Source organism: Pleurodeles waltl, chromosome 7 (assembly GCF_031143425.1).
Source record: "Pleurodeles waltl isolate 20211129_DDA chromosome 7, aPleWal1.hap1.20221129, whole genome shotgun sequence".
In the NCBI taxonomy this organism is placed as follows: Eukaryota; Metazoa; Chordata; class Amphibia; order Caudata; family Salamandridae; genus Pleurodeles; species Pleurodeles waltl.
The window spans coordinates 131,208,653-131,352,831 of record NC_090446.1 but is presented as its reverse complement, the minus strand read 5'-3'; the positions used below and the strand labels follow the sequence as shown (position 1 = coordinate 131,352,831).

The 144,179-nt window shown below is 45.5% G+C and overlaps 1 protein-coding gene across 4 annotated transcripts; it reads right to left on the bottom strand.

The window, feature by feature from the left end:
• Positions 1 to 32,876: 32,876 nt before the first annotated feature.
• CSNK2A1 (casein kinase 2 alpha 1) lies at positions 32,877 to 132,637 on the bottom strand. 4 transcript variants are annotated; one of them, XM_069243316.1, is made up of 13 exons: positions 132,552 to 132,637; positions 103,083 to 103,273; positions 102,786 to 102,897; positions 87,730 to 87,831; positions 87,435 to 87,485; positions 86,947 to 87,006; positions 86,471 to 86,554; positions 83,399 to 83,509; positions 82,867 to 82,968; positions 56,571 to 56,671; positions 55,886 to 56,034; positions 55,670 to 55,756; positions 32,877 to 34,143 (listed from the first exon to the last, which is right to left on the bottom strand). In XM_069243316.1, the coding sequence occupies exons 2-13, from the start codon at positions 103,181 to 103,183 to the stop codon at positions 34,028 to 34,030; spliced, it is 1,176 nt and encodes a 391-aa protein (XP_069099417.1). In that variant the 5' UTR covers positions 103,184 to 103,273; positions 132,552 to 132,637; the 3' UTR covers positions 32,877 to 34,027. The 4 variants fall into 4 exon arrangements, with proteins under 4 accessions (XP_069099417.1, XP_069099415.1, XP_069099418.1 ...); XM_069243314.1 differs by lacking the exon at positions 132,552 to 132,637 and adding an exon at positions 131,886 to 131,997; XM_069243317.1 differs by lacking the exon at positions 132,552 to 132,637 and adding an exon at positions 131,886 to 131,997 and having other exon boundaries at positions 86,947 to 87,003.
• Between the last annotated feature and the right edge of the window lie 11,542 nt (positions 132,638 to 144,179).

Genomic DNA, 144,179 nt, shown 5'->3' with positions numbered 1-144,179 from the left:
TTAGTTATAAAAATCCAATTCGGTGCTGAAGACTGTTAGTTCTATATGTTCTGGAAAGGTAACTTTTTAAAAGTTCCTTTGCCCTGCCTAACACTTTTAGACTCTTCAGTTCCTTCCAGTTTCACCTGGCAGCTAATGGCTCCCCTATGGTTAGGTGTGAATTGCTCCCAGGAGCAAACAGTAGACTGAACTGAATAAGCAGAGCTGACCTATCTGAACTTGATAGAATTTGTGATGGAAAGCTTGGAGGAACCTCTTCGACATTAAAGTGTCAAGTCCTTTGTAAATGTCACATCCTTCCTGGCTTGTCTACTTTTTTTTTTTTTTTTTTTTAAATATGCAAATAGAACAAGTGATGGACGGAATGCTGAACAATGTCAAACATTCACCCCAGTACAGAGATAATGGCCTAAATCCATATTTTTTTTCCTACCCATGCCATTCCAGTTTGGACCAGCCATATGCAAATCAGTCGTTCTTTTTGCTTTTGTCGTCCTAAGTGGGAAGGATATGGTCAGACCTGCGTCCCGAGCTCACTGCGCCATTGGATTCAATGAGGGGTTGATGAGGGGTGATCCCCGCAACTTGTCCTAGGATGCTTGTTTCCGGTCCAGGAAGGGCCTGGCTTCGCAGTTTAGCCTGGACTGGTATAGTGGGCAAAAAAAAAAACAATGGACTAAACCCAGATCCTTGTGACTAGGGAGTGAATGTTTGCATTGTTCAGCATTCCGTCCATTATTTGTTATTTTTGCTGGGGTTTTTCATATGACACTTGGGCTGTGCACTCCCCCTGTCAAATCACAGGAAAAATGTTAGCAGGCACTTGGACAGGACCATTCTACTGTCCCACCAGCCAGTCAGGACCTAATTGCAGTGGGACGCTCTTTGACATGTCACAGCCTATTTTACGGGTCAGCAGGGTTTATATATAATATTTTGGGCACACTCCAAGGGAGGAAAACAGAATGCCAAAACACTTTGGGACATATTTAAGAAGCCCCTAGCGCCACATTTGCGTAGTTTTTTTTATGCAAGTTTGGCATTAAGGTGGCATTTCCTCCGCACCATATTTACAAAGTGTCACAATGCTTGCATTGCACTACTTTGTAAACCCTTGTGTCACATTATGCCTGCGGCAGGCATAATGAATGCAAAGGGGAGGGGGGGGGGGGGGTTTCCGGCACTAGGAGGCCCGAAAAAATGGCGCGGTGAAATTAAACAGATTTCACTGCACCATGTTCAATGCCCGATACTCAAGTATTGTAATGTATTCTTTCATGTGGCAATCAGAAATGCAGACATGCAGGAGTAAATAACCCAAAATGGCAAGTACAAGGAGACATGCTAGAATTGGTCTGAGAACAACACAGCGTTCTGAGGCATGGAAGAGATAAAGGAGGCAGAGAACAGAGAGCCTGTACCAGGTTGCAGTCTGCAGCAAATCAAGGCAATGATGGTTCTTCTCAACCGTGGCCCGATATTGAGAGGAGCCAAAATGCAAGGCAATGCTATGAGGTGAGGAGTAAAGCCTAACACAGGTTTAGTGTGGGAAAGACTTCAGCCCCCTTGAAAATGCCCAAAGTGGGTACAGTTTGCCCTGGGGACCTTTACCGCCACTGGTTAGTGTGTCCACAGGGATCATTCCTACCCACTAGCTCATGCCAGGCTTAAATGTGGCTCCTCCAGGTACCTGCTAGATCCTGCCAAGACCTGTGAAAGAACAGTTAAACACTGGAGCTGCTGTCTGTGACCTTAGAAGGGCCCTGAACACTCCCTATTGTGACCAGGAAAAAAGAAGTTTATTCAAGGGTCATAATGTGACACAAAAAGCTACTAGAAGCATTCTTTTGCAACTGCCCAGCAGGAACTGGACCGGGCTGTGGCCTTTGCATGACACCCTGTAAGTCTCCAAGTGCCTCCATAGAGCTCCTTGGGTGACTTTGAAAGTTCAGTCTTGTGGTGGATTGGGATTTAAAAGGGTATTTTTTTTGTTTGCCTGTGACAAACCTGGTAGGTGTATCTGGACAAACGCTCCATCATGGTCAGCAGCAAATTGCACTTAGATCTTGTTCTACTACTACCATTGTCACTTTGTGCTTCATGTCACTATTTTTAATTAAACTTTAACAAATCCTATCTATGGGTCCTGTATTTGCATGTCATTTTATTTATTATACTTTATTCTAGATTTCTAAATTGGTTTGCAATTTTTCTTGTGTTGAGTTTGGACATTACTGTTCTGGTACTGCAAAATACTTCACACATTGCCTCGAAGTTAAGTCTGCCTGCTCTGTGCCATAGCTACGAAGGGGTTCCGCTCAGGTTAATTTAATGACTTCAGTGGTTCACAAGAACTGTGGTTATTTGAGTTGGGTACTCATTCCCCTCAAATACCCCAATTTCCTACAGCTGGAAAGATGGTGAAGGATTTTATTCTCCAGTTGCAGGAAAACAAAGAGAAGGTAGAAAAGTGTTGAGAAGAAATCCAGATTCTAAACCTGGGCTATTCCACAGCCGCTGGGCCAGAAATGCTTTGGGGACATCTGAGGATATTTATAACACAAGATTATTAGGATTTCAGTCTTGACAGGGTTTAATTTTGGGGAATTAGGACTCTTCCAATTAACCCCAATAAGCAAGGAACTTTGAAAGTTAGGACTGAAATCATTAGGATTGCCATCCAGTGATAAGAGAATCTGTATGTCATCAGTGTAACACCTGAAACCAAAGGAAGCAATAAATTGAGCAAAAAGGTGAACATACACGCTGAAAGCATAAGGTTTATAGATGAGCCCCAAGGAACTCCATGGGTGAGAAGTTTAAACTCATATTGAAATGGTGCCTGATAGACTTGCTTCAGCCTGATGGGAAAGATCGTACTTGTACTAGGCTAGGGCCTTGCTATGGATGGCCTCATGATCCTGTGAGAAACGCTACTGAATGCGGCCAACAGGTCTAGCTTCCAAACCTAGTAGTAGCAGCTCAAATGGTTACTATGTTTGCACCAGAGTAATCCACAGAATCTGTAGGCGACCGGTTTAAATTCTAGAAAGAGAGCTTAGTGTGTTCATGCGTTTGCTGCAGATCCAAGTGCAGACCCTGCAGATATCACAAGTTCTGGTTAGGATAGTCCAGTTGGGTATCTACCTGATACATAAGCATGCATGTAAATCTATACCCATAAGTGTGAATAACTACATGACTAATGACACATTCATTCTTCTGTTGGTGATACGTGATGAAAATTAATTCTATTATTTAGCACCAAAACATGTTTGTGTGATTTACATTGTTATTATTATTAGAATAATTACATCTGCAATAAATTACAAGCACATCCCTATGCAGCACAGTTAAAGGATTTGCTTTGTCAGAGAGCTTGAAAAATAATAGCACTTTCAACCTTCTCTGTTCAACAGTCACTTTTATATTGCTGCAGAGTACATAGAGGTGGTGTTTCAGTTCCTCTGCTCTTTCAGATCTGTACCCAGCCAGGACACCTACTACAAAATGAAACTAACAAAGAGTGCCAACTGATTTTAGGTAAGTAATTACAGTGAAGGCTTTGGGTATCATATCTGGGTCCTGATTCAGAGTTTGGCGTAGAGGGTACTCAGTCACTACAGCAGTGGAATTCCCTTTTAGCCAAACTGAAGTTCATTTGGAGTTGGGCAGAACTTCAGTATGTCAATGGAATGTTTTATTTCATCATCCATCAATCAAGTGACACACAGATAAATAAAGATACAAATCGTGTTTATGGAAAAACCTGGCCCACAAATGAAATATAGCTTGGGTCCCTTCGAAATTGAATGATTGCCTTAGATTCAGAGGACTACCAAATACTGCCAGCTTGGCTTTTCCCTAAAGACCGATTGCTTACCATTGGTAATGCCTTTTCTGGAAGATACTCCTTCTAACAGATTCTTCACCTTTTGAGTTCACCCAGGCGTTTCACTGGATCTGGAGCTTTTTCAGCAACTGCTGCCTTACACCATCAGGTGGCACCATTAGGAATCCACGGTGGCTTCAAACTGCCTCTAGAAATGATGGCACAAAGCTGCACATGAACGCCAAACTTGTGCTGTGGTGACAGATTTCTTTTAAAACTCTTTGCACCATCAGATCGAGTGTGGCAGATAAGTATGACAGTGTGTAGAACCTAACTTGGGACTTTCTTAGAACCCAAACAATAGTCCACTCCACAGAACAGAGAGGAGGGAGGGCCGCAAATAATTTGAGGTTAGATCATCCACCAGAAATTTCATTACTGAATGCAAGAAACTTGTTCTTGTGATGGATACTTCTAACTTCAGACTCCTCAACTTGAAAAGAAACCTCAAAATAGTGCTGGGCTATAGGAGTGAACTGACACCTGGAAGGCTGGCAGGACCCAGAGGGCAAGACAGCCCTCTGTGGACTTGAGCATAAAGACAATAATGCCCAATGAAGGTGTTGTCGAATGCAAATGTGACAGCTTGCCAGATGTCAAACACTGCAACACCTTCTACAAGTGCCATAGGAGTGGTTTTGGCACTGCTAGAATGAACCTGAATGCCCTCCAGAGCCTTTTAACACATTTTTATGCACAGGTTCTTATCTAGGCAAGGTTCATTTCTGAACCAACTTTTTTTTTATACTAAGAAATACAACAAATTGCAGGCTCTCTAAGAATCCAAAGACTCTGCCCCTCCTTAGAGGGATGTGGCAAAGAGACAAATGCTGGAAGCTTGATGGACTCTCCCTCATGGTACCATGTTTGGTAGAAAAGATGCCAGAGTGTGAAGCACCAATTTCTCAGCTAAGAAGGCATGTGCAGCTCACTGACATGGTATGCAGAAGCAAGAGCAATGAGTAACAGTCTTAATGGCCCGACACCTCAGGGAACAGCTGTGCACAGTCTCAAAAGGTAGGCACATAGAGAATGTGAGGACCAAGATAAAGTCTCACTTTGGCATGAAAAGAGGGTCAGAAGGAAGGGTATGTGAACTCTTCTAAAGCTGCATCACAACTTGTGAATTAAAGAATGAGGGTTGAGCAGGCAAAAGCACAAAGCCTTTCAAAGTGCCCTCAGAAGAGCCTGGCTAGGCAAGATAGCAAACAAACATCAGATAGCTTGGCCTGAAAAGGATCAGCCTGATGGCCCTCACACCAGAACACAACTTTGTCCAACAACCAGAATAAATTGATTTCCTAGACATGCACCGGGCCACTAGGATACATCAACCATTGCAGGCAACTTAAGTTCACTCCATTGGTTCAGTTCACTCTCTAGTGGAGGTTTGTATGTAGAAACTGGTCTTGTTGCTGGGACTCGACTTAGAACAAAGGGCTAATGCTCAGGCCCAGCACGTCAGAGTTCCACCCTCTATTGGACCAAACTGCTTTAGTCGAGCTTGTATTTTCCTGATCTTCAAAACAAAGGGCAGAGGCACCAGTGGCGGAAAGGAATACCAGATACCGCAGTCCTACTGTAGGCAGAATGCTTTATTAAGGAAGCCTTAAGGTGGAAACTCCAAGCATACAACATTCACAACAAAGAGTGTTTTTGACTATGGTGAAAAGATCTACCCAAAACAGACCTCCACTGTACAAGGACACCACCTATGGGCATAGATACCATCTGTGGTCTTCCAGACTATGTCTGTTGAGCTTATCTGGCCTGACATTTCACTAGCATGCCAAAAGGCTGAGATCTTTTAGAAGTAGAGTCAGGGTTAAGAGTCAGAGTGCTTCCTGGCAGTACCCACTAATACACACCAACCTTCTTGTTGCAGTACTACATTTCTCCATCAGGATTCGGACCAGCTTCCGTTGACGGACAGGTGCAAGGCTTTCAGGGCCAACCAAGCGGCATGCAGTTACGTAAGTTGATATGGTGCTTCTGCACCACCAGAGCGATTTCCCCGTCATCTAGGTGACGACCCCCAGAGGGTGATGCATCCATCACTTTTGTTAACTCTGGTTGGGGTAAAGAGAAGAGGCTCCTGCTGGTCAAGTTAACTTCTGTTAGCTACCACTCAAGACTTCAGTGTTCCCTCATCCGAGATATATTGTCCAAGAAGCAATCCCAGCAATGCGCCTACTTCGGGCACATGGAGGTTCCATTGCAGAGCTCACATGCATCAATGAACCCGAGGACGGTGAGCTTGAAAAACATTTTGGGGGCAAAAAGACGCTGACAAAATGTTTGAGAACAGAGCACTGGATAAGTATGAAAGGTTGCAAAAGAAAGGAACAGGGGTCAGAAGCACAGGAGTGGTGTCTAGATTCGGCTCCATGCCATCACTTCCAGAGGCTTTGCAAAGCCACTGCACACTCCAATGGAGCCACCATTGAGGAAAAAGTGATACAACTCTCTCCCCCCCTACCCCCCATCAAAAGACACAATGAGCAAATAAAGTACCTCAAAATGGATATGCTGTGTCACAGAGTCGGTGGACAGAGCAGCAGGTGTCAGACATCCAACCTTTCTTGCAAACATTGAAGACAAGTCTGGCTGCAATTGTCTGGAGCCACTGCAGCAGCTAGATGGTTGCTACATATCAGGCCTGGAGGCGGCAGGTGGGTCCGGGGAGCACCACGACTCCAAGCTACAGCACGGCATTTCTAAGTGGCTGCCAGGGCACCACCGATGAGCTATCTTGCTCAGCCTCACATACTAATTACAAACCTGCCAACTGGCAGGGTGTCACACAATATCAGCTTCCTTCACCTAGCCACCCGGGGAGGAGCCAACATCATCAGTGTGTGGGAGGATAGCTGGAAACCTCTTTGAAGGATCTGAGCAGCTGGTGGCAATTAAAATGTGTGAAAACATTGGCGGCAGCCTAAGCAAGGCTTTTTTTTTTTTTGGGGGATGTGGGAATTTGAGGGCGAGGTTGCAGAAGAGGGACTTAAGTGGTTCTCGGTGCGAGCCCCCGCAACCAACTCAAAAGGTGAAATATTTTTAAATCTTGCCTACCTGACTTTGTACGCTGTCTGTTGGGGAAAATACCTACTGTCAACTTAGTGGGCTTAGAGCCCACCCATTGTTTACCATTGGTTGGCTTTACTGTTGCTTGCTTTTTATTCATTAACTTGTGTGGGCTTTCCTTATTCTTCTTGTGTTACTTCCTCCTTCTAGAGCTTGGCCACATTACTTATGTCCTCCTACTGCTTGCTTTTCAAGTACATTTTTGTTCAATTGGGTTCAGCACCCTAAGGAGTGCATGTTTTTCTGCTGTCTCCCTCCACACTTCGTCGCCTGTATGCTTTTGTCCCACCCCTCCATGTTGCATACATTTTTGGGTAATCCTCTCCTTGCTTTCGCACTCATGTACTTTCCTCTACCCACTTGACATCGCACTGTCTCCGGTTGCTTCTCCTCCTCACCCCCTCCTCCAAGTAGCTTCATCTTATCCATGCCCTCCAGCCCTCATGCCTTTTGCTTTTCCTCCCCACCCTTCAAGTTGCTTCCTCCAAACAACTGCCCTCTTCTCTCTCACCGGTCGATTCTCCTCCTCTCCCACACACTCCATGTTGCTTTTCGTCATCCCAGCCCTCTGTGTTACTCCCCATCCACCCAGCTACTTACCATACTTTCATGCTACTTTTTTTTTTTTTTTTTTTTTACAGATCCAACTTGCTTGCATCATTGTGTTGGTGCACATATGCCCATACAAAATGGCACGGCTGCAGTATCATAGCACTTTTTAAAACTTTTTTTTATTTTTATCCAAGCTGCACATCAGGGATGCTGTACACATGATAGCAGAAACCATTGGTGAGTATAGTAGGTCTCAAAGGCAAGACGTATTGTCTTTGCCAATGCACATTTTAAGTTGGCAGGTCTGGGCGAGTGCCCAGGCTTGTGGAGCTGGGCACTCACTAATCAGGGATACTAAAGGCATGGTACTGCATTGACAAATGGGTCCAAACCCTGCTGTGGAAGCTTCACGATGGCCATCCTCTCTGCCCTGACTAATCAAATATGGAGTCACAGAGAGAGAATTCAGAGCTGTTAGAAGATGGACACGTAAGCAATAGATCGGAGCCTCTGGTGCAGAGCCATGTATTGCCTCTCTCCTGTATCTACTACAAAGCATATTTGCTTTCTGGCTTGATGCTCTGTTAAAAGCATGTTTTTCTTATGAGGTAAATTTATACAGCACTCAGCGGGTCATATCTTTCAGACCTGAATTTCCCTCAGAGAAGGCAATGATCGAAACAGGCAAAAGTTTCTCTTTTTTTTTTTTTTTCTCTTTCTTTCTCTCTCTCATAAAGACACAGAATGGGAAAATGTATTCATGGTTGAAGGGCGAGTCTTTTCTTTGAGATCATTGAGGTGTGTAAAGGTTTTCTCCTCCAAGAAATACACTGCAAACTTTCCTCACGCACTGCTTCAGCATTGGGGGGCAGCTGCATCCTCAGACTAGAAGGGCTGAGATTCATGCCTCCCGCTAGCTGGGATCCTCCTGTAGAGGAATGCGGTGATGGTGTCATCCAAACATATATTTTGGAGCCCTCCTGTAGGTGGAAAAGATAACACCGCAATTACTTACTGATAATCTTCATTACACAGCGTCCAAGTATTCCTTGTACATTCCAGTCTATCAGAGAGAGAATCACCCTGAGTAAGGACTGTAACAAGGAAGAGGAGCAAAGCAATAACAATTTATTATTCCAGGGGATTTTGTCAGGCCTTTTCTCCAGGGCTGCTTAACCTGAGGCTTATGAGGAAATCCTTATATCAAGTATTGCTGTTGTACCCGACTTTAAAGAGTATTGTAGTCGAATTGCCAAGGCTTCCTCTTTTAGGTTGGTGTGAAGTAGAACATCTAGTTCAGGCTGAGCCTAGCAAAGCTGGCTGATAACCAACTGACAATGCATGTGCCTCAGAGTGCACAGCACTGGGGCTCAAGAAACTAAGCATCTGTCATTAGCGTGTAGTGAGCTGGGCTATGTACATTTACACATCTATCAATGCATGCAATGCTGAGTACACTGTTATGGATTATAAATCATTTACAGAAACATAAATAATGACTACACAGCCGGGTTATCTCCTTCATGCCCTATCCCACAAGGCAAAAAGGGCAGCCTGGACCTTCCTTGTTGCCCCCGATGTTTACACCTCCCTAGAGTGAGACCTGGTACATCTTGTGTTCTGGCTCCCTGTGGGGGTAGAGTCACTTGCACCTAGCTTGGTGCCTCTTGGGACCTGGCACACAGCAGGGTTTGCCGCATAGGCCCAGCCTTGTGCCTTATATATCTCACATTCATATGTGACAGTCAAACAAAAAAGTAAACGCCTAGGTATCCAGGAGACACAGGAGAACATACATATATATATACATATACATATATATAAATATGGAAAATGTCACTTACCCAGTGTACATCTGTTTATGGCATGAGACGCTGCAGATTCACATGCTGTGCATTATCCTGCCATCTAGTGTTGGGCTCGGAGTGTTACTCGAAGAAGTATTTTCGAGTCACGAGACCGAGGGACTCCTCCCCTTTCGTCTCCATTGCGCATGGGCGTCGACTCTATCTTAGATTGTTTCCCCCACAGAGGGTGAGGTAGGAGATGTGTATATAGTAAAGGTGCCCATGCAATGGAGTAAGTATGTAAGCACATAATGTGATTAAAAGTGATATATATTTACAAATGTACAAGTTTCATCAACATATAATATACAGTTTTCATCAACTTAAATGGCTACAGGCTCCCGGGGAGGCACATGTGAATCTGCAGCGTCTCATGCCACGAACAGATGTACACTGGGTAAGTGACATTTTCCATTCGATGGCATGTGTAGCTGCAGATACACATGCTGTGCATAGACTAGTAAGCAGTTACTCCCCAAAAGCGGTGGTTTAGCCTGTAGGAGTGGAAGTTGTTTGAAATAATGTTCATAATACTGCCTGTCCTACTGTGGCTTGTTGTGTTAACACATCTACACAGTAGTGTTTTGTGAATGTATGAGGCGTAGACCATGTGGCTGCCTTACAGATTTCTGTCATAGGTATATTTCCTAGAAAGACCATTGTGGCGCATTTCTTTCTAGTGGAGTGTGCCTTTGGGGTAATAGGCAGGTCTCTTTGCTTTCACATAACAGGTTTGAATACATTTCACTATCCATCTGTCAATGCCCTGTTTGGATATTGGATTCCCTGCATGAGGTTTTTGGAAGGCTACAAACAATTGTTTTGTCTTGCGAAATTGTTTTGTTCTATCAATGTAATACATTAGTGCTCTTTTGATGTCTAATGTATGTAAGGCTCTTTCAGCTACTGAGTCTGGTTGTGGAAAAAAGACTGGGAGTTCCACTGTTTGGTTTAGGTGGAACGGTGATATAACTTTTGGTAAAAATTTGGGATTTGTGCGTAGAACCTGTTTATGTATTTGTATAAAGGGTTCTTGTATAGTAAATGCTTGTATTTCACTTACTCTTCTAAGAGATGTGATAGCTATTAGGAAGGCTACTTTCCAGGTTAAGTACTGCATTTCACAAGAGTGCATGGGTTCAAATGGTGGACCCATGAGTCGTGTTAATACAATATTGAGGTTCCATGAGGGAACTGGTGGTGTTCTTGGGGGTATGATTCTCTTTAGACCATCCATAAATGCTTTGATGACTGGGATGCTAAAGAGTGATTTTGAATGTGTAATCTGCAGATATTGCTGTGACATGTACTTTAATGGATGAAAAAGCTAGATTTGCTTTTTGTAAGTGTAATAAATAGCTTACAATGTTTTTTGCAGACGCATGTTGTAAGGAAATGCCTCCTTGGCATGGTTACCCCCTGACTTTTTTGCCTTTGCTGATGCTATGTTTTGAATTGAAAGTGTGCTGAGGCCTGCTAACCAGGCCCCAGCACCAGTGTTCTTTCCCTAACCTGTACTTTTGATTCCACAATTGGCACACCCTGGCATCCAGGTAAGTCCCTTGTAACTGGTACCCCTGGTACCAAGGGCCCTGATGCCAGGGAAGGTCTCTAAGGGCTGCAGCATGTCTTATGCCACCCTGGGGACCCCTCACTCAGCACAGACACACTGCTTGCCACCTTGTGTGTGCTGGTGAGAACAAAATGAGTAAGTCGACATGGCACTCCCCTCAGGGTCCCATGCCAGCCTCTCACTGCCTATGCAAGTATAGATAAGTCACCCCTCTAGCAGGCCTTACAGCCCTAAGGAAGGGTGCACTATACCATAGGTGAGGGCACCAGTGCATGAGCACTGTGCCCCTACAGCGTCTAAACAAAACCTTAGACATTGTAAGTGCAGGGTAGCCATAAGAGTATATGGTCTGGGAGTCTGTCAAACACGAGTTCCACAGCACCATAATGGCTACACTGAAAACTGGGAAGTTTGGTATCAAACTTCTCAGCACAATAAATGCACACTGATGCCAGTGTACATTTTATTGTAAAATACACCCCAGAGGTGCCCCCTGAAACCTTAACCGACTATCTGTGTAGGCTGACTGGTTCCAGCAGCCTGCCACAACCGAGACATGTTGCTGGTCCCATGGGGAGAGTGCCTTTGTCACTCTGAGGCCAGTAACAAAGCCTGCACTGGGTGGAGATGCTAACACCTCCCCCAGGCAGGAGCTGTAACACCTGGCGGTGAGCCTCAAAGGCTCACCCCTTTGTTCCAGCACCGCAGGACACTCCAGCTAGTGGAGTTGCCCGCCCCCTCCGGCCACGGCCACCACTTTTGGCGGCAAGGCCGGAGGAAATAATGAGAATAACAAGGAGGAGTCACTGGCCAGTCAGGACAGCCCCTAAGGTGTCCTGAGCTGAAGTGACTAACTTTTAGAAATCCTCCATCTTGCAGATGGAGGATTCCCCCAATAGGATTAGGGATGTGGCCCCCTCCCCTTGGGAGGAGGCACAAAGAGGGTGTACCCACCCTTAAGGCTAGTAGCCATTGGCTACTAACCCCCCCAGACCTAAACACGCCCTTAAATTTAGTATTTAAGGGCTTCCCTGAACCTAAGAATTTAGATTCCTGAAACTACAAGAAGAAGAAGACTGCTGAGCTGAAAGACCCCTGCAGAGGAAGAACAGAAGACACCAACTGCTTTGGCCCCAGTCCTACCGGCCTGTCTCCTGCCTTCCAAAAAAACCTGCTCCAGCGACGCTTTCCAAAGGACCAGCGACCTCTGAATCCTCAGAGGACTGCCCTGCTTCAAGAAAGACAAGAAACTCCCGAGGACAGCAGCCCTGCTCCAAAAGACTGCAACTTTGTTTCGAAGGAGCAGATTTAAAGACCCCTGCAACTCCCCGCAAGAAGCGTGAGACTTGCAACACTGCACCCGGCGACCCCGACTCGACTGGTGGAGAACCAACACCTCAGGGAGGACCCTCCGGTGACTCCGAGACTGTGAGTAACCAAAGTTGTCCCCCCTGAACCCCCACAGCGACGCCTGCAGAGGGAATCCCGAGGCTCCCCCTGACCGCGACTGCCTGAACCTAAAGTCCCGACGGCTGGAAAAGACCCTGCACCCGCAGCCCCCAGCACCTGAAGGAACGGAACTTCTGTGCAGGAGTGACCCCCAGGAGGCCCTCTCCCTTGCCCAGGTGGTGGCTACCCCGAGGAGCCCCCCCCTTGCCTGCCTGCACCGCTGAAGCGATCCCTTGGTCTCTCATTGAACATCATTGAAAACCCAACGCGTGTTTGCACACTGCACCCGGCCACCCCCGCGCTGCTGAGGGTGTACTTTTTGTGCTGACTTGTGTCCCCCCCGGTGCCCTACAAAACCCCCCTGGTCTGCCCTCCGAAGACGCGGGTACTTACCTGCTGGCAGACCGGAGCCGGGGCACCCCCTTCTCTCCATTGAAGCCTATGCGTTTTGGGCACCTCTTTGACCTCTCCACCTGACCAGCCCTGAGCTGCTGGTGTGGTAACTTTGGGGTTGCTCTGAACCCCCAACGGTGGGCTACCTTGGACCCAAACCTGAGATTTGTAAGTGATTTACTTACCTGCTAAAACTAACAATAACTTACCTCCCCTAGGAACTGTGAAAATTGCACTGTGCCCACTTTTAAAACAGCTATTTGTGTTTTATATGAAAAGTATATATGCTACTGTAATCATTCAAAGTTCCTAAAGTACTTACCTGCAATACCTTTCAAATGAGATATTACATGTAGAATTTGAACCTGTGGTTCTTAAAATAAACTAAGAAAAGATATTTTTCTATAACAAAACCTATTGGCCTGGATTTGTCTCTGAGTGTGTGTTCCTCATTTATTGCCTGTGTGTATGTACAACAAATGCTTAACACTACTCCTTTGATAAGCCTACTGCTCGACCACACTACCACAAAATAGAGCATTAGTATTATCTCTTTTTGCCACTATCTTACCTCTAAGGGGAACCCTTGGACTCTGTGCATACTATTCCTTACTTTGAAATAGTGCATACAGAGCCAACTTCCTACACATGTAGTGGTTGAATTTGATTATTATGGCAGTAATAAACAAATCTTTTCCATAACAATGTCTTGTAGTAGGTTTTCTTTCTTGTTTAATGACCTCCATACATTCTTGTGTAAGGTCTAAATGTCAAAATTCTTTCAGGAGCCAGATTGCTAGATTGAGCGATGCTGGATTTGGGTGTCTGATCTGTTTGTGTTGAGTTAACAGATCTGGTCTGTTTGGCAGTTTGATTATGGGGTACTACTGACAGATCTAGTAGTGTTTTGTACCATGGTTGGCGAGCCCAAGTTGGTGCTACTAGTATTAGTTTGAGTTTGTTTTGACTCAATTTGTTTACTATATACGGAAGGAGAGGGGGAAAAGCGTAAGCAAATATCCCTGACCAACTCATCCATAACACATTGCCCTTGGAGTGAGGGTGTGGGTACCTGGACGCAAAGTTTTGGCATTTTCCGTTTTCTTTTGTTGCGAATAGATCCATTTGTGGTGTTCCCCAGCTTTGAAAGTAAGTTTGTAGTATCTGGGGATGAATTTCCCATTCGTGGGTTTGTTGGTGATCTCGACTGAGATTGTCGACTAACTGGTTTTGGATTCCTGGGATGTACTGTGCTATTAGGCGAATGTGATTGTGAATCGCCCAATGCCAAATCTTTTGTGCTAAGAGACACAGCTGTGATGTGTGTCCCTCCCTGTTTGTTTAGGTAATACATTGTTGTCATGTTGTCTGTTTTGACAGGAATGTGTTTGTGGGCTGTTAACGGTTGAAAAGCTTTCAATGCTAGAAATACTGCAAGTAGTTCCAGATGATTTATATGAAGTTGGCTTTGTTGAGCGTCCCATTGTCCCTGGATGCTGTGCTGGTTGAGGTGTGCCCCCCACCCTACCATGGAAGCATCTGTTGTGATCACGTTTTGAGGTACAGGGTCTTGGAATGGCCGCCCTTGGTTTAAATTTATAGGATTCCACCATTGAAGCGAGGAGTGTGTTTGGCGGTCTATCAACACTAGATCTTGAAGTTGACCCTGTGCTTGTGTCCATTGTGTTGCTAGGCACTGTTGTAAGGGCCGCATGTGTAGTCTTGCGTTTGGGACATTGGCTATGCATGAAGACATCAAGCCTAGAAGTTTCATCATAAACCTCACTTAATAGTGTTGGTTTGGGTGCATGTTTAGTATTACATTTTGAAATGCTTTTACCCTTTGTGGACTTGGAGTGGCAATCCCTTTTTGTGTGTTGATTGTTGCTCCTAAGTATTGTTGTATTTGGCACAGTTGTAGATGTGATTTTTTGGTAGTTTATAGAGAACCCTAGCTTGTGAAGGCTTTCTATGACCTATTTTGTGTGTTGAAGACACTGTTGCCAAATGTTGGTTTTTATTAACCAATCGTCTAGGTAAGGGAATATGTGCATGTGCTGCCTCCTGATATGAGGCAGCTACTACCGCAAGGCATTTTGTGAATACTCTTGGTGCTGTTGTAATCCCGAACGGTAACACTTTGAATTGGTAAGGCACGCCTTGGATTACAAACCGTAAGTATTTCCTGTGGGAAGGATGTATGGGTATGTGGAAATAAGCATCCTTGAGATCTAATGTTGACACGTAGTCTTGTTGTTTGAGCAAGGGAATCACGTCTTGAAGTGTCACCATGTGAAAGTGATCTGATTTGATGTAAAGAGTCAGTGTTCTGAGGTCTAATATGGGTCTCAGTGTTTTGTCCTTTTTTGGAATTAGGAAATACAGGGAGTAAACACCTGTTCCTTTGTGATGGTTGGGTACTAGTTCTATTGCCTCTTTTTGTAACAACGCTTGGACTTCTAGTTGTAACAGATCTAAGTGCTGTCTGGACATGTGTGCTCTTGGAGGCACATCTGGTGGTATTTGTAGGGAATTCTATGCAATAACCATGTTGGATAATGGCTAGGACCCACAAGTCCATAGTTATGTGTTTCCAATTCTGGTAATAATGTGTGAGTCTCCCCCCCCCCCCCCCACTGGTGTTGGGGGTTTGTGACGTTGAAGTCACTGTTTAGTTTGTGGGGTTTTTGGGCTTTGGAATTTCCCTTGTTTTAGGGAACTGTCCACCCCTATATTGTCCCCTAAAGCCTCCTCTTTGGTATTGGCCCTGGTATGTGGGTCTGGCCTGTGAGGTCGAAGGCTCTGTGCTTTGGGCCCGAAACCCCCTCTAAAGTGTGGCTTCCTAAAAGTGCCTCTGCTCTGTGGGGAGTAGAGCGCGCCCATGGCTTTGGCAGTGTCAGTGTCTTTCTTTAGTTTGTCTATTGCTGTATCCCCCTCCGGCCCAAACAATTGTCCGTTAAAAGGCATATTCAGCACAGCCTGCTGGATCTCTGGCTTAAATCCGGAGGTACGTAGCCACACATGTCTCCGAATGGTGACCACCATGTTTACTGTTCTGGCCACCGTGTCTGCTGAGTCCATCCCTGACCTTATTTGATTGTTGGAGATGGTTTGGCCCTCCTCTACAATCTGTTGGGCACGCTTTTGGAACGTGTTCAATTAAATGTTGCATTTCGTCCCAATGTGCCCTGTCATATCTTGCCAATAGAGCCTGTGAATTGGCAATTCACCATTGATTGGCTGCCTGTGCTGCCACCCTTTTACCTGCAGCATCGAATTTCTGACTTTGTCGGGTGGTGGTGCGTCCCCAGAAGGTTTCTTCTATAGGTTCGGAATGCAATGCTACGTTATGAAAAGTAGCTGCCCTGGAAACCACCTGCATGTAAGCAGTACTGTCTTCTGGTGGCGATGGCCTTGCTGGGTAGCAATCCGGACTATTTTCAGAGATTGGTGCATCGTACAGATCCCATGCATCTGGGTCATCTTGGCTCATCCCTGTGTGCATTGGTGACTGCACCATTGGGGGTGTTGCTATTGGGGACAGATGTGGTGAGGTTGGTGGTGATGGCTGTGGTGGTGTTTTTTCTTTAGCCACTTTAGCTTTTGGCTGCATTTCCGCCTCATGGAATGTGAGCTTCCGCTTCATCTTAATTGGGGGAAAAGTGTACTTATTTTCCCTGTGTCCTTCTGTATATGGAGCCTCCTCTGTGTATGGTCTGGCTCTCCCATCCCCAGTTCTTGATCAAACCTGTGGCCTCGTAGTTGTGATGAAAAGCCCTGTTCGTCTGTATAGGAGCTTTGTTTCGGCTCCGAAGCTGGGTGTTTCGGCACCGAAACCTTTTCAGCAGTCTTTTTCAGCTCCGAAGAACCCTTCTTGGATTTCAGGGTGCCGATTTCTCGGTGCCGGGTCTGGTCGGAGCCGGTATCTCGGTGCCGAGCATATTCATTGCTGGTATATCGACCGGAGTCAGATGTCTTCGGCTGCTGTGAGGCCTTTTTCGGTGCCGATGCTTGGTCACCGTGCTTTCGGGTAAAGCCATGGCCTGTCGGCGGTGGCGTCCCCTGGGCCTTAATAATTTTCAAGTGGGTTTTAGCCGGGGGAGGTTTACTCACGGTTTGTTGCCTCGTCAGCTGCTCACTCTTAGGCTTGTCCGAGTCCGAATCTGGAACAGAGAATGTCTCCTCTTCTTCGATGTCGACGCCATTTGAAGTCTTTGAGCTCTCCGGTCCCTCAGCGTCTTCTTCGACCGAAATGCCCAACAGGCCTCGCACGCATCCTCTTTGTGTTCAGGGGACAAAGAAATTACAGACCAAATGTTGGTCTGTATAAGGATACTTAGCGTGGCATTTGGGGCAGAAGCGGAATGGGGTCCGTTCCATGAGCCTTGAAGACGCACGCTGTCGGGCTGACCAGGCCCCGCTGAGGAGTGGAAGCCCCGAAGGGCTGTCGGAGCTCTTCTTTTCTTCAGTGTCGATTTGCTATCACTAACCCGATACCGAGCGCAAACAATACCGTCAAATTTTCCGATTGTTAACTAACTTTTCCGAACCGAAACACGGAGCGAAGAGTAACACGTCCGAACCCGATGGCGGAAAAAAAACAATCTAAGATGGAGTCGACGCCCATGCGCAACGGAGCCGAAAGGGGAGGAGTCCCTTGGTCTTGTGACTCGAAAAGACTTCTTCGAAGAAAAACAACTTGTAACACTCCAAGCCCAACACTAGATGGCAGGATAATGCACAGCATGTGTATCTGCAGCTACACATGCCATTGAACAATATATATACATATACATATATATACATATATATACACACACATATATATATATATACACACACACACACACACACACACACACACACACACACACACAGAGAGAGCGATACTAAGCCTGGTCACCACATCTATCTTGCAATGACGCATCATTCCAAGTGCATTAAGAGTTTAAAACAATCTGAGTTGCAAAAGGTTTTCAGTTATCTAACTAGTTAACACCCTGAGAACTGAGACCAGCCGATAAGAAAACTGAGATTCTATATTCCAAAAGGCTGATGACTCAATTACTTTTATGGCTTTGGAGGAGTTGGTCATTCCCAGGCTGAGACTTCTCAGGATCTCATTAACCCCTCTCAGCTCCAATGGCCTTTCAGAGGCATCAGTCGCAAGGACAATCTTCCAGTGGTCCCATAAGCATTCAAGCTTGGTTTGACTACATGCTATGGGTGTCTAACTCCCCAGAGCACCAACTTGTTAACTCTGCAGTGATGCACTTCCTTAATTACTCTAATGGTTCACATGAGTAAAGCTTCCAACTGAGCATCTGACACTTTACATATAGCACCCATATGTGATGTAGGACATACTTAGTGCACTGCGTCCATTTAGCAGACAACGCTTTGCAAGCACACACCAGGAGTGATAGAAACACTAACAGGATGTAGCACAGTTACATAGTAGTGGAACATTACTGCAGAAATGCCGGATATAATTTGCTACTACATTTCCCACCAGAAAAAAAACAAGGCACACTCCAAAAGAAATTTAAAAAAAAAAAATTGTTTTGTGCTGCATTTCTTCCTGTGCTACGTTTCATGAGTCTACTTGTACCATCCTCCATCTTAAAGGTAACATATGCATGTGTTATTACTTCCAGCAAAGTCTGTCCATATGTATTGTACTGTGCAAACCTATGGGGTAACCCAGCTTCTTAGCATTTTCTACTTTGTAATGAGTAGTTGGGGCACAATCTAGGATTTAATAAAGAATCAGATGTAGGGGAAGGGAGAAGAGGATTTTGTTGTACACAGTGGCAGCTGGTGAAATTTGAAAGTGGTGTGGCGTAAGAGTCTGGGTATGACTTATGTAGCGAGTGAAGCTAGCAAGCTCAATGGACAAACATTGGGGACAGGGTGGGTCCTCCTCCCCCAAAAAAAAAATTTGAAAAAAGATTGATGTAAGAGGCAGTCTCTTTATGTAGTGTGCAAAACTAGGCAACCACAAGTTGGTTTCCAGAGGTAAAAACTAGACCACCTAATGCTTTAATTTTCAAGGTAGCTTGGTCGAGCAGTGAGGCTAATCTTGGAGAAGTACAAAGAATTGGCTGTACTCACAGTATCAATCACACAACACACTCTAAGGAATAACTTGAGACCAATTTACAAAAAGAGTTCTGATTTTTATATAATTTTGAAAATCAAGATTATCAAAATTTGAGTACTTTTTTAAAATATGAATTTTCAAAGTTTTATTAAATGCAGTCTTTCTGTGCTTAATTACACACCACAGGAATCTATAGGTAGTCACTTTAAAACATGCATATAAAAATCAGTTAGATTACCAGGTTCCACTTTTGCAGATTTATCGAGGTCGTCAGTGGGCACACTGTGCCAGCTGGAGAGACTCAGGTAGCTCCTGGTTCCAACAGAATCAGCACTGCAAGGTCGCTTGAAGCAGGTGGCGGGTCACTCCGGGGGACCACTTGAAAAGGGTGGTTCTTGCAGATTTACAGGTGGTGCCTTGGGCTCCCCTTAGGGTGTGGGATTCTGTGGCACAGCTGGTTCCTCATTGCAGGCACTGGACAGCCAGGTGCAGGACAAGTTGTTGATCCAGATCTGTGCGCAACAGAGCTCCTTGGAGCTGGAGGTGAGTCTTACATGACAACGGGTACACTCTGGCTGGAGGTCCGGGGTGTCCCTAAAGTCCCTCGACTGGGGTTTCCTTCTGGTCCTTTTCCAGCTCTGGGGGAGCTGGTTTTCTAGGTGTCTGACATCCACTGACCAGTACCCAGGGTGTTGGTACGGTCTGGCCACCAGGGGGCACAACGCCACCAAACGTGGCACACTTGCAGGGTTGGTCCTGGCAGTCGTCGGGTCCAGCTGCGATTTCCAGTCCAGGAGATATCGGCTGATCAGTGAAGTGACCCTCACTGGCTTGTTGATTCTTGCTTGCTTGGAGAGCGATACCTTCACTCTGAAAGGAGATCTCAGGCTATTGAATACAGTGAGCACTTCCTGTGGGTAGGGTCACTTCTCTTAAACCTAATTGGCTACTTACCCTCCAATCAAGATTGTCCACCTCGCAGGCAACACCTTGGGGTGGTGCCTGCCAGGCGAGGCCAATCCTCCTACCCTTTTTGTTAGGTTTCTAACTTTTGCTCCTGCCAAAAGTGTAGGTTTGCAAAGGGGGGTGCCAGCTGCTGTTAGCAGCAGGTAAGAGGAGGTGGGTGGGTTGGAGGGAGGGGGAGGGGGGGGGGGGGAAGAAGGAGGGGGAAGGCGAGTGGTGTCAAGGTTCAAGGGCAGTAAGCCCTTTGAAACTTGGTCAGGACAGTGCACGTTCCTGAGGGAGGGGCTGTTAGCAGAGGCAGGGGTCTCCCCTAAGTTTGTATATTGGCTGTCTGGAGGTGGCAGCTGGATAAGACCAGTCAGCGACCATGCCCAGATAGTTAGCTTTTGCAGGGAGCACCTCTAAGGTGGCCCCTGGGTACATTTAGGGATAAATCCAATAATAGCACCAGTTTGGATTTATCATTCCGAGCGGTTTGATACCAAATAACCCAGGGTTCCCAGTGGCCATCACGTAGCTGGGAAACTCATGTTGACCGGTGTCCAGCACATGTATTAAAATGGCTGCTCTGTTCACTCGCTATGTCCCAGGTTTGGCAAGGACCTTATGCCCTCACACATGTGAAGCACCCTGCCTTAGGGCTGTAAGGCCTGACAGAGGGGTGTCTTACCCATAGTAAATGGAGTGTACGGTGGACAGGACAGTGTGCCATGTCAAGTTTGTGTTTTAGGTTCGCACCAGAACACTCAGCCTGCAATGGCAGTGCTGGGTGCCTGGGCCTAGAGGGTGGAACAGTCAGTGCTACCTCAGGGTCCTACCAATAGCACCCCATGCCCTGGGCACATAGGTGCCCACTTACTAGAGACTTATAGTGGTAGCTAAGGGTGTATCCAATTGTGCCAAAGCATCACAACAGGTTTAGGGAAAGAGCTCTGGCCCAGGGAACCTGGTTAGCAGGGTCCATGGGCACTACAATTTCTAAGACACATCAACATCAGGCAAAAAGTGGGGGGATAACCATGTCAAAAAGATGCCCTCTCTCACAATTGACAAATGGTGCATTTGAAAGGAAATACATTTAGTGAGAAAGCCAGGTTTATAAAGCAGTGGGAATGTATAGTCTTGAAACATTAAACATTTAAAAACAGCCCCACATCTTACTTCATCAATATATTAACTCTTTACTACTTTAAAGTGTGAATTATACAGTGCAACAACTTCAGGCCGTTTAAAGTGTGTGCTTACCCAGTGTCTTGCATGTGGCAATAACATTGGAAGAAAATACTCTAACTAGGGATCAGGAAGCACCCACAGCTGCTGGCTGCAATCAGTCATACAGAACTATGTGCAGAAGGTCTTTAAGTGGGGGAATGAAAAAAGTGGGGGCTCTCTAAAAGGGAACATGCAAAATACATTTCTGAGATTCCCATGGTGCACCACCCAGCCTGTATTTTGGTTTCTCGCAGATGTTATTGCATCCAGAAATATAACACAACTGACATACACCTACAACCTGTCAGTACCGTCGGCTTTGTCAGTGGTTGTTAGTTCCAAGATAAACAAGTAACAATGATTAGTTATAAATATTTAACATTGGAAATGTTTCAATTCTGAATTAAATAATATTGAGGCCTGTGGAAGGAGTAAGGCCTTCAGTTGTGTGCTTTATGTTAGCTATGTTTGCCCTTTATCCTCTTCACAGCTCATCCATCTGCACATTTTAAACTTCCTCTCTCCTCTTCAGCACCCTCTTTTCACTCACCTGAATGCACTTCCTCGTATCTCCCTCATTTTACCACCCCAAACACACACTAGACTCATTCACATTTAAACACTTGTACTTTTGCCTTCTAAATTTTTTGACCACTGTGCTCCTCCTTTACACACATTTACACTGAATTTCAATTGTAAATGGAATATTTGACCATTGTTCTGGGTGCTCTGCAGAGACGCCAACACACTGACAATCACTTTGCTTTACCTTCAGCCTCAGCACCAGCACTCTCAAAGCCCCTCAAACACCTGGCACGAGTCAAAGTGTGCACTATGCAAGAGTAATAAAAAGCACACAGAAAAATACAGAAAGAGCAAGATGAAACAGCCAACTCCCTTGGTGAATGCAACATTAAGTAAAACGTGTGAAGTAAGAGGAGGACCTAAATTGCTTTTTAACATTAATTGTGTGCATATCAATCCATGTTTTTGGCATTAATGCTAAGGGCATGACGATCAGGCCAATTTTAAAGCCATACAGTAGGTAAGTGCCTTTACTGTAAGCACATATTTCTCCCTTTGCACTTAAGTCTGATATTTGGATAAGTTTCACAAGGGAACAAGAACCCTGCTCGTTCTTCAGATCAAGTTAGTGAAAGAACAAATACAGCAGCTCCACTTCTGAAGAAGCCAGTGATTTGCAGTCGGGGTCTGTGGTGTCACAGTGGGTGAGGTTGGCATAATAACGTGCCTCAGTGCAACAAAAAAATAACTCAAGATTAGCATTATAACACTTACCATTACCGAAGCCAAGGCACTAAATCACAAATGCTTGCATCCACTCCTACTGCGTGACAAATGGGGGAAAAAGGTGGGCTCTATGCCCGTGAATGACATACGGCTACCCTCACGCAGTGATGAAAACTGACGCCCAAAATCATGATGCAAAAAGCATCACTAGCCTTTAGTGTATACTGCTAATCGACCACAATGGTAATGAAGCGCTTTAAAGCAGTCAGCCCTGCTTCGTGCGTCAGAGTGTAGAAAGTTGATTTATTGCATGGATTCAGTCTCCTTTCTTATAAGGGTTAGGGGGTGCATACAAAGTAAGTAATGTGAGGGACTGGCCTACATGAAAGTGTGTGACCACTTGGTAAAAAGGAAGCCCTGGTGCGGAACAACACTGTCAGGATAGATGGAAAGGTAGAGTAGCTTACCCTGCAGGCAGATTTTATGGCCACAAGGAAGGCTGTTTTTAACATCAGAAGTCTGCAAGGAAAATTATGGAGCAGCTCAAAAGGTGCACAAATTAAGAGGAAACCAGATGCAAATCCCATTGGGGCATTATGAATGGTGATTGAGGAAACATGGGTAAGACCATTAAGGAACCTACTAACTATAGCAGACAAAGAGGGTTGATCAGGAAATCTAAAAAATGCAGAGACAGCAAACACAAACTTTGAGGGTGCCCAAAGCAGAGCCCGGTTGGGACGAAAAGTATAAAACAGGAAGACCTTGGGGAGGGGGATTTATATACACCATGCCACACATTTGCTCCAGCAATAGGCGTATACAGTTTGGGTTATCTTGACAGTCAGGTTTCCCTCCACCAACAGACTTCAGGTGGAAGGTCAAAAGCTGTCAACTGCCATCACTCAATCTCCAAGCAAGAAGGCGCAGACTAGACAATTCTGAATAGAGAACCCTCCTCTGCTGTTGCGACAGAATAACCTCCCTTAGGGGTGAGTCTGATCGGAGGATCGATGGCCATGCTTAATAGCTCGGTATACCAGACTCTTCTTGCCCAACCAGGAGCCAAAAGGATTACTTGGGCCCAGTCATTCTTGAGAACTCTAAACAGAAGTGGTATGAGTTTAAAGCTTACAGGAGGCCTCCGCTCCACTCGAGACAAAGCGTCACAGAGCGAGTGCCACCATGAAAACTCCAACACGCAAAACTGCTGACATTGCACGCTTTCTGCGGAGGCAACCAGATCTAACCAAGGCTCTCCCCAGTGCTGAAAGACCTTACGCCACCTCCTGAAGGACCAGGCATTGACAGCAGAGTTCATCCGCTCTAGCGTTCAGAGAGCCTGCCAGGTGTTGAACCACCAGGGAACCGCCATGATGTTTCAACCATGTCTAGAGGCGCAGAGCCTCCTGACAAAGGGCCCACGATCCCACCCCGCATGTTGCAGTACCACATAGCAGTGGTGTTGTCCATGAACACCAGCACTACTTTCCTTTTGAGAGGGAAGGAATGCTTTTGCCGCCAGTCTGATTGCACTGAGCTCCAAAAGATTGATGTGGAGCTCGGACTCACGAGAGAATAGATGCCTCAGATCTCCACCTATCCCAAGTGGCTGCCCTACCCAAGAGGGTCACATCTGTCACTACTGTGAGATCTGGTTTGGGAGAGGCACCTGCCTCTGATGTAATCTCAGTTCAAAAGCCACCACTGCAGATCTTGTGCAGTTCCCTCCAAGATCTGGAGCATGTCAGAGATCCCCCCCCTGATGCTACACCCACTGGAACTTCAGGTCCCACTGCATAGCCCTCATATGCCATGTGGCATGTCACCAGCAGGATGCAAGAGGCCCCCCAGCCTCAGAGTAATTCTCACCAAAATCCAGGATAGAGGCTGAAACATCTGTATCATAGCTTGAATATCCTTACTTGCCGCTTAGGGAGGAGAGGTAGGGGGAAGACTGAAACCCCTGACCTGCGACCACCACCATCACCATGTTGAACACCTGAGGGGCACTGGTAAGGCCAAAGGGGAGCACGATGAACTAAAAATGCTTGTGGCCTACCGTGAACCGCAAGTAACTTCTGTGGGCAGGCAGGACGGCAATATGGAAATAGGCACCCTGCAAGCCCAACACTACGATCCAGTCTTTGGGGTCCAGGGCAGAAAGAACCTGAGCCAGAGAGGGTATTTTGAACTTCTCCTTCCTGAGGAATATTGTGGGACTGAAGGTCTAGGATAGGGTCTGAGGCAACAAAAAGTAGCAGGAGTAACAACCACAACCTGATTCTGGCACAGGGATCCTTTCTATGGGTCACTTGGCCAAGAGCATAACCTCCCCACAGAGAAGTGCCACGTGAACCTCTGTCATCCAATCGTAGGTTGGTTGCATGGAGGTAGAAGTAGTCTTGAAGGGGAGAGAGTAGCCCCTTCTATTTGCAAAACCCACTGTCTGACGTGATGGACAGCCAGTGGGGCAGGTGATGGCAAATTCTGCCTCCGACTGGTCCCTGGTGGGGGAAGAATCATACTAGAAAGTTTTGGGGGCTGGTACGGATGCACAGTGGACTGGATAGACCACTTGTTTCCTGATCCACAAGGACTTTGGATCCCACATCCCCAGCCACAGAGTCAGGGCAGCATGTGTGACAGTGGCTGGAGGAGAACAGACGTGGTTGGACGCCCCTTCCGTAACCATAAAAGGGGCTAAAAGCATACTGAGGGGGATGAGGGCAGCTGCAAGGCCTAATGACCCAGCTGTAGCCCGGGATTCCTTAAAAAGCGTTCGAGCAGAGTCTATTTTGGCTCCGAAGAGATGGGTGCCATCAAAGGGCATGTCCATAAGTGTAGATTGGACATCCCCCAAAAAGTCAGACGTCCTCACCCAGGCGTGGCGCCTCACGGCCACCGTTGATGCAATCAATCTGCCTAGTGAGTGTCATATCCAGCCCACATCAAATTGTGAACCCTGCTGTGTCTCACGTCAGCAACAGTTTGGGAGAGAATGGCCTGGGCCTCCTCTGCGACCTCTGGCAGCACCTGCGCAACCATGTCAAATAAACTATGGACATAACGGCCCAAAAGGCAAGCGGTGTTCACAGACTACAATGCCAGGCAGGAGGAAGAAACCTTTTTTTCTCCTAAGCTGATCCAGCCTCTTGGATTCCCTACCCAGGGGGTGGAGAAGGGAAGGCGTCCGGGGATGTGGAGGCCTGGATAACCAAGCTCTAAGGGGTCGGGTGCTGAGTTGGGAACAGTGGGTCATTTAGAGCAGGTCTATGGCGGCGGACAGTTGTCCTGTTCACAGACGCCTCTATGGTGGGTTTGAACAAGGTCCCCAGCAGGACATCAGTGAGGGCTTCATTAAAGGGTAAAAGGGGTTCAGAAGTGGAAGCATTAGGCAGAAGTACCTCTGTCAGGAGGTTAGTCCTGTCCGCCACTGAAGGCAACTTGCGGCCCAGGACCTCAGCTGCTCTTACCACCACTGAATAGGAAGCTCCCTTTGTAGCCATAGTAAGGGGAGAAAGCATGCCAGTGTCAGGAGAAGTGTCCAGACCACTGGCTTCACCCAGGTCCATCCAACAGTACTTGGGATCTTCCAGCTGGTATTCCAAAGGGTCCAGCAACCCCTCGCAATCTTTACCATACCCATACCCAAGAGAATAAGGGTCAGGATAGGACATAGGAACCACGGTCCCTGTCGAAGTCTGAATCTGCGTTGCCAGTCCAGCTCTGTGTCTGCAATGAGCATGGGGTGAATGTCAACCGGGGGCACAGGCAGCATCAGGAGTGGCAACGTCCAAACCGCCATCGGGGAAGGTCGAGGTGGTATATGCATATCTTGCATATTACCTCCTTCAATGACGAATGAAACACTGTCCGAAATAAACATTCATCACTTTGTTTCCCCAACTATGGCAAGCCATCTGAGAAACTAGACACTGCCTAAATAATAAAATAAAAAAATAAAAATTTAATTAAAAAAAGATAGTAAAGTCTCCTATACATTGAAAAAGCTCAGCAAACGTTGCATGAATGGAGGCCCACATTGGTGTCTTATCACAGCCAGATGAAAAGGGGCCCTACGAAACCTTGCCACTGCTGGGTAGGTGAGGGATTTCCCCCTTTAAGCAACACATTCCCTGTCCTGCAACTTTTAACAACACTGGCATTGTAAAGCTGTAACTGCAGAGTTAGTGAAGTCAGCTTCCCACCTTACCTTACTGTAGTCACTTCTTTAGGTCTTTTTCTCATTCTTCTCAGAAGAGGTAGGCACCTGCTCGTTTGGTCTATCTTGAGTTTCGATTTGATAATGTGCTCTTTGCTCTTCTTCCTCTACTGAAAATGTATATGAGTAAAATGTACTGTGCACCAACTGATCAGTTGGCAAAGCACTGATCCGTAGACGCGGACAGAATATTTTTTCAGCTTCCTGTATTTTTACATTGAACATGTTGAAATTCTATATGTTTTCAGAATGCGTTTTCTTTCAAACTGGGTCAGCTACAAATGATTGAGATTTAGACTATAAAAAACGTAATTGGTTCATGCAAGGCAAAAGTGTTGAACTTGACATTTTTAAATCAGGATATTCAATACCATCTACTGGAATAAAAACCCTACTTCTCCAAAAGATCCTCACATTTCGAATAAAACAATGGATGTAGATCCCCAGGATAAATCCATCTACATTGGAAAGAAAATTGCTTCAGGTAATAAAACTTAATGGTGGAATGATCTCTTCTGAACCTAACAAAACACTTATTGCCTTAAGTTGTTCAATAGCAGACTGATAACATTTCTAGGTGCTTTATATCTAGTGTTTACCCAGTGTATTGATTGCAGTTGCATCGCTATAACTACAAAATGTAATGCACCAAATGTTTTCGACCAGACTGTCGTTATTCATATTGCTCCCTTTAATTTATTTTCCATGCAGATAACTCACTACTTCCCTTAAAAATCCAAATTTACATTTCAAAACTTTTCTATTTGAATTATACTTTTTTTTGTATGAGGAAAAAAATGCACAAAAGGCATCACAATGTATGGCCTGGGAGAAGATAAACATGCTACTTACCGTCTAACACTTTCTGGTGGGTACACTAAATGCAGATTCCTCACCTTTTGAATTACCCTAGGCACCAGACTGGATCTAGTGTCACCAGGCAAGATCATAGGGCTATTTTGCCTGCTCAGTCTTGCAGGCTTTTCTGGTATGAAATACTGTTCAGACCTTTGACAAGTACTTTGGTCTCTTATTCAAAAGTGAAGGAACCTGCCGTTCAAAGTATCCAAAAGAGAAGTGACATACATTCGGTAGACTTTGGACTTTTTTTGGTAGGTTCTCCATCTAAACATCAGATTCCTTACCACCCACCCCAACCTCATTCTGAGGCGTGTTTAACTATGTTTAATAAGATTTCAAATTAGACAGTTCACTCCATCATAGTTATTGATTTGCTCTGGGGCAGCACGTCAAAAGCAGCAGAATGTTTTATCCCTAACTGATGTCAGCACTAAGGGATGGTGCCTATATATATATATATATATATATATACACACATGTCCTGGCACTGCCACTTACAGAGGCAGGACAAAGCCACTGTGGAGTCAGACTGCATAACTCATGAGTGCGACCAATTACTGGAAAAGCTTGTGGATCAAGTCTGGCCCCAGGGGGAATAGCATCCACCAGAAAGGGAATAGAATGAACATAGTAAAAATCCCCAAGCGGTCCACCTAGAAGTCTCTGATCTGAACTGGTGCAGCAGAGTACTGCAAGGAATAAGCAGTCTGCTCCACACGCTTGAAACATGTAGATACAGACCTCTCACCTATAACAGATACCAACACTGCTTAAATACAGCTCTCAAATGATCAAGTTACATGTGCTCGATAATGATCTTTCTGGTGGATACTACCCGCAGGCCCCTCATCTTCAGAGCATCCCCAGGTGCCAGACTGGATTGGTCAGTAGGTGTGCTTGTACAGCTTCACAATGGCTCCATACCACCCCTAGAGATGAAGTGTAGCTGCATTTAAGTGGCACTCCTGCAATGTGATGTCAATTTCATCCACTGCAATTTTCTACACATTCAGACAGTGCAAAACAGCGTTAGGACAGTGTGCAGCACTAACTTGGAACCTTATTATTTATATGTGAAAAAGGGCACTCCACAATAAGGGGATGCAGCAAGGCAGTGAGGAATCTGCAGTAGTATCCTCCCGAAAGAGCTTTTAAGTTACTTGTTCTTCTGATGGAGTCTTAAACCTGGATTCCTCACCTTTGGAGCAGATATTACACATCACAAGACGCTTTGTCTCTAAAGTGGATTCGGGCCAAAATGCACCAAGCGGATGAAGTGCCCTTCCTGCCAGATCACACTCTTGTAGTGCTTCGTAAACGCATGCACTGACACCCACATTGCCACCTGGCAGGTGCCTTAAGCAAGCACTCAATTAGGAAGGTTGTCTTTATAGTAAACAGTCATAAGGGGCAGTGGTGAATTGGCCTGATGGGGGCTGCAGATGAGGAACATCAAGAACAAGTTAAGGTCCCATTGCGGCTTCAAGGACAGCTTAGGAGACCGGAGTCAAACCTTTTATGAACTGCATAACAAGCAAGCCAACTGGGTAAATACAGAAAGGCTGAAACGGCAGACAAACTTTTCAACCTGCCCACCATAGACCCTTGCTGAGCTAATTAGAGAAACAAAAGCACATCTGAAAGTCCAGAGTACACATTGATGAAGTGTCTTGCTAAAAAGAGGACATTAACCACGTCGGTCGACAAGTCAAAAGCGTACCATTACTGACAATCTCCACACATGTAAGATTAAGTTGTGGAGACTCTCACATAGAATGTCTTCCCATAGCAGTAGTCTGGTCAGAGGACAAATGTGCAGGCACTCTGGGTACCACAGCTTTCTGGCCTAGTCTGAGGGATTAAAAGGACCTGGTCTTTCCTAATCTTCCTCAGAATCTGAGGAAGGAGAGTTTGCGGTGGAAACCAGAACAGTATTTTGTTCAATTACAACCACAACGAGTCTATGAGTGAAAGCCTTGGAGTAAACTACAATGTGTAAAATTACTGACAATGTGTGCTAGTGATAAAATGCTAGTGATAAATACGTCTAGTCAGGGCAAAGACCCACTGGTCAGAGACGTCTGTCAGTCTTCGGACAGATATTACCAATGGTCTGCCAGAAGACGTCTGCTCAGTTTCTTAACTCTGGCACTCAGGGACCCTATAAGTAATTGCATCTGGAGGTGGCTGGACCAATGGGTCCTCTTCGTGGTAGACAGAGCCTCCTGGAAAAGGATCAGAGGACTTCACTCTGACCTGTTTGTTGCAGTACTACATGGTATATGTGTGATGAACGGCCGGAAGGATGTGAAGGCATTTGTCACAACACTGAAGCATGGATTGGGAGGAAATAAAATCTTGCTCAGAACAGGGTGACCTTTGTCTGAAACCACAGACGATAAGCAGCTTCTTGTGAAATCCCAATGGAAATAAAGACCATGCTCTGATGCTGAGCTCACTAAAATAGGAGGTTTCATTGCAGAAAATGCATGCACCATCTGGTATCTGAGACGAGGAGGATGCATACGCAAACAGACAAAGAAGCAGGAGAGTCAACCTTAACAAGAGTCAGGATTGAGCTAAAACATCAGGATTATATCATTGTTTTTGAATAGCTGTTGCAATAGAAAGGCCAGAAAAAGCTTTAACACCAAAGGGTCCAGGACAACCCCAATGAATGGAATGATCCACATGGGCAGTTATGACTGGTTTGTTGATAGAAAACCTCAAAATGTCAAGTTGTCTTACAGTGGGTACAACTGCGGTGGAACAGCCAGCTGAGGTAGGGGGGAACCAGCCTGCAGTCCACCTTTGGAGGTTGCTGCTTGAACTCTGAGGGTGAGTGGCGAGCACCACCATCACATTAATTTATTTTCGAAGAGGAAAGGTAAGGCTAAAGGGGAGCATGGTAAAAAGAAACAACTTCAGTTAACGCCAATGTGGCAGTCAAATGGATATATCATTGAGCCCCCTGAAAATCCAGGGGCAGCCTGCCAGTCTCTAATTTTCCAAGCTGAAAGAACCTGAGCCAAGGTGAAGATTGACAGTTAATGGTTTTTGCATGAGGATTGTGAAGTACTTCTCTGAAAGGCGTTCTGACAAAGGAGGAACTTATGAAGGTGAAGAAATGAAAGGCAAGGCACACCCAATTTGAACTGGGAAGACCCGCCTATCTGACATGGTTGATCTCCAGCTGGGAAGGAAATGCTGTTTTCTGCCCACCACGGCCAAGCAAAGGCCTTAGAGTACAAACTTATTATTAGCCAGTGCAGTAGAGGGCAAGGAATTTGTGGACTGGTGCCCCTGCTCATGCAAACAATTTAAACTGTTGCCATGCCCCCGGCCTTTAAACAGTTGGTTTAATTTCTGTAAGTTTGGGAAGGTAGGCTAGCCCTCAACTGCCTGTGGAAATTGCTTAGCGGGCAATAGCAGCCCCAAGGACATAGCTGTGGCGGCACTATTTAAATATTTCTAGAGCCAAATTAGCCTTTTCACAAAATAACCTCAATCCATCAAAGGGCAGTGTCCATAAAAGGACACTTGCACGTTTTCCTAAAGCCTGGCTGATCTGATCCAGAATTGCCACCTGTTGAGTGCCAATAATCTGCCTTTGCAATCAATACTGTCCAGGCCAGCTCAGGGCAAATACTTCACAGCATCCCGACCATTATTTATAGCATGCATTTAAAGAGGTCTTTAGGTGCTCGGAGGCTGGCAAAAAGGTCACTGGCTAAATCCTACAATATATGGGTGTACCTTTTCAGGAGATAGATTTGAATTAGAGTGCTAAGCAGTTCAAAGAAAACACCCTTTCTCTAAAGGCACCAATTCCTTTGAATCCCTGTCCAGTAGATTAGTTGGAAATAAGTTTGGTTCCACCTTATTTGTTAATGTCTGAACTACCAGGCTTTCAGGTGTAGGATATTTTGTTAGGAAATGTTGGTGGCCCAACCACAGGTAGACTGATCTGAGAGCATAAGCAATGCTTGGGCCGAGTCCCTTTCAAGGGCATTATCAATTACTTCATTGAAAGGCATTAACGGCTCAGAAGCTGGCCCTGGTGGAAAAACCTCAGTCAACAGATTTGCACGTTTCTCGCTAGTAGGATATTGCAAGTGTAGAGGTTCAGCTACCCACTGAACCACCACGGCAAACACTTTCTTCCAATGGCAGCCCATGTGGCGAATCTAGCTCTGATTCCGAGGACATCTAGCCCATGGCACTTTGGAGGTTAAAATACAATACTTCAGTATAATGAGTGGGATGTAAGTTATCCCCACCATCATCAGTGCCTTGAGTGACAGTGTCCCCTGCACTGGATCAGCCGAAGAGAGCCACAAGCCTCGGATTGCATTGGCAGTGTGGTAGTTGTCTTGGATTAGAGTCTGACTGCATACCAACTGGTTGCACATTTGCGATTTTATAGTATGAGATTGGCCGGGAACAGGCCAACATCAGTTTGAGGTTGGAGACATGGCATCGGCTGATTCAATGTCAAGGACAAACCAGCATCGTACGATGTAATGACAGGGAGAAACCAGCATTGACTTTGATGCCAGTGTGGAATATCGGGACAGAGTTGTTGTAGGTTGCAAAATCACAAACCAGCAGACAGAAGGTTAAACTGAAGACCTCTGCATCTCTGTTAGGCCGAAAGACACGCCAGAAGGATCCTGAAACATACTGAAGATTTGCAGTATATTCTCTACAAAAGCAGCTATTTGGGTCAAAGATGGTTTAGGATGTTTGGGCTGTACTGGCACCTGTTTTAGAGCTGCATCATATTGACACCGTAGAGCTTGCTCTATCTTGCAGCTTTGGTGATTTCTTGTCAAGTCTGGGTTGGTCTTCTTGGGCATATGTCTAGAATTCGACTTATGACTTGAATCAGGTAGACTGGGACCTCCTCTAATGCTTGACAATGAAGCGCTTCACATCCTTCACCTCAATCACATTTAAGAGCAGAAAGGCACACTTGTCACATGACAGTAGAGTCTGGAGCCTCAGCAAAACAGGCACTTTGTGCAGATACACGACCAATATCTTTTTTCATGGAGCCAGAGGATGGCTTGAAACCATTTTTTTTTTTTTGCTGGGCACATCGTTCATTAGCATACTGTTGTAGTAAATCTGTTGTTTGAAAACAGCGCTTCAGATCTGCATTGAAGAGTGCAAAAGGTCAACTACTGATCTCCATGTGCAAGTGTCGCCTCAGTCATTTCTGGGGAAATGCAGAGCTAGCTTGAAGCTTCACAACGGCACCTAGTGGCACCGAGGAACACTTCTACAAAAACCTCTGGATCCGGTCAGGCACTATCTGGAAGATGATAAATCCACAGCTGTAAGTATCGAGCCATTCAAATCCATAGAGACATTACACAACCAGCAGATTACGTGAAATTAAATGATCCTGAATACAACCAGTGAGCTGCCAGGGCAATGAAAGATAACATGTCACAAGGAGACATAACTTATGATAAATAAAACCAAACCTTTATTTACACCAAAGAAGTCCATGACTGGATCTTTCACAAGTGGAGGACAGTAGGTGTCTATTTACAGAACGGGTACGCAGGGATGAACACATATTCCCGCCCCCTCCCCATGAGGATTCAGAGTTTACCAATGATGGCGAAGTCTGTCTGCAAGCTCCTCCCAGCTGTCCGAGCGTATTTACAGGCCTGCACAATCCAAAACGCTGAATGAAAGGGGCTTGGGCACCGCAGAATCTCAGCATAATGGCTCCTGGCACCACCTACCTCGGACCATCATATAAAGGGTACAAACAAAAATACTGAAACCCTGCGACAAACAAAGAAAAGAGTAGGACTGGGCAATTTAGGTTCATGTTCATCCCACAGAGGGCTACACTAGATAAAACTGTGTACAGAACAAGAAGCCCCTGCTCTCCAATGTCAACAGGATTTACAGTTTATAGATTTTAAATTAAAAGAAAAAAACATGCAGGCAAGAAGTGGTAGGATTCAGTCATGGAGAGAACACAAGCACTCATTCCATTCTAGGAGGGGAAGGCAAGCTACATTCTCAGGATGGGTTGAGGCAGAAAGGACGTGGGGAGTAGAATCATTTCACATTAGAAGGGCACTGCTTGAAACCTGCTGCAGTAGCTCTGACACTTTGGGTCACATTTCCAGACCTTGGGTTTTCCCCATTTCCTCCGAGCATGGCTTTAAAATTAAACCATTGTTTAAAAAAAATGCAAAGAGTTGCAGATTTGTCCATGATGCTCCAGAGAGAAATTAGAAACAGCTGTGACGAGGTGAGACCAAAAGAGAGCATGAAGAAAATCCCACCTAAAGGAGACCAGAAAATGGGGAGGAGGTGGGAGGAGAAAAAAAATATTTGCTCTTGGATGAAGAATTTCCACTTTTTAACGAAAAGCAAAGTCTTTTGTTGGAGGGCCCTTTCTTGCTGCCTAGGCAGACAGGGGGCCAATGTGAAAATACAAAAAAAGGTTCATGTAAAAAAAAAAAAAAAATCATCCTATAATTATTTTAAGATATAATGACAGAACTACTATAAATCCATGGACAACTGCTCCGACGTGGAGCTTGCGAAGAGTCCCCACACTCCACTGCTTAGGCAGCAGGAGATGCCGGCATTACTGTGGTGCACCAGCAGTTGCTGCAACAGGCGTCCCCAGGCTGTTGGTGGCAGAGATGACAGGTGATCCTGCGAGAGGTCCCATGGGTGATGAGGTTGGCACCGAAGAAATTCCTAAAAAAAGTGAAAAAACCTTTTAATATCATACATAAAATGAATCCAGAGACAACTTTAACAAAGTATATCGTTCTGATATAAAAACTGACTAACTTGTTAATTATAAAAAAGCCTGTTAAACGTTTCTCCTTTATACAAAACTCAATGCACAACATTTCATGTTGTGCTGATACCGCTAGTACAAGTGCAAATAAAGGAAAAATGCACTTGCAAATGACTATGGCAGATCACAGCGACCATGATACCACAAGTGGTTCATCACAGTCCATACTTTGCATATAAACCCTGAAGATACCTTAAAACAAGCATTTGCAATGCAACGGGTCTCGCGTTTGCTCATTTTAGAGCTGATAGCGTTGTAAACTCCTAACCAGACTTTAAACCTATCGGCAAAAGTGCATTCATGTACAAAAACCCGAAAAAGTGCAATTAACTGTGTAAAGCGCTCTACTTCTGCCAAGCGAAATCGCGCTAGGAAAATAGAGAAAAAAAGTCCACGAGCCGGACAGAAAACAGCGAGCCTCGCATGTTTTCTGTACTTGGTAAGGCACTCGAGGAGGGGTATCCACTGCAAAAGGCATGACGTATGCATGCCTTCGACTAATGAAAGCAAGCAAATTTTAATAGGGAAGCCACGAACCAATGAAAAACACTGATGTGACGTCGACAGGGCTCCAAGCCCTTTTCTAATACCTAAAGCGTCTTGCTGCGATACGCATGCGCTAGCGCATGCAACGCAGGCTCGACCCTAAAAATAGTTACAACCTTTACTGGAACTAAAAAAATTCAATGTCCACTCTGAAACTCATCACTGCATATGTGTAGGAAGTTGGCTCTGTATGCACTATTTCAAAGTAAGGAATAGTATGCACAGAGTCCAAGGGTTCCCCTTAGAGGTAAGATAGTGGCAAAAAGAGATAATACTAATGCTCTATTTTGTGGTAGTGTGGTCGAGCAATAGGCTTATCAAAGGAGTAGTGTTAAGCATTTGTTGTACACACACAGGCAATAAATGAGGAACACACAGACAATTCCAGGCCAATAGGTTTTTGTATAGAAAAATATATATTCTTTGTTTATTTTAAGAACCACAGGTTCAAGATTTACATGTAATACTTCACATGAAAGGTACTTTAGGAACTTTGAATTAGCAAAATAGCATATACAATTTTCACATAAATCCCATATAGCTATTTTAAAACTAGACAGTGCAATTTTCAACAATTCCTGGGGGGGAGTAAGAGTTTGTTAGTTTTTGCAGGTAAGTAAACAACCTACGGGGTTCAAGTTTGGGTCCAAGGTAGCCCACCGTTGGGGGTTCAGAGCAACCCCAAAGTTACCACACCAGCAGCTCAGGGCCGGTCAGATGCAGAGGTCAAAGTGGTGCCCAAAACGCATAGGCTTCAATGGAGAAGGGGGTGCCCCGGTTCCAGTCTGCCAGCAGGTAAGTACCCGCGTCTTCGGAGGGCAGACCAGGGTTTTTTTTTTGTAGGGCACCGGGGGGGGGACACAAGTCCACACAAAGTACACCCTCAGCAGCACGGGGGCGGCCGGGTGCAGTGTGCAAACACGCGTCTGGTTTTCAATAGGTTTCTAAGGGAGACCAAGGGGTCTCTTCAGCGATGCAGGCAGGCAAGGGGGGGCTCCTCGGGGTAGCCACCACCTGGGCAAGGGAGAGGGCCTCCTGGGGGTCACTCGTGCACTGGAGTTCGGATCCTTAAGGTCCTGGGGGCTGCAGGTGCAGAGTCTTTACCAGGCGTCGGGATCTGAGGAGCAGGCAGTTGCGGTCAGGGGGAGCCTCGGGATTCCCTCAGCAGGCGTCGCTGTGGGGGCTCAGGGGGGGCAACTCTGGCTACTCACGGTCTCGCAGTCGCCGGGGAGTCCTCCCTGAAGTGATTGTTCTCCACAAGTCGAGCCGGGGGCGTTGGGTGCATAGTGTCAAGTCTCACGCTTCCGGCGGGAAACGCAAGTTGTTTCAAAGTTGCTGCTTTGTTTCAAAGTTGCAGTTTTTGGTGAACAGGGCCGCTGTCCTCTGGAGTTTCTTGGTCCTTCTAGAGCAGGGCAGTCCTCTGAGGATAGCGTCGCTGGAGCAGTGTCTTGGGGGGGGGGGGGGGGGGGGGGGGGGGGAGAGAGAACAGGCCAGTAGAGCTGGGGCCAAAGCAGTTGGTGTCTCTGTCTTCACTGCAGGGTTTTTCAGCTTAGCAGTCCTTTTCTTCTTAGGTTGCAGGAATCTGAGTTCCTAGGTTCTGGGGAGCCCTTAAATACTAAATTTAAGGGCGTGTTTAGGTCTGGGGGTGGGTACACCCTCTTTGTGCCTCCTCCCAAGGGGAGGGGGTCACATTCCTATCCCTATTGGAGGAATCCTCCATCTGCAAGAGGGAGGATTTCTAAAAGTCAGAGTCACCTCAGCTCAGGACACCTTAGGGGCTGTCCTGACTGGCCAGTGACTCCTCCTTGTTTTTCTCATTATCTCCTCCGGCCTTGGCGCCAAAAGTGGGGCCGTGGCCAGAGGGGGCAGGCAACTCCACTAGCTGGAGTGCCCTGTGGTGCTGTAAGAAAGGGGGTGAGCCTTTGAGGCTCACCGCGAGGTGTTACAGTTCCTGCAGGGGGAGGTGTGAAGCACCTCCACCCAGCCACAGAGTGACAAAGGCACTGTCCCCATGTGGCCAGCAACATGTCTCTAGTGTGGCAGGCTGCTAAAACCAGTCAGCCTACACGGATAGTCGGTTAAGGTTTCAGGGGGCACCTCTAAGGTGCCCTCTGGGGTGTATGTTACAATCAAATGTACACTGGCATCAGTGTGCATTTATTGTGCTGAGAAGTTTGATACCAAACTTCACAGTTTTCAGTGTAGCCATTATGGTGCTGTGGAGTTCGTGTTTGACAGACTCCCAGACCATATACTCTTATGGCTACCCTGCACTTACAATGTTTAAGGTTTTGCTTAGACACTGTAGAGGCACAGTGCTCATGCACTGGTGCCCTCACCTATGGTATAGTGCCCCCTGCCTTAGGGCTGTAAGGCCTGCTAGAGGGGTGACTTATCTATACTGCATAGGCAGTGTGAGGTTGGCATGGAACCCTGAGGGGAGTGCCATGTCGACTTACTCGTTTTGTCCTCACCAGCACACACAAGCTGGCAAGCAGTGTGTGTGTGCTGAGTGAGGGGTCCCCAGGGTGGCATAAGACATGCTGCATCCCTTAGAGACCTTCCCTGGCATCAGGGCCCTTGGTACCAGGGGTACCAGTTACAAGGGGCTTACCTGGATGCCAGGGTGTGCCAATTGTGGAAACAAAGGTACAGGTTAGGTAAAGAACACTGGTGCTGGGGCCTGGTTAGCAGGCCCCAGCACACTTTCAAATCAAAACTTAGCATCAGCAAAGGCAAAAAGTCAGGGGGTAACCATGCCAAGGAGGCATTTCCTTACAATATGTATGTTAATTTAAAAAAAAAAAAATCTAGAGGAAGCACAATATAGAGTTTTACAGTGGGACCCATGAGCCGTTCATGTTTTTAAAGTATTTTTTCCTTCACAGTTGGAAGAGAGGTCTAGGAGACACTGCCACAAAACGCACACTTTTTAACCTACTTGCCTATATCTTTGGTTTAGTTTGATGAATCGTCACTATTTTGCCAAAAAAGATGTGCTGGTGCTTCTTGTTGCGCATGGAATGTTTAAGGGTGATCCATCAAGCGGGGGCAGAGAAAAAGTTGGGGGGACATTTGCGGGGGGAGGGTGGGGTGCCAAAAAGTGCGTTTCCCATGTTAATTCCTATTTGAGAGTAGAACACTACATGCAAAAAAGGTGTACACTGTTCCAAATGGAAAAATATATTCACTAGGGGAACATTAAAGTTCAGGAGCAAGAGCCCTCACACATCCGAGAGGATGTCATGCTTCATCATCGGGTAGCTCCTCGTCAAACCGGCGCTGCAATGTCTGACGGGCTCCCCGTAAGGGGGCTCTTTGCCGGAGATCTTTTAGGTAGCAGCCGTGGTAGCGGACACTACAAGACCTGGTGTTGCGGTCAGGCGCTAATCCTGGCAGGAGAGTGAAAGCTAAAATTGGTTCCCAGTCTTAATAGGAGCGAGTCAATTTAATTAATCAATGGAATAAGACCGGGACCAAGATTAAAAACAGAAGGAAAATGTAAAATGAGGAATAATGCTCAACCACTTTCTGCATGGTGCTGGAGCTTAAGGAGATTATCGTCGGGCTCCTAGGACATGGTCAACATGTTTCACGTACAGTGGTCTAACAAGATCCTATGACGCTTCTTCAGGACCAATACATAATAAGACTTCTCCTGTCTATATTACCGAAAGTTTGCAAAAATGTCAAACAAATCATAGTCACTTACATTGAAGTTCACTAATTGTCAGAAACCTCTAATGGTCGCCCATCCCTTGGTACATGGGGGGCCCCTTGGGAAGTAGCATGCCGAAAGCGGTCACTATTTGTGGATGACGGCAGTCTGCAGGGAACCTACCCTGACGTGCTCTCCCGAAAAGGAACACTACTACATGCTGAACAGCTGGATGGAATTACACCAAATTTGGCAGAAAGCTAGATTTTAGGCCGCAGATTGTGCTTTTTATTTCGGGTAAATCAGTTCACTAGTTTAGGAGAAATTAAAGGAAATCCAAATTTGTATATCTGGGAAGAGCCAAAGCAAAGGTCTCATGGCGAGATCCGACTGTCAGCACTTTAACCAGGAAGAGCTGGCATCTTGGGATCAATATACATGATAACACCCGATTGGAATGCATTATAGTGAATGGCAGGTTTTGAGGGTCACAGAAAGGAATAAAAACAAATTTTAGTTACAATACAAATCATTTGTTGATGGTAACATACAAAATTTTGGGAATTGTGGTGTACTCCAAGGTGATTTTATCCAGCTAGAGTTTCATGAATCATGTTGGAGTGAACACGGTTTTCCCACCCACAAAGACCGTCCCGCCCCTATTTATGGAGGAGCTCTGCCCACAGAAGGTACAGGTTATTTGCAAGACAAAAGGAGGTCCATCACTCCTCTGCCCACTTGCCAAACTCTGCCAGCAGCGCTTCACGGGAGTGAGGGGTTGTTTAAGGTCACCGGGCAGACAAGATAGTTGTGGCTACAGTCGACTGCAAAGAATGTTATGAAGAGGCCACGACTCTTAGTCACAGGACTAACAGCTTCAGGTAACCTGAGGAAGGAGTTTGGTATTCTTGGGACTCCGCCCCAGCCTCCAGCTGCTTAGCACTGCAGGAGGAGGGGCCACCACAACCTGTAATCCCATGCTTCCCACCTTCCATGGCGCGGGACGCTCCCAGGTGTGTGCCTGCACCAGAGTGAGCACGTGTGCTCCTGTCTGTGGCTGGGCCAACACTGATGTAGTTCTTTGGGGGTTGGGGGGGTGAAACGTGCATTGATTAACAATGTAACCGTCCAGTGTGACTTTTGTTGGTCTGAATTCTTGCTTGGCTTGCACTGTTCTCATGTAAACAACCTTCTATCCCATTCTTGCCCTTAGCCAAGACATTGCGCTTTAAAATAAACATTGAACATGAGCGAAAGAAAGGCTTCAGGTGGCCCGGCTGCCCCAACCCCACCTCCCACAACGAGCATAGACCGGATGCTGTCCCTGGGTGCTGGCCTCTGTCCCCAGACGTTCACCTATCCAAGCTCCCTCTGCTGCTGAGGCACGCCCGAAGGAATGTCAGTGGCACATCAGAAATTCCAAACAGGCTATACGTCATGCCTTGGCTAAAAAGACTACTAGCTCAGACAGTCCGTTCCAAGCCTGTGCTTTCCAGGATGTTACTAGCCCAGGCTGGGAAGAGGTCGTGCACACTCCATCATGGGTGAATGATGTAATGGAGGCCTGTCTGGTGAAGCTCCATGACATTGTGCAAGGTAAACTTTCCTCAATATTGGTTTGATTGACAGCTACGGATAAGGGGATAGGGGACATTAAGCAGCTGCAGTGCCAATCAATTAAACTTCCCCCATTCACCTACTGCTGTAGCTGAAACAGTGTTTAGTAGAATAGCTTGACAAGACTGGCACTAGAAGGTTCTACTGCCCAGCATTGCACAACCCTGGAAAGACAGCACTGATGCCATCTCGACCCCTGTTGGACTGACCGAGAGCATGTCCCTAAAGCACGGACAACGTCGCTGCTGGACCAGGAAACATAGGGACCTGCATGGCAGAGAAGGGGGCTCACAGGTATGATGAAAGCGCATACTTCTTATCAGAAGCAACCCGTTATAAACCTTCCGCCTGCATCCTGCCCAAATGCGATCTTAGCAGGTGTTCTACAGGTGCATGAGAACCAGAGGGAAGACCAGGACTAACAAACCAACAAATGTTTAAACTGGCTGGCCTGGAATAGGAACTTCCCTCTTTCTATGGTCAACCATATATTACTAACTCGCAGGGTGGGCAGGCTGGAACCATGCCCGGTGGACCGTCGGGCGACTGTATAGGGGTTAGTTTTAGAACCCCCTCAGATAGTGCAAAGTTTATTAGGGATTTAGGGGGCTGGAAAGGAGAACCACTGGGCTACTTTTATAAATCAGATTATGTCCAGAGGTGCATCACATGTGGTTGTAATAGTCATACTCATCTTGGTCAGTGGATGATGGCCATTTTAAAAGATCAAGCGAGCCAACTTGGCATCTTGGGAATCCCCGTTCCAATCGCTTTGATGCTCTAGCAGGCGGTAGATTGACTTACTCATACAGCTCCACCTCCCACGGCCAGCACTGTAATTACTGAGGTTGGGATGGGGGATTCATATCAAATAAGGCTGGCAACCAGGTTGACTAGGGTATTGAAACTGCAGCTTCGGATCTGCAAGGGCCTTACATGATCTCACAACTGTACATACAGGGAATCCTCTCTGTTGAGCCATGAACTGCTGCAGATACAAATATCGCCAGGGGGCTGGAATAATGTAGATTTTAAGGAAGCTTAGAAGACCCAGTAGTACAGGTTCCAGATGATCAGTGCCAGGCCAATGAGCCAATACGGATGCTTCTAGTATCAAAGGGGTCAAGGGCAAAGGTGTACATGTATCCTTGGTAGCTGCTGTGCAAGCCCAACCCCTACTAGTTGGACTGTGTCATCCAATCCTAACTACCACGACGATCCCATAGTTAAACATTCAGATTCCCCTGTGAAACTTGCTATAGAATATAGCTGGCCTAGTCTCTAAAGCAGAGTCCTTGGAGGATACAGAGTTTATAGATTTACACTTGATTAATCTCTTCCAGGAAACATGGTCTATTAAGTCTGCCAAGTAGCTAATTCAAATGGAAGGAAAAGACCATCATGGAGCTTAGTAATTTGGGTGAGCACAGCTCTTATTTGTAGGGCCCGAGAAATTGAGGTTTCCTCCCAGGACATCCTCCGTGTACCATTAGTTTTTACATCCATTTCTGTATCTATCTAGCTAAGGAAATCATTGTGTTTCCCCAACCATTAAGCTATTGAATTCTCATATGGAAACTGCCCCGGAGGAGTGCTGAAGTTAGTTCCAGGGGACTTCAACAAAGGTAAACCCCAGGATGGCAGCGCAATCACACTTACCCAGGATGAGGATAAGTGACTGGTTCATTCCCAAGCTGAGGATCCCACCAATAAAGAGGTGGTCTCCTCGGGCACTTAAAATGAATGCATTAACAATAAACCAGGGCTTGCGTGTGGGGAATATTAGGACACACTGATAAGAAAGGGAAGCACACATTCAATAGAGTGCCAGGTAGCAGCCTCATTGATTACATTCTGGTGGATGTAAGGGTGCGGTCATTCATAAGTGACATGGTGATACTCAATAGGAACGATAGCGATCATAATGCTCTGATACTAGACACTGAGCTTCCAGCTGGGAGTGAGAGGTCCAGTGTAGATGAGCCGTTTGACCGTAAGTTACAACTCTCATAGGTGGAAAGTTAAGGGGTTCATCACAACCAGTTCACAGGGGCAGATAACCAAAGTATGCAGGCTTGATGTGCATAGTCTAGAGGAGCTTCAGGCTGAGGACTGTAATAAAAGATCAGGAGATCCACTTAGATGTAGTCTGCGCTATCCACAATACTCTCGATATACGTCTAACACTATTTTTTGTCACCATTAAAAGGTTAGCTAAGAGAAGGCCTCCCTAGTCTTGGTACAATAAATCCTGCAGGATGGCCAGGACAGACCTTATGACTGATATACAACAACAGGATAAAGGTGCTATAAAAGATAAAGGGAGGCATAAGAAGTCCATCAAAGGCAAAACGGGAGCAAAATGATAAACCGGGAGGGCCTTCTCGAAGCAGCTAGGCTGGACGACCAGCGTGCTTTCTGGAACTTTGTTTCCATTGGAAATAAGGAAGATTTTTACCCCAATTGACTTAAATGTTCACGCCAGAGATTGGGTTGCCCATTTTTCTAAATTATATGCTGTGGATGGTGCTGAATGCACTGTTACACCTGTAGTGGAGTTTGGGAACCACTCAGTGGGATGAAGACAAAGGGTTACAGGAGTCGTAGTCCAGATCTCACTGATGGAAGTGAGATCAGCAATTGCGGAGATAGTCCCAAAGTGCCAGGGCTGTACAAAATACGGGCCCACCTGTTTTTTAGGAGAACGTGTTGTTTTGAGCCCCTAGCTTCTAATGTTTAATTCAATTTTGCAAGGAGGATCCAATCCACCGGCAGGGGCTGAGATAATTCTATCCATAAGAAATGGTCTCCCGTAGTCCCATGCAACTATCAGCCGATAAGCTTAATTGAATGCGCACAGAGAGGGTTTAGTAGACTCCTTCTTGACCAGTTACTTTCCTGGATGGATGAAAAAGAAATACCATCTCTCTTTCAGCCATGTTTTTCTGTAATGTACTAGCACGGTGGATCAAGTTTAGACTACAGCTTATCTTCTGGAAAACTGTGGTTTTGGGCGGAGGGCGTCTGTCGCATTTGTTGACTTGGTTTGGATTTGGTCACAAGTACAACTCTGAACGGGTCCTGGCTGATAATGGGGGGGATCCCCAACGAACTTCTGACCATTATTATAAAGCTTCGTAGCAATTTATGCACAGGTTCGCCGTGGCCAAAAGGGTGAGCTGACAGAACCTTTTACTGTTGGCAGAGGAGTTAGGCAGAGCTGTGTCACAGTCCCTACCCTCCTCACGCTTTAATGATTTAATCTCCTTTCTGACCCTATGTGATGGAGATGCCCCTTGTTTTGCTAACATTAAGGCTTCAACCCTAATATTCGCGGATTACACTATTACTATCTAAATCACCCATAGGGCTGCACAACGCTCTACACTTGTTGTGAGGTTATTTTAGCAGTATTTAATGGGCATTTTATTTTAGCCATAGGCCTGAAGCTTGGGCCCTTTTGCCAAGTGCTAATTAATGTTATTTTATGAGCAGAAGCTTCATTCTGAGGTGATATTTTATCGCTCATCTCATACACTTTTAGCCTAGAAACTGTTTTCATGCCTTATAGCTCGACATTTCGTTTTGTGCTTTGCTCAAGGCTTTACACAATTTTGTTGCCAGTACAAAGTGGAACACCACAATCTCTGCCACTACATGGAAATGTATTCTTACAATAGGGAAGTTTTCTTAAAACACCAGCTGTTTTATTATAAACCATCTCCCTGCCCTATACATTAGATGGAAGTTCCAGCTAGGAATTGCCACTGCATGCTGTTGCATCATTGCAGCTGTCTGCTGAGACTTGACGTCTTTTCCGCCTACATGGGAGAGGACTCTTGGTAGACCTACAGCCCTCTTCACTACTACCATATTCAGGTATGGGGATGGTGTCTTCCCAGGGGTCCTGAAGGACAGATTAGGATTAACACTGCTGTGATCTATTTTAGAACCCTTGTGGTGTAGGTAGGAATTCTAATACTTAGCATTTTGACACTATGGTGTGACTTTTCCTGTTTCACTTTCTTTGTCACCGCTCTATTGTTTCATTGTCCTAACCATTGCAGTACATGCCATTTTATCTAGAATGCAGTTAATTTAATAAAATACATTGAACCAGTCTTGTGCTCGTGTTTGTCGTTGCATGTGAGACTAATGTAACAGAGGAAAGGATGAGAACTGTTACATCACATGATTTCCTTGAGAAATAAGAATGTCATGCGCACGGCTGCCAGAAATCGCTACCACTTTTGGGTGCTGGTGTGGTACTGCTAGCTGGCCAGAAGGGCTAGACCAACAGTTGTCACACAGTGTGCAAATGGGCTCAGTTCCCCACAATCCAGTGATGCTGTCACCCTTATCCAGCAGTCTCATTGTTACAATGAGAGGCCACACCACATTATTTTGAGAATGTGTACCCAGAAAGGTTTGGAATGAAATGTAGCAGAGACGAGGTACATGGTTTTAAACCAGTCCCTCCACCTGATCCAACCCTAAAAGTTACTAGGGGTCCCCTCAGAACATGTGGCGATATGCAAGTACCTTGGGTTGGCAATTTATGAGCAGCTGGAATGGTGGTGACATATTGATGAGTGCAGGCCAAAAATACTGCAAAACACGGAGGTCCTGGCCAGACGTTTACATAGTAAGTAAAACATACATCACTATTCATTCAATAAGTCAACTTCATCTTAATAAAACATTATATCTGGCATTCCAAAAAACAATTTTTTTACATAGGTCACTTTATCATCCCTTATCCCCAGTGATGCAAATTTATAAACAGCAGGCACTAGGATCAGCTCTATATGATTGGAATTATGGGGTCACAAGCACCCAGGTAAACTACTCCTTGTGGAGAACCGCATTAGGCGTCAAATGACAGGACCACCGGTACGTACCCCACCCCACCGTAGACCCTCTGGTTGGGCTTGGGCCTCAGGCCAATTTCAGAGGTGATGGGAATCAGGTCAATCCTCTATTAGATACACATTTGGTCGACACAAGAGCTCATGTCGTACTGTGAAGGGCTGAATGAAGTCAGTTATTGTTGGCTTATCCAATCTCCCTTGGATACAGTTTGGCAAAGACACTCAGGTCAAGATGGGGTGTGGCAATTTGGGGGATGATCCTGTGGGGACCAGCACAATTAGTAAACAATTTCTAAAGGGGAAATATAGACAGTTTTAATGTGTCAATTGCAGGAGTATGTTGTCCGGGGTAGTCTTATTAACTCATTTTTTGATTTTTAAAGATGCTTTTATATTCGAGCAGTATCTTGATGAGATCGAACCGCCACAAGCCAGGAAGCTGTACCTACAGTTTAGGTTTGGCACTTTACCACTTGCCTCCTTTAATGTTAAATGTGAAGCATTCTGTAGTAAGTAAGCCAAGCCTGACCCACCTGTGGGGCGAAAGAGGAAACTGAAGGGCGCGGCCTTTTTTTTTGTTGCCCAAATTACCAAATGGGCAGAAGGAAATAGCTTGTCCCGTTTGCCGGAACCTAGGGGTAAGGAGATACGCCGAGGCCCTGTATATCTTAAAATCAGACACTAAACAAAGCTCAGCCTTTGCTGTAGGTATTTACTATACATGTGGAGAATTAGGCAAAAGGCAAGTCAGATGCCAGCCACCGAGCTGCCTTTGAGCCCAAGGATTGTAAGCCTCTTGTTTAAGTAATATCAGCTGTACAGCCTCTGGAGGACAAGCGAGTGACCTAGCCAATTGTGATTTTACTTCCATCATGCATATAACCTTAACTGTTGATATTTGATGACTGTCTGCATTTTATTTACGCTTTTATGGCATTCTGCCAAAATATAGTACTTTGTAAACAGTTTTAAGATTTTCCCATAGAGGTGATGGAAGGTGCTCAAGAACCTAAAATGAACATATTTTCTGTAAATTTACACTATGTTTCTCAGACACGAGAATGAAGTTTGACACTCAGTAAAACATGCATTTCCAACAGAAGCAGTATGTCGGCTGATTGCGTTGTGTATTACTGCAGCCTCCCAGAGTGTTCTAAAGAACTAGAGTGCTAACAGTCTTATGACAAATGTGTGGCATATCTGAAGCCATCTTGATTGAATCAAACTGGCAGAACCTAAAAGATTTAGTTTAGAAAAGAACAAAATGAGGGGGTTCATTTTGTCATAAAAATTATGGTTAGTGCTGTAGGGAAACAGCCTTTACAACGAAGGCTGAACCCGCATTCCATTACCACGCAGGCTTTACCATGCATGCAACATTACCACGCATGCCTTTACAATGAATATGCCTTCACCTCTCATTTCGTTGTCAAGGAAGGAATGGTAAAGGCATATTCGTTGTAAAGGTTTTACAAGAAAGTATTAAGTAAATATATATGGGAAAACTCATTTCTAATGTTTATGGTGGGTATGGGTTTTTGGGCGACTAGGGTAATTTTATGGTTTAAGGTGCGTATGGGTGGGTATGAGGTTTGAGTGGCAAGGATCATTTAAGGGTTGAGCGAGGGTGTGGGCTTTTGAAAAGCAAAAGTCATTTTAGGGTTTAGGGCAGTGGTTCTCAACCTGTGGTCCAGGGACCCCGGGAGTGTGGGGGGTGTTCCGCGAAGGCACAGAAAAGTAAATATTAACAGATAAGGTCCCCAGCTTTCAGTAATTACTCAGTAAGGGAGCGGTCCCCAGATTCCAATGATTCAGTGGGGGTCCTTGGATTCCATTAATGATAAAGTGGGGTCCACAGAAGTCAAAAGGTTGGGAACCACTGGTTTGGGGTGTATATGGGGTTTTGAGTGGCAAGAGTAATACGGTTTTATGATGGGTATGGGTTTTTGGCTGGCAAGGGGTATTTTAGGATTGAGTGGGTATGGTTTTTTGGGTGGCAAGGGAATTTTTAGGGTTTAGTGTGATTTTTGAGGGAGGGTATAGTTTTTTTGGGGGGTTAAGGTGTTTTTAGAGTGGATATGGGAGGAGGTTGGATTAACAGTCATTAAAATTACTTTATGTTAAAAAAATAAAATAAAAAAAAAAAACTTTAAAAAACCCAAAGGTTACAAGGATGTTCTAGTTAGACTCACATTTTAAACATACAAAACCACAGAAATTCTGCTGTTAAGTTATTTCAAATAGCTAACTTGTGCCCTCATCATGCACTGCTAAGTACCCGAGATATTGCATCACTTATGACACCTTTTAGAACACCATTGATGTAACTAACATTTGCAATAAAATTATTGATGAGATAACTGCACGGCGGAGGCCTGAGTTTTAGGTACCTTAGGGTACACGTTATAGTTATCTGAAATAACTAACAGCTGAATTTCTGTTGTTTTGTATGTATGAAATGTGAGCCTTACTGGAACGTCCCTGTAAACCTTTGGGGTGGGGAGGTGTGTGTGTGTGTATATAAATAAATATATATATAAAAAAAAGACTGTACAGAATGGCGCGCTCTCATTTCACGGTGGTGCCGGTTCTTCAGTAGGACACCCGTATTAAATTTTCACTAGATCTTTTTGAATTTACAAAAAGAAAACCGCACTCTGAAGTTGTTCCTTTTTTTTAATACTTTAATTGACTAAATCAAAGACCATCTATCGTCCTCAGGAATCCCCTGATGCGTTTAGGTCTAACCAGACCTTGTTCACAGGTACTTCCTGTGCACCCCTCTACCGCTTTAAATATGCAACAGAAACCACAAAAACAAACTGTAAAACTAACCTAAATCCCTCTTATTATGTCTCAAAATGTTTTAAACTCATCAATATGGGGAACTCTGTTAAAAAAAAATATATACAAATTTTTACAAAGGTATTCATGCTTTTTCCTAATGCCTTTGCAATGACTTCTGGTTAATGTTGTTGCCAGTTTTGTATGTTAAGTCAAACAAATATATAAGTCAGAGTTAAATTATATTATCGCATTAATTAACCTCATATCAGAAAGTGCTTATCGAATCATTCCCCAAATAAAAAAGTAGGAGGTATATATAGTTAGGCTAAAACCTCTGAAATCTCAGGATTTATATCTACCTTGTATCTGGGTATCGAAGGATTTTTGTTTGTGGTATTTGTCATATTCAAACTTCCGTTCAACCATGTGAATACCAAACAAAAAAAATGAATTAAAAAGGCAGCAAAATAACCATAAGGAGGTGCATGCCTCCCACCTATTAGCTCCAAAAGCTGTGGCCAATAACAGATTATCATTGTCCTTATAAGTGTACAAATAACTCTTCATCCTGATTGAGCCCAAGTGGAGTTAAAGAACGAATGTATAATAAATGCCTGGATTCCAACTGATGCAGCTTCTTCTCTCTATCTCCCCCAAGTTCCTGTTTTGTTACTTGATCAATTACATAATAATTCATCAGTTCCCATTTGCTACTGTATTTGTTACATATGCCTAGCAGTAGCATAACTCCTGTCCAAATTTATTGTTGCTCAGACATGTTCTAGAATCCGCTTTTTAGGCTCACATATCGTGCAGCCAATGTATTTTAAACCACAAGACACTCAATAACACACTGTAAATCAGCTTTTACAAGTCAAATATTGTCGAATCAATCTCATCTCCAGTGCTCGTAAAATATTCTCTCTTGTTCTTCGCAATTTTGCATGCATTGCAGTCACTACATTTCCAAAATCCCGACTTCTGTAACCAATTTTGTTTTTTAGACTTAAAGTGACTGTGTCAACTTATCACTTAAATTGGGTGCTCTTCTGAATGTCATTTGTGGGTATTGTCCCATAATTTCTCCCATTATAGGATCCATTAATAATATTGGCCAATGGTTCTCCAAAATTTTGCGAACTTGTGCAGCACTTTGTGAGTACGTGGTTATAATTCGCAACTGTTTGTTTATCATGTTTCAGGGGATGATTTGTGTTCTGAATTAACTGTTCTCTTGATAATTGATTCAAGCGTTGTTTAGCCTGAGTTGGGCATTTGTTTGAATATTGTCTAGCTGCATATCGGTCTTCAGACAATTTAAGATGTTTATCACATTCCAGAGGTTCCGAACAGATTCTCTTTATTCAAAGAAATTCACCCTAGGAATATTCCACTTTGTTTTAGGGGGGTGAAAACTCTTTGCATGTAATATTGAATTAGTAGCTGTTATTTTTCTATTTAATGTCTGAATTGATCCACCTTTTATATAAATTTCTGTATCTAGGAATGTCACCCGTATAGCACTAATTTCATATGTAAAGTTCAAATTTGCTATATTAGTGTTCAATATCCTGAAGTACGCCTCAAATTCTTGTTCTGTACCATCCCAAATAAGGAATAAATCAATAAACCTAAGCCAGGTCACCACCTTTTGCTGGTATATCTCATTTTCTTCTGTCCATGCAACCCACTGTTCAAACCAGCCCATTGTTAAATTAGCTAAATTAGGAGAAAAAGAGAAACCTATCGCTGTACCCTTCATTTGCAGATACAGTTGTTGATTGAAAAGGAAATAATTATTGGTAAGACAAATGTTAATCATTTCCAACAGCATGTCATTATGTTGAGAGAAACAAATGTATGTTTCTTTGACTCCAAAATAATTTACATGCCTGAATCCCTATGTGATGTTCAATGTTTGTATAAAGTGAAACCACATCCATGGTTACCAATCTCTAGGTGTTTTGCCAGGGTATGCCTTCCAGATGTTGTGATAAATCCCCTGAATCTCGCAAATAAGAATTCAAATTCCTTGCTGAAGGTGCTAGAAAAAAGTAAATGTAATCTGACATTGGTTCTAATAAAGATGCATTGGCAGATATGATCGGTCTTCCTGGAGGATGTGTTAAATCTTTATGAATTTTGGGGAGGAAATACATTGTTGGGATCATTGGATGTTCCACTTTTAAGTATTTAGCCTCATCCTGATCGATAAGACCTAAGTCCTCCCATGTTGTAATGCAGGATTGAATCTTCTCCTTCAATTGTGTTAATGGGTTACCACCAATCAGTACATAACACGTTGTATCTGCTAATTGCCGCATGGCTTCTTTCACATAATCCTGTTTATTTTGTATCACGATATTGCCTCCTTCATCTGCTGGCTTAATTTCCACTGTGGTATCCATTTGTAACTGGAGAAGCGCCTGTTTCTCCAAAAGGGTTAGATTGTCCTTATACCAGCACTTTTTATATAAATCATGAACTACCATTTCGGCAAACAGTTCAATTTTATTTCCCACTGGTAATACCGGATAAAACTTGGATTGCGGTCTTTTTCCGTTGAGGCCTGCCCCCAAAGGTACCACAACTTCAGTCTCTTCAAATGGTTTGTCTCCTGGTATTATATCTAGATTCACCAAAGTAAAAGTTTCTTTATCTGATACTGTCAAATTATACTCCAAATCCTGGTGAATCTTTTGTCTCCTTAATCTTAACTTCTGCAAATGTCTTCGCAAGTTTGATTTTGCGTATATATTTATATAAGTCTATTCGTGTTTGTACTAGATCTAAGTTGGTAGTGGGGCAAAAGTTTAATCCCCTTTTTCAAAACAGATGGCCAGTGTAGCTTCCGTCCCACCACATGCCCCAGATTGCTGCTCGCTTACCCTGTTTCTTCCCCACACTCACTAAGGAATGCTTTCAAATTATTTTTCTTTTTGGTTACTGACCCATCTCTGATCAGTAGCTACAAAGAAAGAAGTGCAACTGCTTCATTTTGTAGGTGAGAATGCATGGTGAGCATGTATTCAAAATGATGCAGCCAACTGCCTCCAATGTTTTCTAAAAATTCTTTTGCCATGCATGTGCATTGCTGTGCAGCTTAGCTAAAGACCACTGAGTCAATAAGTCAATAAGTCCAAAAGCGAGACCTACTGGCTTTGGCAACACTTGTTTAATGTTGTTGACAGTTCTGCTAACTGTTCTAACTCCAAGTAGTCACGTATGTGGCATGCAGCACTTTAGACAATGACAAATACACATCATCTTCCTTTGTTTTTTTTACTGCAAGATTCTTCATTCAAGCAAGGTGTAAAAGGCAGGCAAACAGATACTCAAAACAACTTTCTTTTTAAGTGTTATGAATGCTGTCCCATCATGCTTCCTTATTGATTCCGTAAGGCTAACCCCTAAATGGTATCCTCAATACGTGGATGATCAACTACATTGTTTGCAGGTTAGAAAGAGGATGCATGACATTTACCTCAGTGCCTTAACCATATCTCACCAAACATTTACAATTTGCAATACTTATGTTTTTATCAGAGTCTGCCACCGTAATAGGCAAGTCCAAGGTTCTAGTTTGAATATCCATGCAGACATTCATGAATCTTAGCCACACTGATCAACTTAGTAATCCTTCTATAGCCCACTTCCAGACATACCAGTTTCAAATCATGTGTTTGTGACCAACTCTGTCCTTTGTAACAGCCTTTTATGGCTTATATTCCGCTGGAAGGCAGTAATAGCTTGTGAATTGTCCAACCAGGTGGCAGAAGTTCTGCCATAGCTTTGTTGCAAAAAGACTCCTGTGACTGTCTTTATGTGGTACCGGGAATGGGGACAAAAGTATTGACTTGTCAGCCCGTTGGGTCGAGAGAATATCCTAGGTTAATGTTTTTTGTATTCTTTTTTAAACCAACTGGCCAAAAATACACAAACCCTGCACCCTCCTGGGGGAAACAATGCCCAGGCACTTTAAAGAACATTCTCCACTGCTTGGCAGTAGACCTCACAAATAATTAACATTTCTATCCTCACTGATAAAATGTAATCACACACATCCTTAATAAGCATAGGGAAGGGCCTCACGTCCAGTTCAATTACAATGTTACATCCAAACAAAATTGTGGAAACAAGACTCCTGGGACAGCAACAAGAATATACGGGGAACAACCAGATCCTGAACGATAATCTGAATTCAGACCCCTCTGGAGATACAAAAGAAAAAGTCAAACAGATGATCTCCCACATTTTAAATCTTTCTCCTTTGAGGAGAACTTTCATCCCCCTGACAAACATTTTTCTGGTAGCAAAGGACAGACTGGTCAGAACTGATCAAGGTGTTTGCATATTGGATCCAGAGAGCCTCCCTAATTTGCCATGATTGTTAAGCTATGCCCTGCACAACTCAAGGAAAGGGGAAAAGTGTGCTTTTGGTACAGTACGAAAAGATTTAGCACAAAGTTCCCAGCCCAACACAGTGCCTAGATTTCAGACAGGGACCTAAAACAGTGGGTGTCACAAACACAGAGGATGCCACAAACAAACAGGTGATGTACAACAGATGCAGGCAACATGCAGAGAAACCACTATTTTGGACACAACAAAAAAAGTTCTCTATGTATGGTGTTCACCATGCACATTTCTTCACCCACACAAAATAGATGCAACACTAAGTTGACTCGCAACTACAAATGCTATAGGGGGACCTAGCAAGATTTGGGTGCAGGCCTTCTACCTTGGCAACCTCAATTGGCTAGGTTACCCGTGTATTGGTTTGTAACCCACCCACCAGTTTTCTATGTAGTAGGAGCAGTAGCTTCCCTTCACTATGGGTGGAGTACATACCTGACCAATCCATTTCTTCAGCGGGCTGTAAGATACACATCTAAGACTTAGCAGTACAGCTTCTCCAAGCTATGCGGACTTGCTTCGACATTCGGTAAAGGGGTCTTTTACATTGAAGGAAGCATTGACTGCAAGTTTAATGTAGAGACACATTCTACTTTAGATAAGATCTTGTGCCCTTTTCAATGAAGATCCCTGGAAAGGGCTAGGGAAAACAGAGGCCAAACTGATTTGTTTTGGGTAGGGGGGAACCGGGGGCCACACTTATTGGGGGGGGGGGGGGGAGTGGGGGCTTTGACTGTGCGTGGGGGGAAAGGGGGGCTCATCAGGGCCTTTCATTCATGCTTTTATACTCTTTGGAACATTTTATGTATGGAATTATTCTCCTATTTTGTTAATCTTCCTCTGTACCTTTCTCTTCCCAAGGATGCAGGGGTAGGACCCTCACCAGATAACCTTCCTCCTTAAGTAACTTACACTTAGCGTCTATCTGGAAAGCAACGAGAGAGAAGGCAATGAAGACAACCAGCATGAGGCTCACCGAGTTATGCCAGCTGATGGGCAAGTACCAACTGCTTTTAAATGGTCACCACTTTAGAATATACCTTTTCTGTGTTAATTTTTTGTGTCTGAGCTTCAAATACACAATAATATGATATGACCACTGCATAGTACCATCACTCTCTTCCTTCCATTTGTCCTGATCTACACGGAAATAAACATTTTACCAACATAGATCTCACTATCTTACAAGCACTACACTGTCCAATTTTGCAATAGCAGGCAGGAATAGCCCTACACACAAGAAGTGCATTTCTTCATCCAAGGGGCCACATTCCACTTAGGGGCAAGACAGTCAACACTTTGGGTGTTAATATACTTCTTTTATATGGCATTAAACACTTAATTTTGTGCTCTATGGGCACCACAAAGCCTTGAACACTGTTGCTGTCAGCAAGTTCGCTTTCACCAGACATGCTATGTATGACGCAAACATAGGTGTAGTGCACTCAGCACATTCTGCCATTTTTCTCACACAACTGCAGTGCCGAGGCACGAGAGGCTATCTAACCTATGCTTGCTCAAGTGAGAAGCTATTCCTGTTCTGCCAGATAAGTAATGGTTCTAGTTATACCAGGCGGGACACTAGATCTCCTGTGATTACCTCTGTTGTGCATTGAACATCATTATACATGGTCTATTTATTCAGTCTCCTTTGCCCACAAATGACTTTGTATGCAGAGGAGTGCACTAGTGATATACTGACATCACTGACTTTGCAAAGTCTGAATTACAGGTCAAAGCACTGAAACAATAACCGCAGTCTAGCCCAAGAGCAAAGAACACTTAAAATCCCATCTGGTCTCCCTCTTTTCCATGCAGGTCTTTGCCTACATTACCTCTATGTTAAAGGTGCTTCATAGAAAATCTGCATTTCTAACAAAAGGGAAACAGTAATCTTTGTTTGAAAATAGAAAGCATTAGAGTAATTTCAAAGCTAGGTTCGTAGGTCTCATGTTCCAGTTGTCTCAAGTGCGGGTAACATTTGCTGTTAACATTATTCAGACCATCACACTATAATTCACCAGAATAGTTATCCTCATGCTGTGCGTTTCTGAAACTTATATGTAATTTCTCAGAACGACTACTGGATTCACTCAAGGGAAGTTCCAACAACGTCTGTTAAATCTCGCATCTCTGCCTACCTTGTTGTTTCTGGAAGTGTAGTCGACTATCATGGTCAACGTTTAAATGAATTGGAAAAAAAAAAATTGTAGTGTGCAGCATCAGGGTAGATTTATGGGTCAGCATGGATGTCAGCAAGAGTAACAAGAGAATTTGAGAACTGCACTTGATATGGTGCATTTACGCTAACTCCAGCATTTGGAATAGCAAATTTAGTATATTCTAGATCCAGTTAGAAAAATAACCACCCACCGAATTATTAGTTTACTGCAATAGCTAATTTCATGATAGATGCTGGTTCACAAAGAAACAATCTTCCTGTCATGACTCAAAGTGCAATTAAGATGCGAGAGGGCCCCACACAGCAAGGGGATGGAGCACCGGAATCGGCAGAAAAAAATAAATCTCAAATTCAACCGTTGGGAATTAATCAAGGGCACTCATGCTGCCACACTACCACATTTAATCACTTGTGAAGAGAGTGATAAGTGATTAAATCTGACAATAGGATTAATTCCCAAGGAGAGACTTTTTGATTTTCAAGAAGAAAGTGCAACCAGTCAAATTCATTTAAATTCATAAAGCTGATCAGAATTCCACTGTCAAGAACCTCATCTTAAAATTGTACTGGCTGAGAATGCGGTAAGAATATACAGTGAGACAGGAACAGAGATCTTGAAATCTTCTAGGTGCTGATGCATGTGGACCCTCACACCCAAATATTGATCCCTCAGTGTTTGGGTGTGTATGTTGCACAAAGGTCTTATTTCTGTAGCTGGAGTACAGAGAAGGTTCAAGTCCACAATCCTAATCTACCCATGCTCAATAATGCATCTGTCCTTGTACAGCACACAAAAGGAAACCATAGGTCATCAAGTTACTAACATCAAGTTACTAACAAATCTGGAAAACGAAGCTCAGCAAAACCAGAGTCCTAGTTAAGCCTCTAAATATGCAATGCAACACTCCACTTCCCCCATGCTACACTAACTATAGGTAGGTTAGTTACACAACCATGTACAAAAAACCCAGCTCCGATATCCATCAACAGACCTGGATCTGGAACAAGACAATCTAAATAAAATGGCAGGAGCATGGTGCCCCATAGAGTATGATGGTCAACCAGACCTATACAAACCTGTATACCCTCAGACCGGAGAGTGAACACCTCTTTTCCAAGAACTTCACATTGAAAAACTGAGCAGTTTCTGCCCTAGTTTTATATCTAAAATGCATGATCAAACAGCTCAATAGGAAGAAAATATACGGGATTATAGATACCAAAATGACATATCGAACAACAGCAGATTGTTTAACGAGAGGAGGTCAGTAAGCAATCATAAAAGTACACCATAAAATATGGCACCCATGTGCCATGGACCTGTGACATTTTCGGAGACTTACCTGGCATCATACTTGCATTGCTTACAGGTGTGCTACCACTTGGCATATTGGAGGAGCCCATACGGGCCTGGTCCTTTACAATGGGATCTTTTAAAAAAAAAAAAAAAAAAAAAAAGAATAAAAAAAGGATTACAAGTGAAAACTGATGTACAAAGACTACAAACATTCAATTTTTGTCCACAGCACAATTTTGACATCAGATCATTCTGTACTCACAGAAATAAGGGTGGTCCATAGCCTCTCTCGCCGTCAGTCGCGTCTGGTGGTCATATCTAAGCAGTTTGTCCAAGAAATCTAGGGCTTCAGTGCTAACAAGGTGTTGGTTTTCACTATGAACAAAACGCTCCCATCGCTTCCGAGAGTGTCTGGGGGGGGGAAAAAAAAACAATTAAAAAAACAAAACAAACAAGCATCTGCCAGCTCTAGAAAGCAGTGCTCTCGCTGTTCAATGCAGTCAATTTAACACATACAGGAACATAATTTCAGACGATAACCCATTTCCCTAAATAACATTCACTGACAATGTTGGGGTTGATTGACTGGCAACATTGAACACTAGTTTAATAACAAACTAGTTTCTCAGTCAAAAGCAGTTTACCCCATCTAGATAGATAGTTGTAAAACCCAAACAAATAACCCGTAGGCAACTGTACTGAGTACCTGAAAACATACAAAATGTGTTATACAGTTTTCGAATATCTCATTTAGTTTGTGATCACATTAAAGGGAAAGGTAAGAAAAAAAGAGCTCAAGTTCACAAAAATGACCTACCCACCTCAGTGGGGTGGGGATTGGGTGGAGGGGGAGCAGGATGCAAGGTTGGCAGAAGGAATTGGAGGGGTTAAGCAGCAGAAGGTAATACTGGTTGACAGACCTTAGTTTGGAAAAATCTTCCACTTACCGCCCAAGGATATCATTGAAACGTGGGTCCAGTTCTATGTTGTATTTGTCAATGTAGTCATAGAGATCCTCTGTGCCCAATACCTTGGCTATTCTCACCAACTAGGAAGAAAAATTAAAGTCACTTTTAATACACAGACAGGATATGTCCCTGAATGAGGACAAGAGTATTGCACTCATAGCTTTCTGTAGACTGAGCAAAAAAGAATTTCATAATCTACTAACCAACAAAGGTCTCCCTTTGATCCTAGGCCACAGCCTAAAAATTAACAAGCAACAACATCAATGCACATAAATAGTGAATGCCAAGCTCAAAATACCATACACATGTTTACATAATAAACAGAGGGGTACTGTCATTATGCAAGTAAACCGTATAAGACCATTATGCTACTGAAGTAATCAGTCACTAATACTCCATAGCAGCTTAAACTAGCAGAATATATTAATACCAAGCCATTTAAAATGCAAAGGGGTGGGGGGGGGGGGGGAGCGGATTAAGGACAGAGTTAACAGAGAAAGATGCGTTGGTTCTGTTACACACAACCATCTGCCTTTTGCAAGCCAACACACAGGTCGCTTCACCTGCTTGTAATAGGTGTGAAAAATAAATGTGTTCATGAAAGAATCATGGAAAAAGAACGGCAATCTGAATATAAAACGAAATATAAAAATACTTTAAGTACAAGGAGCAAAGCAGCCATACAAACATTAATCATAATATCCCTGTGCAGCAAGGCTTTTGCTCACCTCTGGGATTTACTATTATTTGCTAATAAAGTTAGGATACGTTCAAATTAAGAGACCGCCTTGAGCAGCAAGATTCACTAAGCATTGCAGAGCCGGCTTGGTGAGGAGTACTTCCAGATGATGACACTTGCCATCCATTGTGATGCTTGAGGGCTCTTGCTCCTGATAGTTCAGGTCCCCTATTAAGCCAGTTAAGTCTTGGAACAGTGTACTTTGATTTATTATATTACAGTTGGGAGACTGTACACTGGACCACGTAATCTCCCGGTCCCTTCTCTTCTTTTTACTCTAAGGTTTTGATTAGACACTGTAGGGGCATAGTGCTCATGCACCTATGCCCTCACCTGTGGTATAGTGCACCCTGCCTTAGGGCTGTAAGGCCTACTAGAGGGGTGACTTACCTATGCCACAGGCAGTGGGAGGTTGGCATGGCACCCTGAGGGGAGTGCCATGTCGACTTAGTCATTTTCTCCCCACCAGCATACACAAGCTGGCAAGCAGTGTGTCTGTGCTGAGTGAGGGGTCCCTAGGTGGCATAAGACATGCTGCAGCCCTTAGAGACCTTCCCTGGCATCAGGGCCCTTGGTACCAGGGGTACCAGTTACAAGGGACTTACCTGGGTGCCAGGGTTGTGCCAATTGTGGAGACAATGGTACATTTTAGGTGAAACACTGGTGCTGGGTCCCAGCACACTTCTCAGTCAAGTCAGCATCAGTATAAGGCAAAAAGTGGGGGGTAACTGCAACAGGGAGCCATTTCTTTACATATTGTTTGTAAATAAATTTTAAAAAGTACGAGGTTGCGCTATATGTAACCTCAACTAGTGTGGTAAAGCGCTCTTCCGGTCGACTTTGCGCTATAAGCGCAGTTATGTAAAGCACTCTTCTGATCGAGTTTGGGCTAAATTAAACTTTACGTCATGTAAAACTCAGAAACCACAAAGAAAAGCGGCATGCCTAAAACAAGGAAGAGAAATAAACATACAGCTATGCAGCACAAAACTAAAGAAAAAAAAAAAAAAGCTTGCCACACTCAGCTATATGGACAAGCGTGCAATTATCCATGTAAAAGGGTCAGTCTGCAAGGCAGCAAAAAAGCAAACTCAAGGCAGGATAAACGTGAAGCATTTTTTTTACAAAATCAAGAGAATATTGAAAGGCAGGCCAAAGAAGAAATGAAAGTGATGGGTGTGAGAAGGGTGCGGTTAAAGCCCACAGATGGATGGATAGATTACAACATGTAAAGAACGCTTTTGCACTGCCTAGGCTCCACCTAAAACGGTCTTTGGGGCAGAGGATCTAATATGACAAAGCCCATTCAGAAACAATATAAAGAGGTCGGTTTTGCACTGTGTTAATCTCGCTACCCAGTCATCTCCCTTTAATTACTCCACATTTCCACATAAGTCTTTCCTTTTTCATCCGATTCATCTGGGTACTTCTTGCCCAGATGAATGCCATTCTTTTTTGTCTCATGCTTCACACCACTTACTCTCATGTCACTAGTCAATCAGATTCAAACAGATTAACCTACTAAACTCAGTTTCAGCCTCTTCCATGTGCACTCTTATTTCAAAGGTCATGACAAAAGGTGCACACTTTCTAGTCCTCAGTGAATCACCTCTTGCACAGTACATTAAAGGTGGAGCACTGGCAGAGAATGAGCTGGAAGCCACACCAAATTAGTGTATCCTGGCTGAGTTATATACGGGGCTCGTGGTCAACCTGCTTGTGGCTGCAACTGTGCAGTATACATGTGGTAGTGTTTATGTGGAAAAGAAATGGACTGTAGAAGGACCACACCCAGCGTGAGCTTATTGGCTCTCCAAAATGGGACAATAACACTACAGATGCAAATATGATACACGTAGCCAAACTTTTTGTTTTTTTTAGTTACAAGAGATTTAAGAGTCTAGAAAAGGGAGGGGGGAGAGGGGGGGGGGGGGGAGTAAGAAAATACTAAGGCTAGCCCATGGGAAAGCCCAACATCTACAGTGGCACCGCCCCCTTACAGTACTTATTTCAAAGAAACACATTTTACAGCGCTGGGATGAGAGCACTGAGACAAAGCTAAAGAAAGTGAGTGCGCTAAAGACAAAGGAAGAGAGTAAGATGTAAAGAATGATGTGGCACACAGATTAGACAAAGCCATTGGTGTAATCCATAATACTGCCCTTTTCTGCATAAATGTTAATTTAATACATCCACCCATCCGATAATTTACAGATTTTAATTTTGAAAAAATGGTTATCCAACTCAACCAAATTACGTTAGAGATGGTTCAATGCTTCAACAAATACTTTTGAAAGTTAAATGGCTACACTCCACCCTGGTGCTGTTATTTAGGCTTTTAAAGAAGTGACAATATTGCAGACAGCACAATTATTCACTTTTAATACTATGGAAAGGATCCTCGACTACAGCAGTACACAAAGCTGAAAGGTGCTATCCAGTACAGAGGAACTATAGTTCAAACCCAGTTCTGCATCAACATTTAAAACCAACAACAGGAGCGCAGGAATGTTTGTGTGATGTCAGCTGGGGTTTCTGTGTGATGTCACTCACAGCATGGCCTCATTAAAAAGGCTTATGTAACTTAAAGTGGGCAGAATAAATCATTTGTTGTCAAATGCTTAGAATCTAAGAGTTCTAATTAAAATGTACCTCTATAAAGTTCAATACATTTATTTAATGATAGATTGCTTCCTAGTAGGAAGCTAACGAATATAAAATGTACAATATTGGTCTGTGAAGCTGTTTCATTAAGATTAAAGGTGCTTCCAGAGGCCCATAGTGTGAATACACTAACTTGGCGAAGCCAGCAGACAATAAGCATGGGGAGATGGAACACAAAACACATTGGCCGAGTCTAAACTCTTTAAAACACTCAAAGTATTCCTTGATCTCTTTGCTGAACTAGTTTATGTTGGACCCCACCATGCATTATAAGCAGTGTAAATGGAAAGGTATTGCTACTGTCATCTGATGGATCAGTAGGAATCTGGATAGTAAAAAATAGATCTATCTTCAGTCAAATACTTTACATTCTGTATGCCTTCAGGGAAAACTTTGCTGTGCGAGAACTGACCATATACAGTTTGTGAAACTTGATATAGCATTTTTTTTTTTTTTTTAAAGATAATGTGTTAAAGATCCTTACCGCCTGTAGAATAGGTCTGACGCCTGAAAGTAGAAGAAGTGCCTGACCCACTGTGGCCAGTCACAGCGCCTCAGCCACTCCACAGCCCTTCTGCCTGCCATAGATGGCTCCGTCTGCATTCCTGAGCCTGCTCACGCCCCTGCCAACACCTCCTTTGTGCCGTTCCTACCCTCCCACCTCAGCCCCTTCACCTCCCAGCACACAAAGAAGGCTGGAGCATGGCTGCACAGCAGACGAGCGCAGCTGGTGTGCCAAAGACAAGCACATCTGCACCCGGATCATGCCCAGTACCAGGACCCCTGATCCTCCCAACCCCTCACTGCTACACCACCACGGAGCTCCAGGCCCTGAACGTCGGACTCTCTAACAGCTGCTTTACGGCCTCCACATGCTAAACCAAAGGACCCTTCACCTGCCTACACTGCAACACAGGCCCACCTGTGCACACTAACGCCCGCACTGCACCTACACAGTAAACTACAAAAAACTAAGCATCACTCCAGTGCACATTATGCAAACACCACAGAAATCTGGGACACTATCATCACCGAAACACCCTCCTCGAATCCCAGACATCGCCACAGCCACCAGTACTGGCTTCAAGATGCACAGAGACCACAGCAACAAACATGGTGGAGGCATCGCCATCTTCAAGGAAATCATCCAAAGCACCATCACCTCCAACTCCCAAGCCCAGCCTTCTGCAACACCATTGCTAACCTAATCACCCCCTTCGCCACCTACTCCCTCCACTACATCCTACCAAGTGATCTCTGTTTCCACCTTAACAACATCAACTCCACTGCCCTCAGAGAACCTCAGCAACATTGGCGTCCCTGAACTGGTCACCAAACCCACGCACAAAGCTGGAAACACACTAGACGCAGTCTTCACTTTTAGCGACAATCAATTTCACCCACGTGACTGGACTCAACTGGCCCGAACACATCATCGTTCACTTTACCATCTCCAATTCCCAGCACACCACCTCCAAGCACCTTAGCACATCCCACCAAAGCAGGAGCATGGTAACTGAGACTTTATGGGCACAGGCCCTAGGCACCGCATAACCTGCACCCACTGCAGACCTCGAGCAAGCCGTCAAAACTTCAGCACCTGCATCACCAAACCCGACAGTTGCCCTGCTGAAACCAGCTAAAACCAACACCTCCAAGCCAGCAAGATGGTATACTCCGGAGCTCAGAAACTCCAAACAACTGCCATCAACTCAAGAAACAATGGCGCGTGAGCAAGGACCCCTCCGACAGAGCCACCTACAAGGCAGCCCTCAACAACTACCACCACATCAAGGCAGCAAAAAGAGCAGCAATCCCTGCCCACATAACCACAGCAGCCAACACGACAAAACTCCTCAGAATCAAGGAATTCGTTAACCAGATAGCCACAGAGACCACCATCCACCCATCCCAGGAACTCTGCGACATCCTCTCAGACTATTTCCACAGCAACATAACCACCAAATACAGCAATCTCGAACCCCAACCTGCCACCTCCAGCCTAGACATCTCTCAAGCAGCAAACACCAACCACAATAACCCCCTGGTCCCCAATTATCACACAGACCACAGCAGTCATGCATCCACTCAGGGGACCAGAGCTGGTGGCCAGCAGAACTTGGACCAACGTCCTCTCAATCAGACCACGCACGAAACCTCTGCAACATCGACTGCCAACTAACCATGAATTGACAAATAAACTCAGGCGCTGCCGCCTCCTCCTCCTCCATATGCTCCGCCAACTCTTCAAATGGATCCCTACTGACACATAAAAGTCAGTCATGCATGCCTTGGTCCCCAGCCACCCTCGACTATGGCAATACTGGCAATACTCTACGCTGTCCTCCCAGCTACTTAAAAGACTCCACTCTACTGGACACCAGTGCCAGACTCATCCTCAGCCTCCCAAGAATCCCCCCACACCTCAGGAACCTCCACTGGCTCTCCACCCAGAAGACGTGCCTATTTAAATCCTCACACTCGCATACAAGGCTCTCCACAACTTAGGACTGTCCTACATCAACCATCGACTGAGCTTCTACATCCCAGCAAGAGAACTATGCTCTGCCTTGCTAAACCTCGCGCACACACCCCGCATCAATTGCATCTGCTGCGTAGGCCACTGCTTCTACACAGCAGCCAAGTGCCCTGGAACATCCTGCCCCTCCACCTCTGAAACACACCCTTAGTGTTAAAAGACACTGTGCGGCGCAACAAAAAAAAAAATGCATGTGAATATTCGATTGATTTACCACTTAATTTCCCCAACTATAGATTGCAGTGCTTGGGCGTTATTCAGCATACTAAAATATGTACATTACATTTCTCTAGAGACAAGTTACTTAATGAAGTAGATGCTTATGTATCAATCTGCATTCCTAATAGTGACACTGACGACATAGGTGTGTTATTCTATTTTCTGTTTGTCCTGATACACTTATTGTATGGCAGGGGTGTTTAGAGAATAGCTATGTGTCATGCAGTCTGAGTCAACGAGTCTAATGGGAAGAACTCTGCCGGACTTAGTTTGGAATTGGCAGGTGAAACAGCATAAGACGGAAGGACACTTGGGCAGACAAAATCAGGTACTGGAGTATGAAGAAAGCGAGTTATACAAGTGTCACACATTTTGGTGACTGCTCACATGCTATATCATGTGAGAGTGCAAGTACTAGAACGTTTTTATAAGTTTTTTGTAATTGGACAGTTGCATTCTTCAGATTATGCAGGTTGCTGTAATTTCATTAGTTCTGTTCTAGACTCTACAGATGTGCATGTTAAGTTGGTTAAAGGCAGCGTTCATCCAGCCATACAGCTGCTGGTATTTTCATAAGGTTGGATCCAAAATTCCTCCAAAGGGCTTTTTCCTCCCACTATCTGAATGTTGCCACATGCAAAGGGAGTTTAAAGGTATTGTCGGAAAAAGATGGTTCTGCAAGCTGAGAAAATTGTTCCTCCATGGGACTGGAGAAGTTTCTGTAATGCTTACCAACTCTGGATTGCAGTAGTACGAGCATAGTGCAAGTTCAGCTGTGAGAATCAGACCAGAGATGAATTGGGACGGATTGTGAACAGTTAGCCAAATGTGATTAGGTTGTGGCATTTTGTTTGTGAATCCAAATGTTCTGGACGAGGATGTGCACAAGTTGGGATATTTGATGGTAAATATGTGATATGGTATCCAGAAAAACAGTAAATGTACTGCTTTTCAGTCCTCCAAAAATCAGAACAGTGCATGAACTGAGTACGGCTGGATCTTGTCAGAGATTCATAGTCTGAAATACTCATTTTCCATATCAGTGATGGCCCTGCATTAGGCATTGGTATATTAGTTGAATTGCCTGGTGGAATAATGGAGTCATGGCTACTCCAAAAGACTATTCCATAATAGTACTGTCAAAGCCTATAGGTTTCACCTTTGTCATTTTTTCCTGTAACGGACTTAAAAATATTTGAAAAATGTTATGTTTGTTTTACATTTTGTAAAACAAACTTTAATAAAAAAAATTTCTAATATTTGTAAGCCAGTTAGATAGAAAAAAAAAGACAAAGGTGGAACCCTACTGGCATGCGGCTTAAAAGCCGGGAGCGAAGACAGTATGCAGTAAAGAAGACAGCGAAGACAGAAGACTGTATGCAGAAAGAAAAAATACAGCAACGAAGGAAGAAGGCAGAAGACGGCAGCGAAGCAAGAAGACGTCAGTGAAGAAAGAAGACGGCATGCAGGAGGAAAAAAGTACCTTCATTGTTTGCCCTTTGCTGGACCCTATTTTTCTGCTGCCTGTAAAACGATGTGCACTTTACCCAGGCTAATCAGAAATAAATTAAGTGCGCTCCCCTTTTAACATGGTCAAATCAGCATACCTCTGATTGGCATGTTAAACTTGCATGTTAATCTCTGGAATACAAAAGATACACATGGTGGTATAAAATGGTACAAAAGATACATAGGGTCTGTAAATTGTGCCATCCACTGCAATGACAGTGCAAACTTAACTCCAGGCCTAATACTTGTATCCTAGCTGTTTTACATTAAACTAATTTTGACCTACCAAAATACATCGCTCCTCCCGCCCCAAGGGGGGAAAACCTTCTATATCTATATATCTATATGGAAAATGTCACTTACCCAGTGCACATGTGTTCGTGGCATGAGACGCTGCAGATTCACATGCTGTGCACATCCCGCCATCTAGTGTTGGGCTCGGAGTGTTACAAGTTGTTTTTCTTCGAAGAAGTCTTCGAGTCACGAGATCGAGGGACTCCTCCCCTTTCGGCTCCATTGCGCATGGGCGTCGACTCCATCTTAGATTGTTTTCCCGCAGAGGGTGAGGTAAGAGTTGTGTATATAGTAATAGTGCCCATGCAATGGAGTAAGTATGTATGTACATAATGTGACTAAAAGTGATATATTTACAGATTTACAAATGTACAAGTTTTAATTTTTTGTCAACTTCGAACGGCTACAGGCTCCCGGGGAGGTGGGAGGGCGCATGTGAATCTGCAGCGTCTCATGCCACGAACAGATGTACACTGGGTAAGTGACATTTTCCGTTCGATGGCATGTGTAGCTACAGATACACATGCTGTGCATAGACTAGTAAGCAGTTATCTCCCTAAAAGCGGTGGTTTAGCCTGTAGGGGTTGAAGTTGTTTGAAATAATGTTCTTAATACAGCCTGTCCTACTGTGGCTTGTTGTGTTAACACATCTACACAGTAATGTTTTGTGAATGTATGAGGCGTAGACCATGTGGCTGCCTTACAGATTTCTGTCATAGGTATATTTCCTAGAAAGGCCATTGTGGCACCTTTCTTCCTAGTGGAGTGCGCCTTCGGCGTAATAGGTAGATCTCTTTTTGCTTTAATATAGCAGGTCTGAATACATTTCACTATCCAACTGGCAATGCCTTGTTTGGATATTGGATTTCCTGCATGAGGTTTTTGGAAGGCTACAACCAATTGTTTTGTTTCGTGAAATTGTTTTGTTCTATCAATATAGTACATTAGTGCCCTTTTAATGTCTAACGTATGTAATGCCCTTTCAGCTACTGAGTCTGGTTGTGGAAAAAAGACTGGGAGTTCCACTGGCTGGTTTAGGTGGAACGGTGATATAACTTTTGGTAAGAATTTGGGATTTGTACGGAGAACCACTATGTTTATGTATTTGTATAAAGGGTTCTTGTATAGTGAATGCTTGTATTTCACTCACTTTTCTAAGAGATGTGATAGCTATTAAGGAAGGCTACTTTCCAGGTTAAGTATTGTATCTCACAAGAATGCATGGGTTCAAATGGTGGACCCATGAGTCGTGTTAATACAATATTGAGGTTCCACGAGGGAACTGGTGGTGTTCTCGGGGGTATGATTCTTTTTAAATCCTCCATAAATGCTTTGATGACTGGGATTCTAAAGAGTGATGTTGAATTTGTAATCTGCAGATGACTTCAAGAGCCAGACTGCTAGATTGAGCGATGCTGGATGTGGGTGTCTGATCTGTTGTTTGTGTTGAGTTAACAGATCTGGTCTGTTTGGTAGTTTGATATGAGGTACTACTGATAGGTCTAGTAGTGTTGTCTACCACGGTTGGCGAGCCCAGGTTGGTGCTATTAGTATTAGTTTGAGTTTGTTTTGACTCAATTTGTTTACCAGATACGGAAGGAGTGGGAGAGGGGGGGAAGCGTAAGCAAATATCCCTGACCAACTCATCCATAACGCATTGCCCTTGGAGTGTGGGTGTGGATACCTGGACGCAAAGTTTTGGCATTTTGCGTTTTCTTTTGTTGCAAATAGGTCTATTTCTGGAATTCCCCAGCGTAGAAAGTAAGTTTTTAGTATCTGGGGATGAATTTCCCATTTGTGTGTTTGTTGGTGATCTCGACTGAGATTGTAGGCTAACTGGTTTTGAATCCCTGGGATATTCTGTGCTATTAGGTGAATGTGAATCGCCCAATGCCAAATTTGTTGTGCTAAGAGACACAGTGGCAGACTTGGAGTGGCAATCCCTTTTTGTGTTTTGATTGTTGCTCCTAAGTATTGTTGTATTTGACACGGTTGTAGATGTGATTTTTGGTAGTTTATAGAGAACCCTAGTTTGTGAAGGGTTTCTAGGACGTATTCTGTGTGTAGAAGACACTGTTGCTGAGTGCTGGTTTTTATTAACCAATCGTCTAAGTAACGGAATACGTGCATGTGCTGTCTCCTGATATGAGCAGCTACTACTGCAAGGCATTCTGTGAATACCCTTGGTGCGGTTATCCCGAACTGTAACACTTTGAATTGGTAATGCACGCCTTGGATTACAAACCTCAAGTATTTCCTGTGGGAAGGATATATGGGTATGTGGAAGTAAGCATCCTTGAGATCTAATGTTGACATGTAGTCCTGTTTGAGCAAGGGAATCACGTCTTGAAGTGTCACCATGTGAAAATGATCTGATTTGATGTAAAGATTTAGTGTTCTGAGGTCTAATATGGGTCTCAGTGTTTTGTCATTTTTTGGAATTAGGAAATACAGGGAGTAAACACCTGTTTCTTTTTGATGGTTGGGTACCAGCTCTATTGCTTCTTTTTGTGACAATGCTTGGACTTCTAGTTGTAACAGATCTAAGTGTTGTTTGGACACGTGTGCTCTTGGAGGCACATTTGGTGGCAAATGTAGGAATTCTATGCAATAACCATGTTGTATAATGGCTAGGACCCACGCGCCCGTAGTTATGTGTTCCCAATTTTTGTAATAATCTGTGAGCCTCCCCCCCCACTGGTGTTGTGTGGTGTGGGTTTGTGACGTTGGAGTCACTGTTTAGTTTGTGGGGTTTTTGGGCTTTGGAATTTCCCTCTTTTTTTAGGGAACTGTCCACCCCTATATAGTCCCCGAAAACCTCCTCTTGGATATTGGCCCTGGTATGTGGGCCTGGCTTGTGAGGTGGAAGGCTCTGTGGTCTGGGCCCGAAACCCCCCTCTAAAGTGCGGCTTCCTAAAAGTGCCTCTGCTCTGTGGAGAGTAGAGTGCGCCCATGGCTTTGGCCGTGTCAGTGTCTTTCTTCAGTTTGTCTATTGCTGTGTTCACCTCCGGTCCAAACAACTGTTGTCCGTTGAAAGGCATATTCAGCACAGCCTGCTGGATTTCTGGCTTAAATCCGTAGGTACGTAGCCACGCGTGTCTCCGAATGGTTACCGCCGTGTTTACTGTTCTGGCTGCAATGTCTGCTGAGTCCATAGCCAACCTTATTTGGTTGTTGGAGATAGTTTGGCCCTCCTCGACAACCTGTTGAGCATGTTTCTGGAACTCTTTGGGAAGGTGTTGAATGAAATGTTGTATTTCGTCCCAATGTGCCCTGTCGTATCTTGCCAGTAGAGCTTGCAAATTGGCGATTCGCCATTGATTGGCTGCTTGTGCTGCCACCCTTTTGCCTGCTGCATTGAATTTCCGACTTTTTGTCAGGTGGTGGTGCGTCTCCAGAAGTTTGTAAGTTTGCCCTTTTCCGGGCTGCTCCTACCACCACCGAATCAGGAGTTAACTGTTGTGTAATGTACACAGGGTCCATAGGGGGAGGTTTATATTTCTTCTCCACCCTAGGTGTGATGGCTCTGCTCTTGACTGGGTCTTGAAACACCTGTTTGCCAATGTTACCAGGCATGTTAAAACACGCCAAACTTTGGTATTGGCTGTGCGTAGATGACAGGGTATTGAACAAGAAGCCCTCTTCTATGGGCTCTGCATGCAATGCTACGTTATGAAAAGTAGCTGCCCTGGAAACCACCTGCATGTAAGCAGTACTGTCCTCCGGTGGTGATGGCTTGCCGGGTAGCAATCTGGACTATTATCTGAGACCGGTGCATCATACAGATCCCATGCATCCGGGTCATCTTGGCTCATCCCTGTGTGCGTTGGTGACTGCATCATTGGGGGTGTTGCTACTGGGGACAGATGTGGCGAGTGTGTTGGCGATGGCTGTGGAGAAAACTGTGGTGGTGTTTTTTCTCTAGCCACTTTAGCTTTTGGCTGCATTTCCGCCTCATGGAATGCGAGCTTCCGCTTCATCTTAATTGGAGGAAGAGTTCTGATTTTCCCCGTGTCTTTGTATATGGAGCCTCCTCTGGATATGGTCTGGCTCTCCCATGCCCAGTTCTTGTTCAAACCTGTGGCCTTGTAATTGTGAGGAAAGGCCCTGTTCTTCTGTATAGGAGCTGTGTTTCGGCTCCGAGGCTGCGTGTTTCAGCACCAAAAAATTTTCGGCAGTCTTTTTCGGCTCCGAAGAAACCTTTTTGGATTTCGGGGTGCCGATCTCTCGGTGCAGAGTCTGGTCGGAGCCGGTATCTCCACCGGAGTCGGATGTCTTTTTCGGTGCGGTTTGGTCACCGTGCTTTCGGGTAAAGCCATGGCCTGTTGGCGGTGGCGTCCCCTGGGCCTTCATGATTTTCGAGTGAGTTTTTGCCGGGGCTGGTTTACTCACGGTTTGTTGCCTCGTCGGCTGCTCACTCTCGGGCTCGTCCGAGTCTGGAATGGAGAACGTCTCCTCTTCTTCGACGTCGGGATGTCCAGCCGGTGTCAACGCCATTTGAAGTCTTCGAGCTCTACGATCCCGCAGTGTCTTCTTGGATCGAAATGCCAGACAGGCCTCGCACGTATCCTCTTTGCGTTCAGGGGACAAACACAGATTACCGACCCCAACACCACCCTCAGAGGAACGCTCGTCTACAGACCCCCCGGAGCACGGGCCCAGTTCTGCGACGCCATCGCTGACCTCGCAAGCACCCACGCACTCGCATCCACGGACTACATCCTCCTCGGGGACCTCAATTTTCACCTCGAGAACAACAACGACCACAACTCCACCACGCGGATCAGCAACCTCACGAACCTCGGACTCAGACAACTCGTCACGTCACCAACCCACGCCGCCGGACACACACTGGACGCCATCTTCTCCACCAGCAACCACGTTACCTTCAACGACACCACAGAACCCTACTGGACCGACCACCACTGCATCCACTTCACCTACAACAAAAACACTGCACACCACCACAACCGCCAACTCCCCCGCCGCAACTGGGGCAAAGTCACTGAAGAACAACTTCTCAGCACCCTCTCCAAGAACCCACCGAACGAGCCCACCGCCCCAGACACCACGGCCTGCAACTTCAGACAATGGATCAACAACTGCGCCAACATCCTCGCCCCACTGAAGAAACCCCCCAGCAACCTCGCCAGCAAGAAAGCCTCTTGGTTCACCGACGAACTCCTGGCCTCCAAACTCGCCTGCAGGAAACTGGAAAAGAAATGGCTCCAAGAACGCACGCTGGACAACCACGCAACCCTCAAAGACGCAACCCGCCGACACCACCACCTCATCAGGACCACCAAGAGGTCCTCCTTCAAAGACCGCCTAGACAACAACACACACGACAGCAAAGAGCTCTTCCGCATCGTAAAGGAACTATCCACCCCCAGCGCCAACGACATCCCGCCCTCTCAGGAACTTTGCGACTCCCTCGCCACTTTTTTCCACAGCAAGATCGCCGACATCCACAGCAGCTTCGACACCCGGACCACGCCCACCTCCGTCACCACCACGAACCCAAGCATCGCCACCCCCATCACCGCCTGGTCCAACGTTGACGCAACACGCAAAATCATGAACTCCATCCACTCCGGATCACCGGCTGACCGCTGCCCCACCACATCTTCAACAAAGCCGACTATCATTGCGCCCCAACTCTGCAAGATCATCAACGCCTCCTTCGAAACAGGCACCTTTCCGGATAGCTGGAAGCACGCAGACATAAACGCCCTCCTCAAGAAACCCAAAGCCGACCCCAAGGACTTTAAGAACTTCCGCCCCATCTCCCTCCTCCCCTACCCAGCAAAAGTCGCAGAAAAGATAATCAACCTTCAACTGACACCCCACATCGAAGACAACAACGTCCTCGACCCCTCACAAACCGGATTTAGACGCAACCACAGCACCGAGACCGCCCTCATCGCCGCCACAGACATCAGACGCCAACTCGACCACGGCGAGACCTCTGCCCTCATCCTCCTAGACCTCTCCGCGGCCTTCGACATGGTCTACCACCGCACCCTACTATCACGTCTCCAAGAAGCCGGCATCCAGGAAAAAGCCCTAGCCTGGACCTCATCCTTCCTCTCCGCCAGAACACAGACCGTCCGCCTCCCACTCTTCCGCTCAGAAGCCAGCAACATCTGCGGCGTCCCCCAGGGCTCCTCCCTGAGCCCAACGCTGTTCAACATTTACATGGCCCCCCTCGCACAAGTGGCCTGCCGTTATGACCTCAACATCATCACCTACGCCGACAACACTCAGCTCATCCTCTCCCTCACCAACGACCCTGCCACCACCAAAGCCAACCTCCATGAAGGAATGAAAGCAGTCGCCGACTGGATGAGAAATAGCCGCCTGAAACTCAACACCGACAAGACAAATCCTCATCCTCGGGACATCCCCCTCCGCCTGGGACGACTCGTGGTGGCCTACCACCCTTGGAACGGCTCCGACGCCCACCGACCCCGCCCGCAACTTGGGATTCATCCTCGACTCCGCACTCTCCATGGACAAACAAGTCAGCGCCGTCACCTCCTCCTGCTGCTGCTACAACACCCTCCGCAGGCTCTACAAGTGGATCCCTACCGACACCAGGAAGACAGTGACCCACGCCCTCGTCAGCAGCAGACTGGACTACGGCAACACTATGCAGGAATCCCAGCAAAACACCTCCAACTACTCCAACGCATCCAAAACGCCTCAGCCCGACTCATCACCAACGCACCCCGCCACAGCCACATCACCCCTCACCTCAAAGAGCTCCACTGGCTTCCAGTCGACAAAAGGGTCACCTTCAAGCTCCTCACCCACGCACACAAAGCACTCCACAACGCCGGCCCCTCCTACCTCAACTTCTACACACCGACCCGCCAACTGCGAGCCTCGCCCTCGCCACCGTCCCCCGCATCCAACGAACCACCTCCGGCGTCAGATCCTTCACCTACCTCGCCGCCAAGACCTGGAACACGCTCCCTACCTACCTCCGACAGACTCGACCTACTCGCCTTCAGAAGACTCCTCAAGACCTGGCTCTTCGAGCAGTAGCAGTCTCCTCACCCCCCCCCCTCCCTCAGCGCCTTGGAACCCTAACGGGTAAGTAGCGCGCTTTATAAATGTCTGTGATTGATTGATAGATTGTTAGATTACAGATCAAGTGTTGGTCTGTATAAGGATACTTAGCGTGGCATTTGGGGCAGAAGAGGAATGGGGTCCGTTCCATGAGCGTTGAAGATGCATGCGGTCGGGCCAACAAGTCCCTGCCGAGGAGTGGAAGCCCCGAAGGGTTGCCGGAGCTCTTTTTTTCTTCAGTGTCAATGTGCTAGCACTAACCCCGTACCGAGTGCAAACAATACCGTCAAATTTTCCGATTAATAACTCTTTTCCGAACCGAAACACGGAGAGAAGAGGAACACGTCCGAACCCGATGGCGTAAAAAAAGCAGTCTAAGATGGAGCAGACGCCCATGCGCAATGGAGCCGAAAGGGAGGAGTCCCTCAGGCTCGTGACTCGAAAAGACTTCTTCGAAGATAAACAACTTGTAACACTCCGAGCCCAACACTAGATGTCAGGATAATGCACAGCATGTGTATCTGCAGCTACATATGCCATCGAACATACACACACATACATATATATATATATATATATATATATATATATATATATATATACACACACACACACACACACACACATATACATACACACTCATATATATATATATATACACACACACACATATACATACATACATATAGTAGGAAAGTACCCTCTTTCTTGGCATGGCTAAACCCATTTTCTGCCTGTTACCAGTGTGTTTGACTGTGTTCACTGGGATCCTGCTAACCAGGTCCCCAGTGATTATGTTCTCTCCATTCTAACTTGGTTACTTACACCCCACATTTGGCATACTAGTGCCCCCATGTAAATCCCTAGTATATGGTACCCAGGGCACTGGGATACCAGGGGATGCCCCATGGGCTGCAGTATGTATTATGTCACCCATAGGGAGCCCATGCAAAGTGTTTCTGCAGACCTGCCATTGCAGCCTGCATGAAAGGGTGCATGCACCCTTTTCACTACAGGTCACTAAGTCACCCCCTACGGCAGGCTCTCCTAGCTCAGAGGGCAGGGTGAAAGTACCCATGTGTGATGGCACCCCTGCACTAGCAGAGGTGCCCCCCCCACGATCTACAGTTCCATTTTCCTGGAGTTCGTGAGTGCTGGTGTAAGGAATTGCCTCCTTGGCATGGATACCCCCTGACATTTTGCCTTTGCTGATGCTATGTTTTGATTTGAAAGTGTGCTGAGGCCTGCTAACCAGGCCCCAGCACCAGTGTTCTTTCCCTAACCTGTACCTTTGTTTACACAATTGGCACACCCTGGCATCCAGGTAAGTAACTGGTACCAAGGGCCCTGATGCCAGGGAAGGTCTTTAAGGGCTGCAGCATGTCTTATGCCACCCTGGAGACCCCTCACTCAGCACAGACACACTGCTTGCCAAGCTTGTGTGTGCTTGTGAGGACAAAACGAGTAAGTCGACATGGCACTCCCCTCAGGGCGCCATGCCAACCTCACACTGCCTATGCAGTATAGATAAGTCATCCCTCTAGCAGGCCTTACAGCCCTTAGGCAGGGTGCACTATACCATAGGTGAGGGCACCAGTGCATGAGCACTGTGCCCCTACAGTGTCTAAGCAAAACCTTAGACATTGTAAGTGCAGGGTAGCTATAAGAGTATATGATCTGGGAGTCTGTCAAACACGAACTCCACAGCACCATAATGGCTACACTGAAAACTGGGAAGTTTGGTATCAAACGTCTCAGCACAATAAATGCACACTGATGCCAGTGTACATTTTATTGTAACATACACCCCAGAGGGCACCTTAGAGGTGCCCCCTGAAACCTTAACCAACTACCCGTGTAGGCTGACTGGTTTTAGCAGCCTGCCACACTCGAGACATGTTGCTGGCCACAAGGGGAGAGTGTCTTTGTCACTCTGTGGCTAGTAACAAAGCCTGCACTGGGTGGAGATGCTTATCACCTCCCCCTTGCAGGAGCTGTAACACCTGGCGGTGAGCCTCAAAGGCTCACCCCCTTTGTTACAGCACCACAGGGCATTCCAGCTAGTGGAGTTGCCCGCCCCCTCCGGCCACGGCCCCACTTTTGGCAGCAAGGCCAGAGGAGATAATGAGAAAAACAAGGAGGAGTCACTGGCCAGTCAGGACAGCCCCTAAGGTGTCCTGAGCGGAAGTGACTAACTTTTAGAAATCCTCCATCTTGCAGATGGAGGATTCCCCCAATAGGGATAGGAATGTGACCCCCTCCCCTTGGGAGGAGGCGCATAGAGGGTGTACCCACCCTCAGGGCTAGTAGCCATTGGCTACTAACCCCCAGACCTAGGAATTCAGATTCCTGCAACCTAAGAAGAAGAGGACTACTGAGCTGAAAAACCCTGCAGAGAAGACGGAGACACCAACTGCTTTGGCCCCAGCTCTACCGGCCTGTCTCCCCACTTCGAATAGACACTGCTCCAGCAACGCTTTCCCCAGGACCAGAGACCTCGGAATCCTCAGAGGACTGCCCTGCTCTAGAAGGACCAAGAAACTCCAGAGGACAGCGGCTCTGTTCATCCAAGACTGCAACTTTGTTTCCAAAGAAGCAACTTCAAGACAACTGCGTTTCCCGCCGGAAGCGTGAGACTTGCAACTCTGCACCCGACGCCCCCGGCTCGACTTGTGGAGAAACAACACTTCAGGGAGGACTCCCTGGCGACTACGAGACTGAGTAGCCAGAGTTGCCCCCCCCGAGCCCCCACAGCGATGCCTGCAGAGGGAATCCAGAGGCTCCCCCTGACCGCGACTGCCTGACTCCCAGATCCCGACGCCTGGAAAAGACCCTGCACCCGCAGCCCCCAGGACCTGAAAGATCGGAACTCCAGTGCAGGAGTGACCCCCAGGATGCCCTCTCCCTTGCCCAGGTGGTGGCTACCCCGAGGAGCCCCCCCCCCTTCCTGCTTGCATCGCTGAAGAGAACCCTTGGTCTCCCATTGATTTACATTGGAAACCCGACGTGTGTTTGCACACTGCACCCGGCCGCCCCCGTGCTGCTGAGGGTGTACTTCCTGTGCTAACTTGTGTTCCCCCCCCCCCCCCGGTGCCCTACAAAAAAAAAAACCCTGGTCTGCCCTCCGAAGACGCGGGTACTTACCTGCTGGCAGACTGGAACCGGGGCACCCCCTTCTCCATTGAAGCCTATGCGTTTTGGGCACCACTTTGAACTCTGCACCTGACCGGCCCTGAGCTGCTGGTGTGGTAACTTTGGGGTTGCTCTGAACCCCCAACGGTGGGCTACCTTGGACCCAAACTTGAACCCCGTAGGTGGTTTATTTACCTACAAAAACTAACAAATACTTACCTCCCCCAGGAACTGTTGAAAATTGCACTAAGTGTCTAGTTTTAAAATAGCTATATGTAATTTATTTGAAAAGTATATATGCTATTGTGATTATTCAAAGTTTCTAAAGTACTTACCTGCAATACCTTTCATTTGAAGTATTACATGTAAAATTTGAACCTGTGGTTCTTAAAATAAACAAAGAAAATATATTTTCCTATACAAAAACCTATTGGCCTGGAATTGTCTTTGAGTGTGTGTTCCTCATTTATTGCTTGTGTATGTACAACAAATGCTTAACACTACTCCTTTGATAACCCTACTGCTCGACCACACTACCACAAAATAGAGCATTAGTATTATCTCTTTTTGCCACTATCTTACCTCTAAGGGGAACCCTTGGACTCTGTGCATACTATTCCTTACTTTGAAATAGTGCATACAGAGCCAACTTCCTACAGCTGGGATGCCATTTTGTGTGTGTACTGGACACAAGTCACTATGTCTTATGTCCAGCTACATAACGCTAACTCTGAACCTAGGCATGTTTGGTATCAAACATGTGTGAATCATACCTTGGGGGGGGGGGGGGGGAGGAGATAATGACACCCTCTCCCTTTGAAAACAGATGTTACATGGCTAGGGAGGGGTAGCCTCCCCAAGCCACTGGTATGCTCCGTGCATAAAGCAGTCTACACCGGTTCATGGTCTCCAGTCACTGCTTTGGCACAAAACTGGACAGTGGAAAGGTGAGTGACCACTCCTTGTCCATCACCACCTCAGGATCTGAGTGACAAGGTCCGGCAGGTGACGTCAAAGCCCCCTCCTGATAGCTGGTCACCTGGCTAGGTGACCAATCCCCCTTTCAGGGCTATTGAGGTCTCCCTCTTGGGTGGGTCCTCCAATTCGGCTTGCAAGATTCCAGCAGGACTCCTCTGCAACCTCTACTTCGACTTCTAGCCAAAAGAACCACGACTGGACCCTCTAGGAACCGACAATCTGCATCAACGACGAAAACTCTGCTTGCAACATTGCTTCCACAGCTCCTACCAGCTTCTGCAACATTTCCCTGGCTGTGCATCCTTTAAGGGCAACAACACGAGAAGGAAGAAGGGAGGCACGGGTGGGGGCGGGGGCACTGTGGTACTTACCTTTGGGGTTTCCTACAACCCCCAACCCTCCTCTACACATTCCACTTACCTAGGTGAGGGTCCTGTGTTCGCATTCCATTTTTTAGTATATGGTTTGGGCTCCCCCTAGGGTTACTACTGTCTTTTTGCATTTGCACTGTTTTCTATCACTTTCTAGGCCTATTGCTGATTACTAGTGTACATATCTAGTGTTTTATTTATCTCCTATTGGAGGGTTGCCTCGTACTTTTTTGTATTTGTCACACTAAAATAAAGTACCTTTATTTTTGTACAACTGAGGGTCTTCTTCCATATGTGTGAGAGCTGTGTGACTACAGTGGTATTGCATGAGCTTTGCATGTCTCCTAGATAAACCTTGGCTGCTTATCTACAGCTAACTCGAGAGCCTGGCTTCAAGACTACACTAATAAGGGATACTTGGACCTGATATAAGGTGTAAGTACCTCAGGCACCCAATACACACCAGGCCAGCTTCCTACATAGTTCATGACTGTAGGAAGTTGGCTCTGTATGTGCTATTTCAAAGTAAGGAATAGCATGCACAGAGTCCAAGGGTTCCCCTTAGAGGTAAAATAGTGGTAAAAATAGATAATACTAATGCTCTATTTTGTGGTAGTGTGGTCGAGCAGTAGGCTTATCCAAGGAGTAGTGTTAAGCATTTGTTGTACATACACATAGACAATAAATGAGGTACACACACTCAGAGACAAATCCAGCCAATAGGTTTTGTTATAGAAAAATATATTTTCTTAGTTTATTTTAAGAACCACAGGTTCAAATTTAACATGTAATATCTTGTTTGAAAGGTATTGCAGGTAAGTACATTAGGAACTTTGAATCATTTCAATTGCATGTATACTTTTCAAGTTATTGACAAATAGCTACTTTAAAAGTGGACACTTAGTGCAATTTTCACAGTTCCTGGGGGAGGTAAGTTTTTGTTAGTTTTACCAGGTAAGTAAGACACTTACAGGGTTCAGTTCTTGGTCCAAGGTAGCCCACCGTTGGGGGTTCAGAGCAACCCCAAAGTCACCACACCAGCAGCTCAGGGCCGGTCAGGTGCAGAGTTCAAAGTGGTGCCCAAAACGCATAGGCTAGAATGGAGAGAAGGGGGTGCCCCGGTTCCGGTCTGCTTGCAGGTAAGTACCCGCGTCTTCGGAGGGCAGACCAGGGGGGTTTTGTAGGGCACCGGGGGGGACACAAGCCCACACAGAAATTTCACCCTCAGCAGCGGGGGGGCGGCCGGGTGCAGTGTAGAAACAAGCGTCGGATTTTCAATGTTAGTCTATGAGAGATCAACGGATCTCTTCAGCGCTGCAGGCAGGCAAGGGGGGGCTTCCTCGGGGAAACCTCCACTTGGGCAAGGGAGAGGGACTCCTGGGGGTCACTTCTCCAGTGAAAGTCCGGTCCTTCAGGTCCTGGGGGCTGCGGGTGCAGGGTCTTTCCCAGGCGTCGGGACTTAGGTTTCAGAGAGTCGCGGTCAGGGGAAGCCTCGGGATTCCCTCTGCAGGCGGCGCTGTGGGGGCTCAGGGGGGACAGGTTTTGGTACTCACAGTCGTAGAGTAGTCCGGGGGTCCTCCCTGAGGTGTTGGTTCTCCACCAGCCGAGTCGGGGTCGCCGGGTGCAGTGTTGCAAGTCTCACGCTTCTTGCGGGGAGCTTGCAGGGTTCTTTCAAGGCTGCTGGAAACAAAGTTGCAGCCTTTCTTGGAGCAGGTCCGCTGTCCTCGGGAGTTTCTTGTCTTTTCGAAGCAGGGGCAGTCCTCAGAGGATGTCGAGGTCGCTGGTCCCTTTGGAAGGCGTCGCTGGAGCAGGATCTTTGGAAGGCAGGAGACAGGCCGGTGAGTTTCTGGAGCCAAAGCAGTTGTTGTCTTCTGGTCTTCCTCTGCAGGGGTTTTCAGCTAGGCAGTCCTTCTTGTAGTTGCAGGAATCTAAATTTCTAGGGTTCAGGGTAGCCCTTAAATACTAAATTTAAGGGCGTGTTTAGGTCTGGGGGGTTAGTAGCCAATGGCTACTAGCCCTGAGGGTGGGTACACCCTCTTTGTGCCTCCTCCCAAGGGGAGGGGGTCACAATCCTAACCCTATTGGGGGAATCCTCCATCTGCAAGATGGAGGATTTCTAAAAGTTAGAGTCACCTCAGCTCAGGACACCTTAGGGGCTGTCCTGACTGGCCAGTGACTCCTCCTTGTTGCTTTCTTTGTTCCCTCCAACCTTGCCGCCAAAAGTGGGGGCCGTGGCCGGAGGGGGCGGGCAACTCCACTAAGCTGGAGTGCCCTGCTGGGCTGTGACAAAGGGGTGAGCCTTTGAGGCTCACCGCCAGGTGTTACAGCTCCTGCCTGGGGGAGGTGTTAGCATCTCCACCCAGTGCAGGCTTTGTTACTGGCCTCAGAGTGACAAAGGCACTCTCCCCATGGGGCCAGCAACATGTCTCTAGTGTGGCAGGCTGCTGGAACTAGTCAGCCTACACTGAACAATTGGGTAAAATACAGGGGGCATCTCTAAGATGCTCTCTGTGTGCATTTTTTAATAAATCCAACACTGGCATCAGTGTGGGTTTATTATTCTGAGAAGTTTGATACTAAACTTCCCAGTATTCAGTGTAGCCATTATGGAGCTGTGGAGTTCGTTTTTGACAGACTCCCAGCCCATATACTCTTATGGCTACCCTGCACTTATAATGTCTAAGGTTTTGCTTAGACACTGTAGGGGCATAGTGCTCATGCACATATGCCCTCACCTGTGGTATAGTGCACCCTGCCTTAGGGCTGTAAGGCCTGCTAGAGGGGTGTCTTACCTATACTGCATAGGCAGTGAGAGGCTGGCATGGCACCCTGAGGGGAGTGCCATGTCGACTTACTCATTTTGTTCTCACTAGCACACACAGGCTTGTAAGCAGGGTGTCTATGCTGAGTGAGGGGTCTCTAGGGTGGCATAATACATGCTGCAGCCCTTAGAGACCTTCCCTGGCATCAGGGCCCTTGGTACCAGAGGTACCAGTTACAAGGGACTTATCTGGATGCCAGGGTGTGCCAATTGTGGAAACAATGGTACATTTTAGGTGAAAGAACACTGGTGCTGGGGCCTGGTTAGCAGGGTCCCAGCACACTTCTCAGTCAAGTCAGCATCAGTATCAGGCAAAAAGTGGGGGGTAACTGCAACAGGGAGCCATTTCTTTACAATGACCAATTCAGCCTCGTTGCCCTTAAGGCAAGGTGCATGCTATTTTAAAGTAGAACGTGTAGGAATTTAATGTTAAACATGCCCTTACAGTAAAAAAAAAAAAAGTTACAACATCTATTTTCACTGTAGCAAGGCTGGCTGCTTCACAGAAAAACACTGCATTACATTATTTCATTTCATAATGCTAGTTTTGGTTAGGAGACAGCCAGGAAAACACATTTTTAATAATAATTCAATGGTGAAATGGGATTTTTGATTAATTTTGAGGGATATCTGCTTTTAGAAAGTTTATTCACCTATCTAAAGGGTATGGGGGCCATTTTGCATTTGTTTTCCTACTTCACCCACATAGTAATATGCTGCATAGGTGTGTAATGCCTACTAGGTGCAAATAAGGATTTGAATGGACAGAGAGGTCTCCTGCAAGCAGGACAATGCGTGTAGGGCTGTGAGCATCCTTTTGGACATTAGAGTGACAAATCCTGCTTGACAGGCTGTGGCTTTACACAGAACACTTGGGGCACTCTTCAAAGGGTGAGAAGAGGAGTCCAAAACATGCCTTGCGTATCTATTGCCTGGTTGCTGCATGCTTCTAAAAAACATCTGCCTCTGGGTTTATTGGTGGTACACTGACTGGCCCAAACAATTTTTGTGTTGGGTATGGGAGGACACTAGGATTACTATAGTAAACTCCCCATACACATACCCTGTACAAAGACTTCCGCCATCTTGAAAATGCCCAAAGTGGGTAGGGTTGGCCCCAGGAACTTATCAGATTGGTTAAGGCAAGCCCACAAGTCATCCCCACCTAGTGGCTCAAAGTACACATAAATGTGGCATTTCTAGGCAACCACTTCAAAACACTCTTGGATCAGACGAAAATAAGATGGCGTCTGAACCTGCTTTCTGCGACTGAGAAGAGCCCTGAAAGGACTGGACCTGCTCTCTCGTACCCAGGACAAAGAAGCAGACCTCAATGGTTTTAAGCTTGACCTCCTGTTAAAGCTACATGGGACACAACAAGCCACAAGAGGCATTTGCTTTCAACTGCTCAGCTGACCAATGGCAATTGGACCTGGTCTGGACCCTGTTTGGAATGCATCTGACACCCTGTGAGTGTATTAGGGCCCACCTTAAGGTCCAAGGGGATTAGGAAAAGTACAGCTCTGGTGGATAGGGGACTTAAAAGGTCCAATATCAGAAGGTAAAACCTTTGAGACTGAAGAACCTGGTTGGTGTATCTCACCCATGCTCCATCACAGCCAGCATCAAACTGCACCTAGATCTCAGAAGACCACTATCCTGGTACTTTGTGCTCCTTAGTGCCATTTCTACTTGAAATGTAGAAAAAAAGAAAAAAAAAAAAAAAAAAACAATCATATCCCTTTATATTGTCATTTTAAAAAAATTGTTTAATACATTTTACTAAATTTTTCTAATTCAGCTGGGGATTCTTATTGCATTTCAACTTGATTACTCTTTTGGTACTGCATAATACTTTAGATACTGCCCTACATTGTCGGTCTGCTGTCTGACACAGCTACAAGAGCATTGTGCTCAGATTAAATTACCCTAACAAGAGGTGGGATTATTCCTCCAGGTAGGTAGTCACCCACTCAAATAATAATTACATTTCCTACAGTGTGGAGTATCAGAAAGTAGGTGTTTCTTAGAGGACAGTCTGTTGTAGTTCCACAGAAAAGCATCTTTTGTGCCACAATTTCAGCACAGTACGCTACCAATGCCAACTTTAAGAGGTTCCTCAGGGGCCAAAACATGACAGGCAACAACCATAGTTGTGACAGGTTCAATGAAGGGCCATACGACCTGAACCCACACTTTGGCCCCAACACAAATACCATCCAAAACTTAACACAAAATTCATTCCCCTCCTTCATCCAAATAGCTTCCAAGTATAGCCCATGTTCCCCAAACCACATCACTTACACAAACTGGGGTCTGGCTAGCCAAAACAACTATGTGTGGAGAACATCCATTTAAAAAAACGAGCTTTTGTAGTCTCCAAGCCAAAATGCTAAAGGCCAAGTAATTATTAAATACTGTGCTATACACATACCCGATAAAACAAAATACTCCTAGTTTAAAGGCAGCATCACTTATACAGTTAGAACTGTCGCATTTTAAGTTTTATCCAGTAGCTGCTTCAAATACAAAAGCTGAACCCTTTCTTGAGAGTAAGTTGCACTTATTATTCTCACATACCCTACCGTACACATTGAATTACTGCTTATACCAAGTCACCACAACACATCAAAAGTTTATAGTGACTTCAAATTAGTATACAAAATAAGACCCTGCAACTTTTACTGGCATAACAGATGTTCCCAAAAGTGCTTAATGGGTTAGGTTTCCATATCAAAAAGGTACAACAATCTTACCTGAGCACAGCTCTTCTCAAGCTGCACAACAGGACGACCCCCTCATCCAAACCATTTCATTTCCACACCCCAACTTCTTCTGATAGGAGCTGCCACAACCCTACTGTGAGGGTTAGAAAAGAGCATTTTCCCTAGTACAACAGTGTAATCTCCACCACTCAAGTATAGAGTTTATTGCCTGCGTTAGTGTTGTCTGACTCGTTAAATGGGATGTGGGTGTAACCAAGCACATTTTAACTAGGACGATGTTGAGGTGGCAAGAGATACAGAAGAAAAGGAAATGGAGAAACAGGATGGGACAATCAAGGAGACATTTTCAAGGTTAGTGATTAGTACCGGTACTTGAAAACAATACAAGCTGTAAAACAGGATGGGGTTCCATAATTTAGGACTGGTACTGGACTTAAATTAAATGATTTGTGCAACCAGGTGGGTGAGAGGAGTTGAATCTGCCCTGATGTAAGGGTCCTCATTGGGTTTAACTTGGGCTGAAGGAAGAGGTTTAATTAGCCCCATGCTCCAAAGTGTTTTACAACTAGGAACCAAAGGAGCAGAGTTCTGTTTGGATTTGTTCACATAGGTACTAGATGGGAACTAATGTAGTGGCCCAGCTATTTCTAGTCTACATCATTTGTTATCAAGGATCAGCCCCTTGGAAGGCCTGCCCGAAGACTATTTGAATAGCCAAGCAGTGACACTAATCCTTCTCATAGGGTAATACCACATAAGAGTGAAGAGAGAAAGTGTGCTTGGCAAAGTGATAACTTAGTAAAAAGGTGTAGAGACAGATGTCCGGGTACATATTACAGAAGATAAGCTACAATACCTTAAGGCTTACCCCTAAAGACTACTCTAGCACACAACCGCTGAATGCACTCTAGGTGCTCCACGTATTACTGGTTGTGTCAAGGCAGAGTTCAGGCTCTGCTGGAAGAGACTGCACCAGAAGTCCACCACCGCTCACAGTGAAGTCATTTGTACAGGTGAGAAGGTGGTAGTAGCACTGGTAGGGTTATGGGACTGGGCTTATTCTCTATAACCCTGGTGGAAAGGTAGCCTAAAGGCCTTCTCTTGAAGAACTTGTGTTTGAAGGGAATGAGATTTTATTGCACAACAGCTGACTGCCAAGCTGATCTCAACTTGGTTCAACAGTAGGTACTATTTCAATCGATTGCTCACCTGATCATAGTTGTCGTGCCCATGGAAAAATGGCTCCTTCCGAAAGATCATGCTGGCCAGCATACAACCCAAGCTCCACATATCGAGGCTGTAATCATACATCTAAAGCACAGTAAGACAAACATTTCAGTACCAAAACATGTTGACTGAACACCACAAAGCCCTGCCTTAAATCAGACACATTTCAGTGTTTCCCCTCAGTCTACAGTGTAAAGGTTCAAGAACCAATAGAGTATTCATGGATACACACATTATATATTCATTGGTAAAGTGCATTCTCAGTTTCATAGGTCAGTTCCAGATTATAAAACTAATAGATGTACTCAATGACCAAATCTCTGTAAATCACTGGCAAGCCCCATCCCAAGCCCCAAGTACAAAGCCTCAAGCACTCTTACAGGCACAAAGTAAGCCAAGTGTGCTACTCTGGTCCATACACTAGTATCAGTCCCCATGTTAGCTAGACTTCCCAGTATCTGAATGATTTACCAGCTAAGGAAATGATCAGCCAACCATTCCAGCTCAGTCTCACCTGATAGTCTACAAGAAGTTCGGGTCCTTTGAAGTACCGGGACGCCACACGGACATTATATTCCTGGCCAGGATGGTAAAACTCTGCCAATCCCCAGTCTATTAGACGCAGCTGAAGAAGAAAAGAGTTCAAAGCTAGCCCTGACAATAGCTAGATGCTTAGTTTTATTGAAAATGTATTCCAATATATGACATAAAAGAACCCCAATCATAAACACAATGAAAAAACAGAATTTGCCTGTGAAAGTCTTTAGCGAGGATATTATGAATTTCCAAGCATTGAAAGGCCTACACTGTCAAGTTGCCATCAGTCCTATTAATAACTGTAGACTACGGACATTACTTTAGTTGGCTTTATCAAGGTCTTATGATGTTGAGAGCTTTACAAGACTCAGACAGCACCATTTTATTTTCCTTCTGGAACATGAAATGTACTTTTAATTTTGGCAGCTGCAAGCATAACATAGTCACAGGCCTATCAGAACTATTGTTACATGCTGCTTCAGCATGAGTCTGCCTATAAAATTCCATGCTTACAAGAGAGTAAGCAAGATTAAACTGTTAATGGAACGTGGAGAGATGCTTTGTCTGCACAGCTTTGAGTGACCAACTTAAAACATGAGATCACTTGCGCTGGAGAAGATATTCCAAACATATTGCTTAACTAGGTGGTCAATACATTTCTCTTTATTTTACTGGATAGGAATATTTGAGAGTGTTCTTATTGCAATCTTACTTATTGAATTGGCCTCAGGAGGCTATCGCACGAAGTGAACGGACATTGATGAAATAACATTAATTCAATAACCTTAACTTCTCCTGTGAGCAGAACACTCATCACAACCCCAGTGCTGACCTCCAAGCACATGACTGTACATCAGAGCGTAGACACAAGAAGATGAGAATATGCAATATTTTTCTTACTAAGCCCGACTGCCACATAAAGTAAAAGGTATTTGCACCCTGTAACTCACACTATGAACATAACTGCCTTGAACTTTCAATAATCCCAAACGGCTGCTCAGGATAATATACGAGTCAGCATCCCATCAAATTTGACTGTTACTCAAAAAGACTTCTTGAAGATATTCAACAGGGACATAAGATCTCATTTTGAAGCCAACAGGTTTAGTCATCCAATGGATTAACTCACTTCAGGAACCAGTTGAAACCCATGGTCACAGGTTTGAATACCAGTGGGGCCATGGAGCATTTGAATCTTCCAAAAAAATACTACAGAGTTGGGTAACACTCATCCATTATCTGGCAACATCATTAAGATGCACCCACCCATCCATGGGGTTGAGATGTGTGCTCTACAAACAAACATGTGCCCTTACAGCTAAGGAAGGTACTGGTCTGTGTTAGTAATTAAGAGTAATGAAGATTCAGAAGTTAACAATATGCCGTTTATGGCAATTAGAACATTCAAATTAATGTGACGCACGGAAACACTTTGCTTTGATACATTGTTCAACAAACAAGCCCCCCCCCCCCCGAACCTCCCAAAAACCCCAGAAAGGGTCAAATGTGTGACTGCTGAAAGGGAGACCTGTTTTTGTGGAACAAGTAATTTTCAACTAAGGAATGCTTGAGTTTTCTGTTTTCAGTTGTGAATTTTGGTGGATTCTCAGCGTTAAAGGTTGTAAAAAGTGTTCAACAGAACAAATCACTGCTACAGTTTATCCAATGGTTATCAAGAAGTTAGCCTTCATTTCTTTACTTTCCTCGTTCACCACTTTGTCAGTTCTTCCTTCATCTCACTTCCCCTCTATGCTTACCATGAATTTTCCTTTCATGTAACCTATTTCTTACATCATGTCGCTCTACTTTTTCAGCACTCAAACTTTTCTTACCAGTAGGACAAGCATCTCAAAGATGCTCCTAGCTGGGATATGCAAAATGTGAAGGCAGCACATAAAAGGCGGATTGTAGGCACTTAATACACTATCTTGCACTGTCTGACCAAATGAAGAATCTCTACTTTGGATAGCATGTCAATCAGGTGTACATTGCTTTCTTTGATCATAGGGGAGAAGCCACTAAGAAATTAAAATGTATATTGTGGCCATGTGACCTTGGGTGACAGAACTGTGCTTTCAAGTAACAGAAAAATTAAAACAGACGAGAAAGTTAAGAAACCTAGGTGGGTCACACCATGGACTAGTACCGCATGGGAGGTGAATTAGTGAGTTCAGCATAAAGAACTAGGCAAGGCCTGAACACTGAACATTATCTTTTAATGTTTATTTTACACTGTTGGGCCATGCACATGGAATGTTATGTTTGACAGCACAAGAACTGCAAAAATTACTGTGAGGCATGTGGAACAGTGTTTACTTGAAAGCAATGCAGAGCCTGTCACGCAACTGCTGGATGTGTGAACTGCACTAAACTCAACCTTTGGCTCTGTGCAGCAATTGACTCAAATGCACGGTTATGGTGAGTTTTCCACTTTGGAACCAAAAACAAGCATAGCTCGATATGTTGCCACCAAAAGTGTGGTGAATATTGAATATTAGCATTAACAACAGACAAGAAAACATGCACAGAAAAGGTAACTGGGTTCTTTGTGTACCAAAAAAATAAGGGCCTTAGCAGAACAGTAACCCCTAAACAATGGCTAGTTATTTTAAAAATGCTGAGACCCTCTCCATCATCATGTATTGTACGTTCAAACGAAGCGTAAGCCACACAGCAGAATCTGTCTCCTTACTGCTCCATACACCCAAGACAAATCTAACCTTCTGTTCAGCACTCATGTTGCTGCTCCAGTGCTCAGCAGAAGAACCTAGAGGAAGGGGCACTGGATGAGTGGGCTGTGCCTTTCATACAAAGGGCAAGGGATAATAATAATGAAAAAAAAAAATAAAAAAAAAAAAAAAAAACAGCTCTGGAAATTATTTGTGGTATCAAGCACAAACTGCCTCATGTCCAAAAAAGCTTTGTTGTAAGGGTTTTAACTGAGTCCATAGCCCTGGCCCAAGTAGTCCATGTTCACATTTGTAAAGCTGTCATAGGGAGAAACTGGGCAAACTTTAAACACCCTGCCAGAATCGGACTCAATCCTTACCTTCCTGTGTTCATGATCAATCATGACATTGTGAGGTTTGACGTCTCTATGCATGATCCCCATGCTATGACAGTAATCTAGAGCCTACAGAAAGCAGAGAAAATGCAAGCTGAAACAGACATGTAAATAGCAGTGCAACACCCATTTACTTAAGACAGCACGAGTCACCACTGCACAGACATCCATACTTCTTAGAAACAGCAACACAAGGATGAACAGACTGCCATCATGTGATTTTCAGCAGCACCTTGATAGGAATAATAGTACAAGGAGAAGTGAAACTGCCCCTTCGATGAAAGGGGTAGACTATCACCCATAATAGAGCTCAGAGTAGAGCTTAGAAAAAGTACATTCCAGAGCCTAAAAGGCAACAACCCAAAGATGCCAAACTCTCACTTTAACAAAGTTTACAATACATAATATGGCAATGAACAGAAAGTACGCTCAACATAAAAGGCAGGCATAGCTTGACCTACCTTAAGAATCTCGTACATGTAGAAGCGGATGTCATAGTCCGTTAAAGTCTGATACAGCTGCTGTTGGAGGGAAACGTGACACTTCAGTGAGTAGTAAAAGTACTTTTCACGGTACAGGTAACAGTTCCCACCTGCAAGGGCTCTACAAATTTTAGTTGCTTGACCTTAGCCAAAGCAGAGTTACCCCACTCAGATTTTAGCAGACAGTGGAAACAAAGCAAAGAGTTTGAGATTAAAGCTTCCAATTTCTACTACTGTTAATTACTCTGCAGTTATCGCAGTAGAAGAGTGATTTCTATACTGGAAACTAAAGCAGACTGCACACCGACAGCTACTTGTCCAAGTGTACCTCTGGAAAATGCACTTCATCCAAAGAAATGACCTGGTGGACTCGGGGCTGTAACTATAATTAATCCCACAAATAACCCAAGCACTTCGAACAAAGAACATTTATCAGAAGGGAGGTATACTGCACCACCACACTATACCTTAAAGTCTGTGTTGTTTACGTGTTCAAAGACGAGGGCTGGAGTTCGGGACTGAAAAAGATAAACGAAATAGCGTTTTCATATGTCTCATTTCTACAGCTAGGAGAACCAGGCTTTTGGTCACGGAACAGTCTAGACCTTCTATTGAACAAAGCCCTTTAATAGTTATATAGCTTTGAGGAGATTCCACCCACCTCAAATGCATGCCTGTAAACACCCCCCATATTACACAAGCTTTTTTTATCAAAGACAAAGAAAACTGGTCCCCTTGGCACATCACTCCCTGCAGACTCACCACTGGGTCTTTAACTATATCTGCCAGAGTTATGATGTTGGGTCCACCTCGTAGGTTTTCTAGAATTTTTATTTCACGCTTAATTTTCTTCTTTTTTACTGGCTGTAAATAAACAAAGGTGGCAAGTCAGAGTAACGAAAGTGTTTATGCTATCGTCTATCGGTGGGGTTAGTGGTGCATGTGTTTAGTCTTAAGTATGCGAACAGCATTATTACAGTAACATGAGCCAGGAGTAGATGTGAGTGTATGACATTTGCCAAACTCTTTCAAATGCATGCCCACAAAAAAAAAAAAAAGATCACACAGAAAGGTTGTGTTCCCCGAGCCAGCATGTCCTCAATTCTGCACTTGCTGCATATTGGTGCGGAAAAGCCATCCTTTCGCTAGCAACTACAAGGCAGATGCTGGTTACGTTTGTGGTTATGATGTGTGTGCCGTACAGCAATCTTTATTTTTTTATTTATTTAGTTTTACAAAAAAGTCTGAGTTTATAACATACAAAAACATGGATAGTTATAACAGGATAAAGAGCGGTCTGGTACAAAGCGTCCATATTTGGCATGTAAGAACAATCACATTTGTAAGACTATCAATAACCAATAAATGTACAGAATCTTGGCCCCACAAAACCTTTGCTAGGTGTACAAACTTAGCAAGCGGTCCTGCATTGTCCAGCCAACAAGGGAATAATGGTAATAAACATAGAACTTTGGGTGTGCATGAGTTAATATAGGGGGTGGGTCCCACTGCGGGGGACGAATGGCCGGTAGAGGGTCAGGATGTTGAGAAAGGTGAAGGGGGAGATGAGTGTGTTGTTGCAGGGGAGGTGGGAGTGGGGGCTGGGATATAAGTGGTCTAGGTAGTGGGCAGTATGAGCAAGGGGAGGTGGGGCTTCCCTTCCCAGAATCCCTTTTGTGTCTGGGCATAGCCGATGCCATCCTGGTTGTAATAGCAATACAGGCAGGGCCTGACAATGGAGAGTTGCTAGCTAGTAGTATCCTTTAGGAACATAGACGAGGGAGTTCGGTGTTGCAGCCCTTCAGATTTGGCCTCCACAGCAGCCAGGTACCATTCCTAGTCTGGGGGTGTAGTTGGACCAGCGCACCCCGTGCCTAGGTTGTGCAATATGTCGTTTTCGTCCAATGTCCCAGAAAAGAGAACAGTGAGCCACGAATGGGTGGGGGTAAAGGTCAATTTGAAGCTCATGGCTATTCTGCGTTAAACGGAGATCAAGGACAAGTCTATGTATTTGTTGGAGGGTTTCCGTTCGACTGTGCATGTAGTGAGTCCCAACAGGCAATGGAACGCATCTTTCGCAAATGGAGGGGGACACATGATTTGCAAAATATAGTCGAGCACCATATCCCAGGATGAGCTAATGAAGGAGCAGGACTACATCATTTGCATGAAATCTACCACAGTGGAGAAACAGCAGGGGCACATGCTGCTAGCGCCTTGCTACTTATACATGGTTCTAATTTAGGTATGTCCATGCACTGCACCCACTGCTTGTCAGTAAGTGTGATTGATAGTGCGGTGTCCCAGTAGGCGCACAATGGTATAAGTGGCATGCTCCTGTGAATTCACAATGAGCCAAATAGATATGTAATCGCGTGGCACATACACCCATGTGTAAGTAATGTTTGTAAGTACTGTGAGGTCTCTGGCTTGTCATGTGCCTTGAGCCAGACCTTGTGGAGATGGCGTGTGAGGGAGGCATAAACGAGAAAATAGTCCAGTGATACCATAGTGGTCCACTAGGCCCTCCAAGGTGCACAGAACCTTATCATTGAAGAGGTCGGCCCCATGTTCCAAGGCCTGCCTTGGTCTACTGAGCCACTTCCTGCCTTGAGCAAAGAGCAGAGAACCCCAGCGGCTCCCTTAAGGGTAATACAGGCACATATACAACTTGTGTGATGTTTAACCGTGTATTGGAGCCCAACAGTCATCATAATACTGCTTAGGGTGACGTGATGCGGCAGCGGGCCGATGACCCAGTTCAGATATATTATGGCCAGTCAGTGTGTTGGCCACTGCAGTTGGGTGCAGGCGTAGTAAGATGCATACTTTGGTGTCCCAAGGCCTCCTTCAGATAGTGAGGTGTATAGTTGAGTTGTTACCCTAATCCTCCCCTTAGCCTAGATCAGGAGCGAGCGCAGCTCTACGAACAACCGTTTTGGAGTGGGACGAGATGGAGAAGACACAGCAGTCGTGCGAGGAGTAATTGTAAATTGTAATCGTATTTATTAGGAGTAGCATTTTAGAGCTGGCGATGCATCCCATGGGAGAGTGTGGAAGGAAGTCCAGAATGACAGCAAGCCACGTGCCACTGCCTGCCCTACAACATTACTATCCACCAGGTAAATTTTCCTCGAGATATATTCTGATTTTCAAGTATTTTAAGTTATCATGGCTCCCGGGGAAAGGGGTGGTCAGGAGCCATTGGCGTTGCTCATGTGAAAGTGCTGGAAAGGTGGGATTTGTCCCAATTTCAACCCAGAAGCACCCCCCAAAGAGCTTGCTCCCACACAAAGGGGATGGTAGCCCAAGCCAGAGGGATCTAGTTTTACATACACCCACAAAAAAGTCAAAACCTAAAGTAAAAACAAGTAGCTCTTTCCGACTCCAACCACTAGCTAGCAGAATATGCAAAGTATGGGAATCTAGAAGACACCCACGCTGCAAAAGCAAAAATCGATCAATCAAAGCACGCAGCCCGCCTCTTCTCAGAGATACACTAGTGCATCATCGGCATATAAATAAAATTATATTGCCATGTGCCTGCAAAAAAAAAAAAAAGGCAGGGTCAGGCGCCCGCACATTCCTGTAATGAGCACGCAAGGGGTTCTATGACCAATGCAAAAACAATCGAGGACAAAGGCAGCCCCTGTCAGGGGCCTTGTTCAATACGGAACAGTTGAGAGACATCACCCATCTTCACCCGTGCCAGGGGTGTGTTTATTAGCGCAACTCACTTCAGAATCTTCAGCTCTATACGGGTTGGTACCCGATGTCTTTGCCCAGTCCATAAGCATAAAAAGGTGACAGATTTAAAAAGGTGTTCCGATCGTGTATGAAACGGTTCTGGTCGGGGTCTACCATATGTTGCACTATGGGTATCAGTCTGTGTACGAGTACCTTCCCAAGGATCTTATAGTCTGTGTTCAGGAGGGCGAGGGACACCACCAACAATGGGTCTCCTTCTGGTTTGGGCAGAACCATCAACACCATTTCCTGCAGGGAAAAGGGGAGTAATCCACTATAGTATGCGGAATCAAAAATCTCAAGCAGGCAAGGGCTGAGCTGGGTTGCAGAAGCGAAGAAAACTCCACGAGTCAGCCATCTGCTCCCAGAGTCCTGGCCTGTGCCCTCTGAGTGCCTGGGTTGCCTCGTCCTCAGTTAATGGGCTCACCAGGGCTGCACAATGAGAGGCCTGTAATCTAGGGAGACGCAGCACGCCCAAAAACGCAGAGTCCCTGTAATAGCCACAGAGAGTGTTCAATGTCGAACAGTAGGCACAGAAGGTGAGGTTGACTGCTCCCAGAGAGTTAACTATTGGGCCGATGAGTTTGGGATATCAGTAATAGGGACACCTAAGGACATCAAAGCAGAGAAGCCAGGCCAGAAGCTTACCCACCTTATCGCCTTCCAAGTGCTTCCTCCCCAAGAAAACTCTTGGATCTAGGGCATTCAGCTTTTCCGAAGCAGCCTTACGTGCTAGTTTGGCTTGCGCCAGTAGGGCAATAGCAGCTCGGTCTATGGGAAGCGCCAATTCATGATCTGTAATGTCCGTCTCTGGGTTTTGGAGTGCTCTATGTAATACTTTCTCGGCCCAGTTAATCGTTTATGACTAGAACCCCGTTAAATGCATCAGATTCTCCGAACATCGAAAGCGGTCTCTTCATTCTCCACAAGGTATGAGGTGACATGCTCAGGCAGGGTAGCGTGAAACGCTGTCTCGCGTAGGGCATCCAACGGCAAGCACCAGGTGATGTGCGTGGGCGGGCGCGACCCCATGCTAAGAGAAGTCGGAGGGGGCTATGGTCAGAGAAGCAACGACCCAGGTATTCTATACCAGCAACATTGGCAAGTGCACTGCAATAAAAGAAGTCAATTCTGGCGTGGAGGTTGTGTAAGGAGGAGTAAAAGTAGTATTCCCTAGCTGTAGAGTGCAAGAAACACAAGCATTTAGTGGTGGATTATGAGTGGCCCATTTCCGTAGGTGCTTCGATAGGATAATGGTGTGCACCAGGCACTGGCATGTGGGAACGGTCCAACCCCTCATCCGGAACACAGTTGTCTTCTCCACCCCAATAGCAAGGTGCCGTCGGTTTCCGCAATAATACTGGAGTTAGGGTGTGCAGGAGCAGGGCCTGTTTGGAATTCAGAGCACATAACGAGCCGAGCAAGATGGGAAGCCAGCCCAGTAAAACCCTCCAAGATCGTGTACCTCCCTTCAAGGCCAGACAAGTGTAAAACAAAGTGGGATTTCAGGGCCCACCCAGATCAAGGTTCCACTGTGTAAAGAAATGGCTCCCTGTTGCAGTTACCCCCCACTTTTTGCCTGATACTGATGCTGACTTGACTGAGAAGTGTGCTGGGACCCTGCTAACCAGGCCCCAGCACCAGTGTTCTTTCACCTAAAATGTACCATTGTTTCCACAATTGGCACAACCCTGGTACCTAGGTAAGTCCCTTGTAACTGGTACCCCTGGTACCAAGGGCCCTGATGCCAGGGAAGGTCTCTAAGGGCTACAGCATGTCTTATGCCACCCTAGGGACCCCTCACTCAGCACAGACACACTGCTTGCCAGCTTGTGTGTGCTGGTGGGAAGAAAATGACTAAGTCGACATGGCACTCCCCTCAGGGTGCCATGCCAACCTCACACTGCCTGTGGCATAGCTAAGTCACCCCTCTAGTAGGCCTTACAGCCCTAAGGCAGGGTGCACTATACCACAGGTGAGGGCATATGTGCATGAGCACTATGCCCCTACAGTGTCTAAGCAAAACCTTAGACATTGTAAGTGCAGGGTAGCCATAAGAGTATATGGGCTGGGAGTCTGTCAAAAACGAACTCCACAGCTCCATAATGGCTACACTGAATACTGGGAAGTTTAGTATCAAACTTCTCAGAATAATAAACCCACACTGATGCCAGTGTTGGATTTATTAAAAAATGCACACAGAGGGCATCTTAGAGATACCCCCTGTATTTTACCCAATTGATCTGTGTAGGCTGACTGGTTCCGGCAGCCTGCCACACTAGAGACATGTTGCTGGCCCCATGGGGAGAGTGCCTTTGTCACTCTGAGGCCAGTAACAAAGCCTGCACTGGGTGGAGATGCTAACACCTCCCCCAGGCAGGAGCTGTCACACCTGGCGGTGAGCCTCAAAGGCTCACCCCTTTGTGCCAGCACCGCAGGACACTCCAGCTAGTGGAGTTGCCCGCCCCCGGCCCCCACTTTTGGCGGCAAGGCCGGAGAAAATAATGAGAAAAACAAGGAGGAGTCACTGGCCAGTCAGGACAGCCCCTAAGGTGTCCTGAGCTGAAGTGACTCCAACTTTTAGAAATCCTCCATCTTGCAGATGGAGGATTCCCCCAATAGGATTAGGGATGTGACCCCCTCCCCTTGGGAGGAGGCACAAAGAGGGTGTACCCACCCTCAGGGCTAGTAGCCATTGGCTACTAACCCCCAGACCTAAACACGCCCTTAAATTTAGTATTTAAGGGCTCCCCTGAACCTAAGAATTGAGATTCCTGCAACTACAAGAAGAAGGACTGCCGAGCTGACAAACCCCTGCAGAGGAAGAACAGAAGACACCAACTGCCTTGGCCCCAGACTTACCGGCCTGTCTCCTGCCTTCCAAAGGACCTGCTCCAGCGACACTTTCCAAGGGACCAGCGACCTCTGAATCCTCTGAGGACTGCCCTGCTTCGAAAGAGACAAGAAACTCCAGAGGACAGCGGCACTGCTCCAAAAGAACTGCAACTTTGTTACAAGGAGCAGATTTAAAGACCCCCTGCAACTCCCCACAAGAAGCGTGAGACTTTCAACACTGCACCCGGCGACCCCGACTCGACTGGTGGAGAACAACCAACTCAGGGAGGACCCTCCGGCGACTCTACGACTGAGTAACCAAAGTTGTCCCCCCTGAGCCCCCACAGCGACGCCTGCAGAGGGAATCCCCAGGCTCCCCCTGACCGCGACTGTCTGAACTCCCGGACGGCTGGAAAAGACCCTTCACCCGCAGCCCCCAGCCCCTAAAGAAACGGAACTTCTGTGCAGGAGTGACCCCCAGGAGGCCCTCTCCCTTGCCCAGGTGGTGGCTACCCCGAGGAGCCCCCCCCTTGCCTGCATCGCTGAAGAGACCCCTAGGTCTCCCATTGAAACCTGAAGGAAACCCGACGCGTGTTTGCACACTGCACCCGGCCGCCCCCGCGCTGCTGAGGGTGTACTTTCTGTGCTACTTTGTGTCCCCCCCGGTGCCCTACAAAACCCCCCTGGTCTGCCCTCCGAAGACGCGGGTACTTACCTGCTGGCAGACTGGAACCGGGGCACCCCCTTCTCTCCATTATAGCCTATGTGTTTTGGGCACCTCTTTGACCTTTGCACCTGACCGGCCCCGAGCTGCTGGTGTGATAACTTTGGGGTTGCTCTGAACCCCCAACGGTGGGCTACCTTGGACCAAAAACTCAAACCTGTAAGTGACTTACTTACCTGTGAAAACTAACAATAACTTACCTCCCCCAGGAACTGTGAAAATTGCACTGTGTCCACTTTTAAAACAGCTTATTGTGTTTTATGTAAAAAGTATACATGCTAAAGTAATGATTCAAAGTTCCTAGAGTACTTACCTGCAATACCTTTCAAAAGAGCTATTACATGTAAAATTTGAACCTGTGGTTCTTAAAATAAACTAAGAAAAGATATTTTTCTATAACAAAACCTATTGGCTGGATTTGTCTCTGAGTGTGTGTACCTCATTTATTGTCTAGGTGTATGTACAACAAATGCTTAACACTACTCCTTGGATAAGCCTACTGCTCGACCACACTACCACAAAATAGAGCATTAGTATTATCTCTTTTTACCACTATTTTACCTCTAAGGGGAACCCTTGGACTCTGTGCATGCTATTCCTTACTTTGAAATAGCACATACAGAGCCAACTTCCTACACACAATGAAAGACTATCTTGCATTGTAAGTATGCTCCAGTCTTTAGGTCTCAGACCTCCCAAGCTCTTCGCCCTCCACATCCATTCACACCCAAATAGGAAACGTTTATAATAATTAAAAAAATGAAATTGAACTAACCAACACCCCATCCTGGGACAGTGCACCAATGGGTGCCCAGCCAGCTGCACTATAATGCAATAAAATATAATCCCATAACAAGTCTTATACTGAAGCCTCTGTATGATTAGAGCTAGGGGGTACTCTGCTAGCAAGCTGTCCACTGAGTTGGGGAAACTCTTGTCCAGTCTTCTCCTGGATTCAGTAGACCACTTCTACCCCTCCATTGAGTGAGTCTGCCTCTGCCGGTTGGAGAGCGGCCAAGGTGGATTCAGAGTCTTCCACCAGCTTCTTATGGTCTTCTCGCAGGAGGTCCACGTCTATCCCACAAGGAGTCAATCAGTCTCCAGAGTCGACTTGGTAGCCCCAGTGACCCTGCATTCTTGTGCCACTTCACCTCCTAACAGTTCAGGGGTGGTATCCTGAGAATGGTCTCTCAACTTAGGGTTTGTACCCTAAGGCTGAGCAGGGGATGGGCTTTCCCCCCCCCTCCTATCCCCTCTTGATGGGGTCCTATACCTTCCGCTTTGCAGGGGTACTCCAGAAAACTGAACTGTGAGAGGGCCTTTGGCAGCCACCCCTCCCAGTTCCCCCGACAACTCATTCACCCAGAAGGCAGTCTGAGCACATGGGACTAACTGACTCTCCTCTGGTCAACTTCCCACCCCACTCTAGGCATAACGGGGGATAGGGCGGAAGAACCTTGCCCATGGGCTGGTGTCATCCTACACACCTGGCTGGTATATTGCTCTGGGGAGCCCAGCCTTTCCACCAACATGGTATGGCTAGCACCACTATCCCTCAGAGCAGTGACTGGGACCTCATTCACTGTCACCTGGTGGAAGTGATAACTTTCACCCTCAGGGACATGTGCCTGGTGACAACCTCCTGCTAAGGCCACATTAGCCACCTCTGTACAGGGGCCACCAGTGGTGGTGTTCTTAGGACAAACACTGTCTCGTTTCTTGTGATAATAATTTTCAAAGATTAAACTTCAGTATAGCACTTAGAAATACAGTAGCTCCAACTGGGGCTATCACAACATCTTGACGGAGTTGTTCCTAACAATCACTCACGAGGGAGTGGGGGCTGGCCATGGAGTCACATGGACCCCCAGGTACAGAACCTTTGGAAACAATGAAACAAAGAAGTTGCATGGATTAGGGGAGGTGATATGTCTGTTCCTTACTGCTACCAGGGAGGTGATGCATCAGTTCCTTATGGTTGCAGGGGAGATGATGATGGTGGCGAGGCGTCGGTTCCTTACAATCCGGCAGAGGTCGATGAATCTAGCAGGTCAAGACACGAGGCGTCTACTTCAGTGTCGCGATCACACCACGGGGCCACAGGTGTCGAGTTGGGTGTCTCTGATGTCGGGGACACAGCACTCAGGAGTCACGCTGTGGCGTGACTTTGGAGGCACTGTAGCTACATCAAGCCTGCAGCGTCAGTCACAGGCAATGGCCAAAGTCAGGCAGCAGCGCCAGTTCCGAAGTCACTTTGGATTTGATGTAATTGGTTTCACCAGAACTCACTTCCAAGGGCCCCGCACAGGATTTGGTACCACTTTGCAAGTAAGGACACTCAGCAATAAAGTCCAGGTGCTGGCAAGTGAAGTCTTTGATGTCCCTGAGGCTTCTAACAGGAGGCAAGCTCAGTCCAAGCCCTTGGAGAACCATTGTAAGCAGGATGTAGAAAGCAAAGTACAGCCCCTTCCCTCTCAGGACAGAAGTAGCAGGTAAGCAAAGCGTCAGGCAGTGACAGTCCCTCCAACAGCATTCAGCTCTTCTTCCTGGCAAAATGTCCTCAGTCAAGAAGAATTCTAAAGTTTTGGTCTCAGGGGTCTAATACTTATAATCATTTGTTCCTTTGAAGTAGACAAACTTCAAAAGGGAATTCTTAATAGTGTAAAAGACTCTACCTTTCCTGCTCTGGTCCCAGACACGCTCCAGGGGTGGAAGACTCCTTTATGTAAGGCCAGGCACAGCCCTATTCAGGTGCAAGTGTCAGCTCCTCCCACCACTCTAGCTCTGGTAGACCCATCAGGATATGCACACACCAGCTCAATTTGTGCAAATGTCTAGAGCAGTGGTACCCAACCTTTTGACTTCTTTGGACCGCCACTTTATCATTATAGGAACCCGGGAACCCCGCACTGAGTCATTCCTGAAAGCTGGTGACCTAATCTGTTAATATTTAATTTTCAAAGCAGTCGTGGACCCCTAAGGTGGCTTTGCAGCCAGCAGACCCCCATCCCCCTCCCACCCCTCAGGGGTCCCCGGACCATAGGTTAGGAACTACTGGTCTAAAGTAAATTCACAAACAGCTCAACTGTGAACCGGACCCAGACGTGTATTACAGCAGACACGTAGGGGCACAGAATGATAAAGCAAGAAAATACCCACCTTCTAAATGTGACATTTTCCAACTTACAATCTAAAAAAACAACTTCACAAAAAGATGTATTTTTAAATTGTGAGTTTAGAGACCCCAAACTCCATATCTCTATCCCCAATGGGAAATTGCCTTGAATATCTTCTAAGTGTAATCCCAATGTTGACCTATGGGAGAGATAGGTCTTGCAATAGTGAAAAACAAATTTAGGAGTAGTTCACTACCAGGACAAGTAAAACACACCAGTATATGTCTCACCGTTCAAATACACTGCACCCTGCCTATGGGGCTACCTTGGGTCTATCTTAGGGGTGACTTACATGTAGTAAAAGGGAAAGTATGGGCCTGGCAAGTGGGTGCATTTGACAGGCCGAACTGGCAGTTCAAAACTGCACACACTGCAGTGGCAGGTCTGAGACATGTTTACAGAGCTACTTATGTGGGTGGCACAATCAGTGCTGCAGGCCCACTAGTAGATTTTGATCTGCAGGTCCTGGGCGAAATCAATCACCAATCCAGTTTACACAGGGGGCATGTAGGAGGCTGGCCTGGCTTGTAGTGGGTACCAAGGGGTACTTGCACCTTGCACCAGGTCCAGGTATCCCTTATTAGTGTAGAGGGGTGTCTAGCAGCTTAGGCTGATAGAAAATGGTAGCTTAGCAGAGCAGCTTAGGCTGAACTAGGAGACGAGTGAAGCTCCTACAGTACCACTAGTGTCATATACACAATATCATAAGAAAACACAATACACAGATATACTAAAAATAAAGGTACTTTATTTTTATGACAATATGCCAAAAGTATCTCAGTGAGTACCCTCAGTATGAGGATAGCAAATATACACAAGATATATGTACACAATACCAAAATATGCAGTACTAGCAATAGAAAACAGTGCAAACAATGTATAGTCACAATAGAATGCAATGGGAGCACATAGGGATAGGGGCAACACAAACCATATACTCTAGAAGTGGAATGCAAACCACGAATTGACCCCAAACCTATGTGAGCTTGTAGAGGGTCGCAGGGACTGTAAGAAAACAGTGAGGGTTAGAAAAATAGCCCACCCCAAGACCCTGAAAAGTGGGTGCCAAGTGCACCTAAGTTCCCCAGAGAGCACAGAAGTCGTGATAGGGGAATTCTGCAAGAAAGACCAACAACAGCAATGCAACAACGATGGATTTCCAGACAAGAGTACCTGTGGAACAAGGGGACCAAGTCCAAGAGTCACGATTAAGTCGGGGGTGGGCAGATGACCAGGAAATGCCAGCTGTGGGTGCAAAGAAGCTGCCACCTGATGGTAGAAGCTGTGGATTCTGCAAGAACGACAAGGGCTATAAACTTCCCCTTTGGAGGATGGATGTCCCACGTCGTGAAGAAGCTTGCAGAAAGGCTGTTTCCGTGCAGAAAGACCGCAAACAAGCCTTGCTAGCTGCAAGGGTCGCGGTTAGGGTTTTTGGATGCTGCTGTGGCCCAGAAGGGACCAGGATGTCGCCAATTGCGTGAGGAGACAGAGGGGGCGCCCAGCAAGACAAGGAGCCCACTCAGAAGCAGGCAGCACCCGCAGAAGTGCCAGAACAGGCACTATGAAGTGGAGTGAAACAGAGCTCACCCGAAGTCACAAAGGAAGGTCCCACGACGCCGAAGGACAACTCAGAGGAGGTTGTGCACTGCAGGTTAGAGTGCCAGGGACCAAGGCTTGGCTGTGCACAAAGGAAATCCTGGAAGAGTGCACAGGAGCCGGAGCAACTGCAAATCACGCGGTACCCAGCAATGCAGTCTAGCGTGGGGAGGCAAGGACTTACCTCCACCATACTTGGACTGGAGAGTCACAGGACTGTGGGAGTCACTTGGACAGAGTTGCTGAGTTCAAGGGACCTCGCTCGTCGTGCTGAGAGGAGACCCAGAAGACCGGTGATGCAGTTCTTTGGTGCCTGCGGTTGCAGGGGGAAGATTCCGTCGACCCACGGGAGATTTCTTCGGAGCTTCTAGTGCAGAGAGGAGGCAGACTACCCCCACAGCATGCACCACCAGGAAAACAGTCGAGAAGGCAGCAGGATCAGCGTTACAAGGTCGCAGTAGTCGTCTTTGCTACTTTGTTGCAGTTTTGCAGGCTTCCAGCACGGTCAGCAGTCGATTCCTTGGCAGAAGGTGGAGAGAGATGCAGAGGAACTCTGATGAGCTCTTGCATTCGTTATCTCAAGAATTCCCCAAAGCAGAGACCCTAAATAGCCAGAAAAGGAGGTTTGGCTACTTAGGAGAGAGGATAGGCTAGCAACACCTGGAGGAGCCTATCAGAAGGAGTCTCTGACGTCACCTGCTGGCCCTGGCCACTCAGAGCAGTCCAGTGTGCCAGCAGCACCTCCGTTTCCAAGATGGCAGAGGTCTGGAGCACACTGGAGGAGCTCTGGGCACCTCCCAGGGGAGGTGCAGGTCAGGGGAGTGGTCACTCCCCTTTCCTTTGTCCAGTTTTGCGCCAGAGCAGGGCTGGGGGATCCCTGAACCGGTGTAGACTGGCTTATGCAGAGATGGGCACCATCTGTGCCCATCAAAGCATTTCCAGAGGCTGGGGGAGGCTACTCCTCCCCAGCCCTGACACCTTATTCCAAAGGAGGAGGGTGTAACACCCTCTCTCTGAGGAAGTTCTTTGTTCTGCCTTCCTGGGCCAAGCCTGGCTGGACCCCAGGAGGGCAGAAACCTGTCTGAGGGGTTGGCAGCAGCTGAAGTGAAACCCCGGGAAAGGTAGTTTGGCAGTACCCGGGTCTGTGCTAGAGACCCGTGGGATCATGGGATTGTCTTACCAATGCCAGGATGGCATTGGAGGAGGGGTGGGGGGGGCAATTCCATGATCTTAGACATGTTACATGGCCATATTCGGAGTTACCATTGTGAAGCTATACATAGGTAGTGACCTATGTATAGTGCACGCGTGTAATGGTGTCCCCGCACTCACAAAGTCCGGGGAATTTGCCCTGAACAATGTGGGGGCACCTTGGCTAGTGCCAGAGTGCCCACACACTAAGTAACTTAGCACCCAACCTTTACCAGGTAAAGGTTAGACATATAGGTGACTTATAAGTTACTTAAGTGCAGTGGTAAATGGCTGTGAAATAACGTGGACGTTATTTCACTCAGGCTGCAGTGGCAGGCCTGTGTAAGAATTGTCAGAGCTCCCTATGGGTGGCACAAGAAATGCTGCAGCCCATAGGGATCTCCTGGAACCCCAATACCCTGGGTACCTCAGTACCATATAACTAGGGAATTATAAGGGTGTTCCAGAATGCCAATGTAAATTGGTGAAATTGGTCACTAGCCTGTTAGTGACAATTTGGAAAGAAATGAGAGAGCATAACCACTGAGGTTCTGGTTAGCAGAGCCTCAGTGAGACAGTTAGTCATAACACAGGTAACACATACAGGGCACACTTATGAGCACTGGGGCCCTGGCTGGCAGGGTCCCAGTGACACATACAACTAAAACATATATACAGTGAAATATGGGGGTAACATGCCAGGCAAGATGGTACTTTCCTACAGGGCACTTGCACTTCAGCACTGGTCAGCAGTGGTAAGGTGCCCTAAGTCCTAAAGCCACCAAAAGCAGGTCAGAAAAAAATAGGAGGAAGAAGACAAAAGGTTTGGGGATAACCCTGCAAAAGGGCCATTTCCAATAGTAAGATTACTTTTTTTTTGGGGGGGGGGGTCCTACAGTGTTACTGGAAAGGTAGTAAAAGATAAGTCAATTGGGGCCAGATTAGTCCATGAAGTTCTAGTGCCATTTAGGCCTCCACACTGCACCGAGAATCATTTCACAAAGTGAGGGGGAACGATGAGTCCACAAGCCCTCCCCCCCCCCCCCCCCCCACATCACACTGACTGACCCTCTGACCAGGTGTGCCAGCAGTCCAAGTCCCCTGCAGGCCAGCTGCAGTGATTCTGCAGGAACAATGGAGGTAGGGCTTGTCCCTATCTGCCGCAATGCCTCAGACATAGTTTGCCGTGCTTGCTTGGGGCCCTGGGCATGCAGCAACTCAAACAATGGTTTGCTGTGTCTCCTCCCTCTGGGGCAGTGGGAGGGAACAATGTTTAGGCTCCCTCTGCAGACCGCATCTGCTGCAGCTTGCCAGACGGTCATATTCCGCCTGCTGCAGGGTTCCTCATCTCCTGCAGGGGTTATAGGGCAACATTAGTCGGGGGTTCTCTGGCCCCTCAGGCTACTGGGCAGAGTTGGGTGCACAGAGCGCCTCTTGTGCTACTCACCAGTTTGCCATCTTAATCACACCCCACCGCAGAAGTGCCAGAAAGCGGGCCTCTATGTGCATCCAGGGGCTGCCTCTTCACACTTGAAGAGTCTTCCTGAGGAACCGGTCAATTTAGGCGTCAGGCAGCATTGACAATTGGTCACCCTTAACAAATGCTATACTTGTCCTCCTAATCTAGGCTAAACCAAAAACGTATTTGTTTTCTGACAAAATATTAGGATTAGAACGTGCTGTTCAGACAATGCCTCATTTGTCCTGAGGACACTCCTAAAACATTTGAATGTGTTGTTTTCTATTAATCGGTTTGAGCCATGTGGCAGTGGACATTGCTCACCTAAACAACCGACCACAGGACTCTCAGTGCAGTTTCTAATACATGGGAATCTCTCCCATCATCTCTGGCAACACCCTGAAAATCACACCTATCTCTAGGCATTTATAATGCCTGCCAAAGACCAAAATCCAAATCCTGCTCTAGAAAGGATTTGTCATGGGGTAATTCCTATTGTGGCTCTTTCTTAAGAGGCCTGATGGAGCCCTTTGCTCAACTGTGTTTCTCTGAATGGGGAACTAGGCCAGTGGCTTAGAACCATTAGACGTATTTGGTCCTAAGTCACAGATAATGTGCAAACGCCACCAACAGGAGAGTTAGAAATACGCCTTAATTTGGCAGACCTGATGCTCCTATTTGGCAACCACCGCCACAGATGAGAATTTACTAGAGACAAGTTGTCTGTCTGGGAGGAATGGCCCTACAACATGTCAGTGATTGGGTAGAGGCAACTGAATCATCCAAAAAGGGGAACAAACACAGGAGTGTCAGCAATAATCATACTGCTAAATCCAAGATTTGTACAGAGCAGTGTGCTTTCGAGGGAATGGCTATTAGGAAGTTCAAAGCACAAGTCACACCCCTCCCATTCCTTTTGTAGGATGTGAAAACTGGATCTTCAGGATCAATGAACACTTCAATTAAGACCGCTCCCATGCACCCCACACCGCAAGTGGGGAACAGCATGCAAAGCTTCATCCATCCTGAAAGATTACTCTAAATTTAGGCATGCAAGTAATTATGCAAACTTCTATGAATGTTAATTTACCTTTAGAATTTTAACAACTACTTTCTCATTGTTCGTAATGTTGATGGCTTCAAAAACTTCGCTGTACTTGCCGCGGCCCAACTTGCGCACCAGCTGGTAGTCATCCTGGTTACTGAAAGGAGACAAAGTGGACGTTAGAAAACTATACCTTGAGCCCTCTTCAATCCCACCAATTCCACATCACAGACCATAAAAAGGGTTGGCTGCTCTGTATCCTCAACATTTAAACATACTTTCCCCAGCATTGAAATACTGACCAGGCAAAACAAAACATGCACCAGACACCTGGTTGCTTACCCCCATTCCACCACATGCGATTCATAGTCCCAATACTCTCGAGGGCGGTGCGTGTTCACCTCTGTGTAAACCCGGGCACGGCTTGGCACAGGAGCCGACATGCTGGAAGGGCAGGTTTATTGGCAAGGATGGATGCCAGGTCACAGCTTCGGTGCAGGGTGAAGGCAGCAGCTGGGACACACACTTTCCAACTGAAAGGGGGCAATAAATAACAAATCAATAGATCAGGAGCAGATCATGAAGTGTCTACAAGTACAAAGCAAATGTCAAGTGTTCCCACTGAACTGGGAGCCTCAAAAACAACAAAAACATGAAGACTTCGAACTGTCACGGAATGTCACACGAAATACCTGTGAACATGCACAGGAAAGGAAACTTTTTTAAATTTCTTCATTACAAATGTACTATGGGACTCTAATATATTCATCTGCCCCAAGCAAGCAAAAAACACAAATTAGGATGCAGAGAACTAAAGGTGCCACAGTGCATTAGACAGGCAAAGGGAGTCTGATCCAGTGTGCAGGGATAAAAGCCAGCATGATGAGGAAAGCAGTTGGTTAAAACAGAAGAGAAGGAATATCCTTAGTATTGCAGCCAAAGGCAATTGTTCCTCTTCTGGATATAACAAGTATTTAGCATTCTTCAAAATGCATGTTAGTACTACAAACTTGCCCCCATGACCTACTCAATCACCTAGAACTAGTTTTAGTTATTTCTACTTTGCCCTAGGTGCCAGGCAAGATCTAGTGGCTTGCCCACTCCACTGCCTTGGCAATAAGATCAGGTTGTTATGAACAGCGGTCACAATTACAAAAGCCTTGCCCAGCAATTTTCAAAGTTATTATACAATGAAGATTTAACACATCCTAAGGAGTGATATAGAAGGTGTTTATATTTCTGTATACAATCTTTCCTCTTCGTTGGAGCCATCATTTGCTTGCAAATCACATGTCTCTTCGGTCAAAGATGTAATATGGTATGACAGTTTTTCAACTACCATTTACTAGTGAGTAACTAAACCATTTCATACCTACATTACAATCAGAGTTCCAAGGAGGGGAGACTCCTCAGACGCAGATGTGGTCAGGTCAATTACCTTTGGATCATATGTTCAAGTAGGTGCAATTAGGGTACTTTTTTCACAAGTAGGAAGATCTCAGCATGACTTCAATGTAAGCTACCAGACGTTTCAGGTAAAGGTAAATGGTCATTAAGTGTCTTAAACAGGATGGATGAGAAGGATAACTGATGCACTGGGAACTCTAGTCATGATAAAATATGCGTTATTGTTTTGAGCAATTAGTAGTAATGCTGCACACGTTCATGCCATGCCACACCTTGAAAAGCTGCATCATGCAGAGCTCAACTTTGTGCTGGAGTAGCCAGTTGTTTATGCTGATAACCTTAAATTAACCCCAAGGGTGTCTTAGTAGCATTAGGACGCATTCCTGCACTAATTATCTCTCAAGAGAGGCGGGAGCTTGCAAGGATTCAATCTTCCATTCCCAGAAGACGCCACACCTTACTCCTATCCCCTGAGAAGGGAGCAGGATTATAAACTGCTGTCTAGCAACCAGGCCTTCCCTCTCCTAGTCGAACATTGTAGTTTCACACATTCACAAAAAGGTCATTTAGCAGTGTGTTGCATTTCAGTTACTGATGCTAAAAATAAAAAAAGCTATTGACACCGACAGTGAGCCGGTTAATGAGAAGAGGGAGAAACGTCTCCAGTCAGAGGGCTATGAGCTAGGCCTTGATCCTGACCAAACTGCGTAACTGGCCTCATCTGACCATTAGTATAAGCAAAGTCACTTTGTGACCAGGAGATATACTGACAAAAATAACGATTCTCAAAGCAAAGGTTTAAACATATTATTTGTGCTTCCATTACATAGAGCAACAAGGACTCTCAGAACAAGGTACAGTGCTGGGAAATATGCAAACGACCTTACAAAGTCAAAGAATTTGGATATTTCTGTATGAATAGGTGTTGGTGTGTTTAACACAGAATTGTTTGTATGGAACAAGACAGCTTTGTATACCAGACCAGCTTAACGGACTATAAGAACATAAAGTAATGTTCTTTTATTAAATGTTTGTATCAAGTGCCTACCAAGGGAAAACAGTGTTTACCCCACAGTTAACAGCGCAGGTCTAGTATGGCACGTGTGAACAAAGCAACCCCCCCGCGCCTCCGAGGCCCATGATTGCCATTTCATACATTTTCAGGACAGAGATAGGATTGTGATGCCGTACCTCACCCATCTTACGAACCTTCGTTCGTAAGATGGGTGAGGTACGGCATGAGAACTCTAAAATCCTCATCCTTCCCAATTACAACCAGGAGGTTCTGAGGTAGACGCGCGCACATTTGACTCTGAAGGTCAAACCCCGTAGCCTCCAACTACAACACACCCTCCTCTTACGAGCTAAACTAAAAGTCATCTTCCACGGGAAAACGCTTTTCTTTCAATCCCCAGAGGATGCATGGGAGTGGCTGGAGGAACGCCTTAAACGGTCTAAGAGAGGTGGCAACGAGTCAGACAGAAGACCTGAGGTCCCCCGGGCAACGGGACCAGTCGTGCCACAGGAGAAGGGACCAGAAACGTCAGAGAGGAGATGGAGAGATGCTGAGGCAAGTGAGTAGATCGCCAAAGAGTGGAGTGGCATCATCCGAATCAGAGGACAGTCAGACACCGGTTATCTGGAGGAGAGACAGAAGGAAGGATGCGGCTCCGGGCAAAGGAGTGATGGCCCAGAGGGCAAACGCAGGGCCAACAGTGGGGTCTCCACATCCATTGGTGGCGGCTATCAATCGATTAGAAACTGAGGAAATGGTTCTCGGGCAGAATGGGGTGTCAAGACTCTGGAGGCAACAGAGTAACTTGGGGCCTAAGGAGTAGGAGCTGAACACAATAGCACCATCCCGTGCAAGGACGAGGAACAGTAGACATTACGCAACTTTCCTTTGGCTGAGGGTTGTTGGGTAGTCTTCCTGCATAGAAGCGACGCAGGAGTTGTAGTCCTGTTTTGAAGAGGTGGGGTGGGGGAGGGAGGGCTACAGACCTCTCGACTCCTGGTGAGTTGTAGTATGGCTGTTCCTACTCACTGGGGCCTATGGGAGGCTGGGTGGGGGAGGCTGACTGTCGGGGTTGTTTTTTGCCTGTATGTTAACTTTGGATACACCACAGACAGGTAGGCATGTTAGGTCTCGTCTTATGAATCGCTGGCAATTAGATGTCCTGCACACATGCCCGGAAGAAAGGGACTTTTAAGGAGGAGGAGGAGATGTGTGTTACCCCCCCCCCCCCAAAAAAAAGTCCCTCTTCAAGTACAGTGACTCCCACAAAGCCTCCGCCCCCCCCCCCCCCTTGCCCCCAAGTAAATCCACAGGCCTTTTCTGTGCTATCATGGAATGTAAACGGACTTGGGGACAGAGTTAAACAAGGTCTGGTGTCTCAGTACATAAAGAGAATACACCCAGAGGTTGTGTTTTTACAGGAGACATCTCAAAGGCACCAGGTGTCAATTTTTGGGTAGAGGGGCCCCATGTTAAATTGGCACATACAGGTTACACCTCTGGCTCCAGGGGAATACCAATTTTAATCTGTAAATCCCCCCACCCCTTTCATATCTCAAGACAGTGGGTAAACCAAGCTGGAAGTTATTTGGGGGTACAGGGGCTCTGGGGTAGACAGAAAGTACTGTTTTTAAGTGTATATGCTCCACCTAGACTTCTATTGGCAGCGGACTCCTCAACCCACATGGTGTGAGATTTTAATGACACAATGGATATGGAGCTGGAGCGCTCAGGGGTAAGGGCCAACATACTCTACTGTACCAATTTGCAGCAATACTGGGGCCATTGATCTTTAGTTACGTGCCCATCCCATGGATAGGAAATACTCCTACTTTTATGGGGTCCATAAAGTATTTTCTAGGCTAGATTACATTTTTGCCCCCGCGGGGGAAGTGGAGGTTGTCCGCCAGGCGGACTATTTGGCCTGGTGTTTGTCTGACTATTCCCCCTGAAGCTACGGAGTGGGAAGTAGGAAGGGAGACCCCCAAAGATGGAAGCTCGGGGCTTGGAGGACCATGAGGTGGCACACGGGCTCCTTGTAGACAAGAAATTATACTTATGGGAAAATCTGGGGATGGTGGAGTCCTCGATGATACCCTGGGAGGCGTATAAGAGTGATGAGGGACAGTTGCAGAATTTAATGGCACAGAAGAGGAAAAAGTTGTCTAAAACTCTGGAAAAACACGAGCAGCAACTCCTAGAGACGGAGGGGACCCTGGCACAGGTTCTGGCTCCTCCCGCCCTTTGTCACTTGCAGTTAATTAGTGCGGAGGCAGAGTCGGAAAGTAGAGCTCGATTGCATAGGCTCTATGAAACAGGAGATAAGGCAGGGAAATTCCTGGCCTGGCTAGGTAGGAAAGAAATGGAAGTGAGGTGAATAGATGAGGTGGAGACCCAGGAGGGAGTTTGGGCTTCCTCAAATAAGGAAATTGCAGGGGCCTTCGCTGACTATTATCGGACCTTGTACCCGGCCCGCCAGTTCAAGAGCTACCCCACATAAGGGAATACTTACAAGGCTGCGCTCAGGGAAAGGCCCAGAACTTAAAGGGTTCCAGCAGAGCATTTTCAAAAAGCTGAGCAAAATCCCTTAATTCTCTGCCGAGACTCTTCCAGATTTTTGCAGAGACTGGGAGTTATTCTGGGTACCAGATTAACTGGGATAAGTCAGTGTTATATGCTCCACAGGAGGACACGGTTTTCCACTCCCTTCCAGGTCAACTAAAATACTCAAGTGAGGGATTCAAGTACCTTGGCATATTTATGATATGTGGCGGACCTCTGTCATGCCCGGAATTTAGGAAGGGTTACTGAAATGTACAGAGCTGATATGTAGCGCGGGGCGGAAGGCTCCCACTTTCCCTGATTGGTAGGGTGGGCGTGTTTAAAACAATTCCCCTACCAAAGTTAATAAATGTTTTACAAAACATGTATTATCAGGTCCCACTGTGGGTTCTCCCTGCCCTGGAGCAGTGTGTACAGGCCTTTTTAATGGGAAAAGACACCAGCGCAGTGCACTCAAAATCCTGCAACGTAATCAATATAGCGGGGTCCTGTCTCTGCCAGGCATTGAAACATTATTGGGCAGCGCATCTGATCAACATTAATGACTGGACGTATAGGTAATCGCCCTACTTTCAGGTTGGAGAGACTACAGTGGGAGGGGAGATTGTGTCTTCATTACTTATATGGTAGTGAGGAAAGTGAGGCGGCTATTGCCTGCTACACAGGTTAGGCCTAGGGCTATCAAGATGCTGGGTTGGATGCACAGACCCACCAGGATGACCCCCCCTGTGAGAGGGTGGCTGGCTGTTGGAAATTGGCAAATTGATCGGATTTGAGGTGTGGGATCGCACTGGACTCTCCTATCTAGAAGCTGTGTTAGAAGGGGTGGGGGTGGATCTTATGCCATTTGAATCATTGAGGGCAGCCGCATATGGGCTCAACAAGACGCAGTTCCTCTACGATGCTCGACTGAGGCATGCTTGGAGGGCCTCCCTGGGATGGAAATACCAGAATATGCCTCGCTGGAAGGTAGATTGTTGACAGAACAGTTAACTGTGAAAGCTGCCTCTATGGTGCACAGGACCCTTAACAATAATATGCCGGACACCCTTAGAAGACTACGCAGACGGTAGGAGGCTGACTTAAGGGACAAAGAGGATACAGACTGGGAAGCTGCATTGATGTTTCCTCCAAGACGTTGCGATCAGGTCCAGGCTGCGACTAATTCTGTTTAAGATCCTTCATAGGATATATTATGATAGGCAGAGCCTACATACTATGGGCGTTCACAGTTGTTCCTTATTGCTACCTCTGGTGTCAAAGTACCGCGCTGTTCTGTATGTATTTTTTTAATCTGGTATGCACCGGTTGAAAAATGTAATACAAAAGTTTAAAAAAAAAAAAAAAGGCAGGCCCAGAGGCCTTGAATATGTGAAGCATAAAAAGAACATCAGATTTTCTATTTAGCTACCTTCCCTTGAGCAGATACTAATGAATAAACTCTTCACATATTCACTCTTTAGCATGTAACTGGACCAAACATGGTTACGTACCACTTTAGGCTGAACAGGAGAGGGGGTGGGGTTTATGTGCATTTGCAGACGCCACACCTACACATCCTCTTGTCTGATCAGTGAAACAGAGGTATCAATTTCTTAATCAGCTCAACAGCCCTTTGGGGGCTTTGGGTGGGTGCTTAGGGGCGGGAGGCTTTCAACCACAGACTTCCTTCAACCAGCCTCTTTTAGGGACTGGCTTGAGACTTTCATGTCTTGGCTCAAACCACTGGAGTATACATGTCTAATTTAATACTATGATGTATTATTCTTCCTCCACTCAAGTCTCACACTGAACTACAAACTACTTTAAAAATAAAGTCCGACCTTCTGCTAGATCCCTCCTTCGTCTCTCAGAATATGCCAATACACCATGTGTCAGCATGTTAGACATATCGGCTCTCCCAGTACCTGTTGCGTTTAACCATCAATAGCTGAAAACTGGACTGCACTTCTCAAGAAACTGACTACCCCACAGAAAGTACTTAGTAAGAATATGCAGCTCAGTAAGTGGAGTTTGTGATGGATCCACTAAGTTGTATATGCAAGATCTTTCAGTGCTTTGTATACATGATAATCCAACCATGTTCTGCTGGTGCACTGACCCATGTTATGCAAATAGATTATTCACCATCTTCTAATGGTAGTCAGGCCACCAGTTAACAAGACAGCTGCTCTGACCAGGAACTATGTTGTCTGTCAGTCTCTTTGGCACTACAAACCAAGGCCAGAAGACTGTGGGTATGGCTTATCCTTGCTGGCTCCAAGTTTCCTCTCCTCCATCAAGAGTCCTGCTATGCCCTCAAAGGGACTACTTCCCCCTCCTTGTAGCCTGTCCCTTGCAGACACCCTGCTTCCCTTGCTACACAACCCAAGCGTTTTGCCCCTTTCAATTGAATTATTTCACAATGCGTTCCCATTCTCCGATATCTAGACATGGGCCTCAATTGAATTGGCACACCACTCCCTTCCCTTGTCAGCAGCTCAGCCATACTGCTGTTGCGGACAGCCTTGCATTATTACCAAGGCCTGCCAGGAAAGGTCTTTCTTTAGAAGAACCCTTTGCTATAGGAGTATTGACCGACTGGTTACAAATTACAGTCATTGCTGGTACTAGAACACATTTGTATATCGCAATGTCTAATACATGTGATACCAATCAACATTTAACTTCCCCACGCATTTAATACCTGGACTGTGTCTGTAGATCTAAAACAAACGCTTATTGTAGTGTTTTCACTTCCCAGGCACAAGTAAGGGCATCCCGGACAAGCTCAAAGAAGCTAAGCTTTAGAAGCACAAGGCACTTTTTTCCCTAGCACTAATATGATCATTGGTACCAACAGGTGAGGCAGATTCAGACTATGCAAATGCCGAACACAATTTTCAGATGAGGCAACACTTTTTCAAGTAGCATGTTAGCTGCATCCTGACAATACACTTGAACTCCAGGAATTAGCTCAACCACAAGAAGGGGGAAAAGGAGGGAGCAATGTGGTTGGTTATTTTTTTTTTTTTTTTTAAACTGCAAAATTGATAAAGCCAATAGAATATATTTTGGAGAAAGAACTATTAAGGAGTCAATCTTATGTTTTTACACACAGAACAGTTTCTCTACTCGGGAATATATACCTAACAAAAATACATAGTCTCAAAACAAACAGATGCATGGCAGGATAGAAGACACTTTAAAAAATAATGCCATCAGTGCACAGGTAAAAACAAGAAGGCATATTATTATTAGGGCCTTGAGCAGATTATTTTCAGCTGAAGACAAGTAAAAATATGCCTTACTGACCAGGCATGAAATATACTATGATGCTTGTAAACATAGATTGGCAGTGTGGAAAGCATCATGCATCTACAGAGGTAACATGGGACATGTGCCAGCTCTCTTCGTAAAAAGTCAATTCTGCTCTACGTTCAGAGGTGCTGGATTCCTATCCAAAACCCTCACTATCTGTTAGCTTTTCACAAACTCTGTAGAACCAAACAAGCAGAGAGGGCTTAATGAGAAACAGCAAAAGAACAGATGATGGGTGGAATGCTGAGCAATGCAAAACATTCACCCCCAGTCACAGATCTCTGTTTAGTCGATCGTTTTTTTGCCCACCAAGCCACCCCAGCTTGGACAAGGCCATATGCATGCGAGTCTTGACCCTGCTCCCATGTGAACAGCACAGCCCGAACTGGCCGGCCAGGCCCTCCCTGGAATGGAAACATGCATTTTAGGACCGATTCGGGCTATCACCCCTCATCAGGCAGGCTAGCTTGAATCCAATGGCACATTGAGCAAAACGTCCGTTCATCTGTTCTTTTTGCTTTTGTCGCCCTAAATGGGAAGGGTATGCTCAGACATGGGTCTCATGTAAACTGTACTACTGGATTCAAGCTAGCCTGGCTAATATGGGGGGGGGGATAGACAGAAACCAGTCCCAGGATGGTCGTTTCTGGTCCAGGGAGAGCTTGCCTTGGCAGTTCGGCTGGACTGTTCCCATGGAGAGCGGTCAAGACTAATCTGCATATGGCCGAGTCCACAATGGGGTGGGGTCGTGAGCAAAAAAAAAAAACAATGGGTTAAAACCAGATCGGTGACTGGGGGTGAATGTTTGCATTGTTCGTCATTCCGCCCATCATCTGTTCTTTTTGCTTTAGTGAGAAAGGACACATGCAGAATGTCAAACCTAAGCCTACACTGCTTACAAAGAAATGCAGAAAACTTGCAAAGAATATAATGCTTGCTCAGAAGAGAGCACATTAATGCAAAGGTGCCTTCGGAAAAGAAAGCAAATCACCCTCGCACGCTGAAGAACAAAACAAATGCATACTACTTACCATGAAGAAACTAAAACTTTGAGAAAAAAGCACAGCATGAGAAGCAGAAGCTCAGCAAGAGCTGACCTAAATACTAACTCATGAAATGATAGTCTTCAATAAGGTGAACACAGTACCCAAGTGGGCTTCAGACTAAAAGATGAATTAGATGGAGACATTGCTTTACGAATATTTACAAATTAAATGTCTTTACTAAAAGGAACAGAAGAACAGATGATGGTCTGGTTCTGGCAAGCAAAAAATACCCACCTCCCCCTAAAGGGGTGTCAATTCAACGTATCCAGTAATATAAGAAATATATACTATTGAATGACAAACTACGAAGATTTGTAACCCTTGTTCAAAATAATGGATTCTCTTAGAATACCTAAAAAAAAAAAAAAAAAAAAAAGGTAGAATACCTTCGAATATGTGGCGATAATGGAACACATTTTTTGAAGAACTTTTAAATGTTCTGAAGCTAACCAAATAAATAGAAAACATTCTCAAACAGACCTTTGTTTAAAAAGGTACACAATTTACTCCACAGGGTACATTAACAAACAACAACAGTGGTAAGCTTGCTCCCCAAAAATACCATACTTTGAAAAGCATTCTGTTCCTTTTAACCCAGGAATGCTGAGCCCTTTCAGGATGTTTGAGGGACTTTGCGCTTATGCCTTCATAACTTTTTTTGCCTCAATTGTTACACCAACCCAAATGCACCCCCCCCCCCATCCCTCAATCCAGACTCCGCCGAATAATTACATAACCCCAACCCTCCTCCGCTCTAGTGCTAGGTTTCAATAATTCATGTATGTCAAATTCAGAACAAATAGTCAGTAAAAGTCTGCCATACATCCAGCCATGACCCAGGGTTCACTCCACATCCTCCAGACGAACGCAGGTGCATTAATAGTACACTATGTCTCCGCATCCTCAGAAGCGGCCACACATCACGGTTCCTTTAATTCAGATAACATAGACCGGGCACGCAAGTCGCCCTCAAGTTTATAATCTCCATGGACATGTTTCATTTGCACTTCTTCTGTGACTGCCGAGACACTCAAGCTCCTAAACTACGGCTACTAGCCTCAGTTGCAGACACTCTTGCCGTCATTGTGGGGGATAACTGAAGGAGTAATGATCTTAATGTCTCTTTTTTGTTGCATAGTTGACTTACGATACATCATGCAGTCAGTCTCCTTCCAGCACCTCGTCTTTGTGGCAATTGGTCCCAGCCATGCCGCGAGACAGCAGTGAATGGATTAGGGTAACAGTCTTTTGGACTCATCCACCTTCAAAGTTATTTGGGTGCAACTTATGGTTCACATGTGGTCTGAGCTGTCACTGGCTAAATCAATCTGCCCGGGGTTCCTAGGAGTCTTCCCTCGAGTCATATCACATCCACAGCCTGCAAAGCACCGGCAGAGTAGACCAGTATCCTCTCCGTCTGGCTACCTCCCTCCAAGCTCTAAGTGCCCCCTACGTCAGACATGCTGATTGGCGCTGTATGCCAAGCAAAGACGAGCCCTGTAGACTTGCCTCGAAGTACATGCTAGTGAGTCTAGACAGTTGCTAGCATCTCCCGGAGTAGAGAATAGGGCCTCTCGCTCATGTTGCACTCTCAATTTTGCTGGGAACATCTGTATTTCGTTGTTGAGGTCACAAAGTCTCCTCTTGAAGAGAAAGGTTTTCCGTTGTTCCTACACAGTGTATAGTAAGAAAATATTGGGGTGTCTGCATGGTGCTGCAGATCATCCACCAGCCCAGTACGGCCACCAGCAGCCTCCTTTGCTGCAGGCAGTCTCTGCACGGGTCATTCTGTCAGAAGGGCCCACCTGGCACAGAACGCCAACCCCCTGGCTCAGACCCCACCCAGTTGGGGAATCAAGTGCCTCAGTTAATACACAGCAAGGTCCTCTAGCCCTGCTCCAGGTTGAATAGGTCATCAGGGCAAAATGGCACCAACCTGGGCATGCAAGGCCACACCCATCGCTGTCTCACAGGGAAGCCCAGTGGCGCACAAAGCCTGCAACTTGATGGATATAAGCATCGGAGCTGGTGGAGGGCAGCAGGGGAGGTAGAAACTGGCAGGATCACCCAGGCTTAATGTAGGGTTCCACTAGCTCCAGCAGGAGCGCAGAGAGGAACACCTAAGCAGCCATGTCCTGTGGCCACACCCCATGTTCTTATATATACACACATTTTTGTTGAAGGAAAAAAAAATGTTTTTAAAACAGCAATTCAAAGCAGCTTTCACTAAAAATCAAAATGGAAAGCTGCTGTGTCTGGAATTTGAATAAAGTTACTAACATGGCAGTTAGAAGCAGTTTGACTGAAATCAAGGTGATCAGGTTGCATTTGAGTTATTAGTCAGACATGTAAACCATGTAAGTGGGAAGAGGGCTTGCAGATGGTTTTGGCCTGTACTAAAATTCCAATGTAGGGACATTTCCTGAAAGTGATAGGTAACAAATGTTCTCTAGTCTGGGAGTGTAGCAGTGTTCTTTTAGTTAAAATGTTGGAATTTCAAACTATTTCATCAGAGATCACGCAATTCTGATTGTGGTTGATCTGGGTACAATGCTGAAGTTAAAAATTCCCATGTGTGTTGAACATATGTACATGTCGCTTTCTTGGACCAGTGACCTCAAAAACAAGAAATACTGTCGGGCAGTTTTAAATTATATATATATATATATATATATATATATATATACACACACACACACATGCACACACCACCAGCCAGTTTAATTACTCAATGTCTAATGTTATAACATCCATCACCTACCACAAAAGGTATCTCTGAAATTACCCACTTTGCACCTTAAGATTACAGATAAAGACTTGCAGTGACCATCTTCCTTTGCCACGCCCCCATGTTCTTATATGTACTTCTTTGTTGAAGAAAACATTTTTTTTTTAAACTGCAAATCAATGCAGCTTTCACTCAAATTAAACTGGAAAGCTGCTGTGTCTGGAATTCAACTAAAGTTACCAACATGGCGGTTAGGAGCAGTTTGACTGAAACCCAGGTGATCAGGTTGCATTTGAGATATCAGTCAGACATGTAAACCATGCAAGTAAGAGGGCTTGCAGATGGTTTTGGCCGGTATTAAAAATCCAATATTGGGACATTTCCTGAAAGTAACAGGTAACAAACGTTCCCTAGTGTTGTAGTGTTCATTTAGTTTAAAATGCTGCAATTACAAACTATATTAGCGATCAAACAATTCTGATTGTGGTCAATCTTAGTACAGTGTTCAAGTTAAAAACTCCCATGAGTGCTGAACATTTCAACGTGTTGCTTTCTAGGACTACTGACATAAAAATAAAAAACAGAAATACTGCACACCAGTTCAATGAGTGAGTTAAAAAAATGCAATATATACACACACATTATTATGCAGTACATTGAGAAAAGCCCACATTAATTTTCAAACCCAAAAATATATGCAATCAGTCCAGTTTTAGGAATATATACGTGTACAGGGAGTGCAGAATTATTAGGCAAATGAGTATTTTGACCACATCATCCTCTTTATGCATGTTGTCTTACTCCAAGCTGTATAGGCTCGAAAGCCTACTACCAATTAAGCATATTAGGTGATGTGCATCTCTGTAATGAGAAGGGGTGTGGTCTAATGACATCAACACCGTATATCAGGTGTGCATAATTATTAGGCAACTTCCTTTCCTTTGGCAAAATGGGTCAAAAGAAGGACTTGACAGGCTCAGAAAAGTCAAAAATAGTGAGATATCTTGCAGAGGGATGCAGCACTCTTAAAATTGCAAAGCTTCTGAAGCGTGATCATCGAACAATCAAGCGTTTCATTCAAAATAGTCAACAGGGTCGCAAGAAGCGTGTGGAAAAACCAAGGCGCAAAATAACTGCCCATGAACTGAGAAAAGTCAAGCGTGCAGCTGCCACGATGCCACTTGCCACCAGTTTGGCCATATTTCAGAGCTGCAACATCACTGGAGTGCCCAAAAGCACAAGGTGTGCAATACTCAGAGACATGGCCAAGGTAAGAAAGGCTGAAAGACGACCACCACTGAACAAGACACAAGCTGAAACGTCAAGACTGGGCCAAGAAATATCTCAAGACTGATTTTTATAAGGTTTTATGGACTGATGAAATGAGAGTGAGTCTTGATGGGCCAGATGGATGGGCCCGTGGCTGGATTGGTAAAGGGCAGAGAGCTCCAGTCCGACTCAGACGCCAGCAAGGTGGAGGTGGAGTACTGGTTTGGGCTGGTATCATCAAAGATGAGCTTGTGGGGCCTTTTCGGGTTGAGGATGGAGTCAAGCTCAACTCCCAGTCCTACTGCCAGTTCCTGGAAGACACCTTCTTCAAGCAGTGGTACAGGAAGAAGTCTGCATCCTTCAAGAAAAACATGATTTTCATGCAGGACAATGCTCCATCACACGCGTCCAAGTACTCCACAGCGTGGCTGGCAAGAAAGGGTATAAAAGAAGGAAATCTAATGACATGGCCTCCTTGTTCACCCGATCTGAACCCCATTGAGAACCTGTGGTCCATCATCAAATGTGAGATTTACAAGGAGGGAAAACAGTACACCTCTCTGAACAGTGTCTGGGAGGCTGTGGTTGCTGCTGCACGCAATGTTGATGGTGAACAGATCAAAACACTGACAGAATCCATGGATGGCAGGCTTTTGAGTGTCCTTGCAAAGAAAGGTGGCTATATTGGTCACTGATTTGTTTTTGTTTTGTTTTTGAATGTCAGAAATGTATATTTGTGAATGTTGAGATGTTATATTGGTTTCACTGGTAATAATAAATAATTGAAATGGGTATATATTTTTTTTTGTTAAGTTGCCTAATAATTATGCACAGTAATAGTCACCTGCACACACAGATATCCCCCTAACATAGCTAAAACTAAAAACAAACTAAAAACTACTTCCAAAAATATTCAGCTTTGATATTAATGAGTTTTTTGGGTTCATTGAGAACATGGTTGTTGTTCAATAATAAAATTAATCCTCAAAAATACAACTTGCCTAATAATTCTGCACTCCCTGTATATATATATATATATATATATATATATATATATATATATATATATATATATATATATATATATATATATATAAAAAGTCAAGAACGCCCTTTGAATTAGTGGAAACAGCTATGCTTATCCTCTGTACAGCTAAAAGCTGCAAGGAATTTCTAAATCTGTTGACCAAGGGCATGGCAATAAGGGGACATGGCAGAGTATGTCAGGCAGACAAACAACTCGACCCCTGCATATTCCTGCTTTCAGAGAACAAAAATTAAATAAAAAATACACTCACCTCCCCCCAAAAAATAATGGTAATGCAGTACTTGAAAGAGATTAGCGTTCAGCTAAGAGCTTGCTTCCTACTGCACATGCTGAGACTCCAAGCTCTTAATGTCAAAAACAAAATACCTGGTTGACTTATTACTATGCGACAATCTCTTGCCTCACCGGACTAGCTGTCCGAGACAAAAAAAAACAACAAGTTAACAGTCCTTTCTTGACTGAAAATGTGGACTGTTTAAGTAGCTGGATCCCACAAACAAACTTTTAGAGGAAGATATTTCAAAGTATTTACACTATGTTAATTAAATCTCAACTCTTCAACAGAAAATGAACCCCTTCATCCTTTATAATGTAAATTCAGGGGTACCAGGGAGGTGTCCATAAAATCTAGCTATAGAACAGTAACTTGTTATCACATTGGCAACTATCTTGCTAAATAATCGTGTGAAGAAATGCCTCCTCCAGAAAAGCCTGCTACAGGTTCACAATTTTCAAATTACACACAAGGTCAGGAGATGATGAACCACTCTTCTTATTTTTAGGACAATAAATTCAAGAGTAAACTCATTCAGAACAGCATCATTACACAAAATATCTACTCCCAGTCTCCAACAAACCATTGGTGCTGAACTAGCAGATTCAACATGAAAAAGGATTGAGGTCGTGAAACAAAACTGCAAATAAAGTGATCTGCAGGAAATCACCACCAGCCAGTTCAATTACTCAAGGTCTAATTTTATAAAGTTCAAATCCTACCACAAAGGGTATCCCTGCAATTACCCACTTTGCACCTTAACAAGATTACAGATAAGGACTTGCTTTCACTCAAAGCCTCACGAAATATATAAACTTCACTTACTCTTTAATGCCAACTTCAAGTGACACTGTACTTAACTATTCACAAAAACGTAATTCCCCTGGGCACCCGATAAATTAAAACAAACTGACTTCTCAATTATGTTTCCAGAACCTGAAGTCCAGTTATAAATTCTGAAAAGGGTTTTCTCTGTACAAGTCCTCTGTGGGGAAATTAGATTTATCACACTTGTTTTTGGAAGATAGCAATATGCGATTTTGTTCTGCACTCTATCCTCATACACCTTTTTCAATATTTCATTAATTTAAAAAATGCCAGTCAAGATTTATATGAACGTTTGCACCGGAGGAAGAGGCTATCCAATTGCCCGATTCGTATAGATGCTAAAGCAATTGGATGCAAGAAGAGATGACATTTCTTATGACTTTTTTCCTGGAAGATCCGCACCTGACAATGGTTAGAGGAAAGGCAAATGACCATGCGTTTCCTAACTTGGAATACAAATGTTTATGGCAAAAGACAGATTGGTGAAAAACGACAACGGCAGTGGTGAAGCAGGCACAGCATCTGGAAGCTAAACACTAGCTTGTCAGGGAAGAGGCAAAAGCTGTTTCAAAGGCAACTCCCTCCTTTCTTGGCCATTCTAACCTAGGGTTTGGGCTATGTGTGAAAAGGAAAATGGTGGTGGCGTAGAACCAAAATTGCAAAACACAGTTAAATAAAGGATGTTAAAGTGTTTGAGCACAAAGCCTCGCATACAAGCTTCCCATGCCTGCAAGGCTCAGTTTAGCAGTAGTTCCATGACTGGTCCTGCGGCCAGACCAGAAGCAAGGAGAGGCAGTGTTAGTGACTTGTATGTCTGTGGACATGGAGTGACTGCACATCTCCTAGGAGTGTCCCGGCATGTGACAGAGCACATTTGTGTTCTTAAGCCGGGCAAAATCTTGCATTAACTGTTGCTACTCCCTCCCAACCCCAGTTACACACTGTTTAACTAGATGGGAGCCTAACCCTCAAATTATGGTGGTAAATGATTATTTGCACATTGTGGGCATTAGTGGCATGATGGGCAACTACACCTTGAAAAATGCTCACCCTGGCATAACTGGTGTTAGTTACAGCAATGTCATAGGACATCAGTGCATGATGATGCCCAGCTCTGGCATAATGCTAGCTCGAGCTTAATGGTGGAATTATTGGGAAAGTGTGCCCATCAATTACAATGGTGCCCAAAACTGACAGCATGGTGCTAGGTTACTGCAGGCTTTTGTTGCACATGCACCCATGTCTAGTATGCTGCTGCCCACTGCGGGCGCTCTTTATTCACATGCCGCAGTTGATCATGCGCAGTGCTGGTGGGATGAAAAAAGGGTCAGCTAATTGTGTTAACATTTTAAAGGTGTGTTCAGACTGATTCTTTTTAAATAAACTTACCCGAATACTGCATTCTCCCCAACTCGTCTGTTAGAGCGAGCAGGTGCTCGCCACCATTCTCAGTTGCCAGCCTAGTTGTTCACAAACTGACAGGATATTTAAGTAGAATGCTGGGGAGACCGCGCAGCAGACATGGGCAGTGGGCACACCAAAGGCAAGCCCGTTTGTCCCCATTCGCGCTCAGCACCAGCCATGTTGCCAGTAGCACTTTAGAGGCTCCGGGACTTCGGCCCATTGACTTGAGCAGGAGCACCAGGATCAGTTACAAAAGTGACCAACTGCTACAAATTGGTATCTGAGGTGGCAGACAATCCGCGGTCTCCCATCTTTAGCATCTAGCAAAGCACCTGAGAGAAGGGGGCCTTCTTATTGCCATATCCACCTAATGCTGGATTCTGGCTTTTGGGATGTCTAGTTTATCACAGAGACCAAGACCACTTCTGATTCTATGACAGACCTTGGTTTGGCATGCCCCTCTGGTTTTAATGCCTTTCGTAAACTGTGGATCAATAAAAAGGGAGGCAGAGTAGTTAACTCTAATGACAATTTGAATTTTACTATGCTTCCACTTGATGAAGCAGAGGGTGCTGAGGTAATGGGTTTTTCCTTTACATACCATGAAAGGAACTGCCTGCTCAGGTGTACAGTGCTACTTACCACCAGGACGTCAAACTTCTTTGCTTCACTCTTTCACTGAAGTCCTTTCCAACATGATGTTGTTCCACCCCAATTTCTTTATCCTGGGTGATTTTAACCCCTGGGCAGAGGGTGGTGTTTCATCCCCTTTCAAGGAGTTGCAAGGCGCGTGTGAAGATTCGTGTCTTAAACCGCGTGTGCGTGGCCCCACCCATCAGGCCAGTCATACTCTGGACATTACCTTTGCCCTTGAGGAACTAATTTGTGTGGAAGAAAAAAAAAAATACCCATTCACTGGATGAACCATGATCCAATTCCCTTTCTTATTTTGGTGAAGGGTTTCTGTCCCACAAACACTGGCCACAACAGCTATTCTGTCAGGAAGGGCATGGTCAAAACTGAAGAGACCCACCTCAGGACCACTGTTTAATTTTAGTAACATCTTCGACCCTATGACCCCTGTGGAATCAAATTACACAGCCTGCGAGCAGGAGATCACAGGCACTCTGGCTAGAGAAATCCCACTGACCAAGTTAAAATCTCATTGTAAACAGCCCACTCCTTGGAACAATGATTCTTAGAACGTAGCAAAACTAGCCTGTAAGAAACTTCAGCTGAAATAGCAAAGTCACTACAATGAAACTGATAAGATGCCTAAAAGCTGCACTCCGCAGCTACAAAAATGAGGTTGCCAAATCTGAGTATTATGCCAATTCCATTCTCACTGCTGCAAATGGTCCCAATTGGGTCTTTGGCATCTTAAGAGACCTATCAAACACGCCTTGTACCAAACAGGAAATAACTCCCCCACAAGAGCTATGAGACAATCTTTCTGACTTCTTCAATGAGAAGATCAATTATATTCTAGATGACATTGGATGCCCCCAGCCTGTCACCTCCCGAACACGCTACCCTGTACTCCTCAGGGGAGGAATTTTCAAATAGGGATTGGAAGGCTGGGTAAAACCCGATCGACACTCAACGTAGTTGTTGGAACATCTTTGAACTTATCACAGAAAAATGTTTACACATGCCCGTGGGATCAATCCCACCAGGCTCCCCACTCAAGCCTCTGAGGGAGTGGAAAGAGATGAAAGAGGAACTCATTCCTCCCACTCTACTGCTCTGTAACCTATCACTGGGTAGTGATGTTGTATTTTATTTTTTATTTCAAGATTTGGAACTCCAAAGCGGTCCACATGCACACGAATCAACAAAAGCAATACATTAACTAAAAATATACTCAATAAAGGATATAAAACAAGGTTATCTTTCAAATACAATCATATCTCTACCCATCACTTTTGTCTTAGAATACAGTTCATTATTTACATATATATAACGACAGTCGCAAAGAAAAAAAAAACTTCTGTATGATCGCTTTAGTTCGCCACCCCTCTAGCCAATTACACAAATATGATCCTATGCAAAGCGTTGATATATAAAAGATAGGTTATTGCCCAGCAGCTTTATACAAAATAACAATTCCACACCAATCTACTGTGTTGCATTAATCCTAAAATAAGAGTGCATTAATCCTACGATAATAGCTTCTGGGAGGTGCCTGCACATCACGTCCCTGCTGACTCATTTCGCATTTTATATTCCTATGAAGTGAAATATGCTTAAACATAGTTTATTAGGAAAGTACATTCCGTTGCATCCACCAATGGATAATAAAATCAATAAAGGTAATAAAGAAAAAAAAAAAACTTAAAGAACTTAAAAGTCCTAAAAACAGAATATTTCATTTGGTAGCTTGTACATATATTTCAAAACCTCTCCTACTGAACGCATATTAAAATTCAAGAAAAGCGGTTTCAGTCATCTTTTCCTTAATTTAACAAAGGAGGGACAAACAAATAGCATATGCTTAAAATTCTGTACCCCCAACTGACAGATCAAAGATGTTTAAGGATTCATCCCACTTGGAAGTTAATTCTTTTAGAGGGAATCTATCTAATCTCAACAAGATGAAAAAGCACTGTACTCCATGTGGTAAATTCAAAGATAAATATGGTTGGTGATAATTAAAAATCACAGAATTGGTTAAAGGCCTAAGCCTCCTCTTTTAGCGACAAGACTCATTATCCAACAGGAAACTTTTACCCCTTATAGCATCTTTTAGGTTCTTTTTAAATAACAAGGCAAGGGAGATCAGTTACACTCCAGGTCTCTTGGATACAGATTAGATCCGCCTGAAGGGAGCAGATGTAATCTAATTTTCCCATATGGTTCTCTATTCCTGCTGCATTCCAAGAAATTCCACATGACCTTTATGGTTAAATCTTCAACAAGCTTCACCACTCTTTCTCCATGGAAAAGAGAGACCGTAATATTTTCCAAGGAGGAAGCGCAAGGATCTCACCCATGAAGGAGATTACTTCCGTTTGCACATGAACAGTGGGGGACTGCAGTCTAATCAAATGGAAGTCCTTTCCCCTCACTGGAACCACATCTATGCCTCTACACTGCAATTGTTCACAGTTAACTAAAATCAAATTTACAATCGTTTTGGAATAAAACCAGGCTTTTGTCTTTACTGATCTAAGACCTTGCATTAGGAACATGCAGGAGATATCACTACTTTCAGTTAATTTTAACTTGGGTATATCTCTAAAGCAAGAAATTAAAAGAATGGTTCAGAATTAAGTTCAAATCCAATAAAACAGAAAACTCAAGACAAAGTCGTCTCAGAATGCTGGGAGATGTTCTCCTTCTCACAACTGTGACAGAACTTAAGTTCCAAGTCACTGGGTTTGATTTCGCATTGCAAAACGGATTAGCACATGGATTTAGGGAAGACAAAACCCTCTTTACGATAGGTGAGTTATCCGGATTATCCAGTGAGGGACCCCACAGGGGTGCTATATGGAGTTCTTTCCTAGGCGGGGAAGATCCTACATCTTCAAAGTCTTTAAACCTAGCCTTCCTTGGACCTTTTCATGATCTTCTTTGGGAAAGGGAGTTCCTGCAGGTACCAGGTCATCAAACTTTACTTTTCTTGTTTTTTTTTTTTTGTTAGAAATTCGCCGTTTACCCTTTCTTCACAACTTTTTCCCTTTTATTGACTTTTCCATATTCCTTTCGTTGTCTACTTGCTTAATAGTTACCTTCCCATTGTGCTCAACAATCACAGAATTAGAGTGTATGTTAGAATGGGGTCGAAAAATAAGGTAATGGACCTCTGAGGATGTCGACTTTTCCTCCTAGTTTGCAGGAACAAAAATATTCAACTGAGGAAGTGGAGTTGAAAATAGATTTTCCATAGAATAGTCAACACTTTCTGGTTGATGGGTTTCCTCGCAATTCAAAGGTTTAAGGAACGCTTGTGGTTTACCTGCCTGGGTTCCCTTATTTATATGATCTGGGTATTTGATTAAGTTCACATGCAAACATGTATCCAAGGCACACAATGATGTACTAGAACCACAGCACCCCAAATTTTTTGAGAACTTCCTTTGTGGGCATCAAGACTTTCTCATCCAGGATTGGTCCATCCTTCTTTTGGTCTGACTGGCCAAAAGAAGGCCAGTCCTGGCTTTCAATACAACCAAGAGAATGGGAAAAAAGCGGTATTACCCCCTCTATTAAAAAAAGTCCCAAACCGACCCTTATGTACAGAGTAATTACAGGTTGATATCTCTTCTTTCCCTCCCAGTGAAGGTACTGAAGCGATATGCGAGTGGGAAGATGGCCCAATAACTGGAGAACCACTTTCTCCTGGAATATGAACAATTTGGGTTTAGGCCAGGGCATGGCACCGAATCAGCTTTACTTGTTGCCATGTAGGAGATACTGATGAGGGTCAATAATGGACAGCTGACCGTCTTAGTCATGCTTGACATATCGACAACCTTTGACAATGTAAGTCATTAGATCATTTTAACCAGATTAGCCTCAATTGGAGGGAAGCACACAGTACTGAAGTGGCTGGAAGCACTGCCACCTGATTGCTCAGAATTCAAAAATATGGGCCAGAGAGCTCCCCAGGCATCAGAGCTCAGTCCTATATCATTCATTGTTTATATGAGTCCACTGATCTCTGATAGAGGTGTTTGGGGGCAAACTTTGCAAGTATGCAGATAACCAGGTGATCCTGTCTATCAAGGGCAGTCAACAAGATGATGTAGAGGATTTTCAGAAATGAATGGTAGACACTTAACTGGATGAAATCAAACTACCTGAAGAAACGGGGTCAAAACCGATATTTTTTTGGGCTGCTCCACCACAAACATTTATATGGCTGGAACTTCCCCCTAATTTTAGACCTCGCTATACAAAAGAGGAGTTTAGCCCATCTGGTGCCGTCCGCAATCTTGGGGTCATTTTTGAGGAAAAGTTATCCTATCCTTGGAGAACCATGTTTCAAAAGTGGCTGGCACTGGCCTTACATTATTACGGGGTCTCAGGAAAGTGCTCGCCCTTGCTAGAACACTCGTAGTCTTCTACTCAGACTAAACTACTGTAATACCCTGCTACTGGGAGTATTTGATTAACAGACTGTACAGGGTCCAGATGGCAGCTGCTAAACATGCTCTTAAAAGACCCCATAGATCCTCTGCTTACAGTGTTGAGAGAATTGCACTGACTGCCAATCAGGCACAGGATCACGTTCAAAGCCAGGTGCACAAGGATCTACATTGCTAAGTTCCAGTGCAGTTGCAACGTATGATTAAAGCACATACCCCAGGGGGACCCCTCCACTGGAGCGGAGCACATCCGGTTTGCATGAATAAGTTCCATAAGAAACGACAGGTGGGGTTGCCCTTTCACAGTCCAAGCTGCCCTGCTGTGGAACAAGCTACCTTCCTCTCTCAGATCATCCACGGATCTGCTGAACTTCAGAAAGGCCTTAAAGACATGGCTTCTTCCTAAATAATTGTCCACGACAGTGCCTGCTTTAAGGCCCAGCAACACTATTTGCGCCAGGATACCAGCATGGTGACAGTTTGCACTTTACAAATGCCAATACAATAGATAGCCTAATGGCAGAGATTCTAGGTAGAACGGACATCCATTTAATAATACCAGCCCTGTCTCAATAGTTCTATTTGTTGATTTACACAGGGCATCAATAGCATGACATTAACCATCTATGGTAATAATTTTGGCGTCTGGACAGTTTGTGTCAATTCTCAGCATGCGCTGGTATCCACAGCAAGGTTATATCCACCCCTACTAAATGATAGTGGAAATCCTTAATAGAAGGTTTGCACCCTGACACACGATGATGCAGACATTTAAAGGCAGAACGTGAGTATTCTATACAACTAACCTACTATCAATTGTGTGCCAAAAGTTTCTTAATTTTTTCTTTTTCTTTTAGACTTTAATTTCATGACAATTACATGTTTCTCTTTGGGGTTTTAAGCTTGTGTTTGATGCCAACATGTATATATTTGCAGAAACTGACCAGCTGCTCTGTGTGGACCAAATAATTGCATTTCCAAAATATAATAATGAAATTTAATTGTATTAACGACATGCCTGTGAAAGAAAAAGCAAAGTAGAAGAGTCCTGCTGGCAGATAAGCACAAACATGTGGGAAAATGAAGTTTCAAACTAATCACCCAAAATCAGTTTGTTATTCATCAGGGTCTGTAGTTCTTGATACCAAAAAACAGCATAAACAGTGATGACGTGGACATAGTTATAACCCTTACCAATATCCAGCACACCCAAGCCAGGTTTCTGTTTGCGATGTATTGAGTCACCTATAATTATTTTGCACTGTGCAGTATTTTATTCAAAGCAGGTCATCACCAGTTTAATTTCCCCCATACACAGCAACTCAGTGAGAGCTGCATTTTAAGAATCCTTTAATTTCCAAGATGCTTCCAAAATACTACTTTTGGCCCACAACATTAGCAAAATTGCCCTAACTTTTGATGTGAGCTCAGACGCATCAATTGTTACATACCAAGATAACAATAAATCCTGCTTGGCTACATTGACGATGTGGCCACTGTTCTGCTTTGCTTGAGAGACACCTATATCTGCCTGGACAGCACCCACCCAAAATTCTTGTTCTGGCGCTTCAATACTGCTAAATCTGTTAACCAATGAAAACCACAATTAAAGCCACTAAAAGAAATAAGAGACTACTATTATATGCCACAATACCAAAAGCTCTAATCACACACAACGCTGTTCTGAATACTCTCAGAATGGGGTTGCACAATAATGGTCTCTTAAATTACTAGAAGGAGAATTTCTCAAAATAAAATTCACTAACCCTACCTCACAAAAGCAGGGGTCCCCGAAGGGTCAATCAACTCACCTTTGCTTTTCAACATCTACATGATATCTTTACCAGAACTGATCAATGATTTCCATCTCACATGCTACAACTATGCAGATGACACACAAATACTACTTAAATTAGAATTCCCCAAAAACATTTAAAACTCACAAATCTTCAGTTGCCTCAGAGCTGTTGATCAGTGGATGACCTGGAGCCATTTCAAACTCAATACCTCCAAAACAGAAATACTCATATGTGGTGACTGGAAAAATTATGACCCTCTGTGCGTCTGGCCTGACGATCTCGGACCACCTCCTCAATTATCCAAGGAAGTTAAAAACCTAGGAATCACCATGGATTCCAAGTTAACTATGAATGCCCAAGTAGACAAATTAGCACGCACAAGCTTCATCACCTTAAAGACTTTACAACGCATCTTCCCCCACCTCGGATTTCCACACAAGGTGCAAGCTACAATCTTGCTTGTACTATCCAAACTGGATTATGCCAATAGCCTCTATCATGGATCATCTCTATCTGTTATGAAAAAACTACAACGTATCCAGAACTCCGCAGCCAGGCTACTATTACATATAAAGCCGCAAGCCCACATCTCCCCTGCCTTGAGAGCACTACACTGGTTACCCGTTGCCAGAAGATGCACTTTCAAGCTGCTTTGTATCACCCACAAAGCTACACATGGAACAGGACCGCTTTTTAGCAGAATGAAAATTACCAAGTACATCCAACAAAGAACCCTCCGCTCAAGATTGGCACCCCGCCTTAGAACACCACCATACAAGAAAAATACTATAGGTGGTACATCCTTCTCCGTCCAAGCAGCCAAACTATGGAATTCATTACCCCCAACTATAAGAGCCACAGATAACTTTCTTGTCTTCAGAAAACTAATCAAGAGTTGGCTCTTTCCTTCATAACCACCTTATTCAAACAACTATGAACTGCACATGCCTATGTTGATAAATATTTTTTCAGATTATATGTATATTTCTATTTATTTATAGTTTCTTTAGAAAATATGTATTGCTACTATGTCATAACAATAAAATACACACACACTCTTTAAACCCGTTTGACTAAGTATTTTTACCCATGGTTCTAATTATGTATTATATATATATATATATATATATGTGTTGTTTCTGTGCTTGGCATGTTCGAGGATCATTGCATGGCTCCTGGGTGGGTTGTTATACTAGATATCTATGAATTCCTGCTCTCATCTTATCACACGTATCTACTCATCACTCTTATGTCATGTCTCTATCAAACTATCCTCCATTCTCACTCTGACTCATCCCAAATCCCTTCTACCACTCATCTTCTAAATATCTCTGCCTAAGCTCTTCCCTCCGCTTCCACATCTAACTCACCAAACCTCACCCTACTACTGTGACCTCCCACACAACCCTACTAAATTCTCCTGCATTTATCTCACCCTGCTACTATGCTCTCCCTAACCCTTCCACATACTCTTCCCCCTCTGCCCCCCTTTACTCATCCCAAGCCTTTGGGTTGAGTAAATGAAGGATATACTCCCAATTAACACTTCTGGATTTCTTTCCTCCTCCACCCCTCCATTACTCCAGTCTAACAAACTCTCATATCCGCGGCTCAAATTAACTCATAATAATACTACAACTGTACTCATTATTTAACAATACTAATCCATCACTAATTCTTGTTGGGTTCCAGAGTAGCGTGCTACTCATCGAAAAGCGTTTCGCCGCCTCGGCAGGGGTAGTAAGCGCTATATAAATACGATTACAATACAATACATGTATAGGAAGTAAGTCCTCACAGGCCCACAGGATGGCATGCTTCATCAGTCTTCCTCCTTGCATCTGCTAGGATAGTTACCAATATTGTTCACAACCCTCATGAATAAGGAAGGTCTTAGTGTCTGTCACAAGTGGATGTGCAAATACTGCCTGGAGTTGGTCCTCAACTGATGAAAACAGCGGAGAAAAACGTGGAAAGTACATCTACCTGCTGATGCACTAAAAGGTTTAACGATGTCCCCAGTATGTAGGGTTACGAAGACGGGAATGTTTTGATCCTGTGGATAGAGCGACTTTTTTCAGTCAGTACTTTTAGCCCAAATAAGCATTAGGTGGCCTTTCATCAGAACTTAAACCGACTCCGCACAAAGCGCTTCATTCAGGGAATAAAAATTAGTATACAAAACCATCTAACTCCTTAAGTGGGTTAGCAATACACCATCTTGCGGAAACCTATGATAGCATACTAATGCCCCTGGACTTGGAGGCCAGATGGCATACTTGATCTAAATTATTTCACCACCACTACCGCCATACGTGACAACCTTGCAAGTGGAGACCAATGAGGAGTAGTCCTATAATGAAGCAAGTCAGCCTCAGGATAGATGAAGGCTCAAATTCTATAAATATGAATGCTTTTAAGCAATTTTTTCTATAGGAATTCGAGAGAAAGTTGAAGACCATTCTAGGTACAGCTACCGAGTACCAACTTGACTGAGTTGTGATGTTCTTCTCCGAGATTTTCTTCTCCATTGTTATTTGATACTCCCAGAATAAGACAACCTTGCATCTAAATTATTCGAAACATTTCCAGACGCTCCAAAACAAGAATCACTATGTACTTATATTCCTCAAAGAATTGGAGCACAAATCAAACCCCAAACTTCCAGACATTCGCATTATAATTCTAAACCAGTTGGTTAATAACACGTTACCAGCACCCAAAGACTACATGCTACAAAAGTGTAGGAAATCAATATCTGATCGTCTTCTGGGGAGCTTAAATGTTTTGTAAAAAAAAAAATAGTAGATTATTTCAACTTCCACCCATCCAAAATATGATAAAACATAAAAATAATTCAAGGCAATGTTCAGGAGCAGCAGGTGACAGCAGCCTGCTAAAGCTTCAGTTTCTCTCTAATTTATATTAGATACTGCTGCGGTCCAAATTACTTATTGGTGTCTTCCTTTACAATAATCCAAGATACCTCAATGCTACCAATCTGTGTTATTTCAAACATTACTGCACTATTCATTTACCACCAAAGCAGATATCACACCCACTTACACAAGACTAATGCAGAAAATTAACAATGATATAAATGATGGGTAGTCAAGGACAAACCAGAAACCATCTCCAGTAAACTTAAGTCGCAGGTCTCCTTCAAAGACTAAGCTCACTGCTAACTCTTAACCTCTTCATGTATATCTAAAGTACCACTATTAACACCTCAAAAGCTGCTTTCCACGTACTCCAAGATAGCGGGCATGTGACATTTCACCAGAAATGCACACAACATTACTCAATTGTGTGCGTCCTCCCCAATTATTCTAATTATTGTGATGCTCACATGCACTCAAGGGGTCTAAATGCCATTAGGAGTTTTTTGTTACAGGGAAAGGTCTGTGAAATCATAAGGAATTTAATGCAACCACCATCAACCTGTGTGAGTATGTGGAAAGTGTGTATGCACAAATCGTAACGATAAACGCTTGCTACTAAATTTGCAGTTCCCAGTACCCAGCGGGGTGTCTCAGTGAGTTAAATGTTTCCTTTTGACACCTGGGTGTTCTGGAAGTCACAGGCTTAAATCTTTGTAAGGCAAACCCTGCCTGACATCCTTCAATGGTCGAGAGTGGAAAGACCTGTTACAGCCTTTAGGCCATCAATAACTGTGGAAATTAGTGTTACATAATTATGTTATAATACGACGTAATGCTTCCTTTCCTAAGCATATCTTCAATGCTGCAATCCTATCCCTATTGTACTGGATAACTTATGGTGTGATATCTCCACTAAAAAACAGCCCCGTCATATCACGACATCCAGCGTACCCACGAACAACATCACTTAACACCTCTATGCCCTCAGCAACGCTCGTGTTACTAACGGCGAAACTCTTAATGAAAAGTTTAATTGGGTGCAAATGCTCAGCAAATCTGTATCCATTTCCTCAGTACTGTGGACAAAGTCCTGATGTTTGACAAGTTATATCCAACTCAAGTCCACTTATCACTCACATGCACCATAAAAAGGCCTGGCTGGATTATTTTCAGGCCTTGTACATAACCACGTGTATCTAGATTATAGTGCATTACCTTAGCCTTGGAGCGATCATGCCGGATCCGATATGCCAATATTAATTTAAACCTTGTAGTGATGGGAGTCATAAAGCAAAACAGTGGGAACCGCCACGCAAGAACTGCTGGGCTGATCAAACACCGACCAAAATTGGCTGTTAGCCCATCATTCTAAGACATGCTTCGCCGGGCAGGCCTTTTTATCTTAATGTTAAAGCTTTCTGGAAAATGTACAACCTACCCATTGCTGTACCCTCGCCCATTCTGTGTATTGGGATGGTTGTCTGCATATCAAAAGCTGTTGCCAACTTCTTATTAATTGACACACTGCAAGAGTAGTCACACCAACAGCTTCACTCATTACTTTACATTAAATATGCCGAGGTGCCTAAACCTCCCACAGATGCACTAATTATTATATGCACTTGGACACTTTTAGAACCATCAGGGCAACAATGTAGGTGTGGTTTAGAAATAAGGTTATGCACTGTGGCCCCTCTAACAGCTAAAGCTGTGGCTAACGGACCCCTTCTTTTAAACATTGCTAGATGCCTCAATTGCAGTCCTTCCTTTTTTGCAACAGGAGAGGGGGGGCTTGGCCTTACCGCAAATATGAGTTTGGTCACATCAGCCTCTCAGTATATTGCACCACTAGAATGGATACATATGTAAAAGCTGGCAGTCTTAAGTGTTATGCATTGATGGAACACCCACATACCACGAAAAATAAAGATTAAACATTCTAAATATTGACAGGTTGCCTATTAACCACAAAGGCGGCCACCTCTCTACAATTATTATTAATTGCTCATAAGACTGTACAGACATGAACATGCACACACCATTAATCTATATGAGATGCATATACCAAAGAGCTGTAGCCACAAGCTGTCAGGCACTTAACCGTAACTATTGCAGTGTTGGATACAGAGCACAAATCAATATTTAATCACTCGCCCTGCTATTCCCAATAGTGCTGGTGAGCCCATACACAGGAGAACTAGAACCCCGTTACTTCACGTATTGGGAACGTTCAGCAGACTCACTCTTCCATTCAAAGGTGCCCCTCTCGGGAATTATTACGCTACTTGTACTTAACTGAATAACCCCACCAGCTCCCACCCCCTCCTTTTACCTCCTCGCATGACAGGCGCCAGTGCCCCTCGCTATTCCATTCCGAAGCGTTGGTAGAACCCAACATTCACCCCATCCATTACTCCCTTTGGCGAAGCTCTCTTCCACCTCCAACCCAGTGAACCCCACAACCTATAGACAAATGTCCAACCCCATTACCTGCCGCCTCTCCCCCGCCCCGCGGCCTCCGCTTCCTGCCGGGCTCACACAGACAATATGGCGGAGCCACACACCGCTCAGCCGACAGCCGCAAGGACCACATCGAGGCTGGACGGAAGCGGAAGTGTTCTCGCCCGCCATTTTTCCCACGTCGAGCGCCAATCGCGCCATCTTGTGGTTGGATGAAGGCGGGGGAAGGAAAATATTCGCGTTTAAGGATGAGTCGCAGGTCAACTTGTGTTGCGGGAAATAGTTCGCAGGCAGTAGGAGCAGGCACAATAGTGGACCGGGCACCAGTAGAGAGAGAATATGCAGACTCTGAAGCCTGACTTCGTCTATTGACCTTGCCAGCCAGCAAGAGAAAGTAAAAGAGGACAGGACTGAACCAAACGTTTTTTCTGTACCTGTTGATAGTGATGCCACAGCGAGTGGCAACATAATTTCACCAAATGAAACAACTAAAATGCTACACCGTTGCGGAGTGCGTTTATACCCTATTGTACGTGCATTGTCCTAGTTTTAATAAAACATTATTACAATTTGGGTATATTCAAAACGTGGATATGTTGTACACGCTTCGTAAATCATCTATGCCCATCTACCGAATGCTCGTTATTTTGCTAAGAAAAACGATGCTGTTTGATGATTCATTTTCTGTTGCCTTACCTTTGCCTGTCTAACCGCTATACTTCAACATGGCAGCCGCGTATACATTCGGAACGGAGTGGTTTCAACCAACACTGACAGTCACGCCCCCGAGTTCGTTTACCCTATTCCTCCTTCCTGAAGGCTGGGAGCCTGACGTGTGAGCGGAACTGAAGCACGCCGTACCTGTCAACTGATCCCTGGAGGATAACGGGAGTGGTAGTCCCACAGTCCTTGAAAGTGGATACCCTGGATCCGCGGCTTTATAATACTACTTATTTTAAAACGTTTTACTTGAGTATTTTGTAATTGGGCAAACTTCTTACACAGTAAAAATTTTTACTTTCCGCAGAGCTCTTAATAGTGCTTGCTAGCCAAGTTTTGGAGACAACATTGATTTTCAGTAGCAAGCTTGCTGTCTTTCAGCTCCAGGTTATTCCCCTGACCCGAACAAAATTATAAATAAAATAGCTTTCCATCGCGGGGAGGTTTAGGTGTCGCCCTTTAGATAGCATCCGCGCTGTCTGTTGCAAAATAATACATCTTCTAGCTAACACTTCAAGAATTTTCAATTCTAGTTAGGACATGGAGGCGGGGATTATGCTTCTCCTTCTTTGATGTTTATTACATACACACCCACAGCAGACAATGAAAATTAAACTTTGTATAGAACTACATTTTCCATGACATTTAGTATGATGTCACATCTTCTGCACTAATCACAGCGCATAACTGTGTATATAAACTTGGTGCCAAAACTCGTACTCTTTGTTTGCCCATCGGGTGAGCAACTTCAGCATTCGTGTTGAATCAATCCTTCGTAGTAACCACTGTAAAACCCAGGCGAGCAAACTCAGAACCTGAATTCTATGTCAGGACCGGAGGTGAGGATTATGCATGTCTTTCCTCACTCTTTATTCAACAGCCAGTTCAAAGTTCAACATAAACACAAACTACAACTCCCATGAAGCCATCTCCATGGCAACCAACATCCAATCAATCCTTCTCCAACAGTCCGTATATATATATCCTGTGATTCCCCCTGTCCTTCCTCTTTCTTCACTGCTCGCTGTCAGTTAAGTCTTTTGCCAAACTTACTGCCTTTGCACTGTTTATTATACTGGTGAAACGCTTCTGCAGCCTTTGCATTTCTAGCCTTGCAGTCACCGCATGCGGAAGGCTTTTTTTTAGCCTGAGCGCAGATTTGCATTGCTGTGACTCGGGTCCACCAGAGGGTGCTCTTCCGCCCTTCTCTGGCAATCTGCAGCACTTTTTCTCGGCAATTCGAGTCACGCTGGCGCTCGTTCGCTATTGGGATATCGCGATAGGGGTTTTGAGCTTGAGGCTCATTTTTTAACCCCTTCAATCCCCGTGAGACACTGCGTTTGCGGAAAGGTAGGCTCCGGGCTTGGGAGCATAGCGCCACGTGGGAAAGCGTGCGCTGAAGCCGCTGGGTTTCGCTTAAGACAGGAACGAGGGGGGGGCTAACCCTAATATTGTTACAGGGTGTTTTTCCTGTCTATTGTCTGCCCGCCATGTCCCCTCTAGATGCAGTCCATGCAGGACAACGATTTCTTCCCCCAACCTGTTCCCGGGGGAGGGCCCTTTTTCAGAGCATTCTGCCTCCTGAGGTGGATGTGTTACTCTCACAGGCCATTGCCAAGGCCCTGGCTCCCCTAAAGGAAAGTGTGGCAACATTATCAGAACAAGTTTCCAAGGGGACAGGTATGTTTGGGGGGACGGGAGCAGACTCAAAGACATACCGAATGTCACAGCTCCCAAGAAATTGCGCAAGCGCAACGCAGGGCACCTGGAGGGTTTCGACCGTCTTACCGAAGCCTTCCATAAGAGTGTGCACGCGCTCAAGCGACCACCCTTCCGGGAGGGACTTTTGTCCGGAGAGACTGGTGAAGCGGCTCACCACTTATGGGGCCCGGATGTGGGCTCACCCAAGCGGGTTGAGGCAGACACAGAGGGGGATTCCTCCGACGAGGTGAAGGAGTCTGGTCGGCCATGGCGTCCTGTTCCCACCACGCCAGAGCCGCAGGAGGCAGAGGATTCCAGTTCAGATATGTTTGATCCCGAGGGTATCTACCATCCGAGATCCTCGGAATGGCGACCGGAACAGAGGGTTGCTGAGTATGTTGCCAGTAAGATACAGCAACCTCTTGATAAGGAGTTTCGGGCCCGCCTGAAAGCCAAATGCACTCACCCTACACTACCAGGCAAAGTAGCGGCAACTCCGGAGTTAGATCTGAAGATGTGTACCTTCTTCGCGAAGTACACGAAAGATAAGAAAAAGGGCATCGACCGGTCCTGGAGAGCATGCCAGGACAAATTGTTAGATGTGTTAGGACCCCAAACTCAGATTATTCAATTGGCAGAGAACGCAAGGCATACAGATACCCCACTGCTGATGGACATCTTGGCGGGGTGGGCACAGAGGGCGGTTTGCCCCCTAGGCAATGGCAACTGCGCTATCTCGGCAGAGAGGCGCAGTTCTCTTCTTATTAAGATATATCCCAAACTGGGGGAGCTCTGGTTCGGAGGAAGGGGCGGTTGCCCAGGGCAACCTGTTTGGCGACCCGTTCGTTAAGGAACTGGGCAAGTTTGTGGACACTTTTTCTGCGCTTAATAAGGCACATACCTCCATTAAAAGAAATTTTTTAGGGAAGGTTTTTGGTGAGGCCAGAATAGGCAGGGGTTGCTCCTCCGGCCGTCTCTATCAACAATGCCCCAGTACCTACGCCAACAGGAACAACTGATGGCAAGACGGCTGCCAATGTGCCTTCTTCCCCAACCGGGGTAAAGGAAAAAACAGAGCAGGCAGAGGCACCCGTGGGGGAGCAAACTCTCCAGGAGGCCCCAATGGTAAGAATGACCCTTTCTTCCCCTCAAATCCTCAGAGAGAGACTGCATTTGTTCTCGCATGCGTGGGCACAGTTAACCTCAGATGCCCGGGTTTTACAGGCAGTAACAGGTTTTCAGATAGAATTCAGGGGAACACTGATCCAAGACGGTCTTCCAAGACCTTTGGTCTTTTCGGATGCAGATTCGGCACTGATTGATTCAGAGGTTCAGGATCTCCTGCAAAAGGACGCCATCTGCAGGTCCATCCTCCATCCCAGGGGTTTTGTGAGCAATATATTCCTGGTGGAGAAAAAGGACAAAGGCTTCCGTCCGGTGATCAACCTCAAGGCTTTCAACGAATGGGTGGTATACAGACACTTCAAGATGGAGGGCATCCACATGCTCAGAGACCTCCTCTTACAGGGGGATTGGATGATTCGCCTGGACCTCAAGGATGCTTACCTGATGGTCCTGATTTTCCCCCCGCATCACAGGTTTCTGCAATTTCTTTGGAGGGAGGAGGTGTTCGAATTCACGTCCCTTCCCTTCAGCCTGTCTTCGGCACTGTGGTGCTTCACAGAACTACTCAAACCAGTGGTGGAGTACCTCCGGTCTCGGGGGATTTGTCTGATCATTTATCTCGACGATATTCTTCTGATGGATCAATCCCAGGCACAGCTTCTGTCCAATGCGACCATGACTATTGCGCTCCTCCAGGGCTTGGGGTTTGCAATGAACCAACAAAAATCATACCTCCATCCCTCGCAGTCTACGACCTTTCTGGGCTTCCTCATAGACTGCAAGTCAGCCTCTCTCAGTCTTCCAGTCTCAAAAATATCCAAGATCTGGAAGGAATTGACAAAGGTCATGATGTGTGACAGAATCTCTCTCAGACAGTTGGCCAAAGTGGTGGGACTTCTCTCATCCTCAATTCAGGCTATCTTCCCGGGCCCTCTTCACTACAGGGCTCTGCAACGCCTGAAGGCTCATCACCTCCAACGCGGAGTGACTTACTCCGAGTTGATATCTCTTCCCCAGGAGGCAAGAAATAAGCTCCAATGGTGGTTGGACCACATGGAGGCTCGTAATGGCAGGGCGATCTTTGGCTCCCGGCCGGACCTGATAATCAAATCGGACGCCAGCCATCAGGGATGGGGAGCCCGATGTGGGGACTTCTTGTTCGGTGGACGTTGGACCCCACAAGAATTCAATCTGCACATCAATTGTCTGGAGCTCCTGGGGGGTTCGTTTGCGGTCCGGTCTCTGACACAAGACAAGGTCTCTTGCTGTGTCCTTCTGAGGATGGACAACGTGTCCGCCGCACAGTACATAAATCGCCTAGGGGGTACTCGGTCAAGAGCCCTAGCGAAACTGGCTAAGGAGTTTTGGCAGTTTCGCCTTCAGCACCAAATATCGGTGACAGCGGAGTACCTCCCACGCTCTCAGAATGCACTGGCGGATTGGAACTCCAGGTTTCTGGAGGATACCAGCAATTGGCAGATGGACAAGGGTGTATTTTCGGCACTCATGGAACGTTGGGGTCCGTGTTCAGTAGATCTCTTTGCGTCCAGATGGAACGCACTCTTACTGAGGTACTTCAGCTGGCGCCCGGATCTGGGAGCGGCAGCAGTGGATGCGTTTTTGCAGGATTGGGGGAGAGAGCAGGGTTACTCCTTTCCCCCTTCTTGCTGATTCCAACAGTGTCAGCCCAAGTGCGTCATCAGGGGGCTACAGTGGTGTTGATAACCTCACTGTGGAGGTCACAGGTGTGGTTCCCAACCCTGTTGGAGCTCTCTTGCGACTTTACAATACTCCTTCCGGACTTCCCGGAGATACTCTTGGACCCTACAGGGCATTACCATACTCTGGTCCTGCAAGGCCACCTCAAACTGATGGCTTGGAGGATTTGCGGAATCGCTGGGAAGACAGCAGACTTTCTAAGGAAGCTGAAAACTTCATCAGACAAGCCTGGGCGCCGGGCACATGCAAGCGATATAGGTCCGCCTGGACCCGCTGGGTGCATTGGTGTATGGAAAGAAACATCAATCCCATGGGGGCCCAGGTTACAGACTGTCGTAGGTTGACGATATCACGCACCAGACTGATTGTGTTGTACAGTATGTATGGTTTATTATAGTTTTACAGGATGCTTTCTGATGAGCAAATCTGAGATAGTTGTTTGTAGATGTCTCCTCTCGTCTGGGTGTGTTAATCTCGTCTTCTTCCTTCTTTTCTCTCCATAGGCCCCTCGGGAAGCATGTGAGGACAGAAGAAAAATAGGCACGGTAAGTGTTTCCATCAACGCTCTCTTCTCCTTTTCTTCCTCTCTTATTCTCACTATTGGTATTTTTATTATTTACTTTCTCTTTCCTTTCTTCTTCCTATGTTCCGCTCTTGTCTCTTCCTTTCTCACTGTCTCTCCCTTAGCCCTAGTTTCTGGTCTTTCCTTCCTCCTCCTGTATTCTGTTTTTTCTTTTAGACCTGTCTGTATCTTCTGTCCGTTGTCTTTGCTCTCCTGTACCTCTCTTCTCTTTCCCTTCTTTTTTGGCGCTTGACGTTTTCCTTTTCTGTATTTTCTTTATACTTTTTCAAATCTGATCCTTCCTGTCGCGATTGACACGTTTTCTTTCCTATCCCACCTCTTAGTTTGTGCTCACAGTGTTTTCTCCGCCCCTTCCCCCCCTTTTCCATGTTCCTCCCGCCCCGTGCTAGTTTTATGTTTTTCCCGTATCCCACCTCCTCCTCCCGCTTCCCGCCATCCCTACCTGTCCCAAGCTCCGTACCAGGCTTGGCCACGCTTCTCATGAAGCGTGGCGGGCCCTACGTGTCTGCTTCCCGGGGCCGGCGATCTCCGTCCCGGATTGGGACTGTGAGGGCTCGTGGTTCCAGTCGGGTTCCTCTCTCCAGAAACTCCTGCTGTTCGTCGATTCTTCTCCTCCCTGGTCCGTTCCGCTAACTTCTTCCTTTCGGGGTCTGCTCCGGACGGCATTTCCTTGACGCTCAGGGACCTCCCCTTTTACGGTCCTCCCATCCCGCGTATCCCACATGTGGCCAATAGGAAGAGCAGCCCTCTGGGTTGCTACCGGGGCAACCCAGGCAGAGACAGCACTAGACGCCATTGAGTGCGGGTCGGAACGGTCCGACCCGTCACAGACACTCCCCCAGAGAGCGGCTGTCGATGACGCTCAGGAGTAGGGTGACAGGATAGGTAATCCGCGTTCAACATGTGGCGGCCCGGAGAATGTAGCACCTGGAAAGAAAAGGGTTGCAAAGAGAGAAACCATCTTAGAATCCTTGTTGCGAGCGAGCCAGGTGAGAGGTGCATGGTCCGTAAGTAGGGTGAAAGTTCGCCCACTGAGATAATAGCGCAATGCTTCAACAGCCCATTTAATAGCCAGACATTCCTTCTCAATGGTGGGGTAGTGTGTTTCTCTCGGGAGCAGCTTCCTACTGATGTATAATAAAGGGTGGATGGACCCATCCGTCTGAGTTTGTGACAACACAGCCCCAAGTCCCACATCAGATGCATCGGTCTGCAAAAAAAAAGGTTTTTGGAAGTTCGGACAGCATAATACCGGGTTGGTGGTTAGAGAGTGTTTTAAATTGACAAAACTGCGATGGGCAGCTTCGGGAAGTGAGGAGAAGGTTTTAGGAGTAGTATTTTTAAGTAAATTGGTGAGGGGTTCGGCCACTGATGAGAATTGTGGAATAAACCTCCTGTAATATCCTACAATGCTGAGGAAAGCATGTATGTCTTTTTTTGACTTCGGTACGGGAATCTGTTGGATTGCGTCTACTTTTTCTATTTGGGGACGGACCATTCCCTCCCCCAAGATATACCCTAGATACCTGATGGTTGTAAACCCAAGTCTGCATTTCTCTGGGTTAGCTGTTAAATGGGCTTCCCTCAATGCCTGTAAGACCGCCCTCAAATGTACCAGATGATCAGTCCATGTCTGGCTGTATATTGTATTGTATTGTATTGTAATCGTATTTATATAGCGCTTACTACCCCTGACGAGGCGTCGAAGCGCTTTTCGATGAGTAGCACGCTACTCCGGAACCCAACAAGAATTAGTGATGGATTAGTATTGTTTAATAATGAGTACAGTTTTAGTATTATTATGAGTTAATTTGAGCCCCGGATATGAGAGTTTGTTAGTTAGATTGACTGGAGTAATGGAGGGGTGGAGGAGGAAAGAAATCCAGAAGTGTTAATTGGGAGTATATCCTTCATTTACTCAACCCAAAGGCTTGGGATGAATAAAGGGGGGCGGAGGGGGAAGAGTATGTGGAAGGGTTAGGGAGAGCATAGTAGCAGGGTGAGATGAATGCAGGAGAATTTAGTAGGGTTGTGTGGGAGGTCACAGAGGTAGAGTGAGGTTTGGTGAGTTAGATGTGGAGGTGGAGGGAAGAGCTTAGGCAGAGATATTTAGGAGATGAAAATGGTAGAAGGGATTTGGGATGAGTCAGAGTGAGAATGGAGGATAGTTTGATAGAGACATGACATAAGAGTGATGAGTAGATAAGTGTGATAAGATGAGAGCAGGAGTTCATAGATATCTAGTATAACAACCCAAAAACCAGGAGCCATGCAATGATCCACGAACATGCCAAGCACAGAAACAACATATACATATATATATATATATATATATATATATATATATATATATATATATATATACACACACACACACACACACAGACATGAATACACACACATATGTACATACAATACATAATTAGAATCATGGGTAAAAAAAATACAAAAAAATACTTAGTCAGACAGGTTTAAAGAGTGTGTGTGTATTTTATTGTTATGACAGTAGCAATAAATATTTTCCAAAGAAACTATAAATAAATAGAAATATACATATAATCTGAAAAAAATATTTATCCACATAGGCATATGCAGTTCATAGTTGTTTGAAAAAGGTGGTTATGAAGGAAAGAGCCAACTCTTGAGTAGTTTTCTGAAGACAAGAAAGTTATCTGTGGCTCTTATAGTTGGGTGTAATGAATTCCATAGTTTGGCTGCTTGGACGGAGAAGGATGTACCACCTACAGTCTTTTTCTTGTATGGTGGTGTTCTAAGGCGCGGTGCCAGTCTTGAGCGGAGGGTTCTTTGTTGGATGTATTTGGTAATTTTCTTTCTGATAAAAAGCGGTCCTGTTCCATGTATAGCTTTGTGGGTGATACAAAGCAGCTTGAAAGTGCACCTTCTGGCAACAGGTAACCAGTGTAGTGCTCTCAAGGCAGGGGAGATGTGGGCTTGCTGCTTTATATGTAGTAGTAGCCTGGCTGCGGAATTCTGGATACGTTGTAGTTTTTTCATAACAGATAGAGATGATCCATGGTAGAGGCTACTGGCATAATCCAGTTTGGATAGTACAAGTGAGATAGTAGCTTGCACCTTGTGTGGAAATCCGAGGTGGGGGAAGATGCGTCGTATATCACTATGTCATAGAGATACGCAGCTGCATATGGCTGATGAGGACGTAGTACCTTATCCATTAGTCTTTGAAATGTGGCGGGGGCCCCATGCAACCCGAAGGGAAGAACAGTAAATTGGTATAAGCCGGATGGTGCCGCGAAGGCAGTTTTTTCCTTGTCACCTGCTCTTAAGGGGATCTGCCAATACCCCTTCGTTAAATCCAGGGTGGACATGAACCTGGCTTGTCCCAATTTTTCCAACAGCTCATCAATGCGGGTCATTGGGCAGGCATCAAAATAAGTCAATTCATTGACCCTCCTGTAATCTAAACAAAAACGAGTGCTCCCATCCGGTTTTGGGACCAATACTACCGGAGAACACCATGGGCTGTTGGAGGGTTCGATGATTCCCGCTTCCAACATAGTTTGGACCTCTTGTTCTATTACAGCTTTTTTTGCCTCTGGGATACGATAAGGTCTTTGTCTTGATATTGACTCATTCTTAGTGCGAATGATGTGTTCAGCCAACTGGGTATGCCCTGGCTGTTTAGAAAAAACATCCCTATATGCATTCATAACTTGTAAGAGAGAGACCAACTGCATATCTGGGAGGGATGGATTAGTTTGGGGTCTAGAATCCTCCTGACCAGGTGGGAGGGAAAAGGCTGGGTACGGGATATCATCTGTATTGTTATTAGTGGTGTATCGGACTAGTTGGACACTATCGGGTTCCTGCCATTTTTAAAAGATATTTATGTGATATATTTGTTCCCTACCGTGGCGAAGAGCCAATTTATAGGTGGTAGGGTTGACCTGTTCAAGCACCTCGTAGGGTCCCTGCCATCGTGCCAATAATTTATTCTCACTACTGGGAAGGAGGACCAGTGCCATGCCCCCTACTTTTAAACTACGGAGTAACTCCTGGTGTCATACCCCCTATTCTGTTTTTCTTGGGCTTCGCAGGGAGTGGTGTGGGCCTTTTCCCACACTGCCTGTAGGTTCCCCCGTAATTCCTTGGTATAAGTAAGGAGGTCTTTTGTCTCCTCGTCAGTCTATTCCCATTGTTAAGCTAGCATTTCGAGAAGGGTTCGGGGTGGCCGGCCGAATAACAATTCAAATGGACTGTGGCCTAGGGAAGATTGAACATGAGTGCTGTAAGGAAATGCCTCCTTGGCATGGTTACCCCCTGACTTTTTGCCTTTGCTGATGCCAAGTTATGATTTGAAAGTGTGCTGAGGCCTGCTAACCAGGCCCCAGCACCAGTGTTCTTTCCCTAACCTGTACCTTTGTTTCCACAATTGGCACACCCTGGCATCCAGGTAAGTCCCTTGTAACTGGTACCCATGGTACCAAGGGCCCTGATGCCAGGGAAGGTCTCTAAGGGCTGCAGCATGTCTTATGCCACCCTGGGGACCCCTCACTCAGCACAGACACACTGCTTGCCAGCTTGTGTGTGCTAGTGGGGATAAAAAGACTAAGTCGACATGGCACTCCCCTCAGGGTGCCATGCCAACCTCACAGATCAGTCACCCCTCTAGCAGGCCTTACAGCCCTAAGGCAGGGTGCACTATACCATAGGTGAGGGCATAAGTGCATGAGCACTATGCCCCTACAGTGTCTAAGCAAAACCATAGACATTGTAAGTGCAGGGTAGCCATAAGAGTATATGGTCTGGGAGTCTGTCATGCACGAACTCCACAGCACCATAATGGCTACACTGAAAACTGTGAAGTTTGGTATCAAACTTCTCAGCACAATAAATGCACACTGATGCCAGTGTACATTTTATTGTAACATACACCCCAGAGGGCACCTTAGAGGTACCCCCTGAAACCTTAACCGACTACCAGTGTAGGCTGACTAGTTTTAGCAGCCTGCCACACACCAGACATGTTGCTGGCCACATGGGGAGAGTGCCTTTGTCACTCTGTGGCTAGTAACAAAGCCTGTACTGGGTGGAGGTGCTTCTCACCTCCCCCTGCAGGAACTGTAACACCTGGCGGTGAGCCTCAAAGGCTCACCCCCTTTGTTACAGCACCCCAGGGCACTCCAGCTAGTGGAGTTGCCCGCCCCCTCCGGCCACGGCCCCACTTTTGGCGGCAAGGCCGGAGGAGATAATGAGAAAAAAAAAGAGGAGTCACTGGCCAGTCAGGACAGCCCCTAAGGTGTCCTGAGGTGACTCTGACTTTTAGAAATCCTCCATCTTGCAGATGGAGGATTCCCCCAATAGGATTAGGGATGTGCCCCCTCCCCTCAGGGAGGAGGCACAAAGAGGGTGTAGCCACCCTCAGGGCTAATAGCCATTGGCTACTAACCCCCCAGACCTAAACACACCCCTAAATCGAGTATTTAGGGGCTCCCAGAACACAGCAAGATAGATTCCTGCAACCTAAGACGAAGAAGGACTGCTGAGCTGAAAAACCTGCAGAGAAGACGGAGACACCAACTGCTTTGGCCCCAGCTCTACTGGCCTGTCTCCCCACTTCTAAAGAAACTGCTCCAGCGACGCGTTCCACAGGGTCCAGTGACCTCTGAAGCCTCAGAGGACTGCCCTGCATCTAGAAGGACCAAGAACTCCTGAGGACAGCGGCTCTGCTCCACAAAGACTGCAACTTTGCAACAAAGAAGCAACTTTGAAACAACACATGTTTCCCGCCGGAAGCGTGAGACATTGCACTCTGCACCCGACGCCCCCGGCTCGACTTGTGGAGAACAAACACTACAGGGAGGACTCCCTGGCGACTACGAGACCGTGAGTAGCCAGAGTTGACCCCCCTGACCCCCCCACAGCGACGCCTGCAGAGGGAATCCCGAGGCTCTCCCTGACCGCGACTGCCTGCTTCAAAGACCCGATGCCTGGTAAAGACACTGCACCTGCAGCCCCAGGACCTGAAGGATTCGACCTCCAGTGCAGGAGTGACCCCCAGGTGGCCCTCTCCCTTGCCCAGGTGGTGGCTACCCCAAGGAGCCCCCCCCTTGCCTGCCTGCATTGCTGAAGAATCCCCCTTGGTCTCCCATTGAAACCTATTGCGAACCTGACGCCTGTTTGCACACTGCACCCGGCCGCCCCGTGCCGCTGAGGGTGTACTTTTTGTGCTGACTTGTGTCCCCCCCGGTGCCCTACAAACCCCCCCTGGTCTGCCCTCCGAAGACGCGGGTACTTACCTGCTGGCAGACTGGAACCGGGGCACCGGCTTCTCCATTGAAGCCTATGCGTTTTGGGCACCACTTTGACCTCTGCACCTGACCGGCCCTGAGCTGCTGGTGTGGTAACTTTGGGGATGCCCTGAACCCCCAACGGTGGGCTACCTTGGACCCAACTTTGAACCCTGTAGGTGGTTTACTTACCTGCAAATCTAACAA

Excerpts from the sequence above, each read along its gene's own strand:
- CSNK2A1 (XM_069243316.1), bottom strand. The coding sequence starts at position 103,183 with ATGTCGGCTCCTGTGCCAAGCCGTGCCCGGGTTTACACAGAGGTGAAC. Across the intron at positions 83,510-86,470 it reads TTGATCATGAACACAGGAAG|CTGCGTCTAATAGACTGGGG; the intron begins GTAAGGATTGAG and ends TTTCTTCTTCAG. Across the intron at positions 34,144-55,669 it reads CAATGCAAGTATGATGCCAG|GAATTTCTTCGGTGCCAACC; the intron begins GTAAGTCTCCGA and ends CACTTTTTTTAG.